Raw genomic sequence first — 144,179 nt, forward strand, 5'->3', positions numbered from 1 at the left:
ATAATCAAGCGGTCTAAGGCACATATAGGGCCGCTAATGTAGAAATTTTCACCATTTTGAGGTACCCTGACCTTAATAAATATGACAACAACAGGTGTTTGAAATGGGGCAAGGTGAACAAGTAGACAATAAATTGTATACTTTTATAAAGTATTTGAGAACATATTTTTAAAAATGAGATACAAAAGGAATTTCCTTATTTAAAAAAGTCATGGCTATCCTAGTAAGTTTCTTTAAAATAATTTACCTTATATTTAAAATGTAGCCATTTACCTAGTTCTTGAAGAAATCAGCAGTGATATAAAAAAAAAAAAATTAAAAGGCAGTTTTTCAGGAGTAAATGAATCTGTAACTCCAAGACAAATAAGTTGAAATTAACTCAGGAAACTCGATTTTCTGTTTTAGTGGGTCAGTGATTTATTATTTGAGAGATGTTTGGAAGAATTAATGAATTTCAAAATAGCTAATTTAACTCATTCAGCCATAGGATCTGGCGCAGTAATGAGAAGAAACTGGTCTTTCAAAATTTCTGCTGTAAAGAGAATTTAATGTATATATTTGTTTTTCTTAGATCTACTTCTATTTTACTCCTAATACCAAAAGAGTCCTTCCATTGAACACTTTCACATGAAGCACTTTTCAGTTTATTTCCGATGTGACTAAGTGAAAACCTTGTGAATTTTCAAGTGCATTTCACTGCACCCAACCGAGCTGCGGCAAACCTGGCGGCCGGTGCGGTCTTCCCGGTGCTCACAGGTAGGTGAGGGTGAGGACACTCGACAAGAGGGCTCTCCTCTGAGTGCTCGCTGGCTCTTCCAAAAGCCCCCTCTGATTACTCAGGGGGGCCCGTCAGTTGATGGATTACCCTTCTCTTTCCTCCCTCCTCTTACTCTGCCTGGTGTTTTATCCATTTTGTTTTCTGCCAAGTCCTCCAGAAGAGACGGCAAGGAAAATAAATAAAATGAAACCCCTTAATTTTCAGTGTTCACAATGAGTCAATTACATCATCAATCATCATGGTGTACTGGCCGCTCTCTGCGCCGTTTTCCATTAGCAACCGAATCCTTTCAGTTCATACTTTACAACCAGCATTTTCTATGAGAATGCAGTTTTCAAATAATGACTTGAAGAGCTAACTTACACATTTCCAAAAATATTCAACATAAGCGTAGATATAAATGGAAATTTTCTTGATTGTTATAAATCTGTGCCTGATGGAATCCCATTTTGTGAATTAGCTATAATTGGTAATAAGTCACACAGCTTCCCCATCATTACTATGACCGCAGGCTAGGAGTACAAGCGACTCAATGAGAATTATGTAGCCATTTGGGCCACTGCAAAGTATAAAAAGTGATTTCCAACAATGATTGTGGACAAAAATGTGAACAAGATGCATAATATTTTGAAAATATTTTAATATTTGCCATTTTTGTTGCCTGTGCTATTAATATATACACTGATTTAGCAATAAATACACTATTACATAGAGTGCAATATTTTTAGCTGGCTGAAAACAATGCTGCATTATCCCAAGAAATGAATAAATAAATACCAAACCCAAATTCCAAACTAATGCTCCAGAGGTTATCATTAACAAAAACTAAAATAAACGTGTTGGGCATTATTTTTTTAAGCACGATTCCTGTAAACACAGCAAAGATCACCTTTCTCAGACTTAACATTTCGTGTGATGGCTTTAAAAGAAAATATAACATACAAATTCTAGCATGTCCTTTTTTGCATAGAAAACGAATTAATCATATCTGTAAATGCAGCAATCCTTCAGTGACACGTCTTCATCACATAACACTTGTTTTCTGAATGAATTCAGAACTTTTGAGCAATAAAAGTGCTCTGCGTAAGTTTATAAAATATGCTTCCTGGATTTAAAATTTAACAGGAAAATTTCCCAATAAGTCATAGCTATGGTTCTAAAATCTTATGTACATGATATCCGGCTACGGGAGGAAACGCCTCCCTGCAGGCAACACAGTGTACAAAGACGAAGCACAGTGCTGAACAGTTTCCCTTTAGGTCTCCCTCGCGAGGCTGCCCGAGCGGCCCGTTCCACTCGGTGCAAACCAAGGAGAAGGGGCTGCGAGGACCAACTGAAAGCAGATAATGGAAAAAATGGCGAAAGTACAGTACATATGCTTTCACCAGTGCACTTCATAAAATAGTTTGCTTTGTCGCCTTTTATAAAGTGCAGTATTACCTAAAACAGAGACATGTACCTTAAGGTTCCGCGATACCATTGAAACAAAGTGCGGGGAGAGAGCGGCGCAAAATGGAAACACGGGCCTCGCATGCAGCTCCGGCGGCCCAGCACGGAGCCCGGGCCGTGGGGCCTTGGAGCTTCCCTTTTACCTTTGAGAAAAAGATGAGTAATAGCAGGTTATCATCATGTAACCACAAAATAAAAACAATAAGTTAAAATCCCTTCTCAAGAGATAAGTCTATGCCACACATAAAATTCATTACAGTCTTTTTGAAAACAGACATTTTCTCCGATAGATCAGTGTTCAAAGGGTGCAAATCTCTGAAAGGCCCACATTACCCACAAGGCGAGGCAGAGGTGTCGTCGTCACAGTAGGAGCAGCTCTGGCTGGTGGACATCTGAAAGACCTGTGACTCACTCTGTAAGCAGTTCAAATCCAACCAGCCCCTAATGACATTTACAGGGGCCTCTGTTCTTTCCAGAATCGTCCCGCTGGCGTCCCGCTAGGCCGCTACACCGTGTGACCTGTGCCCATTCACAGCAACACTCTCCGTCCAGTGCTTCAGGACAGGATAACTGATAGTTTTCCTGAAAAATTCCCTAAGAGGCAGATTCCAATGAGGCCAGTGGGGCTTTTTTGTTTGCTTGTTTTTTTGGCTCATTCAGGATATTTTACTTTCTTAGAGCAGACAGTCTTTGACTTTCACGACACATGGCCTCAGGCATCGCAGAGGGAGCCAAGGTGCCAGGCTCACGGGTCACAGTCCTGCCGCTGGGCGCCGTCAGTCCGAGAACTGGAAGAGGGTGTCGGGGTTACTGCTGTCGGCGGGGTTGCCCGGCTGCAGGGTCTTTGTGGGGGTGGTCTTGCCGTGGGAATGCGAGGACGAGGAATGGGAGCTCTCGCTCGAGCTGCTGCGCGTCTCCGTGCTGGTGCTGGTCTTCTTCATTTTCCTTCTCTTGGCCAGCGGGGCCTTATCCACATTCTGGAGGCAAAACCCCTCCCTCTTGTATTTGTTAAAGGCCTGGGGAGGAAAACAAGGGAACCGGGTGAGGGCCAAGGAGTTAAGATCCCTTGGCAATTACGGGCCGGAGACAACTCTGGGTTGTTGGCCACAGCTCCAAGTTGTTAGGGAACAAAGTCCTACAAACCACTGCATCCAAACCTCCTGTGGGTAGGGAAGCTCATGGGAAGACTACTGAGGATGCTGCTTAAATAAACCAGCCAGGCTGTCCAGGAGTCATGATTCCAATACATCATTTGAAGACGTTAGCGCTGCCTCTCAATAAAATACATTGACTGACTGGAAGTTCCTGAAGACTGTCAGCAATCTAACACACCCCTCCCCACACCTAGCCCCTGGGAACCCCCATTTCTCTTACTGCTTCTGGGTCTGAGATTTAAAATTCTGACCACAAAGTCCCAACACAGAGCAGACTTAATCCATTATGGACCCCTGCTCTCCACTTCCAGTCAATGCAATCGGGTGTACCTTGGCCACTTAATACACACGGAGAAGATAAGGGCTACAAACCCCAGGCTGGCTCTAACCTCTCAGTGGCCTGTCTTTACTTTTCTTAGCCTCAAGCTCTGGCATGGCTGTGGTTGTCCCTGACAACCTTGCATCATATGTCACTGAGCAGACGTGGATCATCTGCTACAAATTCTTGCGGTTAATCTCTTTACACCTCACCACATCCTAGGTCATTAATTTTTTAATCAATTTCTGCAGCCAAAGAGGAAATGTTATTCCTTTTTTCTTAAGATAATCCCTTCAAGAGGTAATTTTATTTCTTCTTAATTCATTTACTCCTTAGACAATTATCTTAATGTATTTGCATCTGCTTGGCACAAATGTGCAGTTACTGCAGTGTAGCCTCAGCCTTCACATACACAATCAATGCCAACCACTTTACTTCTGATCTGCACGGTCTCTAGAACATACGGGGCACAAAATGGCTGTTGAATGAATGAACTTTCACAGGTGCCTTAGTTCCTAATATTGATAGTTTTTAAAGAAAATGATTTAGCTTATTTGAGAGGAAAAAAAGTTCCAGTATTATGCACATTGCTTTCATTACCTACAGAAAACCTTCAACTATTCTAGTATCAGACCTTATTTCACACACTCATTCCAAATGTCCAGGAAGGGTGTTACGTGTTAGCAGTGACTCTGGTCCCAGCGCACTTTCTGTTTATAAATGTGTTTTGATCAAGAAGGGATTTATAAAAACACACCTGACATTAAAGAACACTTGTTTTTAAATGTATTACTAAGATTGTGTCTCGGAGGTTATGAGGTGTCTGGTTCCTTTTCAAACCCCCACATGAGCGGAGCACAGGCCCTTACGTGGAAGGTGGCTTTCACGCAGGTGTGCACGGCAGCTCCTGAGGATCCCAGGATGTCGGGAGTCATCAGAGGATTGGAGGACAGCTGACTGCCGTCTTGAAGCCACTCATTGTATCTCAAGTCAGACATTTTAAGCCTTTTATTTGGATCGACTGTGAGAAGTCCTGTGGGAATAAACAAGATGTTTTTATTTTATGATCTGCCATTTCAAACAGAGTTTAAAATCGACCTCAGACATAAATCTCAATTATGTTCACATGACACGATGGTTTCTACAAGGCTTCAACCTCCTACGAAAATGATTACCCTTTCATATGTATTTAAATGCCTGGGTGAACACTGGATGCTAATGAGAAAGCCCACAATAGCCTATTTCTAGGAGGCTGGAGGCTGACTTTTCAATCAGGAGAAAATAGGCACCCCAAACAGAGACTCCCAATGGTGCCCGGGCAAACTCCGAATGAAGAAAGAGCCCCTAGACCGACTTCATTCCCTAACGACACCTTCTCTAAGTCAGGGGGTGCAGTCAGGCCTAGAGAGATGGAGACTCAGAGGAGCATTGAGGAGGTACGTAGACAAAACCCCAGCTATTACATGGTCAGGAGACAGGCAGCAGCGGAATCCCCAAGCACCATGTGCTGGCTGCTCAGGGGAAGGGCTCAGCCTCGGAGTGTGGGCACCTGGGAAGCTTCCAGAAGATGTGTCCTGGGGGAGGAGCAGAGTGGGCTCAATAAAGAGGGTGCCCAGGGACTGAGAAGAGCACATGCATGGATGTGCAGGAGCCCGAAAACTTGGCACAGCTGGGGAATCAAGTGTCCGCAGTGGCAGGACGAGGGGACGCGAAGCAGAGGCAGGAGGCCAGGTCACAAGGGCCTTGAATCCTGAACGCGCCGTGACGGGACCTGACTTGGAGTAAATGGCTCTCTGAAGGATTTTTAACAGAGGCACGAGCATGTCTGGGTGTTAGGAGGTCACTCTGCCGATCGGTGACAGACAGGTAGAGTCGGAGGAAGTGAGGCAAGGCAGGAGGATGCTGGAGGGTCTCAGGAGAGATGCGGTGACAGGGACTAAGGTGGCGGCCAAGTGAGGGGGGAAGCTGGATCCGCAGGACGCAGCCACTGGCTGTGGGAGGCAGGGAGCTGGCAGGTGCCCTGCTCCTCGGCCGTGCTAAAGAGAGGCAGGAGAGGCACACATGGGGAGAGGGGAGTAAAAGCACAGACGGGGCTGGAGGTGTGGGGCTGGGGCGCTGGCGGCGGCGCTAGGCCCTGCGGAGGCTGCAGACGGGTTACAGAGGGAGCATGTTGGGGAAGAGGCGCCACACGGTGGCCTAGGCCTGCGGAGCGCCAGGGTTTCTTGGCGACTACCAAGCCCGCCTAAGGGCAGGACTCCACGTCTGTCTGCCCAGAGTGTGACCCGCACCACCTCCCTGGGGTCTTACCTTGGATCAAATCTTTAGCCTCTTGGGATACGTTCTTCCAGGCTTCTCCTTCAAAGGAGAAATCTCCCTTTTTAATTTTCTTCATGATTTCCACTGCGCTGGTGCAAGTCAAACTTTGGTCCTGAGACTGGAACGGAACTTGCCCGGACAACATTGTATACTGTCGGGGAAAAAGCGACAAAGGATGGTTCCTTCTCCAGCTTATTACGACCGGCATTACTGGTGTGAAAGGCTGCGACTGCTGTCGCTGAAACAGCAACACATTCCCAAGGCTTGTGAATAAAGAGGAGCGGCTTATTATGTCGAGATGTAAAACCATTTGTATAACTTATTCAGAACAAGAAGAATAAAAAGGGGTAATCCAACTATTTCAAAAAGATGCTATGAAGGTTAACAGGAAATTTAAAGACAGCAGAACCCTGAATAGCTATTTTTCTATGCAATTCCATGTCCTTTCCTTGGGACACTAACTATGGATAAGAACTTAAAAAATTTTTTATTTAGGCTTCTTCATTTTGTTTGTAATTATCCCAATTTAATTTTGTTTTTCTTATCGCTGTGTTAAGTACAATAAACGCTCTACAGTCACCTTACTTCATTGTAGCCACATGCCTGAAAATTTACATGAAAGGTTTTGTCCTTTAAAAAGTCAACAGAGCCCTGGTCAGGCAGTCAGTTGGCTGGAGCATCATCCTGATGCGCCAAGGTTGTGGGTTCGATCCCTGGTCAGGGCACATGCAAGAATCAACCAATGAACCCATAAATAAGTGAAACAACAAACTGATCCATCCCTCCCCCCTCCCCCCTCCCCCCATCCCATTTCTCTAAAAACTTGACAATCAGATCTAGAGGGAAGCTCGGCTTCTGTCCATACCATCACACAAAGTTGTTTCCATAGAGACGGCATTCAGAAGCTCTAAAATACCTGCCTGCATGTCTAAGATGATATTTTAGAACCTTAAAAAGGATGGTGGTTATAACTGGCTTATATTTAAAGTAAGGGCTCTTTTACAAGGGGTGATCTTAGATTATTACAAAAAATGAAAGGCTCTTTTCTTTTTTATGAGAGTGCTACTAATGTTTAAGTCCTTAAATAAAACTCTCAAATCTATAGAAGTTAGCTGTTTATTTTTATTTTAAAAATCTGATTCATAAATGTGTAATTTTAGTTTGAAAATTATAAAGGAAGACTTAGAATTACCGAAATGAAAACTATATAAAACTTAAACTAAAAGAGGAACCATCCTGCAGGGACACCTGGCTAGCCATTAGGGGAAAACAAGCTGACACCAAAATAAACTCCAGATGGAGTGCTGATTAAAGTATAAAAATAAAATATAATTCTAGAGGAGAATTTAGGAGGATATTTTTATAATCTCGGGTTGGGGTGGGATAGAGTGACAATCTGAGTCAAAGCAGGTTCCATAAATGAACATAGAAATAAAAAAAACACCCCACCTTTGTATTTGAATCCCTCTGAAAACAAAATTAAAATCCCATATTACTACAAAGTTGTGAAACAAATGACAAAACAGAAAACATTTCCAATATTAATGGCAGATAAAGGATTAAAATCCGTAACAGAGCTTTAAAATCCAATGAGAAAAATTTCCCATGGGAAAGTGGGCAAAGCTCATACACAGCAATTCTTAAAAGAAAAATACAAACTTCCAGATACATGACAAGATGCTCAGACAATATTCATCAAAGAAATGCATGTAAACGACAACAGCAGGAAATAATGTTAAGACTGAAATCGACAGTCTTCCTTGTATTTGCATACAGTTCGTGAGAACGTGATATGGAAAACCTTCTAGGAGGAAATCCAGGCACAGATTTCAAAATAAAGATGTGCATCGCCTTCTCCAGGAAATCTACTCTAAACAAACAGTGAGAGCAGTGTAAGCACATATGTAAAACATATGCATTTGCATTGTTTAAAATGAGTGAAAAACTGGAAAATACTCACTTCTCATTAGGAAATAGTTAAACTTTTCAGACTCAAACTACGTATATACTATAATCTCATCTAAAAACACCCAAATATATATGCATGTCTGTATAAAAACTTACAGAAAGACATAAGGAGGGTGGGGGCCGGGAGTTGGAGGGAGAGCTTGCACAGCTTCGTCTCTGTATGATGAGATTACTAATGATCTCACTTTTTTCTTCTCTCTACACTGTCTGAAAATTTCTCCCTAAGATTATGCATTACAAATTATATGCATAAAAAGTAAGGCTAGTTGAGAAAAAACGCGCCAAGATCTTGTTAGCTTAATGTTACGTTTCTGATCACCGCAGCCAAGAACATTTTACGAAAAACATGTTGACTGTGATTACTATCAGTTACTATAAACATTTCTAATTTTATCTATTAATTTGTTAATTTCTCCTAAATGATATTCTTTAATTACATTTTTAGTCTCAAAATCTCAAAGAATATATTTTTAATATTTTTCTATTGAGTCACTTTACTATTTTCACATTACATCTAATATGCATATATTTTGAAAATACACTATTCTTTTAAAAAAAACACACGTAACTCTTTTATTCACATAAAACACAGCTGCTTTAAATATTTCAAAATAAACCAAAATAAAAATTCCTAAATTTTCTCCAATGCAAATTTTAAGAAAAGGAAACAGTCTTCTGTCAGGCCTCTAACTGAAAAGAAACCAACTTGCCAATTTTTTCATGAATATAGGAAAACCAGCAGAGAGAGAGAGACAGGTATGGACGGCATCCAGAAACTGACTAGGTTCAATGGCTCTACTGAATGAACTCACCAAGATGACGCCCAGGCTCCAGAGGTCGCAGGACTCATCGTAGCCGTTATGGTTCAAGAGCTCCGGGGCGGCGAAGTGAAGGGTGAAGCACGGGGTCTTGAGAGGCTGGTTATCTGGCGGCTTTAAGCGTGCAAACCCGAAATCAATTACCTTAATTTCCAAATTGTCATTTTCATCAGTGAACAATAAATTCTGCAAGATACAAACACATCAGTCTCACTAAAATGTCATGGGACTTGTGATGCATTCATGTAAATTGCATGTTGATACTGGATTCAGACACAGAGAGGGTCTGATGGGGAGGGTCCGAGAGCTGGACATCATTGCACTATTGTTCTTTGCTTTGTAACTTTTTGTGTTACTTCAGTTTTACAATGTCACGTGGAACGTCTGTCGACTGCATCATGTCTGGTCTGATGTCGGAGCCGTTGTCCAGTTGTCTAGACTTTTCCAGAACCCTAACTACAGCGTTTGCGGTCCACTTCCTCCACCGACCTCCCTCCCAAGATGCTCATGTGAGCCTCTCTGTTCAGACTCTGCCCAACAGTGCACCAAACTGAAGTTAGGACTCTTTATATTTTCTCTTAGCAGTATTTATATTTCCTTCCTGGCACGTATTGCCTCTGCATTATTAGTTCAGTGTCTTCATCCCCACTAGACCTTCATTCCAGGGTAGGGATCTGTGTCCCCCTTATTTATGACTCCGTCCCGAGGGTCCGGCATGGTCAAACAGTAGGCGCTTTGATAATTATGTGTCCAATGAATGGAGTCACAAATAAATAGTTATTTAAGACCCATTATAACATACCAAAGAAGACATGGTGGAGACATACATTTCAGAACTATTTTCTCCAAAACAGTTAAACATTCCTGATGCTCATGAATATTATACCTCAGTTATTCAGAAAACACTGTTATTCTGAATCATTCATCCACTAAGGCTTCTCAATCACGAAGGTTTTACTCTACTGCTTTTTATATTTATTACATCCTTAATAAATGCTAACTGTACTGAGGCACAAATCATCATTTTTATCAGCACATCAAGCTAGTACCCACAGTATGTAAACCTGACTACAGTATTGTCTTTAGACAATAACAAGGCCTGTTATACCTGTAATGTTCATTCAATTACTCCCCAGCTCTGTAACATCATTTGTTTTGTTAATATTATTCTAACTGAAGTAAAAAACATCATAGAAGGTGCCATTGATACAAAGAAGAAAAATCTCCTAAGCCTTTTATTCAGAAGTTAAAAGTAAGTAAAGTGGGAAGAAAAACAAAAAAAATTAACTGAGAAGTTTGAAAGAATTTTCTATCATATAATGCTTAATTGTGAATTTGAGATGGAATTAAAATATGAATATAATTAAGTGTAAGGTTTCACCACAACTGAAGTCACAGGTGGGGGTCCAGGGACTTGTACTTGGGAGACATCTTTCAGCAAAGGGCTCCTGAGCTCCTCCACAGGGCACTACATGCAGAGCAGTGAGCCAAGCACACCTGGACCCTGGTCATTGAGCCTATTAGATCTTTGAAAATGACTTCAGTTTATTCCTTATTAAGAATGGCAATGGACTTCCTTGACCTTACCCCTAGAAGTGGAGGGGATGCAGCACTCCCCTCTCCTCGCCTCTCCTCTCCCAAGTCTAAGTGGAGTGGGCTGTCAACTGTCAGGAACGGGCGGGAGTAATAATTCAATCTCCTCGTATCCGCGTCTCAAGCTCTGCCTGAAACTAAGTTGATGTAATTTTTCTTAATCTTTTAAGACTATGGGAACCAGTTTCAAAAATACAAAGCAGCTTACTAAGGATGTCAGCCAGCTTCTAAACTTACCAGATTCTCACCTAGAATTCAGGGTTTTGCCTATGCAGAAAATGAGTGCCGCATACATAAATATCATCAACAGATACAGAATCATATCTTAAAATGCTATATCACTGGGGAAAGGATTAAATTTTTGGTTTGGAAATAATATACTCTGCCATTTAAAAGTCGAAGTGAAAGCTCTTTTATCACAAAAATGTTAGTACAAAGGTACATTTTTGGTTCTCCAAAAAATAATTTTGATTTAGAATTACAATTGTAGTAGAATGTTCTAAACAATCTGACAAGTCTTCATTTCAAATGACTATGTGAGAGAAAAGTTTTATAACATATAAGAAGAATTAAGTGTCAGTAAAATAGGAAGGCAAACTAAATCCACTGGAGGGGACAGCTGCATCGTTTGAGACTCATGAGATGACAGATGGCCAGTTATCAAAGAATAAAACATGTGAAAACGAATTCTATACAGTCATGGAACAGATCTTTTCAATTAAAAAAATTACATGCTTGTTCCTTGTCTATCAAGAAAACATTTAAGGGGTGTGCTTTCACACTTAAAAATAGACAGCTAATCTCCAATGCACAGAGCAGCAGATTGTCAGTGGGCGTCCTGGAGGCGCGTGAGAACTCTGATGAAGAAAGCAGAGGGGCAGCTATCACAGTCACAAGTTCACAAAACAAATTCATTTTTGATTAACCACTAGTGCGATGAATAACAGTAATATCAAATGCAGAGCCTGGCCCTGGCCAGTGTGGCTCGGTTGGTTGGAGTGCCATCCCATGCACCGAAAGGTCTCGGATTCAATTCTCAGTCAGGGTGCGCACGGGAGGCAGCCGATCAATGTTTCTTTCTCTCTTCCCCTCTCTCTAAAAATCAGTGAACATGTCTTTGGGTAAGGATTGAAAAAACAAACACACACACTAAAGTTTAAACACTTTAGGAATTGTTCAATTACATTTGAATGCACACAGTTCCATTTTGAAAAGCATCTCTTCCTGTCCAGAATCCAAGGGACTTAAATAAGAGGCAAAAATGGTGCTCTGTGAAAAACATTCTTTTGTGACTTTAACACAAAAATAAACACCAAATAAATTATTTTAAATATACTTGAAAATGCATTATGATCACATGGGTAATAAAACATGATGTTCTACTTTAAAGAGGAAATACGTATAATTTTGCATATAGAAAGGATGATTCATTGCTATTCTTTTATAAATTATTGGGTTTTGCTTTTAAATTTTCATTTTTATTTTGGTGATTTTCTAAAAGGGAAGAACTTTCTTATTTTTGATATTAAAAAGGGATCATTCTAGAGTTAAAACCTTAACCTTTCAAAGAAGAAATATGTAAAAAAGCTGCTACTTGTGCAGTGCTACAGTTCTATAAATATTACAGTACATGAGCAAAGGAGAGCACATATAAGGATGGTGTACCTAATTAAATAAGACAATTCTTTACATTTTGATATTTAGAACTGAATTATATATGTTCCTACTCATGAGCTAATCGATTTGATTACAAATGTGAAAAATGAGCTTTCAAAATACACCATTTAAAAAAACCCTCTAAAATGGTATACATATAGAAGGGATATTATTTTCTGCTACAAAAATTTCCATTGCTATTTTTAGTCCACAACTGTTGCATAAAGTATTTCTTCCATAAAAGGCTCTCACACTTATAAATATAACCTCAAGATGATCAGCGGGCAAAAAAAAAAAAAAAAAAAAAAGACAAGTTTATTTTAGACTGAGATAGAGAAGAAAAAAAATCCAAGAATCATGATATTCCCAGGTATCCATTTAGCAGAAAGCCCTGCAAGTGAAGGAGCCCACTCGTATTTGGGGGATAGTCAGTAACGAGGCTGGACGGGGTGAGGAGACGTGCTCTTTGGTACCTCGGGTTTCAGGTCTCGGTGCACCACTCCCACGTCGTGCATGTGGCTCACGGCTGAGACGAGCTTCCGCATGATGTAGCTGGCCTCGGTCTCGCTGAAGTGCTGCTTTTTCTTAATGCGTTCAAACAGCTCTCCCCCGTTCAGAAGTTCCATCACGAGAAAAGTGTGAAGCTAGGGCAGGAAGAGGAAGGTGGAGGGCCTCAGTGAAGAAGTTTATGAACATATAAAACATTTATTGACTGTTAACTATCACCAATAAATTTAAATAGTCCCTTGTTAAAATCAGCAGCAGCAATCCTTGCATTTTAGAGGAGCGAGCTGCAGGAGACCGTGGCTTTTTTAGAATTCTATTTTGGTAACGGAAAATTTCAAGTACCGCAGTGCAGCCTTTATATATTCTTTTCTTTCATTTGAATTCCATTCCAACTCTATCAGGTTTACATACCTTTCTTGTTAAAGTGTGACCTAGTACTGATAGTGTGAAACTGGCTGCTTTAAATCACATACAGGATTACTGATGGTTACTTTTTTAAAAGGCCCTGTTTTGTGATGCCCTCCTGTTAGGGCTTAACAGGTAAGTTTCAGGGCTCCTGTCAATACCCATGGCAAATATCCATAACTCATTGTAGATTTTTGTTTTTTAAAATAACTGCTTTAGATCCCAATAGCGTTATCTTAACTAGTTTACTCAGTTATATACTTACTATGCTTTCCAGACATTTCCATAAAGGAAATAACATAGCTATCAAAAAACAAAGGAATTATATTAGCTCTCAAATGAACACAAATGGTTTTAAAAAGTATATCAAATCAATATTCAGATTCAGGTGCCATGCATTATAGCACCAATGTCACTCAAAAGGCAAAACAGAGTATGTTTCCCTTTGAATTAGCAAAATCCAGAAAACCTGCTTCATAAAAAAGACAATTATAAATACATCGTCCTGCACCTATTAGGCAAATTGTAAAGGGCGAACAACCCTTTTAGTAAGAAGAGAACTGCTCTCAGGCTACTAGCGATCAAGCCAATTTGAGTTTCTACATCAGACAAATAAGGTCAAAGTTGAAGATCTGTTACAAGTACATGCCTGTGAGCTTTTAAAAAAATGGAGGGCAATGCCTATCCTATAGTGGTTTAAAAGATAGGTATTAGAGTCAAACCTGGATCTGAATGTCAGTTCTCTTACTTACATCAGTGGGGATATTATTTTAACCTTAGGATCCTTATAAATAAAATGCAGATACTGAGAAATTTTTATGTGGTAGCTTGAACAATGGCCCTCCAAAGATGCCCATATTCTACTCCCCAGAACACGTGGATGTTACCTTACAATGGTAAAGGGACTCTGCAGTTGTGATTAAGGATCTGGAGATGGGGAGACTATCTCAGTCATCCATCAGAGCCAACAGTGTGACGTGGGGTATGGAAACAGGAGATGGAAGTGAGGCACAGAGGATTACAAGCCAGGAATGCGGGCAGTCTCTGGAGGCTGAGAAAAGCATTCGAATGGACCGTCCCTTAGGGCCTCCAGAAGGAACCAGCCCTGCTGACACCCTATCTTTACACCATTGAGATGATTTTGGACTTCCGATCTTCAGACTGTGGGATGGTAAGCTTGTTTTAGGTTTGTGGTCATTTGTCACAGCAGCAATAGGAAACTAACAGAGTAGTAAAGCATGAATCCTGGTCAACAAAATGAACTATACTGTAGCACAGTCAACGGATGAAGTCCTGCCCTCAATCGATTTCACCCAGTAGTTGAAAACAAGATTATGGATGAGCTAGACAACTATCACCATCATGGGTAAAACAGCCCAAGATATCAACTGTATATCAGAATGATGATATATTTATATTAGTACCTATAGGATTATACCATGACATAATTGATTCTAGTAACTCTTGAGTATAAAAATAGCATATAATAAATATAACTTGTGATGTAAAACATTGGGGATGCAGTTCCTGAGATCTGACCTCAGCCTGAAGGTCAGAGATTGAATGTCTTTGCTGGGATGTGGCTGGGGGACAGCTGCAAAACCACAGAGCTGGGCGCTGAAGGCCATTGACCAATCCTGATTGACATTGTCCAGGCTCTTCCTAAGCTCCTCCAGTGGACAGGGGACTCATTACCTACACTTTAGTTGACTAGCCCAATTAGGGGAAGGCAGTAGAGGAGCAGGAAGAGCATTTCCTACTGAGTTCTTGCTACTAAGATGTTCCTTTTCTGGCTATGAGAACCAAAGAGCAAGAAGATGATGAGATTAGTTTTGCTTACCCACCTGATGTGAAAACCAGGCTGTTTCTGCCTCCCCTAGGGCAGTAGAGTAAAGTAATTAAAAGCCTGCTTGGGTTTTAAGTTGGGCTGCTTGGGTTCAGATCCCAGCATTAGCACTTACCAACTGTGAGACCCTGTTACTTAACTTCTGTGAGTTTCAGTTTCCTTACCTCATAGAACTGCTGGAAAGACTAAATAAGATAACCCTCGTAGAGTGGTGCAGTGCCTGGACCACAGGAGGCATGACAGGAACAGCAGCAGTTCTCACAGTTATGCTGCTGCGGCTGCCTGTTTCACTGGGATGTATCAGTCTGGGTGCAGCACTCGGGGAAATTTCAATGTGGTAGAGAAGTGGGCCATAGACCCTTCGGAATCTGTTTCTTCTTGGTAAAACCATGATTGGTTTTAGCTCTGTGCCCAGCATGCGGTCTTGAACAGGGCTGTGTCATCCCACCCAGCCCCCGAGGAAAAGACAAACGTCATGGAGCAATTTCCCTCACGAGGATGGCAGTGGAGGAACTGCGGAGGAACAGGGACCTGACACAGTGGCGCTCCTCTTGTATCCTAAGTCACATGTGTCAGTGTTAGGTTTCCGTTAAAAATCAGGTCTGGGAGTAGCAGAGGGGGCAACATGGCATGGCCCGCGGCCGGAGCAGAAATTGCCACCTGGAGTAGGCAGGTGAAAGGGAGGGATCTTTGCCTTTCTGCTTCCTTCCTGACCTTTAGTTCGCTAATTAGGTTCAAGGTTCTCTACGTTCTATTCTAGAAGTAGAAGGAAAGTTGAACATTCCTGAGTCCTGAGAGGTCTGAGCGATTAAGCTCCAGTGGCTGCAGCTGAACTGGTAATAAGCACAGCGAAGCTGGTGGCAGTGGCCCTGGGCTCCAGCCCCTCTGTTCCCCTCCCATGTCACCTATGGCTGCCGCTGAAGGAGAAACACAGAAGTTAAAGGATGCACTGATTTTGGGGGTGGTTAAGACTGTGTGTGGAGGGTTTCTCTGCCCTCTGTAGCAGCTGGGTGACGTTGCACATTAACTCTGACCCAGTAGCACCAACAAAACTGGTAAAAAAAGATAGAAACTTGGAATGTGAATTAGTATGCACAGAAAAAAAAAAAGTGGACTACCTGATCATGAAAAACTTCGTGCAATTTCACAATATTGGGGTGTCCTTCACAGAGCTTCAGAGCTGTTATTTCTTTCTGAGTATTGGCTTCCATCCTGTGAGATGGAACAGTTAGTCTCTACAAACCTCTTCGCCAAGTGTTTGTCAGTATCGCCCCAACCCTCATTTTGTTTTTATTTACAGTGTATTCAGAATATAAGCGTCAAAAGATGAGAAGTTTCCATGAAAGTAATGAGTCATACCACCCACCAGAACAAGTAATGCATTATTCTTGAGAAAAGATAGTTTCTGAGTCAGAAAACAGCTAATCACACAAAGAGATGGATGCCCTACTTGCCTGACAATTTGGTAATAAGAATATATATAAATATGAAGTTAAAAATTAGTTACCAAAACAACTAGCTGGTTCTCAAAGCTACCAGTAGGTTGCTAAACAATTTTTTAAAGTATTTCAAATATACAATGAGTAGAAATGACAAGAGCTGCTGAACTCACTAAGCCAGTCTGATGAAATATCACTGCCACAGGAGTTTTCTCATGATAAAGTCAAAGCATATCCTACTATGATTTATGTCTGAAATGGGTTACTTTATCTGAAAATATCTATTAGAGTTAGAAGTAGAAAGGATCAACTGATGAGCCGAATGGCTAACCCTGTGGGTAACAAGCCTTACAGTATACCAATGATTTTCTTTTAAATAAAAATCTTAATTCACAGAACCCATTGACTAGGATGAATACATGAGAGAGGCTGCCAGAAATGGCCATACCTTTTGCTGATTATTTTGACTGCGAACGCTTGGTTACTTTTTTTGTGTATGCACTTGCGACAAATTGAAAAACTTCCTTCTCCCAGTGGTTTGTCTTTCAGATCGAGCTCATAGTGCTGGTAGAATGGAGAGTCCTGATAAGAAACCAACATCACTTCACTTAAGAAAGTATCAGTAATACACATGGGGTAAATAAAACTGCAATAATAGGACATTAGTAATGTTAATAAATGTAAATGGAATACATTTATAATCTAAAATTCATCTTACTTTAGCTCATTTCTACGTTCATCTATATCATTTATTTAACTTACATAATTTTCTATCATCGTAAAAAGGAGCTTATTCACATTGATATTAGTAATTCTCTAGGGAAATATTGGTATTTCCATTTATTCATTTCTTAAAATCACATCTTGGTAGAATGGTACGTCTCTTAAATTTACTGGACTTAAGAATGTCAATCAGTATTAGTATTTAAACCATAAATATGTCATGTAATTAGTGACATCTATATACCTTCATCATTGCACTCCTGGCAACATTTGTCACTCCGGGACGTTCCGCTCCCACGTGAAACTGAAGAGGGTCTACCACGGCCGCGTTACGCTTGAACAGAATAGAAGGGGCAACAAAGGAGTAGCCCTAAAAAACAAAAGCAAAGGAGAAGAGGAAAGAGTTGCAATTTTCCAGTCTAGCACGGACCAGACTATAATGATTTTTTAAGTCAAAGGATTAAAAACACTCAAATATTTGTTACGATGATTCTAATTTTATTTTATTTCTAATCTAAAATGCAAGGTAATTTCAAATTAATAGAAAAATGCTTTTCAGAAGGAGATAATGCCATCTTCTGGTAGAACTAAGCCAATTCAAAATAAAGGCAGAAAAATACCTCTTCTCTATTCCACCCCAACAATCTGACCCACGGCTGTAATTCTTCAGCACTGCTGATAAAAGTTTGTTCATAAACACAACCAACTTCTCAGAAAAGGTAGAGGTAAGGTATGATGCAAAGTGGTTCAAGTGCACTGTTCTCTAAACTAGAAAACAATTCATTCCAATTGGTTTCTAACTCAGCAGTGACTTGACTTAGTGTATTTCCTTAGACTGATTAAATTTAAAACTGAGTTTCATAAAAGGAATAAAATCAAGTGGCAGAATGATGTCCTGAACAAAAAGTGACCTAATGATGGACGATAATCTGTTCAAGCTAGAACATTCACTAGTTCAAGGAACATTTTTTTAAACATCCACGTGCCCGGCCAAGTGCAGACACCAGAGCTATGCGCGCCCAGGGCACGGTGGGCTCGGTGGGCTCGGCCCCCTACCTGCGGGAGTCAGGAGTCGGGGAGGGGCTGTGACCCCACAGGGAAGCACGTTTCATCCGCGGTCTGAGAAAGACCCTTTCCCAAGTATTTTTAAGCAGTGAAGATTCTTCACTCAAGACCAAGAATCAGAGATAACACTGTTTATGAAGTAAACGATATTTTATATGAAGAGGTGAAATAAAGCGGTGATGTCTTTTCTATAAAGGAGCCTGAACAGAAATAAAATTTCAGGGATAAAAATCAAGTTTTTTGTATTAAAAATAAACACACAAACGATGTCTGCTATTTAACACACCCTGACTTCAGTTAACAATCGGCAAATCTGTGCATTTACAAATTCGGAGGGGAGGAGCGAACCCTGCTTTCTAAGCCGGCACGGGCCTCCTCGGGCGCCCCCCCCTCCCCCGCCCCCGCACCTGGAACAGGCGGTCGGAGCTGCGGGGCAGCGCGGCGGGCGAGTAGGTGGGGTCCAGCTCCGTGAACTCCTCCGCGAAGTTGCTCACGTCCAGCTCGTCGCGGATCACCGGCTTGAACGGGGCGGGCACTTTTTTGGCAGCTAAATCCTCCCAATTTATTTTCTAAGACAGAGGAAGTAAGTTAGTGCAAAGTTGAAAGCAGCAAAGTTGAGCTATATTTCCTAAGAGGCATATATTTCAAACTCTTGATTAAACACATGTATTTTAATAAGCACGAGCACGCTTTTTGACTGCGGCGCGCGGCTGGGCCTGACGCGGGGTCTCATCGTGTCCTCTAGGGGGCACCAGGACACCCTAGTTTACCCTCAGGGACAACAGGAAAATTACTTTTGTTCTGAGCCTCCGGAGAAAGGTGTTAAACCAAAGCAAAACCAAACCAAACAAAAACAAAAGACACTGTCATAAAGGGCTTTAAAATGCTCTGTGCATATGACTACTAAGCCTAAAGGCACATTCCTGCTCTCCAGAGGCAGTGTTACTTAGCTTTCCTCCTGGTCATCTGGACGTGTTAGAAAATAAACTCACTGTCAGTCATGCATTTATTTACAGCTGCAAGTTTAAATGATACTATCATGCTGGTCAATCGCTCTTTTCTCATTCATATGTATTCAAGCAGTTTAAACACAGCCTCTTCTCTTCCCCGGGGATAATCCAAGCTCCCTTTCCATCCATATCAGGCACTCACTGTCTGATAAATGGCTGCTTTACATTATTCAAATTCAACCCTCTGCAGCTTTTTAAGCTCCTCTGTCACTTAAAACAACTTCAGATAACACTTGCTAACTGAGCCCTACCGATAACCTACTCATATGTTTCTTCAAGTCTAAGATGTCATCAGTGATAATACGATATTATTTTATGCACCATTAAGAAAGAAAAAGCATTACCAATTAGAATAGTAAGATGCGGTCCATTGTAAGACGCATACTTATTTCAGAGGTGGGAAAATGTGAAAATCGCATTTCTAGGCTGATGGCATTTAGTAAGTTTAATCAAACAACATAAAATGTTTTTATTATGCCCTCTTGTGGAGGCAACGGAGATAAAATCATTAAGTTACAGATCTTCAAGTTTTTCAGCTAGAATTGATGGCCTTTGTGCGACACAGATGGGAGTTGAGCCTGGGAGTAAGAACTAACCATTTCGCTTAAACATTAGCTAGTGGAAGGGTTAGGATTCGTACCCAGTCTCTTGACTTTCTAGTTAGTGCTCTTTCCTCTGCATGGCTGTAATGATTTCCATTTCATGATTTGTGCTCGGCTATTGTACATACATTAGGAGGAACTTCTAGAATAAGGAGGTAACTTATAGAAATAAGTTGTTAGCAGGAGAACGTTTAGTATAAAAAACTGAATGCTATTACAGTCCTCTCCCTCTCCACTCCATTTAGGTCTTTACAAACAGAAAGCTAGTTTTTCCTAAAGTGTCCTTGTCATTTGAGAAGCCAAGGCAATTCAATAACCTAAAATTACTATTCCAAGCTGTAGAGAAAAGACATTTCTCTAATATGAAAGATATACTATAATATTCACAAATACACGGAACCACAGAGAAAAAATTCTAGGAAAATATGATTAGGGGTATTTTACTTAAATGCTTTCTTGAATTTTATCTTATTAATTTTTGAGCCAAGCTTCTGAACAAGATAGTTGAAATCATTTATTCAAACATTCACCTTTTCGTGCCACATGAATCTATGAAATGTACATACTGAGAAATTACTTTTATTCTAAATGTATTTCCCTCCATGTTACTGTATGTACAGTAATATGTTAAAAAATGGTTATATTGAAAGACTGAAACAAACGTGTTTTGAGCACAGAAGTACAGAGATAATTCTTACTCTCAATCACTATTTGTTCTTCTATATTTAAAAAAACCAATAAATGAAAACATATAAGCTTACTCTACAGCAGTTTTTTCTTCACCTTGGTAACTATTCTCATTTGTTTTGGTGCTAATAATGTAAAAGCTCAGTTGGGAGATTAAAAATAAAACTTGGACAGTCCCTTTAGACTAGAAATATTTAGGTCATGCTTGTTGATATGATGACATTATTTAAAAGTCAGAAGCTCAGGGTTTTAGAAATCAAGGTCATGGTATCCCAGGTTGACCATTTAGACTGAAATAACTGAAAGAACTAACTCAGTCAAGTCAACTTCTTTTCCAGTTATCTAGGCTTCCTCAGAATAAGAAAAGCACTGTCTCAAGTACAAAGAAAATAAATGAGCAATTCTCTATGTGTTATAGTCATGTAACTAAGAAATAGGGAGATTTTAAATTCTGAGATTTCTCCTGGGAAAAGGAGAAAAAAAATCATATCTAAAAGGTGGAACACTGCCCGGCAGCATGGCTCAGTGGTAGAGCACAGTGGATCATGAACTGAGGGAGAAGCAAAAAAATATAATAAAAGTCTCCTTCATCCATATGCCTAAATCTTGAGATCATGAGTGGAAACATACTCAGAAACTCTAACCTATTCATATGTAAAAAAACAAATGTTGTTATAACCCTCCCCACTCCCGCTTCATTCAGGGAGAAAGAGAGCACAGGTCTCCAACAGTAGAATTCTGATTCTCCCTAAAGGGTCCCTGTCATTTGAAAAAAGTGCAATGTATATGAAAATAGGGAGAAAACAACTCAAAAGAGACCTGGTTCACCCGACCATGTTCATTCATTTCTCCAAGAATGCTGAACACTCTGAAATCAGCAGGGCATAGATCTGTTGAGTAAGTTTCACCTGAAAAAAGAGATGTTCTTTGATTTCATCGGCATCACGCGGACCACATCCCAATCTTTTCTTGGGATCTTTCCTCAAAAGACGCTGAATTAGGTCTTTAGCTAAAGCACTCATATCTTGGGGATACGGAGGCTCACTTTTTAATATTCTCCTGTAGGCAGACAAAACTTGCTGTTAAAACAATCAGAGGGCGAAGTTATAGGGACGGTCCTCTTAGCAAAAACAAGAATCATACAATGCACTTTGTAACAAATGTGAAAAGCAGAGATAAAAATATTTAAAATATGAAATCAAACTTCTGAAACTTAAATAAGCAGAAACAAAAAGTACTGGATCATTTTTCAATATAAATCAATCCTAACAAGAAGCCACCATCCCAACTATTTAATTGGGAAAAAAGGAAAAGGAAGGCTCAGCGGGGCCTAAACTCTGTGATAAAAGATTTCACAATGGAAACAACTCCTAATAAATTCAGGGAAGGGAGTTCAGTATCCAGACTTGAAAGGACAAAAGAAAACCCCAACCACACCCTCCTCACTTGCCTTTCCCAGTGTGCCAGTGAACACAGGGGCCCACGGGGCTGCAGCGGGAAGGGAGACCAAGAGGGGGAGTCAGAGCGACTCAGATGCGGCTCCGCTCCTGAACCCTGAAAAGCAGCTTTTCACTGGATGAAAGTGTCTGCTTCACTTCCTGCTACAATGACACCGACAAGCAAGCCCTGGAAGGCAAGTGCCACTCAAGACGGAGTCAAGTCTCCTTCTTACTATGGAAAGTCAAAAATTAAGATAACCAAGCTCCTTGATGAAATATCTGAATTTATTCTAAGGTCACAGAAGAGATCAATCCAATCCTAACGTACTTCTGCCTCCCTGAAAAGCCAGATCAATAATTTAATGAGAACCCAGCTGGGCATGGCTCAGTGGTTGAGCACAGACCTAGGATCCAGGAGGTCGTGTTTGATTCCCGGTCAGGGCACACACCCAGGCTGTGGGCTCGACCCTCAGTCAGGGGCGCGTAGGAGGCAGCTGATCAATGCCGACTCTCTCATCATGCGTGTTTCTCTCTCTCTCTCTCCCTCTCCTTTCCTCTCTCTGAAATCAATAAGTAAAAATAATGAGAAAGAAAGAAAGGGACTGATTGAAATTAAGACGCTTAACACAGTCTACATGGAGATAAACAGTTACTCCATTATTTGGGTTTGCAAAACGGTCCCCTGTTGTGCATTAAAATATGAATAATTGTTATGGAACAAAACAGACAATAAATTGATAAGACAGTATAGTATGCTAAGAACACGGGCTCTGGAGCCAGACTGAGTTCACTCTCAGAGTTCAATACGCTCTGCTGCTTACTGGCCGTGCGACCTTGAGGTAAGTATGACCAGAGACTGGAGCAAGTAGTCACTGAGAACCTGTGAAATGATATTGAAACTGTAATTTTCCACTAAAAACTCCAGCAGCGTCACTCATTGCAAAGCTAATTTGATTTCTAGCACTCCATCCTGAGAACATAAGGAAATGACAGTAGAAAGTAAAAAAAACGAGCAGTGCCCGCTTCTCCTTCCGACTCTTTACTCTTCACGGTCCCCTGTGGCTCGCTGCTCGGCAGGATGCTCGGCAGGTGCTCGGCCTTAGAGTCAGGCCTCTCCTCAGATCAGGCGCTGGCATGTCTGACAAACTGGGAGCCCTGCCTCTCCGGGGAAAACAAGCATAGGCTTTTCCATTTCCCCACCCCGAAGGTACCTCTGCAGGCAAGAATGTTGTGTAAGGATCAGATACAGACACCTGGCTGCTGACATTCACTTTTCTGAAGCGGGGCAGACGCAGCACTTGGCTGGAATCCCCTGGGCTCTGACTCCACGCTGTCTATCGCTCGCTCAGCCTGAGGCACCCGATGTGGGCTGGAAGTCGACTCCCTGCCAGGCACTGGGGAAAGGAATGGGTGGTCATATTGGCCACAGGGGATCAGCCACAAAAGAAGGGGCGCTGAGAGAGCAATGAGCACCCGGAAACAGGGATGGACCCACCGAGATGCCAGAACTGGAGGGGGAGCAGAAGGAGATCTGTGTCTACCAGGGACACACAGTCCGCAGCATCCGTGTGCAACCGGGATGTGGGGCAGGTGCCCCATGCAGGGAACTAAAGTTCTAGATTTAGATGAGGCAGGGATCAGATCGGGAAGAAACTGAGTAGAAATCTGAAGGAATTCCTGTAGAACACAGTGCTGATGAGGGAACATGAAGAACAAGCATGGTCCCGGGTTCGATTCCGGCCAAGGGCACATACCTCGGTTGCAGGCTCAATCCCCAGCCCCGGTAGGGGCGTGTGTGGGAGGCAACCAATCGATGTGTCTTTCTCACACCGATGTGTTTTTTTTTTTTTTCTCTCTCCCTCCCTGCCACTCTCTTTGAAAAGCAATGGAAAAAATATCCTCGAATGAAGATTAAGAAAACAACAACAGGGTAAGAAATAATGATACTTACAATTATTCTATACATAACTCTGAAAGCAACACATCTATAAACAGAAAACTTTTTAATGACAAATGAGCTAATTCAAGGTGTTACTGAGCAATAAATATAAAATACAAAATTTCAACAAATTACTGCTTGATTTTGTTTTAGAATACTATACTACAGAACACAAAATCAATGTATTAAAATAATTACCTAAAGAGATAACACATCTTGGAGGGAAAAAGAAATTAATTACCTAAACTTTTGTAAAGGACCCATGGCAGACCGACTTCTAAGGTGGTCCCCAATGGCCACTGTCTCCTTGTGTTCAGGACCTTGTGTAATCCCCTCCCCTGAAGGTGGGATGCACCTACAGACCTTCCTGTTACCCACATTAACAATAAAGATGACAAGATGCTGCTTTCATGACTAGGTTACAAAACATTCTGTCTTCCTAGTAGACTCTCTCTATTGCCTTCCAAGCTTGCCTGCTTTGAAGAAGCTTGCTGCCATGCTGGACAGGCCCACGTGGCAAGGAACTGAAGGTGGTCTTTGGCCAATAGCCAGAGAGGAACTGAGGCTTCAGTCCAACAACCCTGCCAACAGCCACATGAGTTTGGAGCAGATCCTTTCCCAGCTGAGCCCTGAGATAACTACAGCTCAGCCAACACTGTGATTGCAGCCCAAGTGACCTTGAAGGAGGGGTCATAGTTAAGCTGTGCCCAGATTCCTGATCCACAGAAACTCTGAGATAATCAGTGTATGTTGTTTTAAGCCACTACATTTTCAGGTCATTTGTTTCTTAGCAATGGATAATGGGTAACTAATACAAGGCCAGACAATAAATACTGTAGGCTTTGGAAAGCTATACGGTCTCTGTGGCAACTATTCAACTCTGCAGCAGTACCAGGAAAGCAGCCAGAGATGACAGCAAATGAATGAGCATGGCTGTGTTCTGATAAAATGTTGTTGATGGGCACTGAGATTGCAATTTCATGTAATTTTCACATGCCACAAAATATTGTGTATCTTTTGCACAATAAGAATTTAAGAATATAAAATCCATTCTTTTTTTTCAAACTATAAGAGAAATTTAGAAAGTTGGAGGTAAAAGAAGGGCCCTTGGAGAAAGGTAAAGGTAATGCGCCTGGGGGGGAAAGGCACCAGGCTGCTCCCAAGAGGGAGAACTCACTAAAATCCATTCTTAGCTCACAGGCCAGACACAAAAAATAGGCAGCAGAATGCATTTGGCTTGAGGACTGTAGTTTGCCAACCCCTGACCTAAATAGTACAATTAGAGCTTGGTTTAGTATCATTATTTTGATACCACTTGGACCTGAACTTAGTAATGTTATGTTTATAATAGTACAATGAACATATTAAGAAAACCTACTTCACTGATGGAAAATGAAGAACCTAAATAAACATCTCTTCACAAACATTTTCTATATTTCAAAGGCAGAGAAAGTGAGACAAACAACCCTGTCAGAGATGATGGAAGAGCCTTGAACAGAACCTGTGTCCTGGTTTCTAGGTGACGATATATTCAATTATCATGGTTTACAAAACCCAGCCAAGTGCAGGGCTCCTGCTCGGAGGGGCAGGCAGAAAACCAAAGCAGATACAGTGGCTGGGTGGGTGGACACCTCCCGTGTAGCAGTCACACACACCCTACCAGAAGTTCCACACAGAAAGGTGTAATAAAAGCTGGAGACACGTTGGTAAGAAAAGCACACACTATAAACATGAAATAAAGATAAAAAACAGACTCACAGAAAGCTAAAGAGCAATCATTCGAATCTATAATGTTGGCAATTTAGTATTTGTCCAAAATGGGTACCAAGATATGAGGAGTCGGGAAATGATTTCACATAAACAGTAAGAGAACTAGAAAGAGTTACCCTAGATAAAACTACTTCAAATACCTAAAGGATGGATCCAGGATTGACAAGCAGAGGTTAGAGAAAGGTAATTTCAGCTTTTTAAAAAAATATATGTTTTTATTGATTTCAGAGAGAGGAAGGGAGAAGGAGAGAGATAGAAACATCAATGATGGGAGAGAATCATCCAACGGCAGCCTCCTGCACGGCCCCGACTGGGGATCGAGCTGCAACCCAGGCATGTGCCCTGACCGGGAATCAAACTGTGACCTCCTGGTTCCTGGGTTGATGCTCGACCACTGAGCCACACCGGCCCGGCTCAGCTTATTTTAAACAGGAAAAATTTCTATAGAACTAAAGTTGTTCCGCTGAAGGGGATTCCTTGAAAATACCTTACACGCTCGTGCTCCCCATTCATGGATGGCACTCAGAAGGGAAGGAGATGACTATCAGGGACACTGATGAAGGGATTCTTACATCACTGAGAAAGTTTCAGTCTCATTCTACATTCTTTTATTTTGAAATTTGAAGTACCAGAAAAACAATCTTGTTCTGATTTTAGGCTACCTGTAGACAACAATAGGTAAGTAGATAACTTGGAAAATACATCATTTTGAAGTATCTCAAGTAAAAACTATAAAAAATATGCAGAGTTCAGGGAAGATCACAATAATTAAGGAATGGAAGAATTCAACGACAAGAAAAAGCCCTGGGTAATTAAGATATTGGGGATAGAATAATGATATATTTATCTTAATGGCATATTTTTTAAAAAGAACAGACTGTGAAAGATTTTACACCAGGAAAGACAATCAGAATGATTATCTTGAAAGGAAAAGGTAATGTAAGATAATTCAGTTATTACACTGTTTATAAATTTCAGGAACAAAAAAATAAGTGCCACAAAAAACCATGGAATCATAAATTAACATCAAGTTTTAAACAAAACATTAACAACATGACAAAGTGGATAATTAATCAAAGGAAAAAAAACCCCTATTCGAATTCTTGAAAAATGTGCTCTAGTTCTAAGATTTTAGGACTCTGACTCAGGCTCTCTTTCTCTTTCTAAAACAGGAATGTCAACTGATTGAGCTAAAGGTAGTAAAAGCAATTTAAATTTGAACAGCACTTGGTTCAGAATGTTCCTGCCATCACAAACAGCAATACACTCTCCCTCTACAGGCAGACCTGTGGTGGAAAGAAAAATTACAAAGAAGATTGCTTGTGTCCTGGAATCAAAAAGAGGGGAATTAGCCAGAGGAGCCACTTTTTAACACTGCCAGGTTAAGGCCGTCCTTTGGCCCCGTCTCACCATGACAGGCTGACCTTGCAAGGGGACCCAAATTCTCAAGACTGTAGCCAAGGTTTTCTGTAATTCTGAAACATTTTCAAACTGCCCATTTTCAAACTGTCAAAAAGCCCATTTAAAATAAGCCGAGTGATATTTAGTATGTTTAACAACAGACATGATTTTAACTATGAATTTACCAAGAAATATTCCTATCACTTAACTTCGGTGTTGAATAGCTGGGACAGCAAGAAATTATTTACATCCTAATCTGTCCTGTAAATGGTTCATTAAAATTTTTTCAATTGAAGTAAAATTGATGTACAACACACTTCCCACATACAAAGTGTACAACTTAATAAGTTCTGATCTTTGTGTACACCTGTGGAACCATCACCACAACCAAGATAATGAACATACCGTCACCCTCCGAAGCTTCCTTGTGTCCCTTTGTCATCAATCTTGCCCTCCTCCCAGTCAACTGCCCTCAAACAATTCCCACACCTGAGCCAGTTTGCATTCCCAGAACCTCTTGAATGAAGGGGAGGGTGGGAAACCTGACAATTTATGCTGCCAGTCTTTCTCTCAGACTTCCCCAAAGCAACTTACGGTCTCTTACCAGACTAACTGCATGCTGGGAAAAAGGAACTATTCAGAACTTTCGAGGACTACTGGACACTGGTTCTGAACTGTCACTAAGTCCAGAAGACTCAAAACATTACTGCGGCCCACCAGTCAGAGTAGGGGCTTGTGGAGGTCAGGTGATCAATGGAGTTTTAGCTCACGTCCATCTCACGGTGGATTCAGGGGGTCCCTGAACCCATCCTATGGTTATTTCTGCAGTTCCAGAACACATAATTGGAACAGACATACTTAGAAGCTGGCAGAATCCCCATTGGTTCTCTGACCTGTGGAGTGAGGACAATTATGGTTGGAAAGGCCTGGTGGATGCCATTAGAACTGTCTCTACCTAGAAAAATAGAAAACCCAAAGCAATACTGTATTCCTGGGGGACTGCTGAGATTAACTGCCGGCATCAAGGACTTGAAAGATGTAGGAGTGAAGATTTCCACCAATCCCCATTCAGCTCGCCTATTTGGTCTGTTCTGCGGATACCAGTCAGCCTCTTTCTCCAGTCAACAGCATCATCACCCAGTGGGCTCATGAATAAAGTGGCCATGGTGGCAGGGATGGAGGTTACACATGGACTTCTACTCACCAAGGCTGCCCTGGCTGTGGCCACCGCTGAATGCTCGATCGGCCAGTAGCAGAAACCAACACTGATTGCCTCATATGGCATCAATCCCCTGGGTGATCAGCCAGCCACCTGGTGGCAGACTGACTACAGTGTGGAAGGGGCAGTGTTTCATTCTAACTGGGATAGACGCTTACATTCCACACAGCACTGCTTCTGATCAAAGAACTCAACTCACAGCGAATGAAGTACATGAATGGGACCACGCTTCTGAAATTCACTGGTCTTACCGTGTTCTAGACCAGGTGGGATTATGACCTTGTTACTGTCTTTGGAGATTAAGTCTGGCATAAGGAGATACATATGGCTGCCAAGTTGACAAGGGGTGAAGTTGTGTTGATTGATTTTTATGTCACATGACTGGGCCACAGGTGGCCCAGATTAAACATTATTTCTAGGTGTGTCTGTGAGGGTGCTTCCTCATGAGATTAGCATTTGAATCCCCTCCTTAATGTTGGTGGGCACCATCCAACCCCTTTAGGGACTGAAAAGGGAAAAAAAAGCAGAAGGGAGGATTCAGTCCCTTCCTACTTAACCTGGGACATTGGTCTTCTGCCCCTGGAACCACTGGCTTTCCTGAGTCTCCGGCTTGCAGATGGCAGATCGTGGGACTTCTCAGCTTTCATAATTGTGTGAGCTGATTCCTTATAATACATCACCTTTTATATGCCCGATTGTTTCTGTTTCTCTGGAACCCTAAGATATTCATTCTCTTTATTCTTTATTCTTAGCCATTCCAGTGAGTATACAGTGGCATCTCATTGTGGTTTAACTGCATTTCCCTAAAGACTAACAATGTTGGTCATCTTTTCATGTGCTTATTTGCCACTCATAGATCTTCATTGGTTAACTGTTTAAATTTTTTGCCCATTTTTTCCCTTGAGTTTTGAGAGTTCTTTATATAATCTGTATACTAGTCCTTTTCAAATCTGATTTATAATTTTATCCCAGTCTGTGGTCTCTTAACAGTTCCTTTTGAAGAGAGAAATTCTGATGAAGTCCAATTTGTCAATGCTTTCTTTTATAGATTATACTTTTTGTGTCATATCTAAGAAATCTTTACCTAACTCAAGGTAGCAAAGATTTTCCTTTATGTTTTCTTACATAAATTCTATAGTTTTACATAAATTCTATAGGTCTTACATTTAGGTCAATGATCATTTTTAGTTTATTTTTCTATATGGTGGAATGTATAGAAGCTCCCCTCCCCCCGGTATGATAGCCAATGAGTCCAGCATAATTTACTGAAAAGACTATCTTTTCTCTACCAAACTGACTTCCCACCTTTGAAAAAAAAAAAAAAATCAATTGCCTGTATCTGTGTGATTCTATTTCTGACCTCTCTATTCTGTTTCACTGAATATTTGTCTGTCTTGATACAAATACCACAGTGTCTTAATTATTGTAGCTTATAAGTCTTGAAATCAACTTTGGACTACTTTTTCAAAGATCATTTAGCTATTTCTGGTTCTCTGCATTTCTATATGCATTTCAGATCCAGGTTGTCAATTTCTAGAAGAGAAAAAAAAGCCTGCTGGGATTATGATTGTGTTCCATCTATAGATCAATTTGGAGAGAAACAGCATCTTCACTGCTGAGTAGTCCCCACACACGCATGCTTCTCATTACTTCACTGAATGAACCCTTGAGGGGTGCCTTCTGCAGATCTCTGAGCTTCCCTCTGCAGCTTTCTCCTCTCGACACTGCCCCAGGCTCTAGCTGCCTTGGACTCTTCCCGGGCTCTCAGCTCCACCTCACTCCGCCTGGTCCCCTCCCTGCGCTGCAGCCAGGACTTTCTCTCAAGGCAGTAAGCTGGGCGATGGCAGGGCTCACCTCAGGGATTTCCCATCTCTCAGGGTTTCCTGTCCTTCACTGCGAAAGGGTCAATGTTTCAGTGTTGTTCTTTCAGATATTTTGCCCACTTTAAAAACTGTTTCAGGCAAGAGAGTAAACCCGGCTCTTGTGATTCCATCTTGGTAAGAAGTGGAACTCTCGATTTTTAATTTTTAAATGTCACATCTGTTCTCAAAGTTATAAAATTCAAGTAAAAACAACAAAAACATAACTAGTAATTAGCATAATGTTTTATCACTGTTGTTTATTTGTTCATTAATTCACTTGATTCCAAGAATATTTATTGAACTCTGCACAGTAAAGCGCTGTGCTGGCTGGCACCTGGGCACACAATGCTGGGGATGAAAGCCAGGCATGCCCTTGCTCTCTCAGAGTTTACAATCTAGTGGGACCGACAAACATTGATCAAATAATTATAAACCAAAGTGTAGCAATGTAATTGCAATAACTGCTATGAAGGAAAGGAATAGAGTAATGCTATAATAACCAATAAGAGGGTGATTTTACGGTATTTGTTTCTATTGAGCCTATATACATGAGCTGAAAAATATTACTACTGTTCATGTTAAAGTCACAAAGAAATGATAATATGTAGACAATGGGAAGGAAGTGTCCATCAAATAAACCTCAATATCCTATGTACTTACTAGGTTAAGACAATTAGCAAGTGCTTTTTTTTTTGTTTTTAAAATGTATCTTTATTGATTTCAGAGAGGAAGGGAGAGGGAGAGAGAGAGCTAGAAACATCAATGGTGAGAGAGTCATTGATCGGCTGCAGCCCGCAACCTGGGCATGTGCCCTGACCAGGAATCGAACCCTGATTGCCTGGATCCTAGGTCGACGCTTAACCGCTGAGCCACGCCAGGCCAGGCTAGCAAGTGCTTTGGAACACACAAAAATTATGAAACTATTCCTGTGAATCTTAAGAGCTATCTGGGCACGTAAAACATAAAGAGATATAAAGGTTATATATACATCCTCTATCATTATAAATGGAAATTAACCACTTAAACCTAATTTTGTCTATCCCTATTTTAAAAAATTATTTTTTTTGCATCAGCCGCATTACAGAAATGTGACCAGTTCCTTTGAGGCAACAACACACACACTTTATTTTGCTGAATCTTACCTAGATATCTCGGCTTGGGAATTCTGCTCCCCATCGACAGTGAAAGGGGATGCTCCAGTCAGTAGTTCATACATCAGGACACCTAAACTCCACCAGTCAACTGCCTGCAGAACAAGAATTTCATTTGATAGAATATTAACAAAATGTCATTCATAAGAAAGAAAAATGAACAAAATAAAGCTGTATATTTGGAAAATATTTTAACAAAACGCTTTCTGTGCAAGGAGTATTAAATTAGCACATGCAAGAAAGACATTTAGAGAACAAATATCCAGGTATCCTTAGAACAGAATTTAAACATTAGACTGTCAATTAATGCGCTTAAAGTGTTTTAAGTATATTCTATACTAGTAAGGATTTTACTTTGGTTAATTAAAAAAAATTTGTTAATTTAAAATAAATTTTTAAAATTTTAAGCAAAATCTTCGGACTTATGATAGAGGGGGGAAAGTACCGATTAGCATTTTTATTAATTACCCAATAAATATAAAATTACTTAAAGTCAAAGAACAAAAATGAAAAAAAATCCCATCTAAAGAAGTTTTTTCATAACCACCTAAATCTGTTCCTCTTATAGAAACTATCTCATAAATCTAATAGTCTTCATTTACTGAAGCATGATGAAATTTAAAATAATGTAAAACAAAATGTGATCTGAATTGGAAACCAATTTATAAATGTAGTTACCTGAACTGAGAACACAGCAAATTACATATAATTGCAAGAATCTTGATATACTGAAAATTACTTCTTTTGTAATTATGCAAATCAATATTTTAATAATGGTTGAATATAGGGTTTATGCCAATGAGATATTAACTCGATGCAAAATTTTTAAACTCTCTGCGTCCAAATTCAAGGGCTAAGGTTTCAGAGAAATGATGCAAAATGTATGAGCCTAGAGCTATTTGAGCTATTTTAAAGAAAATACATAACAATGACTTAGAAAACAGGATCAGGGAGACTGAAGTCACAAAAGAGCGAGTGCAAGCCAGGCTCACTGACGAGTAGTTGCATACATTAAATCTCATTTAATCAGCTCATAGTCACCAAGGTGTCCCACCAACTCCTAAAGACTTAGCTGTATTCTGGACCTCGGGTATGCAGAAATTCTAGGAGTAATATAAAGTTTTCTTTCCTAAAAATTGGTTCTTAAAGGTAATTTTCAAATTTTAATAGTTATAAATGCCTACCGAATTTCCCAATAGTTTCAAAAAATACCCTGAAGCGAACTAAAATAGCAATTCAATTCTTTTATTTATACAGGCAGTTTTACTGCCATCTGAGTCAGGACCCTCAGAATGCTCTGCTGTTGGATTTGGAACCATGCTCTTAAATTGATACAGCTCTACAATCAGATTCCTAGTCATGAAAACTTGGAGAAGAGGCTTTAAACATAGGATAAGTCATTAGCAAATATTCTCCACATTTCAGATGTTTGGACTGTGTATGTGGGGTTTTGAACAGGGAAGAGGGAAAGGAAAAGGTCAGAAGCAAAAAGTGGTCAGAATCCCTTATTTGGAGAAAGCTAATAATAAGGCAGAGTGCTCAGAAAGAACTGAACAGGTCTGTACCCTTTAATACAGGAAGAAAAAACACGTGACCTAGATTTTATAACATCAGCACTTCGAAAGCCTCTTCCCAGCCTTCATTTGCCTCAGGCAAAGGAAAGTGCGCAGGGAGCCCTTCTAGGGCTTAGGAAAACAAACAACTATCTTGGATGCTTAAAAAGGATTATCTTCTTTCTCCAAGGATCCTTACAATGATTATGTCTGTTGAAGAGATCATCAAGAAAGTCTCCAAAGTTAAAGCAGAAATGGGGAATAAGAAAATAGGAAATGTTCCACTTTCAGTGATCTCTTAGCAAGTATCAACCTAAGGTGAAACAGCCAACTATATGTTTCTTATATTTTTCCAACAAAAATCAATAATGCAATATGTACTGTCCAAAATCATCCAGCAAGACTCAGACAGGAACACAGGACAATTGATGTGCTCAGTGACACCTCCGTATTGTATTGTGGCTCAGCTGTGTTCTAAAAGAGCAGGGCCTATGCAACAGAAAATGAATGATTTTTGTTTTAAATAGAGTTACAACTGGTACTTTGCTCAAGATATAGATTCTTTAATTGGACATAACATAAAAATTATTTGAAGAATTAGTTGCTTTTGAGGTTTCCTTTTAACAGAGTGTTACTCTATAAAACAAAAAATTATCCTCACCAATAAAACCTAAAAAAAGGGAAATCTAGAATTCTCTCATCTTTCTATTAACTTTTTAATCCAAAATACCAGATATCATAGTGTGTTCATGTATACAAAGCAAAGAAGAAAAAAATAAAGACAACAGGAAAGAGGACTCTGTTAAAGAGACTGTATCTGAGTTATTATACGTAAGTGATTATACCTAAGTTATTATACATTTTATAGAGATATATAAAGGGGTGTCAGAAATAGAACATACCTTGTCATGTCCCGAGTCTCCCCCTCTGACAATATCTGGTGCCATGTATTCAATAGTGCCACAAAAGGAATATGCTCTTTCAGCCTTAAACAAACAAACAAACAAAAAGGGATTTGATTTCAAGCTGGTGGTACAAGTGACAAAGAGAGAAAGTTCATACTTTGAGATGAATTACTATGTACAGCAATCAGCGTGGTGGCAGAGTCTACTTGAGAGACCCTCCTCTCACCAGGACAGGCCTTGGCTTGCACAGTGGAGTGCTGGGGAGGAGCAGCCCTCCCGGCCTAACGCAGCAGCCTCAGTCCCCGCACTCGCCTCCCGTTCCCTGCCCGCCCCTCACTCCTCTGTGGGCGCGGACCCCAGCCGCTGGCCCCTAGAGACGTTCCTTCCGCAGGAGCGCAGGCGGTCCTAGCGGGGGACCGTGACCTGTCCAACACTTGACTACGGAGGCCCTTACTTACTTTCAGAGAGGCAAGATTAAGAGAACACTAGAAAACGCGGAGGGGCAGGAGGCCAAATGTTAAGAAGGGGGGCAGGGAACCCAAAGATAAAAAGAGGAAAAATGTTTTCCTATCTTACCGTCTGGCCCAGGTTTGGCACTAAGAGGGTGGTTAGTGATGAGCAAACTGTTCCTTAAAAAAGACTTTCTCTTAAGGACAGCTGTTTCTCCTTTATAGCATTTTAAAAAGGGCTAATTTTAAAAAGGGCTAATTTTATATATCAGCCTAAAATTAATTTAAAAAGCTAAAGCAATTTTTCAAATGACCAGCTGTGTCATATGACTCATCCTAATGTAACAAAGATGTGAAGTGTCCTGCAGATACACTAGACAGAGGCAAAGAATCCGCTTCAATACCAGACCTGCGTGCGGCTGTATCTGAAACGTTTAAAGGCACTTTGTTGCCATTAAAATACTTTTACAAAATTATTTTAGAGGAAGCTTTTCAATTTACACTTTACTCTTCTTCCACTAGCAAAGTTTAAGAAAAATAAGCATTCTTCTTATTTACCAATTTTTAATGTAAAACACTATTCTAGCAATGTTATAGAAGCCCCCTACCCTGTTGGCTGAAAGTTAAGCCCAGAGACAATGAATATATCAAATTTATTTAAACACTAGGATAATAAATGTATTAAAATTACTTACTTGTAATATACATATATATAAATAAAATATGGTCTATAATTAATTTATTTCTTTTTGTGTGCTAAATATACTGAAAGATTGTTATCTACCTAGAAACTAAAAGAAATAATTCAATTATGTACAGATATGCAAAAAGTTTCTTTGTTAGCTGGCAGAATGTTACTGAATAGCTAATATAAATCATATATCAAATGTCATCTCTCTGCTTCATCATTGCTGTACCAAATGCTAATTTTGTATCAAACTACTGGAAAAACTAAAGCTAAATAAAATTTATTTCATATAAATTTTTGTATAAAAAGTAATAAATAATTTTTAATTTTGTTAGACATGCTTGGACAAAACAATGTGTTAGAAAGCATTACTCTCTTCACTGAATTATTAAAAAAATAAATGCTACAAAATTACTTTTAAAAAAACAAATTTCATAAAACTAAAGAGTATTTTTAGTTAATATACAATTATTTATTATGCAATAACCCTTTTTATGGATATTAGGTAATTCATCACTATATAGCTGACATAAACACATAAAAATTACTAAGTCATAGTATTTATCTCATCTTAACAATCACCTTTAAAACATTATAGGCTAAATCAAGTTTAGGTATACTGAAAAAAATAAAAATAATTCTCCAAACAGTGGTTTACGGGTAAAAGGGGGTTTCACCCCGGCCAGGTAGCTCAGTTGGTTAGAGCGCTGCCCCCATACACCAAAGGTTGTGGGTTTGATCCCTGGTCAGGGCACATATGAGAATCAACAAATGAATGCATAAATAAGTGGAACAACAAATCGATATTTCTCTCTCTGTCCCCCTTCCTCTCTCTTAAAAAAGATAATGGGTCTCAATTTACTGACTTTCTAGATTTTTATTTAGAAAACTAGTCTTTTTAGCAAATATACATTTTCATTTATGGGCAACTCCATGTCACAAACCATTTTGAAATTATGTGTATTTCCTTCTAAGTATGAGACAATCATTGAATTCTATACATTGAAAGTCATGAAAATCTGTATTCTCTTCTTCAAAACACTAGATATTCATAAGATTAGTGTAATAATGGTATGAAACATACAGATTTTATTGATTACTGCCAGAAAGATTTTCCGGGTTGTACTTTTCTGACAATAAGAACTATGCAGCTCAGTTCGTTATTGTCTAGATGTAGAGGGAGCTGAGAACCACATTAAGTGCTGGAAGGTATTTCCTTCACCTTCGAGCTCGTTTTTAATTCCCTTTAGCTTTTCTGTTTTTTTGGTTTGTTTGGTTCTTGTAGGGGGAGTAGGTAGTGTCTACATTAGTAAATAATTAATGCATAGTTATTTATTTGATAGAAATTCTAGGAGACAGAAAAACTAAAGCTTAAGTGTTGGGAAGTTCCAGTCACTGAGGAAAAATAGTAAAGAAAGACAAAGCATTTCTGAAGTCTCTCGTTTTTTAACAACATTGCCATTTTAGCCCCTTGCAATTCTGCATCTGCTTCCTCTGCCTCTGCCTCCATGTAAGCGTTACTCCCTCTAGGTTCTAACTTTTAGAATAATTCCAGTAATTCTATCAACACAACAAATTGAAGAGGTGTGATGGGAGAAGGTTTCTGGTGGGAGGCAGGCAAGACTGCAGAATCATATTCTGTAAACTATGATATAAAAAGGCCAGGGTAACACACCTAAATTCTACTGTGGTTACTGCTTACTGTTTGTTCGAAATATCTTTACAGTAATATTTTTCTCAGGGAGACAGGCAATCCACCAATTTAGAATTTAAGTCCACACTACTTTATAAGCAACATTACTTACTAAAGCTACCACAAAGTTAAAATATTGTGAATGAGAATTTACCTGAATGTGAAAATAGTACAAGCAGTGTGTGCGCACCATCCTGGCAGGTAATATGGAATACTGTTATACTTAAGTGATCAGCTGATCAAAGAGGCTTCACTGCTCCTTAGAGAATCAGATGACTCTGGATAAAAAACGGGTTTCCTTCTGATGAAGAATCCAAATAGGAATTCAACTGCCAGGCCCTCAAGTATTTCTCAACAAACACTAGATTAAATAAGTCTTAGTATTTATTTGCCAATGTTTTATCTTGCTCTTATCTGCTCATTATTGACAAATCTGTGAGTTAAAAGTAAATCACCAATGACAAGTTTTTGCACATCCTATATTTTCCCCCCACTCTAATTTTGAAGACTCTCACAACAACGATCTAGAAATGTTTGACTTTTAAATGAATATTGCATTGCTACTCACCCAAGACTGTGCTTACAAGAAAGAAAGGGTAACCCCCAGGTGCCAGCCATGAAGAGGGTGCTGAAAGCCAGTGAGGCAGGTATATGACCTATGCTGCTCTGCATGAAGGGAGGGAAGGTAATTTGTTACAGGTCTCAGCAATCCAGAAGCTTCACTTCTGATACTCTTGTGAGGACAAAAGATGAGGCCCTCAGCTGAAATGGGGTGGACTGGAATTATCACTATTGTGTAAACCTTGGAACCTAAGAAAGTTGAACCCTTAGGAAGTGTGAAGTCTAGAAAAATAAAATTCACCACTAACACAAGTTTGTTTAAATTTGGGCCCTAGCTTAAAAAACAAACAAATAAATGTTCCTCTTGTGAAATCAAATTGCTAGGCTTATATCTCCTATAGATTTGGGGCATGAATTTCTCTCCCCCCACAGGATGGGGAAAGTGAGAAAATCTGGTGCAATGTGGTGGTATTCTGGAATACACAACAGAACCAGAGACATTCCCACAACTTAGCTGGCCCAGGATTCACACTGACAAAGCCCTGGAGGCACAAAATTACTAACCAAGCAAACTAGACTCTATAAATACAACAAAAAGAAAGATTGCTTTAAACAGTGGGATAACAATTTATAGAAGACCAGTAAGTTGTAGGAGATGGAAGATATAAATGAAGGAAAATATCCATAAAACAACATAGCAGCACAGGAAAGATCAGAGCAATAGGAAAAAGAATCAAATAGAACTATATAAATAAAAAAAGAAATAGTAATAAAAAAGTAGGCAGAGTAAACGCAGTAGACATAACTAAAAAGAGAATTTGTAAAATAGAAGATATATTTGAGAAAATTATCCTGAATGTTTCAAGAGTCCAAGCAAATTAAATAAAAATATAGTTATAGGTGATGCATTTCTATTTCTTAACTTGAGTAGTGGTTATAGGAGTGTTTGCCTTAAAATAATTCACTAAACCATACTTTCATTTTTGTTTTATTTCACAATAAAAATTTTTCTTAAAAACCCAGTCCATTCCTAGATACAGCTATAGCCAGCTAAATAATCACTAGATATGCAGGGCAAAATGAAGAGATATTAAGACAAAGATAGAGTTTACTATTCACTGATGTTTGCTAAAAAAAATCTAAAAGACGCCCTTAAGAAAGAAACTGAACACAGCAAAGAGTAAGATGTAAGAAGCAACAGTGAGCGCAGAAAACAGGTAAACGTGTGAAAAATATAAACAAGTATTGAATTTATAAAATGAAAATAATAATTACACAATAATGATTAATTTGAAAAAATATAACGTGGGACTAAAATAAGTAACAAAATATATAAAATGAGATGGATAATTGAAGTTAAAACAATGTTCTTGAAATGGTCATGACAATCAACAGACACGATGGTTAATTTTAGACTCTATTAAGTCATTATATAAGTTAAAAATGTCAGGGTAATAACCACTAAAAGAACAGAAATAGAATATATATAACTTCTGAACCATTAGGGAGAAATGAAATAAAGTAATCTTAATCATTTAAATAGAAGACAGAAACGAAGGAGGAAGAGCAAAGAGAAATTATGATAAAAGAAAAACACAGGAAGATGAGAAAAATAAATAAAAATATATCGGTAATCATAATATACAGATTTAACTCACCAGTTAAAAGACAGAAACTCTCTGGATCAAAAACAAAATCCAGCTATAAGTTATTTATAAAAGGCACACCTAAAACATAATGACAAAGAAATATTGGAAGTAAAGAGATGGAAAAAGTTCTATCAGACCAGCACTAACCAACAAAAAGCTGCAGTATCTTATTAATAGCAAGAAAATAAACTTTAAGGTAAAAAGGATTATTTAAATTGGGTCGTCATTACATAATAAAAGGAATTCACTAAGGGAATAACACTATTCCAAACCTGAGTCCCTCAAAAGCTTTGGAAGAACCTTAACCTATATAATAAAAGACGGAGAGCTGTTCAAGAAGAAATGGACAGACCCACAATCATAGTGGGTATTTTAACATATTTCTTCTCTAACTGACCATGCAGGACAATAATAAGTGAAGCTATGGAAGGTTTGTCCAATGTTCATAAAAATATACAAACCTTTATATCTAACAATTAGCGAATACCATCTTTTCAGGTAAATGTAAGACATTTACCGAATTTAACCATGTAATAGGTCACAAAACAAATCTCAAATATCACAAAAAATAAAATCATATATATTTCATTCTCCGATCAGAAAGCAAAATTAGAGCTCATTTACAAAAAGATAACCAAAAAATCCTATGTATTTGAAAACTTAAAAACCCATGTCTGCCCGGCCGAGCGTGGCTCAGAGGTTGAGCGTCGGCCTGAGATCCAGGCGATCAGGGTTCAATTCCCGGTCAGGGCACATACCCAGGTTGCGGGCTCGATCAATGACTCTCACATCATTGATGTTTCTATCTCTCTCTCCCCCTCTCCTTTCCTTTCTCTGAAATCAATAAAGATATATTAAAAAACAACAACAAAGAAAACACACAAAAAAACACCCATGTCTAAGTAATTCATGGCCCAAAGAAAAACACAATGAATATTAGACTATTAGGATAACAGTAAAAATGCTGTGTGTCAGAACTTGTGAGATACATCTAAAGCTGTTCTTGGAAATTGAGTTTTATTTAAAAAGATTAAATATTAGTGAGCTACATGTCCAACTCAAAAGTTTAGAAAAAGAATATGAAAGAAACTCATAGAAAGTAAAAGGAATGAAGTAAAAAAGGAACATCATGAAAGAAATAGAAAAAAATGAGATGCTTGACAAAGTTATTTATTGGATGAGAATAATAAAATATACAAATCTCTAGCAAATTGATCAAGAAAAAAAAGAAAATTTAAAAATCAATAATAGTAATTTAAAAGAAAATATTACTATAATAAAAATATATTAAAAAATAAGTTAATTCTATGACCAACATGATGCCAGAAAATGTAAAAAGAATAAATATAACATTTTCTGTAAATATATAACTGACCAAAATTGACTCAAGGAGAAATAAAAAATCTCACTATACCTAAAAATAACCTTAAAATATTAAATCAATATTTAAAAAGCCAATCACACTCACCTAGGAGGGAATGTGTATTTTACCCAATGATTTTGGCAAATGATTGACAGGGCTTATTTACTGACACCTAATAGGTTCTTCGAGAACACACGTAAAGGAAAAGAATCATGAATCTGTGTCACCACCAATCAGGAAGGAGACCAAGGTGACCACAGACGCTGCCTTAGAGAGCCGGGCTATCTGATTTCCCACACAAACACGCTCTATGGATCCTGAACCTCGCCTAGGCATCTTGAGAAATGTACGCTGCAACAGCAGAATCTTGCAAATGAAATTATTAACTAGGCATTTATTAGAGAAAGCTGAAATTTACAACTTTCCTACAAATAAGAAAATTAAGGGAGAATAAGATTCTCATTCCTATATTTTATTTTGCTCACAGTAATCTGAATACCTTTTACAAGTAGAAATTGGTATTTATACAGCACTTTACACTTTAAAAAGTACTGTCACCAGCATTAATTCATCGTATCCATATGACAATCCTATAAATTAGATATGATGGATATTATTTTACTGATGAAGAAACTAAGACTAAGAAGGGTCAATGACTAAGTGACCTGCTCAATGTCACACAGCCAGGAAGTGCAGAACCAAAAAGATCTTCCAACTTTAACATGTGTTCTTTGCACTATATAAAAATGCCTCTTATATGTTCAAAAAATATTTAAATGAATAACATTATCTGAACTGAGCAAAGGCCGCATTTTTCGATTTCCTGGACAGAGAAAATAGTCACAAGTGCACAGACCCTTTCCTTGGAAGTGCACCTACATGGCAGCGAGTTGTAACTATCTTAGCGACCTCTGTTTTAAGTGCTGAGGATGTTAGTTTTCTTCTAGTTTTATTTATCTCCATGTAGATTCATTTTAATAACCTGTTGTAAACATTTTCAAGTGCTCAATGCTAAATTATGAAAGGAGAGAATACATGTACCATATTTAAGTATAAGGTAATTAATAGCACATAAATGTGTCACTTTGACATTTCTTTATATATAGGTAAGAACAGACGTCCTGAATGTTTTTAGTCTTCCATTAGAATCATATATCCAATACCTAGCAGATTGTATGACTCACAGTAAGGACTCAACAAATGTTTGCTAAACGGTACTCTCATAAAATCCTACGAAGGACACATACCAGCCTGCAGATATTTAGCAATGTCTCTCCCTTTGCTCTCAGAACCTCAAGAGATTTATCAGATTCTGTTGCTGAGAGAAAAACACATCCATAAAAGCATCAAATTTGTAAAGTGTTCCTTATCATGTAAAAGATTTTGAAGGTTTCTAAATCAATTTTATCCTTATACAATCCAGTTTAACAAAGTGTAATCTAGAAATAATTCATAATTTTAAAAAATAACTCAAAATTAAACATTAGAAATGTCATAATTAAATAAATACTTTACCATTAAGTAATTATATGAATATTTGATGAATCTGCCATGTTCACCACCATATTTCTAGGGTCTAGCACAACACCTGGCACATAGTAGGTACTCAATAAATATTTGCTGAATTATTAAATTAACAAATATACAGAGAGATGAATATTACACCATGAACAGGAACTTCAAGCATATATAAAAAATAAGTTTCTGAAACTTAAATAGAAATATATTTCCCAAAGCAAATGAAGACAGAGTTTGTAACACATAAAAGTGTGTTACACTGAAAGAAGCAGATTTGGATGGGGGGAGATTAGCTCTGCTTTTTAAATGTTGAACTTCAGGAGCCTATGAGAAGCTTAAGTGGAAATACATTATTTGCATGTTTGGGTCTGGAGCCCAGGTCAGGCTTGGCCATATACATGTGGGAACTACCAACACACAGGGACAGAATGCAGTATAAAAAGAGAATAATACCTAGCACTGAACTGTGAAGAACCTAGGATCGAACTGTCAGGTAGAAGAGGGAAAGCCTACAAAAGACAGAGAGATAGAAGGAAAGTCGGGGGAGCCTGGAGTCACAGAAGCCAAGGAGAGAGGCAATTTCCAGTTCAACACTACTAGGTAGTCAACTAAGAGGACTGAAAACATCTAAAAGTGAAGTCAATTGTGACCTTGGCAAGAACGGTTTCCTTCAATTGGTAGGGGGTGCAAGCCAACCTGGAGGAGACTCAGAAGCGGGTGAGCAAAGAGTGTAAACCAATTCTGACAAAGGAGAACAGGACATGAGCTGGAAGGGATTCTGAGACTGGTCTTCTTTAATCTATCTGCTTATCAGTCAGTCCATCCATCCATTTGTCTCTCCATTAAAAAATTTTTAAGACAGGAGAGGCTAGGAATGCTAAAATGGTGAGAGAAAGGGTCCAAGAGGAAGGAAGGGGGTGAAAAGGAGAGAGGTTAGAGAAAGAGAGCGATATAGAATCTCTCTAGAAAGTGGAAACCAAGAAGCAGCTCCTTAACTGAGTTAAACTAAAACCAAGGAGGTATCATAGGAATGGACAAAAAAGAAACTCATTCCAAGAGAAATGATGTTTCAATGTAAGTGAATTGGGCTGAGAAGTGAAACCAGAAAGAAACGATAGCTAATCACAAGAGAAATCGTTTGATGGGAATATTTTCAAGGCAGAAAGGATCTAGGCAGGAAAACTGGCTAAGCAGGTACTGGGTGGAATCAGGAGCAAAGGACAATCAGACAAAGTTTTAGGGGACTCAGGACGGCTTCCTGAGCTCTGGGAGTTACACTCGAAGGCTCACGTGACAGCATGTTCTCTAGGGCGAAGAGCTGGTCGTCTTCAGGTAAGCAAGATGAACTGTAAAGCTTACTAACACATGACAACACATAGCTATATTAGTAAATGCAACTAGGCTGTATTCAGTGAGTAATGAGGGAATCTACAAGTTACTTCTCCACTTCAGATTGAACCCCAGTATTTCATGTTTGCACCTAAACAACTAAGTGCTCAAAAATTATGGCACCCGATGAGAATGGCTTCCTGCCCCTGAGGAGTAGCTGTTGCCATGACCAGCAGAAACACAAGTCTCTCTTGTGAGGACTCACCTGGCTGATTTAGTCACACAGCAGAGCTGACTATTCTGTATTAAAACCGAACAACTCCGATCCATGTCTGATTTTTGTTTGTTCATTTTTGTTTTGTTTTCTAACATTTTGCTGTTCCCCAGGGCCAACATCTGCCAAATGATCAGACACACGTGCCCATAAGTACAGGATTTACAGAGTGATTCTTTTCATTGCATTACCAGAACCTTGCCTAATGTCTAGCACGTAGAAGGCCCTCCCCAAACACTGATGGAGTGAATGAGCGAACGTATGACTGGTTCCCTGGAGAGAGGAAAGGGTGATCACCAAATCTTCTACATGCCAGGGACCCTTGGGCAGTCTACTGAGGCTGACAGACCCCTTCGCAGAATAGTGTTTTTAAAAATATAGTATGGCAGAAAAAACTAATTATATTGAAATATATTAAAATCAAAATATAAAAAGAAACTGTGACATCATCACAAGCACGCTTCTGTGGCCTGGGCTAGGCTGGCCCAGTCGCAGGCGTCTGTAGGGAGACCTGGCTAGACCAGCTCACCGGCCAACCCACCCGCTGACAGTGTCTGCAGACTTCCCGTTCTCAGAGCCTCAGAGAGGAATCCTCCAAAATGCCACCTAGGAAGCCATGGCTTCCAGAGCGAAGCGGCAGGAAGAGGCCTTGGGAGTTCCACAGGCCAGTGTGTCAGCTTTCCCTTCGCCACTAGTTTCCGCAGTGTCCCCAACCCCCAGCTGTGCTCAGTGCCCTGGAGCCCACAGTCTATTTAACCTTTTCAGTCTTCTACGAGGGTAGGGAAGGCATGGTGCCTATGTGAATGGGGTAGACATGACATCTGGGGGCTACTAGACTTCTAACCAAATCTCCTGTGTCCCGTATCACCTGCGCCCCTACTTTGAGGGGTATCTGATGCCCCCAATTCCTGAGCCTCTCTGGGGGTCAGAGGTACAAATTAGCCTGCTTTGGGGCTTCTCACATTACTAGTTTAGGATTCAACTGTGACCGAGGAGGCTAGCTTAAGCTGAAAACCAAGGAGATAGAATGGGAATGAACAAAAAAGAAACTCATTGCAAGAAAGATGATAATTTAATACAAGTGAGTATCGGTTACAACTAGTATTCTGCTGTCCATCTTCTAAAATCTGGGTGGTATTTTCTTCTCTTCCTTTTCAGTGCATGCTGATTTACTCCTTGACTTTTATTTGTAAGGGGTTTTGTGAGGAAGGAACTGTTAACATGTTTAAGCAGTCACATTTTATTGAAGTTGTCACTAAAATTTTTGCAAAGGAGAAAAAGTATTAAAAATCAAACTTTGAAGTAAATTTCTTTCGTTCTTTTTTTTTTTTAATATATCTTTATTGATTTCAGAGAGGAAAGGAGAGGGAGAGAGAGAGATAGAAACATCAATGATGAGAGAGTCATTGATCGAGCCCGCAACCCGGGCATGTGCCCCGACTGGGAATAGAACCCTGATTGCCTGGATCCTAGGTCGATGCTTAACCACTGAGCCACACCCGGCCGGGCTGAAGTAAATTTCTCAAAAATTCATCTAATCTATTTCATAACTATGACTTCTGTCAAAGATAATATATTATTATAACCATAGCTTCATGTGTGCAGACATTATTTCTATGTTTTTCATCATCATATTATCTAGTACCTAGCACAAGTGGTCAAAAAATATTTATTGAATAAGTAAGTTGAGTGAATATAGATATGATTTAAAAATTGGGATCTTTAGTTTTTACAATTTCAGCATTTATCTAATTCACCTAGGGATGTTTTGGCAATGTTCCAAAAAGCGAGCAATCAGAAACAGAGAAACCTAATTTGGGACCCAAGAACGATGTTTCATACAAAGTCCTTTACTACAAAAATTTTACTGTGATTCTGTATTTGATACCAATAATTTCTCAGATAGACATGAACTGGTGTTTATATTTATTCAGTTATCTTGAATAACGAGTAGTGTAAAAATATAATTTTTATTACAACTGCCACATAAACAGCATTTAATTACAACTAATAGATGTACAATTTTAAGTGTTATTAAATGCACTCGTAATATTAACATAAGTTCCAATCAATACTAAAAATGCAAAGTTCTCCATATGTAAAATCTGCACATTAGCTAGCTACTACATTTTAGTTCATATGAGCAAAAAACCTCACAAACACCAGTAAGATTATTAAAAAATGAAGTCTAGTAGAGTCTTACCATTCTTGTCAAGTGAATTCAAAGGGCCATCACAACAGGACATGTCCTACTTTGTAATTATAATGTAACTGTATGTGCTTTGTTTTCTAATTCTTTATTGGCTACCACTTATGTCAGAATTCTCCTAAAGGCCCCAATGAGTTATTTAAATTTTTCAGTTATATTTTATGGGGAAAGTTAAATGTATACTTTTGTTTTCAACTGGGGAATTCTGATATATTCATCAAAGGTTTACTGCAATTCTAACAGGATGGTTCCATGGTAATTTTAAACTATAAGTCTTTATAGTCATTCATGCCAAAGATCCATAATCCATATGGTACTGTCCCATTAAATGCTTATTCTGTAGCTAATTTTTCATCATTGTTTATATTATTATTACTAATTTTAAATTAAAATATAATACTCACTTCATCAGCCACAAACTCCTTACTCAGACCAAAATCTGTCAGCACCACATGGCCATTAGAATCAAGCAGAATATTTTCAAGCTTAATGTCACGGTATATAATCCCCAACTGTAAAAACAAATAAATACGCATTTAAAAATAGCAATTTCCAAAAGTCTTTCTTATCTACCTTAAAAACAGACCAAGAAAAAGGCATTGTCCTGCTCAGGATGCTATAATGGGTCTCAGTCACTGAACAGGGCAAATCTAAGTCCCTCCACCTTGGGGCTCATCTCCTGGGTTCCCTGGACCCTCAACCAGCAGGAGGGCCCATTCCTGCTGGGCCTGCGCCTGTAGGGTTCCCCCCCCCCCATGCCCACAGCTTCTTCCTGTCTCTCACAGACTCCATCCTCGCTCCAGGTGATAATTGGTGCTTTCTTAGCCAATGCATGCCCTTTGCTTCCCTAATGGCTTCCATGTGTTTTCTAGACTGACCAGATCCCACAGTGGCCACTTCTTTGTTTTTAGTCTCACAGTGCTTCCAAATAAACTCTCGTTTTTATCTCCTCCTGAGGAACTAAGTGCTGGCAGCTACATCAAGACTAATAAAACTGGCTTTGTGTTATATTTCTTTGTATTTATCTTTTTAGAGTAGTAAGACTTAGCTTAGCAGAGATCTGACCTGGATATTACTTCCACTCCATATCAATTACATTCATATCCAGTATCCATCCTGTTCTCTACTTCTGTGTTTCTGATTACCCTGTTTTAATGATAATGAATGTTCATGGATCTTCCTTTAATAAACAGAATTAAAGCTTTCATACAAATTAAAAACTGAATTTACTGAGTTTCCCATCAGAGCTCTGTATTTTGTAAGTTTTTACTCTGGAATTTATGGTGATTTCCACCATCATTTTCATGTTATAAAAAACTACATCTAATATTCCTAACCATAAAATGCTAAGATCTTTTCCCCCTATTCCTGGGCCCAATTTGGTTCTTGTATAAAAAGATGTCCTAACTACTTTATATCCCACAAAAATAATCACAGGCATAAAGCTTGTCACCATACCAACAAGTCTATCGAAAGGAGCAGAGATGCCTGTTCCCATCAGCTTTGCTCCTCTCTCCCTGGCATCGCAGCCCTGCCCCTGGAGCCTCTTCCCTTCCCTCCTGTTCTTATATACTTTTCACTCACTCCCCTTAAGGTTCCTGTTCTGAACCCCCCGCCCCCCTTTGCCGTCTCATTTCTGGCCAGGCTGGATCCGCCCTTTCCTTGGCCCTGCATCTTCCCTCTCACCATATTCCACGGCCTCTCCACCCACCGCCTCCACCTGCCTTCTAACCCCCTGCCCTTAGGGCTTTCCTCCTTCCCCTGCCCTTTCTCTTCATTCCTCTCCATTCTCCTCTACGTTCATCTGTACTCTAGTGTAGGGTCTGAGTACATGACAGAGAAGAACGGTGCTTCACGATGTGCCCGCACCATCCTAACTTAGTGACTCAGGCCGTGCCAGCCTCCTGTAAGCTCCCAGGCCTTCCTGCTCAGTGCTTTCCATTTCTGAAGCAGGAGCCTCGTCGACACAATGACTGTCTGCTTCCACAAAAATGCTTCCTTATTAAGTTAAAAAAAGGTGTTTTAGTCAAAGTTTCTTGGATCAAGATTAACAGTATCTAAATCAATATTTTTAAAAGAAGTTTAAATTGATTTTATAGCGTTCAAACAGCATCACAGACATGGACTTCATTTAAAGTTTTTAGTAACTGAGCTCATGCTACACGGAGGCAATGGAGGGGGCAGGGGGAGTGGGAGAGGGCCTCAGGGACAAAACGATGGGAAAGGGAGCCAGCCTGGCGCGGCCGGGCAGCACGGGCAGACACTGCTCGCAAACACCGCAGATTCCCCGCCCGAGTCAGGCGCCGCGCCCTGAAGACGGAAGGGCAGTCCGCAAGGGAGTGTCACTACGAAGGAGACACATATCATGATTTCTGCTTTTGTCTTAAAGGTTATTTTAAGAATGAAAAATTTACTGTAATAATTATGTATGGTGCCAGTGGATGCTGGATATATCAGGGGGACACTTTGTAAAGTATATGACTGTCTAATCACTATGCTGTACACCTGAAACGAAAACAAAAGAATACCAAAGAATGAAAATTTTTATTCTGATGATACTTTGTAATAAGCATTAGGATTTTTCATGAAAAAAATAAGAAAAAATTGCTTAGGTTCTACATTTTAAATCTGCATCACAGGAACTACTAAAGAAAAGCAGATTTTGAAAAAGAGAACTATGGCCCGGCCAGCGTGGCTCAGCGGTTGAGCATCAACCTAGGACCCAGGAGATTGCGGTTCGATTCCCGGTCAGGGCACATGCCCAGGTTTTGGGCTCCGTCCTCAGTGGGGGGCGTGCAGGAGGCGGCTGATCAATGATTCATCACTGATGTTTCTATCTCTCTCTCTCCCTCTCCCTCTCCCTTCCTCTCTCTGAAATCAATAAAGATTTTTTTTTAAGAAAAGAGAAAACTATGACATTGAGAAACATGGCTAACGGTCTACCAGGGTGCTTTCACAATCACCACAGAGACAATGACACATAAAAACATGAGCTCTTTTAGCTCCACCATGACTTCAGTAGCTTTTTCCGAAAGAGAAATCCCAAAGCTTGAGCATCTTACCTTGTGGAGGTGTTCGAGGGCGAGCACGATCTCCCCAATATAGATCTGCACCTCGCGCTCTGTGAAACGCTCTCTTTGAGAAAGATGAGTAAAAAGTTCTCCACCATTTATATAATCTAAAAATGAAATATATTTTTTCTTTCTTTGACTTGTGTTCATAAACTGAAGGAAGTATTTCCTTTAATCACTTTGGATTAACCATAAGGCACTGATTTTAATATATGATTTTTGGGTACAATTCTTAGTATATAGTTTCATATGGAATATTACTAAATCCACAGAGTAATACAGTTTCATAAGATAACGACTATCCTGAACTATAATCAAATGAGCTCGCATAGAGTATAGCCATTAAAACTATTACATGAATTCTGCATATATTTAAACACAGTTTCTCAAATGCAGCATACCAGAGCCCTCTGCCTCCAGCGACAGCATTGAACTTGCTGTGGAGTAACCAAAACATTGGCCACTCCAATGACTAAAATAAACAACGAGCAGAACAAAACAAGGCACGAAGGAAAATCCCATCTTTCCTTTTTAGCAGTCACTGTTTTTAAGCAGATTCCCTATTTCCCAGAATTTCTATGCACCCTTCCCAAAATGTGTATTAGGCAGCAGGTAGCCTCCCTGTTGCTCCTCAGAGCCCCAAAGTAAAAGTAGCACAACATGCCCCGATCAAAACACCTGGAACTAAGAGCCCATTCGCCTTTCAACTGGCCCCGCTTATCTCAAGAAGAACAATGAGCGAGAGACAAAAAGGCTACAGTGAGAAATAAATAGGGAAACAATAATAAAAAACACAACACAATTATGTTCATAACTGGCGCTAGTAAGGCATTCATCGGTAAACTGGTAATAGTTTCATCAGAAACTAACCACTGCTACCTTAACACAATGTATAAGCAATGTGAGAAACAATGTATATGTAGAAAATGGTTACAGACAGTTTAAAGCTTTTCTCCTAAAAAAAAAGGGAAAGCATGTATCACAAGTATACCAAATTTGATAAAAGACGAAAGCAACTAATCAACTCACAGGTTTTTGTTTTACCTTGCCCATTTAACTTTAAATTCTAAAAAGCAGATACAGCAGCAACGGCTGGTTGTTTTGCAATGTATTTCACAAAGCACATGCCAGCAAAACACATTGCCCTCTAAGGCTTCTGCATCTTGTGAGGGGTATAATTATAGCTTAACACAAAGCTAGTATTAAAAAGGTGTAAAGGAACACGGCATTCCTGCAAACTAACAATGAATTTTTTCTACCTCTAAGCAGTAACTTAAATCTAATATGGTATTTATGCATAAATACTATGATTTATTTTTTATTCTGGGAATGAGCCTAAGACTTGGCTCCTCTTTGAGAATTTTGATGAAAATCTTGTGGTGTTTACTAAGTCCCTCCCTGGTACCTTGGGAGGAAATGAACTCCAAACTCTGCCTCTCCTGAGGTGGGAGCTGCTGAAGCTCCAGCTCCTGGCTACTTAGACTCGTGCCCCATGCATTCACTGCTGAGGAGTCGGTCAGTGTGCACAGATTTCTGAACTACCTCGCCCGTGGGTGCCCTCTTTCCAGATTCCCCTTCCCCAAAATTTGTAGCCACTGTTAGCAACTCAAGCTTCTGCCTCCTCAGCCTGTGTGACTGTCACTTTGGGACTACATTGTGACCTTTTATTCTGCATGTCCTTGGAAAGAAACATTTTCAATGGTTAAGAACACAGGTCTTTGATGTCAGAAAGTGCAAAAATCCTAGTGATACCACCTAGCAGTTGTGTGACTTTGAGTAAGTTGCTTGATTTCGTTGAATCTAAAACCATATTTACAAAAAAAAGATTAATATATTTTCCTAGGGTTTGTTCATTTCATTCGAAAGGTATTTGAACCCTTATCAGTCACTCTTCTAGGTATTGCACACAAAGCACTGAACAACACAGACAAGAATCCCCACTCCAGCACAGCCTGCAATCCAGTAGGAAGAGAGAAACAAATAAATTAGATACTATCGGTATGTTGGAAGATGATTACTCTGGAAAAAAACAGCACAGATAAAGGGAGATAAGGAGTGCCCGGGTAGAGGTGAGGCCTCGTTTTCATAAGGGTGGTCAGTGTATGCCCTACCACGGTGACTTTTTTTAATCGTCACATGAGGGTATTTTTTCCATCACTTTTCAGAGCGAGTGGAAGGGAGACTAAGAGAGAGAAACGTTGATGTGAGAGAGACACATCGACTGGTTGCCTCCTGCACTCGCCCCGACCAGGGCCAGGGATCGAGCCTGCAACCGAGGTACGTGTCCTTCGAAGCTGAGGCCCTTCAGTCTGCGGGTCAACACTTCTAACCACTGAGCCAAACCAGCCAGGGCCCCACCAAGGTGACTTTTGAGCAAAGACTTTAAAGGTGAAGACGTGAGCTAAGATATTTGGGGGATGACTATTCCTGGCAGACATTTAAATGAGTACAAAGACCGTGAGGCAAGAGAGGGCCCGGGAGATCTGAGAATCAGGAAGGAGGCCAGCATGGCTAGAACAGCGAATGAGGGAAAAGCAGGAGGGAGCCCAGGTCACAGAAGTGAGTGAGCCAGAGCCCTGGGGCAGCCTGGATAGGTCCCTACCGACCATTACGGGGACTGCTCTGCACGCCACACACTGCACAACGTATTGTGATCCAAGCGAACAGCAGCCCCTGGATGGGCAGCACATTAGAAGGATTTTATCCTTGACTCTGAATGAAATGAGAAGCCTTTGGAGGATTCTGAGTAGAACAGCAGTATGATAAGACTTGCATTTTAACAGGATCAATCAGCTGTTGTGTTGAGAACAGTAAGGGTGGAAATACGGAGCTCACTGCAACATACAAGCAGAGAGAGACGATTACCGCTAAGAGGAAGGTGACAGCCGTGGTGGGGCAAGGATCCAGCCCTACCTGAGTGCTGAAGAGATGGAGCTTGTGTTACTTGAGATGGGGAAGGCTGTGGGAAGAGCAGGTTTGGAAGGTACAAGGAGAGTCCATTTTTGGATATAAGGAATACACAGTGTCTGACAAATGGTAAAAGCTCAGTAAGTGGTAGTTAGTATCATCATCTTGAATTATATATTCTAAGATTGTTAAGAGGTTTGAGAGAGCCCTAGGGGAACCTTTTCAAAGGGAGGGGAAGATGGATTTCTCATGGCCAGTTTGAGCTCTCAAAGGAGTTCTATGAACCATCCTGAAAGTGCTCCATGGAAAGTCTTCAAATTATGTGCAGTTTTTTTTAGTATATGTAAGCAAATGTGCGTTCTTCTGAGAAGAGAGGACCCGCAGATTTTATCACATTCCTCAAGGAGTTGTAAGCCAAAAGAGTTTAAGGACAATCACCCTAAAGGTGGCATTATAAATGTGAATGGAAAAGTTCCTTTCAAAGTTATTTCCACACAAGCCGATCAGTGCTGGATGCCAGCACAGAGGAAACATCTGCAAGGAGGTTCCCACAGCTCGCCAGCACCACGAACTTGACCATCACAGCCCACAGCCCACCAGCTCCTTGTGGGCACTTGGCGAGCTGCTCCTGGACTGCAATAGCTGTCCTGGAGCTTATTTGTACTTGGAATTGGACTGGCGAAGATCAGAGGTTTAAAAAGCAAAATGGAGCGAGGGGTGTCCATTTTCAATAAGACCTCTGAGTGCTGAGGAGGAGATGGAGTTGCTGTTCTAGTGTCTACATCACAGCGTTTGTCTAGAGGTCCAGCAACTGTTAGGGGAAGGCTGGGGCTTGCCCCTGAAACTAAAAAAAACTTAGGCAGCAGAACAAATAAAACAAAATATAAGAAGACTACAGGGATAGTACCGCATTTGAGATTATAAAATTTTTATTCTCTTGAAAGAGATATTGGGCACTTTCTATATGCCTGTCCTACTTAGATATGACTAGGAATTTGACTCTCATAAACAATGCTCTGCAGTGGGTACCAGGGAGTACTATCCCCAGAGAAAACAGGATAAACTCACGGGGACAGTGGGACTCAGAGGTAAACAAACCAGCCAGAGCTGCATGTCCTGTGGGCAGCCTGACCACAAAGACAGCGATTTTTTCCTGCTGTGTGAGAACTGCCCTGTTCCCCCCCACACATGGTTTCACTGTCACGTACTAGGAGCAGCCCCATCAGGTAGTTGGTCTTGCTAATTACTGTCAGAAAAACAGCCTTAAGATCAACTATTCTGTCTCTCAAATATTTAAATGGCTCAGAGCCAATAATTCTCTATATTTGATAATTTTTAACTTCACTATCTTACATGCTTTTCACAATTAAGTCCTGGACGTCTCATAAGAATGTCACAGTTCTCAAAAGTAGACATTCGGGACAGGGGCTTGGGGGAGCTACATTGAGGTATTGTTGATGCCATAGTAAACAATGTTTCCATCTTTTTTGGAGAATGTACCAAGCTAAAATGATCACTGACATATTTATGGCACAGAGTTTCAGAGAGAATTTATGTATTCTAGGAGTGAACCCAGGGCTGTTCTCTCATTAGAGTAGTTGGCCTTGCCTACATGGATATCTACAATTTTTCCTAAGAGGTTATCACCTTGATCTACCTGCCTGTTAAAGCAGATGCACCTGAATTTGGTAACACAGAAGGGCTCCATTCTAAATTGTTGCCAGAGATGAGAACCTCGAATTATCTGTGGTCCAAATCTCATCAGACGTTCAGTTGTGAGAAACACACATACAAAGGACAATATATGTAAGCTATACATCTTTCTGCATATTCTGCAATGGCTTGAACAAAGAGCAGGAGAAAGCTACTAACTCGAGTAACACTGTTTTGGAAAAATTGTACTGTAATCTTGTTTCATGGGCTTACATGATGAGGGATAGTGGCATGAAACCTGGCATGAGTCTGGTGAAAACTCCATCATATCTGGGCCCTATTAAAGAAGAAGTTTTTCCTGGGTCACAATGCCTTCCTCTTGGGTTTTAAAAAGTATATCTTGATATAATTCCAAACTTACAAAAAATATTTTCAAAAACAGTACAAGAAATCTCCATACTCCCATTATGCAAATTCCCCAATTGTTTATATTTTGCTTCAGCTGCTTTAGTATTCTCTCTGTTTCTACATCTGTGCATGTTTTTCCTGAGCCAGTTGAGAATAAACTAAAGACATCATGTTCCCATCCCTAAATTCTTCAGTGTGTGTCTCCTCAGGAAAAGAACCGCCTTTCACAAAACCAGAGTACAACCATCAATATCAAAAACTATAACTACGGTAAAAATAATATTATCGAATTTATACTCCAAATTCTGTCATTTGCCCCAATTAATTTGCCCCAATTACTGCTCTTTGCAGATATTTTTCCAGTGCAGGATCTAGTTTATGGTCCCACTGGCTGTCATAGCTCTTTAGTCTGGAACCCTCAGTCTTTCTTGATCCTGACTTTTTTTTTAATCCTGACCTCTTTGAAGAGGCCAGGACAGTTATTTTGAGGACCAACCTTCAATTTGGGTTTTATCTAATGTGTTCTCATGATTAGGTGTAGACTATGTATTCTTGGAAGGAATATCAGTGAAATGATGGCTCCTGTCTTAGAACATATCTGGAAGCATGTGGTGTTAAGTTTCCTAGTATTGGTGTTAATTCTGACCACATCATTAATGTGGAGTCATTAAGGTGGTGTTTGCCAGGTGTCTCTACTATGAAGTTACCATGTTTCCCTTTGCAATTAACTGGTGAATTGTGGGGAGATGAACTGAGACTATGTAAAAATACCCTGCTCCTCATCAAATGAGCACCCATCCATTTCAGACTCCAATGATGATGTTCTAACCCCATCATTCCTTCTCTGTGTTGGTGGTCATTCATTGTCCCATAAGCTAGGGCTTTCCCTTCACCTCATTTATTTCACTTTCTTACTTTCCATCACAAGAAGTTCCAGTTTCATCTTGTACTTCTCTAGGCTTCATTTTAATACAGCCACCACTATGGATCACTATCTGCCAGGGATGGCAGTCAGCACTTTACATGTGCCAAAGTCTATGACACAGACCTTAACCAAGACAGGAACAGGGAGGGCTTGTGGGAGGAGCTCCCGCACCCAATGTGGTTGTGAAAGGCCCACAGGAAGGCTCTATGGTTACAACAGAGCTGCACGGTTTTAACAGCGCCTTCTCCTCACTTCCTCCCGCTCTGAAAACAACGTCGCTCTTCTTGCTGTCTCCTCTCGCACTTGGCTGGCCTGGCTGCACATACCTGTGCTGCAATCCTTTCTTTTCCCCCAATAAATCCTCTCTGCTGACAGAATTCCTACTCAGCTTTCTGTTTAGTCAACGCATGCATCATCCCATTTAAGCCTAACAACTCCAGGCAGATGGGAAAGCAAAGGGTCGGAGAGATTAAGTGATGTGCCTACTAGGAAATACCGAAACCCAGAGCTGAACTCAAGCTGGTACTTAAGTACAGAACAGGGAAAGAAAACCGCGTGCTCACAGAGGAGCGAGTGGTCACACAGGCTGGCTGGGCACAGCGTCAGAGTACAGCAGTGGGGCACTGGGCGAAAGGCTGAGGCTGGAGTTAGATTATACCCGCCGCTAGTAAAATGGGAGGCGAAGTGGTGGGGTGACCCAGTCGTGGCTATGTGCTAAGAAAACTAATTAAATTATAAAGTATGGACTGGAAAGGATTAAGAGAGGTAAAAAACGGAACATCACAACCATCTAATTTTCTGCTATTATAAATAATGATGCTGTTCCTGATACACCAAAGAGGTCAATATACATGGGCTGAGCTGTGTAGAGACGTGAAGTCATGAGGTTCCTCCAAACATCAGCTATGAGGTCTTGGGTACCTCTCTTGACTCCCTGAGCCCAGGACACCTCATTCGTAAAACAAAGAGGATAATCCACACATTGAAGGGTTGCTTGCAAAGACTGAATGAAATAATGTATAGAAAATGCCAAGGGTGGTGCCTGATAACAAACAAGTACTACAAAAACTAAATATTACAATTAAAAGTGCTTGCTACCTTCATCTCAAACTCCTCCGTGACTCTGGACACGCAGTCTAGGATTTTCTGGCCCACAACCAGCCTTACTTTATTAAACTAAAACAAACGTTTTTGTTATATGATGATGATTACATCTCAATTCTTTTGTGTTTTGCTAAGTGATCTTCTTTAGATACAGAATGGCTCATATTCTATATCTATAAAATATGGATAGAAATAATTCCAGCTGCCACATAAGATTGTCATGAGGGTTAAATGACACGTTAATTGAGGGTTAATCCTGGAACAGACATATACTAAGCACCTATTACATAGTGACTATTAGCTACTATTATTTGTGGGCAGTAATTACAATATATGGAAGTGACAAATATTGCTAAGTTTAATTATAATGATTTAAAAGTAAAATTCAAAGTAATGATATCCTGACTTAAAGTATTCTCTCAATGTAAGCATAATTTCAAGGCTTAGAAATTCTTCACATATATTTCTATAAAGTACTACTAGGGTCTAATTAGTTTTAGTCAGTATTAAGCTAAAGAAACTTTCTTATATAACTGATACTGCAGTGCAACACTCAAGAGATACCAGGTTTTTATTCGAGCACAATTAAACTTGCTTTTAAAGATTTTCATGCGACAGTAGCTGGAGTGCCAGATGAAGCACTCTGCCACTGTGTCTCTCAGAAGCATAAAAATAACACAGAAATCACACAAATAATGTGAAGTTTCAAAACACACACACTCTCTGATTTCTAAAACACCACCATCCTTCCTAAATCCAGCACGTCCCATCTTTTCTTTCTTCTTTCTTTCATGGCAAAACTTCTTTAAAGAGTGGTCTACATGTCTGATCTGACTACTCTCCTTACTTACCCCCTGTTCATCTCTGATTGCTGCTGTGACAAATGACTACAGACCTGGTAGCTTAAAGCAACACAAATGTATTGTTTTATGCTGTAGATTAGAAGTGTGACATGCATGTCATTAGGCTAAAATCAGGACGCAGCAGGGCTGCATTTATTCTGGAAGCTCTAAGGGAAAGTCTATCTTCTTGTCTTTTCCATCTTTAAGAGGCTATCTGCACTCCTTGGCTCATGGCCCCATCTTCACAGTCAGCAACAGTAGCTAAGTCACTTCTCAGATTCCATTGCTCTGCTCTCTTCCACAGTCACATCTCCACCTGACTCTCCTCTCCTGCCTCCTCTTCTACGTTTAAGGGCCACTGTGATTACTTTAGGATTACCCAGATAATCCAGGATAATCTCCTTGTTTTAAGGTCAGCTGACTAGCAATTTTAATTCTACCTACAACCTTAATTCTCATTTGTCATGTAGCCCAACATGTTCATAGGTTCTAAGAATTAGGGTGTAGGCATCTTTGGTGGCAGTTACTCTGCCTACCACAGCCTCTGTTTACTTCCTAACACACTACAGTACAACTTCCGCTTTCCTAATACCACCACAGTCTAAGCTTAAAAACAACCTCAGTTACTTTTCAGTGCTCGTGTTACTTGACTTTTCAGCCACACACTGCAAACCAGGGGAAAGCATATTTCAAAATGAGCAAAGTGAGATGGGCACAAGAAACACCCCTCTGGACCTAGCCCAAATTGAGGCCCCCATAATGGTTGTGATAAACCACACATCTTCCTGTCTTCGGGATATTACAGATGTGGGTGTAGCTCTGTGCCTGGACTGTCCTTCCCTATCAGCTCCTGGTGCTCCTCTAACTTTTCTTCTTAAGTTAACTTTTACTTATTTATTTTTTAAATATATTTTTATTGATTCAGAGAGAGGAAGGGAAATGGGGAGAGAGATAGACACATCAATGGTGAGAGTCATTGATTGGCTGCCTCCTGCACACCCCCTGCTGGGGATCGAGCCCACAACCCTGGCATGAGCCCTATGAGGAATCAAACTTCGATCTCCTGGATCCCAGGTGATGTTCAACACCTGAGCCACGCTGACTGGGCTTACGTTATACTTTAAATGTCACTCCTCTGAGGTCTTCCCTGATAACTCAGAATAGATTTAAGTCTTTTCATTATATGGTCTCATTAGCACTCTCTGCATTTTCTTCCAACTACTTATTTCAAGGGGAATTAGTTAATTGTGTACTTATTTGTTTAACCTCTGTCCCCTTTTAGATTATAAGACTCTGAGTACAAGAATCTTGTCTAGGTTGTTTGCTATTATATCCAAGAACCTGACAAATAGTAAGCAGGTAAACATTTGTAGCATGCAGAGTTTTAGAACTGACTATATTTTGATGCAGTTCAGCTATTGTATCAAAGGGGCCAATATCCCAAAGATTCTTCCAGGAAATCTACATAATAAATTCAAAGAATTTGAAGGAACATATCATCTCTCAAATAAGCATCATTTATTCTTTCACTTTCAAGTCCTGAAGGGGCTCCTGCACTTCTAAACTGGCTCAGTACTAGGCCCCTGCTCTGTGACAAAAAGGCTTCACCAAAAGGTCTGGGTGAAGTTTATGCCTACAGAAGTAACAAGTTAGAATGCTCAAGACTTCCACCAATGTCTAGTAATTCTACCTGTGTGACACATTAATATGTCCTCTTAAAAAATAATTTAAAATTGCAATGTTACAATACCAGATTCTTTATTGTTCCCTTAAAAAACAACAACAACATTGTTAGTTGGTAGAGGACAGTTTCAGCTGCTCAAGACCTCTGCACATCTGCCCTGACTTAATGGTGAACCAGAAATCTCTCCATTGTTTGTAGTTTGTGTTTCTATTAACAGATGAAGAAACTGAAATCTGCTGGAGATACTGAGTCCGATAAACCTTCAAGGATTACTGAAAACGACAGAAACGACTTAAACGGCACTGCTTTCCACTGAGGATGCAAAAGGATAACCATAGAAGGAGCTGGCCGACTCTGAATGGCCAGGCCTTGTTCATGCAGTCTCACGGAAGCCAGCTCGCAGGAGAGGAAGTGGCAGAGTTAACAGACAGAAAGAAGGGCTAAGCCCTGTACCTCCTGCTTTCCAGGAAAGTCTCTGTTCTCCTTTCACTCTCCAAACACCTCCTCGTTTCTTACCAGGTAATATTCTGACTGCCCTCTGGTCATCTAACCTTTGTACTGCAAAACCTCGCAGTTAGAATCTCTCTCTCTCATGTTTCTTCCTATGGTGGTTTCTTCTGAAGAGCTGCTGCCAGCCCCGCATTTCCCGATTCAGACCCCGCCCCACCGCACCCCACCCACCTGGCGGTTACTCTGTCTTCTTTCACTCTGCTTTCCTACATACTTTTCTCTGCCTTCAGGTACGCCTCATGTGCGCTAATTTCCGCACTTGCTGGTTCTTCCTCCCGACCGCCTAAACCTCTCGACTGCTCCTTTTTCTTGTCTTGTATCTAAAGCACAGTCTTAACGTGATGTACCAAACACACCTGAAAGTAATTTCTTCTTAATGTCATGCCAAAGTCATCTGACCTTTTCCCTTTTGGTTTTAGCTCAACACTCTAATAGCACCAGCTTCTCAAAATCGTTATAAATTTCTGACTAAGACATCAATTTACCAGTGTTGTGAATTAGTCACATTGACTTCAAAGCAAGGAAGCTTCTCAGCTGCTGTCTGTTTTGCTACATACAACAGACTGCAATGTATCATGAGCCATTCATTCTGTTGCCATCTCAGCAAGTATCCTCATCAGTGCAATGTTTGAGATGAAATTAATATTCAAAAATGAAACTTTAATATTTTAAATACCTTTTAACTCACTGAAGGGATGACTCACGGTGACAGAACTATCTATGAGGCCGGGGTGGCATTCATTATTGAGGATGCTACTTAGCATCACCTTTATAAATACCTTCGTTCTTTGCCTCCTCAGTGTCTTATAAATTCTACTGACTAATCTGACAGTTTAAACAGTCATAGATCAGCTGGTGTTTTGACAAAATTACCATGAACAGAGATCAGAGAACACCAAAAAAAAAAAAAAGTTTTTTTACAGACTTTTTTTTCACATAGAATGCCTTCCCACTGTTAGTTGAAATGAACACACTTTTAAAGAAAATAGAATAGGTGAAAATATTTTTGTATTTCTTGTGTAACCATGCAGAGGTACAGAAAAAGTTATAAAAGGAGGTATGGTTTCCATGCTGTAAGATTTGGAAAGGCTAAAAATGTATAAGGGAGAAAACCCATCAAAGTCATATGATGCCATTAGACACAAATTAAAATAGAACCTAAGAAGACATTAATAATGTAGAATATTTTTTAATGTGACATAGCAGATGGGTTTACAGGAGGGGTCAATGAATTGTAGCCCAGAGCTAAATCCAGTCCACTGCTGCTGAGCCCTGACTGAGAGGACCGTAGAAACAATGTAAAAGAATGGAAGGCAATTACAATTACGTGAAGCGCACTGCAGGAAAAGAAATCACGCACACGCAGTTCTCGTAGAAATGCTACATTCCCTATCTGGCAAATGTCAAAGGTAAGCATCTGTGAAAATAATACTAACATTATAATCACTTTATCAATTTGGAAAGCCTGTGCCAATCAGGCAAATTTTATCCTAAAGAAACAAGCCTGATCAAAAATCTAGTGAGCCATGCTTCCAAGCAGGAGCATGGCAGCAGCTGAGAACTGAATCGCCACATATGCTACCCAAATATCTCAGAGAACAGCAGAATGACTGGAAGCCGCCATGATCTACACTTTCAGCAAAACTTAAAGACAAATAAAACTCATACACACCGAACAGCACACTGTGGACCGGCTGAGAAACAACTTGAGTCCACTGATGAATGAAAAGGGTAAAGAAAATGTGAGCTATACACACACACACACACACACACACACACACACACACACACGGAAATATTATTCATCCCCCAAAAAGAATGAAATCCTGCCACTTTTGACAACATGGATGAACTTTGAAGGCACTATGCTAAGTGAAATAAGTCAGACAGAGAAAAGACAAATACCATATGATCTCACTTACATGAGAAATCTTTAAACAACCAAAAGCTCACCGATACAGAGAACAGACTGGTGGGTGCCAGAGGGGAGGGGAGGCGATGAAATGGTGAAAGAGTCAAAAAATACGAACTTCCAGTTACAAAATAAGTAAGTCATGGGGATGTAATGTACATGGTGACTATAGTTAATAATACTGTAGTGCATGTATGAAAGCTGCTAAGAGAGTAAGACAGTCCTCAAAGTTCTCACTCATCATAACAGCAACAACAAAATTCTGTAACTGTGTATGGTGACAGATGTTGACTAGGCTTATTTTTTAATATATTCAAATATCGAATCCTTATGTTGTACACATGAAACTAACAGAATGTTGTCAATTATACCTCAATTTTTTTAAATCTTAAAAAACAAAGTAAAAAGAAATGAAGTCTGTGTCCCCAACCATTAAGTCTTGGCTGGTCCTGTGCTAGAAGTGAGGCTGGGTGAGTTCCAGGGTTGCTTAGGAGGACTTCAGACTCTGCCTTTGCCCTGTTGGCAGTCTTCATGAGCTGCCCTGAGGCTGCCATGCTAAGAAGCTGATCTCCCGCACTGGAGGATGAGAGCCATGTGGAGGAGAAAAGTGATGCCCAGCCAACAGCCCACACCAACCATCAGACACGAGAGTGAAACCATCTTGGCTCTTCAAGCCCAGCCAGCTCTCCAGCTGACCACCACATGGGCGAGTCCAGGCTAAATCAGCAGAGATCTGTCCAAGAAACCTACAGAATCATGGGAAAATAACTCACTGTTTGGCAATTAAATTTTAGACGGTTTTTTACCCAGCAATAAATAACTTGTACCACTGAATATTATGAAATGAAAATGTGTCAACTAGAAAAGGTAGACATCATTAATTGAAAAAAAGTCTGGCTACAAATTGTATGTCTTATCATCTTGATAAAACATTCATGCAGACACAAACACAGAAAATCCAGATGGACAGACACTAATTAATAACAGAGGGAAATACAAATAAGGTAAACTGGGGAGTGAACACAGGTTTTTCTTATTTTGGTTTTTTTATATCTTCTATATGCATATAGATGCTTTTGTAGAAATAAAATAGTATTTAAAAAATATAATTTTTATAAAGGCCTATAGTATATCTATTCATCAGACAAAAAGATCAGCTGGGTCCCTGAAGGGCTCAGTATATAAATTCTCACTATTAACCTCCAATAGTATATAAACCTGCATAAGGTCAGTTAATCAATAAACCTCTAGAGACAGTTATAGGTGAACTGTGTCCCCTTCTCCCCCAAATTCATATGTTGAAGCCCTAACTGCCAGCACCTCAGAGTGTGGATGTATTTAGAGACCACAGAGGTAATTAAGCCCGGCCGGGCATGGCTCAGCGGTTGAGCGTTGACCTAGGATCCAGGCAATCGGGGTTCGATGCCCGGTCAGGGCACATGCCTGGGTTGCGGGCTCGATCCCCAGTCGGGGGGTGTGCAGGAGGCAACCGATCAATGACTTTCTCATCATTGATGTTTCTCTCTCTCTCTCCCTCTCCTTTCCTCTCTCTGAAATCAATATATATATATATTTTTAAAAGAGGTAAGTAAGTTATTAAAATGAGGCCCTTAGGGTAGGCTCTAATCCCATCTGACTGGTATCCTCATAAGAAGAGGAACTCTGAACACAAAAAGCAACACCAGGGGTCTGTGTGCATAAAAGAACCACCATTGAAAAGGCAGCAAGAGGATGGCCATCTGCGAGTCAAGGAGAAAAGCCTGGGAACAGATCCTTTCCTTGTGGTCACCCCAAAAATTCAATAAGAAAGAAATTACATTAAATAATCTATGTGGGGAGGAGGTAGAGGGAACGTTTTCTGGATGCGCCGCCTTACTCATGATGGAACAAGTATGTCTAGTTCACATTCTACTCTTCAGCTGGCCCAAGAAATGGGTTTCCTTGTTTTGTTCCGTATTTGTTTATTTATGGGCCACTGGCAAAGAACAAATAATGGAGAACCAACAGCGAAAAAGCAACATTATTAAGGACTATTGTTTTTAGTCTAATAGAAAATATTTCACACATATACTTTTAAATTCAAAACATTTTTTACAAAAACTACACTATTTTCAATAAACAAACAAAGATTGAGCGCAGTTACAGTAAGAGAACAGAGAGAAAGAGAGAGAAGCCATGGCGTGGTGGTAGAGTCCAAGAGTTTGGGTTCTCACTGCTTCTGGCTCAGACTAGCTGTATGATATTAGTCTCGTGGTTTAACTTTTATGAGCTAATTTACTGTAAATATTATAAAGGGAGAAACCTGAACAGGATCATTTCTCAACCAGCCCTCGTGAACTCCCTAGGGCTTCCTTGGAAATTCTGGGAGGGTGAGAAACAGAAATAAGCTGGCAGGGCTTGGTGACCTTGAGCAGAGACTGGAGCAGAGCTAGTCAGTTCTATTTGTTTTCCAATTGAATGATTGTGTTTTCAGTTGAGGGAAGAATTCTGCTGCTAAAAATGTTTGAAACCATTGTATTAAAATGTTCTGTCCCCTACAGCCTAAAATTCTGAACATCATATTTAAAAATCAGTAAATAACATAGCTGAGTAGACACACACAGGATGCAGAATGAAGGGCCACATGATAATTACTTGCTGGAACAACAGGCAGAGAGCATTAGTGGGGACTCAGCACAGGAGACTGCAGCTTATATGTATGAAAGATTTAGAATTGTTAGTAAATGGCAGGCATTGCAAAATGAACCTGAAGTATAACCTCATGACTCAAAAAATGAATGAATGCAACTTTAGGCATCATTAATAAGAGTATAATTTCCAAAATGAGAGCATTCAATAAAATTGCTGAATATATATATTTAAAAACCTACTTGTACTACCAATAATCAAAGAATACAGGCAGCGCTGTTTGGCAAACTTTGATATGATTCAGAACGGAGTTCCAATCTTCATTCTCAAGCTTACACAACATATGTAACATCAAAAAATGCAGCTCCCACAGCACAAATGAGGGGATGTGGGCAGTGTTTTTGCGAGGGGTGGTGATGCTATGGATAGTACCCAGCATAGCACTGGCACACAGTAGGCATCAAGAACAGCTAATGCTTACAGAGCACTGTGTGAATTCTGTCTCGTCTCATTGCCAGAAGAGTTTAAAAATAGGGGATCATAATACATAAATGCAAATGATCACAAGAATGGCACTAAAACTGTAATGGATGAAATTTCAATGGTGGCAGAGTCTAGCACTAGAAGCACTGCCATTTACGTCCAGTGGGAACAGAAAAGGGCACAACTTTTCGGCAAAGCAATCCAGTATTATGTGCAGAGGACACTGCCAACATCCATATACAATGGTCCCAAGGTCTACTAGGGAAAGGAAAGGATTCAGAAAGTGCCAGTGGGTAGAAATGGGAGTGATCAAAGGGGTGACTGGGTATCTCCATTATAGGCAGGGCTTTTCTTTCCATTTTATTTTTCCCAATTACTGATTTCCATGAATATCCCTTTGTAGGCCCAAATGGGTGCATTTCTGGGAAGTCCTGAAGCAGACACTGTAGTCCTCTTCTACTCAGCTCCTCACATTTAAATGGAAGCTCACTGTCCACCTCCCAGGGATGCAGGTGCTTCATGTGTCTCTTAAGGTTAATAAAGGAGTGCTAAATAGCAGTGAAATTCCTGCAATTCATGTTCACAGAAATGCCACCACAAAGAAAAAAATGAAAGTTAAAATACTCATTTCTTCTAAGTTTGAAATGTGTTACCTTGTGATTGCATTACAACTCAAGCCCCCCCCCCCCAAATGTTTCTGTAACAAGTCTGATGACAACTGACACGTACCTAAAATGAGATGAAGTTTAGTTTCTGTCTGGAAGGCATAGTGCAACGTCACCAAAAACGGCGACTGCCTGATGTGCTCTAGGACCTGTCGCTCCGTCCGTGTGTGCTCTGTAGTTTTGGCCTTTTGAACAATCGTTGCCTTTTTCAAAACCTTCATGGCATACAGCTTTCCAGTATCATGGCCACTTATTTTACGAACTAGAAATACTTTTCCATAAGCTGGAAAAAAAAAAAAAAAAGAATTAAAATGCTACACAGGCAGAATGGTAATTTATTGGAAGTTGAAAGTTACAATGCACACAAAAAACACCCTCTTTGAATGAAAAAGTATCCCTAGTGCTGTTTCAAATAGTTCTTTGATAGATTTCTTCAATTTTATGCCAAACATGTTTCTAAATCTAATCCTCAGTATTTACATATCTAACCGCTGCTGCAAAGTTATGCTTTCACTCTTACTGTTACTCTCTCCTCAATATTTTTAGCTCTCGGAAACCAGCCGTTATTATGGTCAATTAGCCACAATCCAATTCTGGAACAACTAGGACATTTTAGACATCAGATAAAACCTCTAGGTTTTGCTACCGATGTAAATGAATAGAAACAGTTCTTAATGAGAATCTCATACACATACATAAATCAAGTATCTCAAGTACCTCTCTACACTTATGTAAAAAGTCTAAATCAATATAAGCTGACATTATATAAACAAAAGAGATCTTCAGATTTAAAACAAAACATTAAAAGATCTTAAATGGCAAGCAATACTGACAGAAACCCCTCTACATCCCAGGGCAGTAATTCAAGGCTTACTAGGTCAATCTCGACACATTCTCCCTAGGGGCTCAGTTGGGCAAACCCTGTGTATGTGCCACTCCCCTACGTGAGGAACTGGGGCCTATGGCACTGTGCCCCTCGGGCAGAGCAGGTATCTGCATTTGCTTAGAGAAGGGGGGAGAGGGCAGGAAGTGGTGGGAGGAGGGAGGGTGGGTAAAAACACCCTGCAAGGGAAGGGGTAGGTCCCCAGTTCATGCCTGCAAGGTAAAACAAATTCTCTTCCCTTTAAAATGCAGACACCACCTATTTAGTGCAGATGAGGGGAGCAACAATCACAGAGTTTGGGCCAGCTGCAGCTGCGCAGTCGCATTTCCCTCCAGCCCTAGAGCCTGCAGACCAATCTGTCTCGGTGCCCGGCTGTTAGGTTGGTGGGCTCGCAGCCTTTTGGCAGCAGCAGCAGCAGTGACGCGAGGGCGCCTGGCTGCCGGGGTTCCTGGGAATCCAGCTCCGCCACGCTGTGATCGGCCTGTCCGCTGTGGTGGGAAAGCAGGTATGGGAACCTGCAATGCGCTGGCAGGACCCAGATCCAGAGGGCAAAAACCTCTATGAGAGGAACCCAGACTCCATGGCTGCAGGGACCCTGCTGTGGACAGAACATGCGGGTTGTCGTCTTCTGTGGCTCCTCCACTGTCTTGGTCTTTGGCAGCACCTTTGTGGCATATCTGCCTAACTACAGGATGTACGAGTGGGCCCGCTGGGAAGCTGAAAGGCTTGTAAAATACCGAGAGGCCAATGGCCTTCCCATCATGGAATCAACTGCTTTGACCCCAGCAAGATCCAGCTGCCAGATGAGGGCTGAATGGATGCCCAGTGGGGCTCAAGAAGCACCACCTTCTCCCCCTCCCCCCATCTCAGTTCTGCCCTCTTCTCACAGCACCTTATTAAAGGGACTGAAAATTTGAAAAAAATAAAAAATGCAAACACCGCCTGAGATGGTTAAGCCAAGTACTGCTTTTGAAGTTAAACCCTTTCAAATCATCTGGAGTCAGAGTTCTGACCCAGACCTGGGCTTCCACACTCTGCCCACTGAGCACATAATTCTGGTCTAACCCACCCACTAGAATAAGAGAGCTTTACAGGAAGGGCTTTCATACCCTGTAAGTTATTCAGTTCAGTGCTTCAGGAAGTAAATTAGTACAGACGCGTGGTGTAGAATGATCAGTGAATGACTATGACACTCCTAGGAAGGAGGAAACCAGCACTTCTTAAGGACTTGTTATGCCGGGCTCTGTGCCAAACATATTCCACAGATTGATTCACTTGATCCTCAGAACGGCCAATGTTGTACTTTCAGTAATGCCATTTTACAGATGACATAAGTAAGGAACTGGCCCAAAGACTTGGATAAGAAGGTAAAGCGACTAAGCTTCATGCTTCAGCAGGACTCTAATTTCTTTATCAACAAGCAGCGGCTTCCAATACTCTATCAGCAGTCTTCACAGAAGTCTTGTACATCAATTTCATCAGAGCCAGGACCTTTAAGAGATACTCTGTCAGGAAATGTGAGCAGAAGAGGGCACAGAGCTCAGTTTTCCAGAGGACTGGCCTTGCAGCACTCAACTGAACTTGAGGTAGAAGTCCTACTTACTTTGAGATTGAGGGAAAGTAAATTCTAAGAATAAAAGACAGGGATTAATTCCTGATTTAGCCTGACAGGCATCTGTGACCATATGAAGGAGGTAAGTCTTTCAGCTCTAGGCCCTACAGACAGTGTTTTCGATTCTGCCGAAAACCTGTGTCTCTCCCCTGGCCAAGCAGCCATTCTGAAGAGAGAACTGAATCAAGATAGCCACGCAAACTTTCCAGAGCTGCAGGAAGATTTCCACAGGCTGGAGGAAAACTGCGGCTAGCTCATGAAGGTTACTTCTGTCCAAGCTGAAATGTGGATTTATAATTCTCCTCTACCTGAGGTAGCACAATGCTGACAAACCTTGCTGACAATGATGTCAACGGCTGGACGACACAGGAAATAACAGGAAGTGAACTCAACAGTGTCAGGGGAAGATGTCTAGGTCCTTGCAGCAGGTGTCAGTTTGCTTCTCCAAATGTCAACTCATACTCCACCACAATCATCACTGTGTATCAGGTTTTTAGCACTTGTTGTTATAAAGAAAAGTTAAAACTGACTGGCAGTTTTAAAACAAGATGACATTCGTGCTGCCTGCCATGTCAAAAGCCGCTGAATAATTCCAAGCTACTTTTTCAGGCTAAACAAAAGCAGCCTTCTTGCTGAAATTTACTTTGAGCATAATTAAACTAATCTTCATTTTGTCAAATTTGAATTCATTAAAAATTTTTAGGAAGTAGCCTTTAATCTTTGTATTACAATGATGAGATTAATTTGTTAAAAATATTTTTATAGCCTGACCAGCATGACTCAGCGGTTGAGCATCGACCTATGTATGATCCAGGAGACTGAGGTTCGATTCCCAGTCGGGGCGCATGCCCGGGCTGTGGGCTTGATCCCCAGCAGGGGTTGTGCAGGAGGCAGCTGATCAATGACTCTCTCACCATTGATGTTTCTATTTCTTCTTCTCCCTTTCCCTTCCCCTCTCTGAAATCAATAAAAACATATTTAAAAAAAAATAGTTTTATAGTCTGTAAAAGCAAGCAATTTACAAGGCCATAAATTAAATGCATGCAAAATTTGTATATATTTACGTGCATTATTTTGGAGGAAAGGGTTAAGCACCATTGTTCTAAAAGGCCTCTGGTTTATTTCCTTCATTATAGGCTCACCTACAGCATGCTGCTCTCACTGGGATCTGAATGGCTTGGCCACTAGGAGATCATTTCTTTCTGTCACTCAAACTTTTATTAATGCTGCTAAACACTGTATATGCTGTACAAACTGCCTACAGGCCAGAGAGAACTTGTAGCATAAACTACTGTACTTGAACTACTGCTTTAAAAAAAAACAAAAGGCAGAAACTCTCTTAGTGACTTCCACTTAGACAACTCCCAGGACTAACTGATCCTCCCTCCCCTTTCCCTCTGTAAAATGCACCTCCACACACTGAACGCCTCTACCTAGCTCACCGTACACTTCTGTCCCGTGCGGTGCAGCCACCTGCTTCACATCAGTCACTGATACTCACTGCCCTACCTGTTTATTATTATTATAATTTAACTAAATATTACTTAACCACTGAGGCGTAAATGTGAAAGCAGAGAAAAATGAGGTTGAATGCTTTGGAAGAATTAGATGAAAGCAAGACACTTCAAAAGAAGTGCTGAAAATTTAGGTGTGGGTGAAACAACTATAAAAGGCTAGGAAGGAAAATTATGAAAATCTAAAAGGTTTTGTACTCAGATTACTTCAAATGTGTCCGGTTCTCACTCCACTTTAAAGAATCCGAAACTTAACTTTAGATGATGCATTAGGAGTGTGGTTTATGCAAAATAAATCATTGTTTAAGAACCTAGTCTCAAACAAGGAGTATTGTGCCTACCTCCAAAGACTGGCAAGTGAATATGCATTTATACATTTTAGGTGAAAAGTAGTATAATCAAAAAGTATATATTTATATATATATATCCTTTTAAAATAATTTTCCATTTTAACTGGAGTGGCTCAGTTGGCTGAGCGTTGTCCTGTGCACCGAAAGGTTGCCAGTTCAATTCCTGCTCAGGGCACATTCCTGGGTTGCAGATTCAGTCCTGGGCAGGGCACGTATGATGTTTCTCTCACATTGATGTTGCTCTCTCTCTCTCTCCCTTCTTCTCTCTAAGCATGTCCTCGGGTGAGGATTAAAAGCAATAATAATAATTTAAAAAAAAATAAGCCTTACAGCTCCTAACACTTGATTTCCTATTGCTCTTAAAGAGAATCCCTAATATAGCCTAGAGTAGCTGGCTTCCACCTCCCTCTCTCCACCTTCTCACCATCTCATTTAGCTAACTCCTTCAGCCATCCAGCCTTTCCCTTCTGCCCAGACTAGTACAAGTCCTCTAATTTTATTCTCTCATACCACCATGCATTCTCTGTCACAGAAATGAGCAGAAATATTAATTTTCATGTAAATTTGTGATTGCCTCATTATCTAACTTCCACTGGACTGTAAATTCCACAAAATTATGGACTTGTCTGATTTCACTCACTTTGTATCATTAGCAAGTAACTCTGAAGCTTGCATATTGTGGAAACTCAGATAATGTTGAATGAGTGAAAAAAATGAACAATCTAACAAACAGGAAAAGACCAAAGAAACAGCTCTATAAGTATAGCCAAATACCCTCTTCTACAGCTGATAATTTTGATACAAGGTTGAAAAAACTAGCAATGCAGATCCACAGCACAGAGCTACTGCTTGCCAATTCTTTCCTTTTAGGGAAGGGACAATGAGCTCTCATGAAGTAATGCCTCTTAACTCGTGCATTAAATATGATCCCTGGCAATATTCCCTGGTGAAAGAGAACGCAGGAACCCTAGCTGTCCCCATGTTGGAACAGGGGAGTATCTTAACATAGTGACATCCATACATGGCCACTGCTTTTCTAATCTGCCACAACTATGTGAGAATTAGAATGCCTGGTCACATCCCTTTCTCATACATAATTTAACTTGGGGAAAGATTTCTATCTTTCCACATGTGATAAGCCCTGGGCACTGACAATCAGTCCACCTGTCTTCCCCACCCTCTTCCCCTGTAGAGCTTCATTCGCCCCAAGACATCAGTGTCGGAAATGAAACCAAACAAGAAATACACCCTGGAACTATGAATTTCATTTGTCCTGCCTTTGGAAACTGGTATCCTTGTTAACAGGCCAGCTGAATGGACATGGGAAGTAATGCTAGAAAGCATATATCAAGCCCCTGTAAAACCACCACCCTTGAAAGGATTCTCAGAGAAGCAGCTTCATTTCAGCATTACTGCCACACAACTGATACACAGAGTTCAATGGTGAAACTGATCATAACCTGGAACTTCTAGATTCATCTGAAACACTGGATTAATTAGACCTCAGGAACACTGTCCATCCCAGTGATTCTCTACAACCCATCTTCTGTTAAGACAGATTGACAGGGAGCATCTTACTTGGACCACAGTAGCAGCTAAGGAAGGCTTTACTCAGACTTTAGTAAATTGAACTTTAATCTTCTGTGTGTCACTTTTTAGAGACTACATAAAATAAAATAAGTTGTTTTCAAAAATATCTCTGGCCCGGCCGGGTGTGCCTCAGTGGTTGAGCGTCAACCTAGGATCCAGGACATCTAGGTTCGATTCCCCGTCAGGGCACATGCCCAGGTTGCGGGCTCGATCCCCAGTTGGGGGTGTGCAGGAGGCAGCTGATCAATGACTCTCTCATCATTGATGTTTCCATCTTTCTTTCCCCCTCTCCTTTCCTCCCTCTAAAATCAATAAAGATATATTAAAAAAAAAAAAAAAATCTCTGGATCTTTTATCAAATATGCTGTTTTCATAATATTTAATGTCCATGACATAGGAGCCATTTGATAACTTCAGTGCTTGTTAAAGTCTCTGTAGACCAGTTTTTTCAAACTCTGGGCTGTGACCCAAGAGTGGATGATGGTATTAATTTAATGGTTCCAATTAGCATTTTCAAAAACTAAAATAGAACCAAATATACTAAAAGTGTTGCATGACACTTCTGTTTCCTCTTTATACATATGCACATGTACATGTACATATGAATATAAACAAATCTGAGCACATGGGAGGAAAAAAAGAGGGCAATACAGAATAATGGTTAAAAATAGACTGGAGCTAGACTGCCTGGGTTTGCATCCTAGACCTGCTATTTAGAAACTGTGTGACCTTGGGCAAAATAGTTAATGTGACTGTCTCAATTTCCTCATCAGGGACAGTAACAGTTCCTACATCATATGTATTGGGGATTAAATAAATTTATATAGGTGTCTACAGTAAGGCCTGGCAGATAACAAACACTATGTAAATGTTAGCGGCAAAAAGTTTATGTCTGTATGTCTATGCAAATACATAAATATACATACTGAGTTGCAATATAAAAATGTGCCTATTTCATCCTATGGGTAATAGTCAAAAAAGCTTGAATACCAGTGTTCTAGATGAATTTATATGTCTTCCCTTTAAAAAAAGAAAAAGTAGGCCAAAGAATCTTCCCTTTATTCCCACCTCTTCTTAACCTCAGAGTTAAATTTAAGACTCAGTCACAATGACTGTTTCATTCCAGGTGACTACAACATCTATTGCACTTTGCTTGTCTCTGGCTTTTGCTCTTTTTTCTTCTTCTTTTTATATTTTTAGGTTCCTTTTTCCCCCCATCTTTGAAAACGTTCCTAAACCTCTTTGAAAATAGGTAAATTTCAAAACACATTTAAAATAAAATGTACTTGACTTTACATATTTATCAAACAGAAGCACTGCTTCCTAAATTCCTTTATACAACAGATAACTTAATTACAAACTAAATTCCAAATATTAAAAAAACCTATTAAATTAAGTATTTCAACATAACTTTAAAACAAAAAAGGAGAATTTGAGCCATCTAATATAACTATTTTTTAATAGCCACTGTTTGCTAGGATTTGTAAAATCATAAAAACAAAATTACTAAGATTAATAAAGGTAGACTGATTAAAACAGATTAATCTAACACATACGGAAAAGATATGAACACAAAACACGCTTGATTAAATAAACAGATGCTAAAAGTAAACAAAAGAGACATGGAAAATTCATATGAAATCATAGGCAGCAATTTTTGTGAAAAACATTGAGGTAGGCCATTTGCTTTAGGCATAAATACAGCCTCTCTAGAAGACAGAGAATAATGAAGAGCTGGAAAAGATATAATAAAAGAGTCAGCATTCTGGATTTAATCCAGTTTTAGGTTTAAATTAACTAAGGGCCACCTGACTCATTTGCCTAACTACTTCAATGGTCAAAAACAGTTGTACAGCTGAATCAGGAACACAAATCAGCACATTTTCTCATGAATAGTGACAGCTTCTAAAAAAGGGTTTAATATGTAAGAAGGCTGAAAATAAGTTGTTACAGGATTAACTATCTATGCACTTCATTTACGCATATTGCATGAGCTTGAAAAATCAAAGGCTGACTGTATAATAATCTTCTAGGTGAGCACTTTTAAGTTTCAGGAAAGCACTAACACCGCATCCGTTAACCCACTCATGACTGCGTGTATTTACATATGTAGCTGTGGCCAATCCCTGACTCTCCATATCAAGGACACATGCAAACTACAGGCCATTTCTTAACCCCAGTCCCAAATGACTTGAAAACGAAAGATACTGGTCCAACAGGAAAAAATTAAAAGCTGCAGAAGAAACCGTGTCCTACTGGGAGGTCTAGACTTGGACATGACAACCCATGAGTGTGATCACCAGAGGTCCTCACTAAAAGAAAAACACAGGAAAACAAGGAAATAAGGACAACTAAGAGGAACATTCATAAATCATTCTGCTTATGCCTCGACAAACAAGCTGTCTGCCTGGCTGAAGAGTTATGTCCTATCGGCCAGGGTTAATGACCATCTGTAATAGATGTGAATAGTGTCCTGCCACGTCATACCTTTACAGGCTGGTGCACCCATAGCCCAGCTGCTAACAGCCCACAGCTGTCCTCTCCTCTGGGAAAGGCCTAAGGCAGACAGGAACCACAGCCTCACCAGAGAGGTTACGGTCCGCCATTCCCTACCGCACCCTGACCCAGGCAGCCTGCACCCAATGGCCAACATGCATACAAAAGGCTTGCCCCCTCACTCTTGCTCCAAAACTTCCCACAGGTTCAGGTTGCACCTAGACCCCAGCTGAGGCCACATGCTGCGCAGGCTCTTCCCCTGCCCTTGCTGCTTCTGAGAGCGTCCCTGCAATAAATCACACACACCCAAATCCCTGACCTAGGCTCTGCTCCTATCAAACAATTCAGTAATACACTGAACTGTATTTACACTAGAGAGACGTCAACCAACATCATCATATGGAATCACCTTTTGATTATGGCATAAAACACCACAAACATCACAAAAACCCTATCATACACACTGTAGGTTCACACTGAAGCACAGGGCCCAGTGGGTATACACAGATGCAAAATTATAAACTTTTTTGAATGACAATTTTGACAATTTAATGAATACATGCTTTTAAAAGTACTATTTTTAATAGGGATACTTTCCAAACACCTAAGAGAATAAAATGACAAATGATGACTAAGTCATCACACTTTTTTTAAAAACAGTCTTCTAAATTTACATGACTCAACCATAGTTTTCCCCCTCTATCATATCACCAAAAAGTAGCTGTCTTTAAGTTGCCTAGTGCAATATCTAGCACCCTCTAGTGGCAAATTACCAGAAGAACTAGAATTACATCTTATTTAATACATAAAATGTGTTTTTGAAAAGTGTGCAGTAAAGAACAACAACAACAAAAAAATTTAAGGCTGTCCTATCAGGGATGATCTTATAGAGTCTGGGACTAATGAGTAAAGAGTCAACATTTCAAAGATGGTATTCAAGGCTGGGGTGAGCAACCCACAGATAGTCTATGAGACAAATAAGTATTTCCACAGAACAGCTTGCAAGATCTGCTGTTGATTAGATGACAAAAAAACCAAAACAACAACAACAACCCCCACATGATAAGGAAACAGTGACCTTACGAGGGCACCAGGCACTGATAGGCACAAATGGTCGGTGCTCATTAGACATTACTGAGGCAAGGCATTTTGAATTTCTGTGCTCTGCCGAAACTCATCCCAAGGTTCATAAACCCAGAAATAATTCTATATTAAATGAAGACCAGATTCATATTATTCAATTTGCAAGTTTTTCTGTAATACACATTTTTAAAATACTCACTACTCTATCCTAGTACCCAAAACAGTACTTGCCTCTTGATAGACATGTGAAAGGATGAATTCTAAGAGCACTGGGAATGGACTGAAAGGTTTTAAATAGACAAGTGACATGCACTTAAGAGGGATCTTTACAAAGATCACTTAAGAAAGATCATTCTGGCTGTCGTGTGGAGAATGGATTAGGAGAGACCAGCCTGAGACCTGAAGATCTTTTTGGTGGTTGTATTTCCCTAGGGCTGGACATATTTTAGGCTAATAAAATATTTGTTAAGAAATGACATTTCCCTGGCCAGTGTGGCTCAGTTTGTTGAGTGCCATCCCATGCACCAAGAGGTCACTGGTTCGATTCCCTGGTATGCCTGGGGTTGCGGACTCGATCCCCAGTAGGGGGCACGCAGAAGGAAGCCAACTGATGTTTCTATCTCTCCTCCCTTCTTCTCTCTCTAAAATCAACATATTTAAAAGAAAGAAAAAAAGAAAAGCCACTCACTTATGTATTAAGCTAATCTGAAACCTTGGTAATGCATTAAATTAGCTCTTAGAAAGCAGGCTTCTTTCCCTTACAGCTGTATAAATAGCTAAAGTTTATATTGCATTTACTATGTGTCAGGCAACCTAAATGTTTTATTACTCATTTTATGTATATTTTAGTATCATTTTATGTATGCTAACCTAAAATACAAAAATGTTCTTAAGAACCTAAAATATTTGAATAGTTAAGAGAAGACAAAGAATAAAAAGAAATACATTTTCATTCGACGTGTTATTTTTAAGGTAACTTATAAACCAACTTCTTAAAAATGATAAAATATCAATGTAATTTATGAAAATTTTTTTTCATTTGTTAAGATTTTTGTTATTAGAAATATAACTTTAGCTCTGGCTGATGTGGCTCAGTTAGCTGAAGCCTAATCCCATACACCAAAAGGTGGCAGGTTCAACTCCAGGCCAGGGCACATACAAAGGAGTTTGAGTGGCACAATTCAGAGAAGGAAGCAATTTGAGTAGGATTTGGACAGGCAGAAAAGAGGGGGAGCACGGAGAACAAGACAAGGCAGGGCATCAGAGGATGGGAAAGTCAACATAATTGTAGGGGAGTAAAGGAAAATTAACTGGACTAGAAAGTAGGCAGAATATCAGGGTAACTGCAGAAAAAACAAAAGATATCAGAGCTAAGCCTGAAAGCAAGGCTAGAATTTGTACTTGAATAAATGACTAGGGGAAAAGGCACTGTAAGTTCTGAAAACAGGAGACTAGAGCAATAATGTTCAGTTTTAATGAGGCTGCATATTATTTTATAACAGAATATGTATAAAATACATAAAATGGAAGAGAGAACTTGCCGAAAGGCAGACCAGTTAAGAAAACACTAAAAACAATGAATGTGTAAGGTAATATGAATGATGGCACTAGGAACAGAAAAGAAAAAGTTATTCCAAGGGTCATTCTGAAGAAAAAAGTATAGGGTTTTGAGGGAAACAAAATAAAAAGGTCAAAATAGAGAAGAACCAAAAATTATTTCCAAGTTTCTTGCTTAGGAAACTGATCAATTAGTGATAGACCAAAAGAAACAGGATAGTTGAAAAATAAATCTGTACTCTGAGTAAAGGAGAGATTTTTCATTAATATTGCATGCATTTAAGTATCACATCAATAGGTAAATCTTTCCTATTCCACAAAGTCTTCAAGGTAGTGAACAAAGAGCATTTTTTCTAGTGTAAAATATATAAAATAAATATATCAGAAGTGTTTTCAGTTTCACTTCCAAAGAAAACCTGACATGACACATAAAGACATCTGATGAGACGTTTCTATTATTCTAAATAGTGCTGGGGGAAAATTACCTAAAAAGGCAACGAAACAAAGATTAGTGGTGAAATTTTTGAATAAAAAATGATATTTTATTATATTCATAACAAAAGTTTCTACCTACTCCATTTAGTCATCAAAACTGTGATTTTAAATATAGGAATACCTACAGTTACATTTCTTAGTTATTCCATCGTCTTTAAGCAAGTATACTGTCAGCTGACAAAAAGGAAGAGCAGTATCCATGGCTAACAGTAGACCAAGCATAGAACAGCAGAGGAGCATAAAATGGAAACACAAAAGTAAAACGTTACTGCTAAACTCTTTCCTCACCTTTGAAGAATTGTCTTTATGACCTGTGATCAAACCACTCAAAAAGCTGAGGTAGATTATAAGACAGAGCATTCAATGTGTTGAAAGAAAATATGCCAAGGTTTGATTTTATAAATTTGACATTAAAATTTTCACATGCATGAAACCAGCCTATAATTTTCCTTCCTTACACTCTGTTTTTGAAATCAAGGTTATATTACTGGCCTCATATAATAAATTGGAGGAAATAATCCAACTTTTTTTGTTCTCTGGGTTTATAGATTAAAATTACCTATGTCTTTAATGTTTGGCAGAACTCATTCTGAAAACTGTATCAAGTGTTTTCATAGTAGGAAAACTTTTGATTACTGACCAATTTCTTTAAGAGTTAAAGGACTATTCAGATTTTTTATTCTTTTTTTCAATCAGTGTGGTAAACCACACATTCAAGATTCATGTGCATGATAAAGCTTGAGGAACAGTACCTCAGAATACTCACTCCTATCATATCCAAAATCATATGCTACTTTTGTCCAATATTTCAGTTTGCTTTTTTAAACCCCACAATTTTGACATTATGGCCATGGTTTTACACAGACAATATTGTTTAGATTTTCTTTGCTCACCAATCATTTTTGCATCTCAGAAACTCTCCCAAGATCATTTTTCTTCTCCCTAGATCTTAGAAATTTCTTTAGTGAGGACCTACTGGTAAAAAACACACTCAGCTTTTACATGTCTGAAAATGTCTATTTTGCTCATTTCTGGAAAATAGTTTTGTTGGGTATATAATTCTAAATTGACAGTTACTTTGTCTGGGCATTTTGGAGATACTCTTTCACTCTCCTATGGCCTTCATGGTCATTGTTGAAAAGGTCATTTGTTAACCTAATTGTTCCTTCATAAATAAGTCTTCTCTCTGGCTGTGTTTAGGGTATTTGTCTGTCTCTGGTGTTCATCAGTTTCTCTATGATGTATCTATACAAGAATTTCTTTAGCCCTGGCTGGGTAGCTCAGTTGGTTGGAGCATCATCCCATACACCAAAAGGTTGAGGGTTCGATTCCTAGTCAGTGCATATACCTAGATTGTGGGTTCGATCCCCAGTTGGGCTTGTATGGGAGGCAGCTAATGGATGTTTCCCTCTCATATCAATCTCTCTCTCTGTGTGTGTGTCTCTCTCTCTCTCTCTTGCTCTCTAAAATCAATAAAAACATATCCTCAGGTGAGGATTTAAAAAAAGAATTTCTTTATATTTGGGATTTTCTCTGTTTCCTAAATCTGCAAATTCACATGTTCAATCAATCCTAACAAATTTTCAGCTATTGTCTCTTTGGATAGTGCCTCTGGACTCTTTTAGATCTTTCTGAGATTCAGATTAGACAAACCAGAATCTTCTCTGTCTGTCCTCTATATCTTAATCTCTTTTGTAGACACCATCTATTTCTCTATTCTATATTCTGCATACTTTCCTCAAATCCATCTCCCAATTTGCTCTTTCTCTCTTTAACTATATCTCAGTTGCTAGTAAAACACCTACTAAGTTTATAATTTGAATTATTTTTTCACTTCTGGAAGTGCTATTGGTTCTTTTTCAAATCCGTCTGGTCATTTTTAAGCATGCCTTGTTCCTTAATATTACTGTCAAATCTCTCTTTAATTTTAAAACCATATAAACATGCCTAGCATATTTCACATCTAATAATTCCAATAGTCCCTGTGTGTCTAATTCTGCTATTTATTGTTTCCACTTCTTTCACTCATGGTGCCTTTCTTCTTCATAGTAAGATCATGTTTGTAAAATTTTCTCTGGTACTTCTTTTCCTTTTTTTTTTCTTTAAATATATCTTTATTGATTTCAGAGAAAGGAAAGGAGAGGGAGAGAGAGAGATGGAAACATCAATGATGAGAGACTCATTGACTGGCTGCCTCCCGCACACCCCCGACTGGGGACTGAGCCCGCAACCTGGGCATGTGCCCTGACTGGGAATCGAACCCTGATCGCCTGGATCCTAGGTCGAAGCTCATCTGCTGAGCCATGCCCAGTCGGGTTCTTTGGTACTTCTTGAAGCTAAATTTTAGTGGGGAAGAAAAATGGTCTGTCCTCTGGGGTTCTCTCTCCCCTTCCAGGGAAGGATACAATAGGCCTACTGAGGATGCAAAAAGAGAGGTAAAGTCCTGCTTTCACTTCCACCTGAAAGAAGGAAAATGAAGTAGCAAGTTCCCACAGCAGCAGTAACTGCAGAGCAGCACAGTCCAGGGGGAGGGCTGAAGAGACACGGTGTAGTCCTGACAAGCTACATGGGGGAAGAGGGGCAGTGCAAAATGAAAAATTGGGATGGCTTATTCATGAATTATTTAGAATTTCAGAACAGTAAATGCAGAGCATTAAACCAAACGTGGGGCTCTTTTAAATGTGGGGATCTTGGACACCCATGAGGCTCTGACTCTTAAGCAGCAAGAACAGTTGGTAGCAAAAATTCAAAAGACACAGAAAAGTATAAAGCAGAAAATCAATATCATCTAAAATCCCACCACCCAGGGACAACCACTGTTATAAATCTGGTATATATACTAGAGATTTTTAATCTACATACATACACATGTGTAAATATCGATTTACATAATTTTTTTATATTATGGAAATGGTATATTGTACATTCTCTTTGGTAGCCTTTTTGTGTGTGTGTGTAACTTATTACATTATGACAGATTTCAAAAAAGTTAATAAATACAGATCGTTTCAGTCCTATGCTATGGATTATAGAACATACAGATCCACGTTCTATTTAATCAAACTCGTATTGTTAGGCTTCTGAAGGGTCTTTAGCTTTTCATTATTCAAAATGATCACTGAGTATCAATAAAGTTGAGTAAGGATTGAATGAGTCAATCAGTATAAAGCACTTAATGGAGTACTTGGCAAGTAACAAGTTCTCTACAAATGTTAGTGATTTCTTTAATATTGTCTCCTATGTAAACACTGAATTAATTTACATTCCCAAAAGCATGGTAAAAGAGATTGATTTTTCTAAATCCTTGCTAATTCTTTCAAATTCTGCCTTTTGTATTTCTTCTATGAATCACTTGTTCATGTTCTTTGACAGTTCTGTTGGATTCTTTATGCTTTTTAAATTTTAGCTGATTTCTATACTGGGAACATCAATCCTTTGTCATAAGAATAACAAGTACTTTTTTTCCCAAAAAGAATTAACTCAAGACTTACCTCCAGTTCCTAGGACCTTCAGAAGCTCAAAATTTTCAATCCCCACCTTCTCTGCATGTCCTGTTAAATTTGCTAAAAAACAAAGAGAAAAAAAGAAATATTAAGGGGATCAACAACAGGAGGGGGCCCCACTGGAGCTTCTGAGATACCAGCAATGTTTTATTTCTTGCCTTAAGTGGTTAAGCCAATGTTCACCTTATAATTAACTTTTAAAGTATACAGCTATGTTTTCTGTGATTTTATGTATGCTATACATTATAATAAATCTTTTTATTGTAAATCCTCATCTGAGGATATTTTTTCCCACTGATTTTTAGAGAGAGTGGGAGAGAGGGAGGGAGGGAGGGAGGTAGGGAGAGAGAAAAACATCAATACGTTGTATCACTTATTTATGGGTTCACTGGTTAATCCTTGCATGTGCCCTGACCAGAGACTGAGTCCACAACCTTGGCGCATCGGGACGACGCTCTGCCAGGGCTTATTATTTATTTTTTAATTTACCTTTTCTGTTGTTTGTTTCCATGTTCTTACGTTCCTGATTTTTAAAAATATCATCTGAATGCTTTTTAGAATTTCATTTCAGTTTTCACAGTGGCATTTTAGCTCTACTTTTTTGCATTATTAGTGTAGTTGCCGCTCTAAGGATTACAACATATGTTTCTAACTATTCACAGTCCTCTTATAGTTAATACGGTATCATTTTACTTAAAATATAGAAGCCTCACAATCACTCTTTAAGGAACAGTTGTTATATATTATACGGGATGAGAATATTTCCTATATGTTACACACTGCACAAGACAATGTCACAAGTTCTGCTTATGTGACACAATATATTAAAAAAAAATAAGATGAAAGATGGAGACTTTTGCATTTTTGCAGATAGTTAGCATTTTCTGGTGATCTCTCTCTTCCAAGAATACCATCTGGTATCACTTTTCCTCAACCCTGAACAACTTCATTTGATATTTCTTGTAGTGCAGAAACCTCTGTGTTTACTTTGATCTGAAAAAAAAATTTTTTATCCTTCATTTTTAAAAATTTTATTGAGATGTAATTCACATACCATTTAATTCACCCTTTTAAGGTATATAATCCAGTGATTGTTTTTTTTAGTATATTCCCAAGGTTGTGCCATCATCATCACTATCTAATTCTGGAATCATCCCCATCTTGAAGGATATTTTCTTTTAATATAGAATTCTGAATTGACAGGCTTTTTTCTTTTCTTCCAGCACTTTAAACATGTTCTTCCATTCACTTCTGGTGTCCATAGTTTCTGAGGTGAAATCACTCATTAAATGGATCCTTGTTTCTCTGTTTGAAAAGTGTCATTTCTCTTTCTATTTTCAACATTTGCTCTTTATCTTTGGCTTTCAACAGTTTTGCTGTGATGTAACTTGATATGAACTACTTTGGGTTCATTCAGTCTGATATTTACTGGATATCTTTATATCTGTACATTTCTGGTTTTCATCAAATATGGGGAACGTTTGCCTTAATTTTTCAAAAGTTGTTTTCTATCCTATTCTGTCTCTCTTCTCCTTCTGAAGTTCCAACTACATATACGTTGGACTGTCTGATATTACCTAAGAGGTCCCTGGGACTCTCTATTTATTTTTTCCCAGTGTGTTTTCTCTATTCTTCACATTAATTTCTATTGCTCTATCTTCAAGTTCAGTTACTTTTCCTTTAACATTTCTATTCAACTGTTAAATCCATGCAGTGAATTTTTTATTTCAAATATTGTATTTTCATTTCTAAAACTTCCATTTGATTCTTTTTCATTGTTTCTATTTATCTGGTAAGATATCTTTTTTTCACTCACTGAGAGCATATTGTTTTACTTCACTGAAGGTCTTGTAATAGCTGCTTTAAAATTCTTGTCTCTTATTGCCAATGTCTCATTTGTTCCAGGGTAGGGCTCAGTTTATGTTCTTTCCTCTTGATATATGTTCCATTTTCATAATTCTTCCTATGTAGGGTAATTTTAGGTTGTACCCATAACATTATACATGTTTATTTGTGAAGACTCTAGATTATTATTTTTTCTCCAATGAGAGCTGGGTTTTCTGTTTGTTTCAGCAGGCAGATATCTTGGTTTGGCTCCTGTTTCTTAGGAGGCAGCTCTAGCCCAATTCAGATTTTTTGTCTTTAGCTGGGCTGTTCTAAGCCTGCTGTCTTCACGCTTAACTCAGAGGTTACTCACAGATGTGTATACATAATATTTGAGGACTCTCTTTTCTCTAGCTCGTCACCTTCTGGGATTCCTCCACTACCCTCAGTGATCAAGGCTGGCTGATTTCAGTTTTCTAGTTTCCCTGGCCAGAGAGACTATTGTTTTTCCACCCGAGTTCCCAGAGTATGGACTGTACTTAGCCTGAAGCTAAAATCAGTGAAAAGGCAAAGTTATTTCCTATAGCTCCCTTTCTCCAGCTGTGTACTACCCATTAGAGCCTACCTGCCTCTGTTTACTCTCAAGTGCCTTTAATAGTTCGTTTTTGTATTAAATCCAGGTTTTACAGTTGTTTTTTTGCAAAGAAGTTCTCTGGTAGGGGGTCTTATTCTGGCATTATAAGAAGCAAAAGTCTTCCTACAATCAACAATAGTAGTTTCTGCTTTAACTTCAACTACTGCAATAGCAACTTAACTTCAAAGAGTAAAATAAAATTAAAAAGGTGTGTGATATAGGTCCATCTCAGGGATCTTGAACTTGATATCCATATGATTATTTCTTTTACATTACATCTGTTACACAAAGTAAGTGTTCACACATATAGAAATAAATCAATAGGTAGCGCTATTATATTTAGGCATGAGAATATTAATTATAAAGTTTTTTCATTGTATTAAAGACAAAACACATAAAATAAATGTTTAATATGATACTATATAAAATCCCAAGCAATAGCAAACACATAGTCAAGCATGTGAGTGTAGGTGTCCAAATGGTTCTCGTTTCTATGCTATTATTTGCCATTGTAATTAGAAGGCTTTGAGCATGAAAGTCTAAAAATAAACCACATTTCTCTTCATTAAACTGTTAACCTAAGATCAAGAGCTTAGACTTCCCAGCAACAATACTAATGTTTATTAGAACAAGACTTAAAATATTTACATAATTTCACACTACAGGTGAAATAAACATCAGCCAATTACAGAAATCTTCTGCATGTCTGAGTCATTCCATGCTTTAGGAAAGTCCAAAATAGTATTCTGATCATATGGTGTGGAGTTACCTGCATGCCTGGATCCTGTACTATATTGAGAGAGAGAACCGTCCGCTGTCTTTCTTCACATGAAAGTGAATGGTATTTTATTGTGGTTGTAGGAGCTCCTTTTCTTCTGCCAGGTATGCCTCTGCCCATCCCTTGCCTAGTTCTCCCCAAAGGTAAGAGAGGTTACTAATCTAAGTATTCAAGAGTCCAAAATTCTGACTGGGCACAGCTAGTAGTAGGTAGAGTCCACACAAGGTCTGTTCTTTTGCCTCAGATTTCTGGCCTAGCCTGACCCCCTGGGGCTGAATGGCCATTCTCTTGTGTTTCTCCACTATATAATACAGTAGTTAGTTAACTAAATAGATTCAGAGGTTCGTTGGGCACTTGGTGTTCACTCACTAGTTTGCTCTCCCCTCTAACCTTCTAACTCACACACCTCAACAGGTGGTCCCAAGACTCTACTCAGATGGGGTTGGGAGGGAAGTAGGAGTTCTCACTTAGGTCTTAAGCCTAAATCGCATGCACCAATGCCACTTAAATTTAAGAAGAGTTCTACACTGGTGTGCTGGAAGTTGGCACAGCTTTCATTAATGTGGTACTTTGAGTCTCACTGGCAACTGTTTCATGCAGACAGTTCTATCATGACTCCTGGGGGATAAGAATAGATTGGCTGGGCAGAGTTTGGGCATTTCTGGATTTCTGTCCATAACAGCTTGATGGCACCAAAACCACACCCTTAGCACCTATATCCCAACTAAAAAGATTTACTCTTTCCCATAAAAACAATGCCTAATGAAAACTCTTCACAAATGTGTAAAATAACAGAATATCAACAAACTTAAAAAACTTAGACTATACTAGTTAGTTGGGTGCATAACAGTATGACCATATTCGTTGTTTATATGTGACATCTATTTTGATGTCCACACCATATGAGTTGTTAAATATTAGTAAACTTGGACTAAAACAAATATTTTTAAACTTTTCAAGGTCTACTTTAGGTTTATCTCTTATTGTTAATCTGCTTAGACAGTCTCCTTTCATGAAAAGAATTTACAGCTTTTTTACATTAATGCATTACTAAGTTTACTCATTTAGAAAAGATAGGTGTGAACAGTTTTAATGCTTTCACAAAGCAATTTTAAACAATCTTTTTCTTATTAAAATATTAGGAACTATCCCATTGAAAATCCTTCACTTCTTGATTCGTGTTATTCTATAATGCATACTTTCTGGTTAGGAAATCACTTTTAAGACTGAACTTAAGCCCTTTACAAGAAGTCAATGGATTTTTGTTAAAAAGACTGTCAAAACTCAAACAAATTTCAATATTTAAATGATTCCCTTTAGAAAAGTCTGAATTATTAACAGTAGGAAAGAAAAAATCTTGTATTATCAATGAATATAAAATACTTGGTTCCTTACAACTATAACTAGATTCCTTCAACTCCTTATATAATATTAATAGGGTTATTTGCAATGTGGGAAAATATGACTGGTGTAATTTTTTAAATAATAAATTTAGCCTAACAGGATAACTGTCTTTTCTCCCAAATTTAAATAGCTTTGTTGTTTGTATTATTATTATTAATATTAATATAAAATAATCTAGGTTCATGTTTTTTAAAAAAATAGACAATATAAATAGGCATAAAGTAGACCTAGGAAATCTCCCATATTCCCACCACTCAAAGATAGTTATTATTAATCCTTAGCACATTCTTCTGGAATCTTAACCATAAACCTATGATTGATAAATGGCTTCTCATTCAGCCTTCTAGTCAATTCTATTAACAAATGTAATCCATAATACATATTATCTATGATCAATTTTGTATGTTGTGAGATACATTTAACTTGGAACTTCCCACTTTTACGGAGGAAAACAATGGGTAAAACCATGATTAGATCCAATGAGTCACTTGTCTTAAAGCTAAGAAAAGGATTAATTTGAAAGCACTTTTACAATGAAAGTAGAAATAAAGAAAATAATGTTTTGAAACCATTTCAAGTAAGTTTTTTTTTGTATATGACTAAGGCATTCACATACCAGATTTTATTCAATAAATTAATCACTTATTAAACTTGCAATAAGCTATAAGAAATGTAATTTAATAGAAAAGATTATGGCTTTTGTGGACATTAAGGGGAATATCATTTACATGCAAAGCTAGTTAGAAACACTCTTTGAGAATAGAGGCCCTTATTCATTCATTTCACACATACAAGGAGTGCCTACACTAAGGCCTGAGCAGGTGTTAGGTCTCTAACTAAGAAGTACAGGATTTGAAATGGTGAAGGTGACACAACAGCTAGGGAACTCTGAGCCAGAAGAATAGCTAGAGCAAAGGCATAAGGAGGAGTAAGTCTCTCCTAGTAGAGACAATGGGAGGGCTGCTCTAATAGTACTGGTTTATGTGGGGAGAACGGCACAAACGTAACAAACAAGTACATAAGCCTTGCTGGTTCAGAGCCTGGAGTGTCAGATTAACTAGTTTTAATAGAATCCCTAAGCAATGCTGGCTTCTGACAAGGTGAAAGTAAGGTTTTAGAAAAAAATACTCTGGCCTGGCCAGTGTGGCTCAGCAGTTGAGCATCAACCTATGAACCAGGAGGTCACGGTTTGATTCCCGGTCAGGGCACATGCCCAGGTTGCAGGCTCGATCCCCAGCAGGGGGTGTGCAGGAGGCAGCCAGTCAATGACTCTCTCATCGTTGATGTTTCTATCTCTCCCCCTCCCTTTCCCTTCTTCTCTCTGAAATCAATAAAAACATATTTTAAAAAGTTACTCTGGCAGTAAGGTGCCATGTGGACAAAGCAAGGAAAGACTATGCTAAAAGATGGTGAGGTTATTGCAATAAACTAGATGTGTGCTACGAGGGTCTGGTCTGAACAGAAACGACTGACAGAATTTCGTTGAAAGGGGAAGTTGGACAGGCAGGCTGAAAGGGGAAGTTGTGGGGTTTCAACACTGATTTTGAGGTAATGCAGGACATCCTAAAAGGGCTGCCATGCAGGCCGTTCTAGACAGAAACTAAAGTTCTGCAGAGAAGAGACAATGCTGATGGGGCTCAGGACATTCTACCCCCAAAACAGAGAGCACTTGGCATGCTGAGTGTTTCAAGCTGAAGGAATCTGAGAAACAGTGTGTGCAGGAAGGACTCTCTGACCTTCCCCTGGAGCAAGTCATAAACCCTTCCTGTGCCAAATGCCCTCCCTTGACGCAGAGGAAAAGAGCATCCTTATCTCTGAAGACAAGGGACACAGAGGGGTGTCTGAACAAATAGGCCTTCCTAAATGTCACCCACCTTACCACACTTTCCTCAGACCCACTGTCCTATCACACCCCTTTTCCACAGCTTTCCACTCTTCAGCAATGCTAATATGAAAATACTCAGATTTAACGGTTTCTTCGGGTCATTTCCTTATGAAGGCTCCAGTGTCACATAAAACTTATATAAGTAAAATGTATAATTTCCTCTTGTTAATGTATTTTGTTATAGGGGTCCCAATTGAGAACTTAGAAAGGTACTGAAGGTCATCTGGGCAGAAAGCCCCCAGTGCCCAGCAACAAGCAAAACTGTCCTGGGGCCTGGCCCCCAGGGTGGCCTTTCCTCTCCTAGCATACTGCTGGTCATGGAGTTTAGACCCCTTTACCTTACATACCACTTGTCATGTGGTTGGGACCCTCCACTGATCTTTCCTCCCTTGCTATGCTGCTAGTCATGCGGGTTAGACCCCTTAGAGGGGGAAAAAACAAGGGGGCTGAAGAATAGACCTTAAGCATTAAGCCCCCAGGACAATGAGGTTCTCACTGCATCTAATACATCTAGGCCTCAGTTGTGTTTCAGCTCCAGGCCCAGAAAAGCATCAAAACCAGACAAGTGAGTCATGGCTTACATCAGGACCAGCTACAATGACTAATGACCCCCTCCCCTGGCACTGACCAATCAGTAGAGACCACCATCCTTAAAGAACATACCTGGAAGGCTGATGAATATTCTATTGGGATGCTCCCCTGAGACCTCTAGATAAATACCCTCAGGATGAGGACTCTTCCAGGCTCTCTCTATGGAGCACAAGGGAGCCTTTTCCCAGCCCCTTCTCCCAGGAGCATTTTCCTTGTCTCTCCCTCCTAAGCTCCAAGGGTACTTGTTCCCTGAGCCCACATAGCTCAGTTGGCTCACTTCTTCCACCTCTGTGATTTTCTAAGTAAACTTTTGCTTGTATTTGAGTCTTGGCTCTGAATTCTTTCTTAGCCAGAACTCAAGTACCGAGGTTGCTGACCAAGGTCTGGTCTGACTGCACATAAATGTTATTTATATTTCGACTGTAAGTTGAGAAAGTGTCACTTGAGTTTATACATCAGTCTTTTGTGATGATAACTATAGCTACATGTATGAAATCAGACCACGAAAAGAAAACCAACGACTTAATGATCCAGCATTAAATCCTATTTGCCACCATTGGGAACATGTCATTAACAGCAATATGTATCTATACAAGACACTGCAGTAGTATACTGTTATCCTGTCAATGGTTTTCTGACTTATTTTCATTTCAGAAGGAAAGGAGAACAATTATAAAAGTAACATTGTGAGATTCAGTTGTGAATGCAATATGAAGAAGAGAAACCTACAGCTGTTACAGCTGAAACTGAAATAATTAAGCTGTAATTTATTATAGATCTAGAGTCTACAGAACACACCATCAACTTCTAAAATTTAAACACTGTCTACACAAAACCTTGTCCAATTTTCAGGTACTTTTTCCCCCTCTTTGAGACAGTAGCTATCAATTAAAAAAGAGAAAGAAAACAAAGCCTAACAAGTTAATCAAAAAGTTCCTGGTTTGGGAAAGAAATGAGTTTTAATCTTGGCCCAAATTCCCTATTCCTCAATAATCAGTTTCACCTTCCCCTTTCTAGCACCTTCAATATTTAAGAAATCAACATTAACCTCTAATTTCCAAATACTAATGTGAAAAAGATCACGTATCTCTTTTTAAAACTTTTCTTTTATTATGACCTAGAACGGAGAAAGTCTCAGGGGTGGGGCGATTGTAGCCCCACCAACCTAATACTAGCTACCCTCACTTGGGGCATTCCTTTCCAGTCTTTTCTTGTGCATGTATCCTAGTTATTAGCTGGGGCTTGTCAGTCCTTTATAATCTAGGCTAATGGACTCCAAACCCACAGAGCCAAAGCCTCCCACACCCCCAAGGTTCCTATTAAAGTCCTAAGAGAAGGGACCTTGAAGTAGGGTCATTCTTAATCTCTCTCCATCTTCCACCCTTGGGGGATGGGGGCCATTACCTCATCTAGCTCCTGGCCTTGAATCATTTCTCTGACTTTTCTCCTTTTCTCTCCCCTTAGGAACAAAACCAACAAATCTTTCCCCTTATTTCCGGTCAAGCCGCTTCCTCCCTTTCTGACCTCTCAGCTACTGCTACCATCCATACACACATCCCTAAGTGAACTTGTTAAGGCAATGCCCCCAGGGCAGTTCCCACCATACTAGGAATTGTGGTGCCCACTACTCGGGTAATACGTTTTTCTTCTCCTTACCAATATATTTTGTAGGTTTCATGTAATCATCATATTCTACATATAACTACACAGTCTACTTATTGAACAAGCATTCTGAATGCTGACACGTATCTGATACTGTGTAAAGCACTGACGAAACTGAAGCAGACACACTCTGTGATGCCAAGCAGCGCAGGGTGCAGAGGCACTCAGGCATGAGGGGCAGAGAGACCAGGGGAGCACAAGAGAGCATCTTACCACATCTGAAGGTTTGGGGAAGTTAGGTGCTGATGAACAGCAGGGCAGAAAAAAGCCTGTACATCAGAAGGAAATATACAGAAAAGCACCAAGAACAGGACAGATCACAGCATACCCAGGAATCTGCGATTAGTGCAGGCAGGCGAAGGAAGGGACAAGAGGGCACAGCGAGACACAGGCAGGTTATTTATTTATTGATGCATTATTCTGAAATGTTACAAGTTCTCCTGTCCTTGCTAAAATAGTATGCAATTTAATAGTATATCACTAATATGCAGCTGTGTGGGTACGTACAGATTTGGTGAACATAAACTTTATGAATTAAGCCCGGCTGGCGTGGCTCAGCGGTTGAGCGTCAACCTAGGATCCAGGAGATCGCGGTTCGATTCCTGGTCAGGGCACATGCCCGGGTTGCAGGTTTGATCCCCAGTGGGGGCTGTGCAGGAGGCAGCTGATCAATGACAACTCTCTCATCATTGATGTTTCTATCTCTCTCTCTCCCTTCCTCTCTCTGAAATTAATAAAGATATATTTTTTAAGAAAACTTTATGAATTAAAAATAAGTATATGTAATGTCTGTGGGATTTCCAAATGACAATAGCCAAAGGACAGTAAAGAATTTTCCTGTAGTCGGATTATTGGAAAATTCACAATTATCATAAAACACAGCTTTAAAAGAACAGTCAATTAGAATACTTCATTTCTAGGCCATACCATATGACAGAATTAATATACATCAAAAATGTGAAGAAAAAGATAACTTGGGGACAATATAGCACAAAAGATTGCACAGAAGGTTTTATGTCTTAGTTTCAAAAGCAAGTTCCCTCAGTGTTAGTTCATAAATTATTATCTGACAGTTTAAAGACAATCATGCTTCAAATCTAAATCTCGAAGACAAAGAACAGAACCACGCTATTTACACTCACACAGCTTTCCTTATGCTTATGTTAACGGATACTTTCCTCTACAATAGAAGTCACTCATGCGTCAGCATTTTGGCAAGCCAAAAATTAGATAACATAAATGCTAAAAACTTAAACCATTACAGCAAGGCAAAATTATTTTAGTATTTGTTGATACATTTTAAATTATACCTTCCATGCAAGCACTAAAATAGTTTCTAATAGTCCAAAGTAACATTCCCAAGGATCAGGTTTCAAATTGATGTAAGAAAATACAGCCCTATTTTGTTCCTAAGTCATAACCTCGCTTTCCACTGCAATTCTACTGTCACCTGTACACTTAACTCTATTGTGAGAAAGTATTTATCAACAGCCTTTCCTTTTTTCTGTTTTTCAGACTACATGCTGCTAATAGTGCCAATTTGGTTTTATTAGCATTTAAACGTAGCAGCTTTGAATCAAATATCAGTTTGCAATAATTTGTGCTTACAATGATAAACTTTCATAGGGCTGCTGCCAACTCATTTTTCAAGAATAATGCTACTTTTTAAAAATGTTCATTTTAACTCACAGTGAACTATCTAATTTCATTCTGTGAACACTGGGGACCAAAGAAATTAAATTCATCCTTCCTTGTCCTATCCCTTCCTCTCCTGTTTCAGTTTTAACTATGTTTTCTCCACCACAACCATGCTCTACACTAAGTCTGAGAATTAGAAGAAAAAGGTCAAGGGGTGCCCTGGAGGGAGTTACAGGTCCTAGAGCTCTACAGCAGAATGCCACTCCCCTATTGTCCCCTCCTTTGCTTATTTCAGACATGAATTGTGTAACCCATTCTCCTGAAACCATGTTACACAGTTAACACTTCCAGTTTTATGGCAAGGGTATCAGTACAGTTATGTTGCCATATGAAAAGTTACAGATCTTTTGTGCTTCTAAACACAATTATAGTGTTCCCTGTCCATTTACATTTTTTTGTTTTATTTTACAATGATTTCAAAATCCAAAGTTGTAAAAATAACAGACATCTCCCATATTCATAATCAATTTGTAACATTTCGCCACATTTGTTTTCTTATTACACACTCATACACACCCACACATATAGCACATTTTTTCTGATCTACTTTGGAGCAGTTTGCACACATCATCATGCATCTTTCTTTACCCCTTACTATTGCAGTGTATATCTCCTAAAAGTTCTCTTAAGTAACCTCAGTATATTCTCAAACTCCAAAAATTTAACACTAATAAAATATTTTAATCTATGGTCCCGATTGTGATTTGTCAATTGTCCGATGTTCTTTGTGATGGTTAATTTTATGTGTCAACTTGGCTGGATCACAGGGTGCCCAGATATTTGGTGAAACATTATTCTGGGCGTTTCCATGAGGGTGTTTTTGGACAAGATTAATATTTAAATTGGTGGACTTTGAGTCCAGCATCAAGTGGAAGTGGTGTACATGAGCCTGGGGCAGACCAGGCTCTGAAGGCACAAAAGCCATGGTCCCCACTCCTGCTGTATTGCCTTCATACTCCCAGCCTGCACCTGTAGCCTCATGGGGGTTCCCTAAGATCAATGGACAAAAGAGGCAAGACTCAGGCCTGGTTTAACGGTTCTGCACAATAGGAAAGCACCACCCAAAAGCAGACGGTTACCACACTACAGCTCTTTTCTGGGCTATCCCTGAAGAACAGTGATGAAGGAATCATGTGACCAGTTTCAGAAATGAAGGCTGTAGTCGTCATGAATATTTTCCTTATCTTGTTATGAATAACTTTGTGTGTGTATGTGTATCTGAGAGGTGTCTGTTTTCTTCCTTCCCTTTCCCCTTATTATGTAGGATATGATCATAGTATTAAGTTACAGGATGGCAAGGAGAAGGGGAAACATCACTCAAGGACTTCAAATCGTATTGGCAAAGGGATGAGCACATACATGGGACAACTTTAGATGGGTGAACTGTCAACAACTCCTGTGGACAGGCAGGTAAGGGCAAATCACTTAGGACTTTAAAGGAGAAGCTACTAAGGCCTAGTGAGTTCATCTTGACAGGTGGGAAGGTAGTATAATCAAGGAGGAAGAGACTGTGTTTTGGCTTCAGATAAACTCAGTTTAGAACTCACACTCTATGATTTACTAAAGCTGTGCTGAGCAATTATGTTTACCATGCTATGCCCCTTACTTGTAATGGATGGATGACAACCAGGTAGTTAGATAGTTGTGCCCACACACGCACACAACTGTACTTATCTGAGCCTGGGTTCCTCCCAAAAACAAAACATTGAAAGGGATTTGTACATTGAGAGGAGGAGTAATGGACCAAGGAAGGTAAAATTGGAAGGGAGCATGGCCAGTAAAAGGGCACCTTACTGAGATGCTCACTGCTGTGGGCAACTGGAGCTCAATCCTGCCAAGATTCTCTAAGGCATGATTAGATAGCTCCTAGAATTACCTGTGCAAAGACAAGGAGAAGCATGTCTTCCTTCACTCCTGGCCCCCAGGCTGAGCATTAACTTCTGGGCACCTGGGCTCAACTCGCCTCTGTGCCCTCCTACCTGTGCTTCCTGCTGAGTGGGCCTCAGAGAAGCCCTAGAGCAGGAAGGAAATGATGCGCACTGAACATACTTGGGACAAGACACTGTCAGGCAGTAGGTCAAAGCATGAATGGAAGTTAGAAGATCATGTAAGGTGGTACTTAAGAGCGAACTGATGGAGCACAGCTCAAGCTCCCTTCTGCCTCCAACACTGAATGTGTGTGTGTCAAATCGTCATCTTGTACACCTTAAACTTACGACGTTAACCCAATTATGTCTCAATAAAACAGAGAAGAAATATATTGGTCATTGAGTCTTCAAGGAGAAGCTGGTGTAGCTACTACATAATGGTGACAGGGAGGAACTTATTTAAACTCAAGGGAATGAAAACCAGTTGGCCTGAAGTCTGTCATTCTCTTGTTTCCAAGCCTTCTGAAGGTAAAAGAGGTCAGTCAACTTCAGAGTCCTTATAACCACCATTGTCCCCATTCCACTCAAGTCCCAGAGCTATTACATAACGCAACTCTTTACCTTCCATTCAGTGCTAGTCCCAGACCCCTGCAAGTGAAAGGGAGTCAGCATTTGTTCTGTGACACATGCTACGGTTATCACCACCATTACCACCAGCAGTGATATCCTTGTTGCAGTTTCACCAATTGGTGGTCAACTCCAATATCCCATCCAAAGTATACTTTCAAGAGCCACTTTTGGTACTACCCACCTTAGCTGGGACTCCTGTGCAAGCAATTTATTTGGAAGGTAACCCCAGTGAGGAGTGAGGAAAACTCAGGAGACTGAAACAGGGAAGAAGGAAAAGCCAGTACAAGGACACATTATCAGCTCCGTTGAATCTGGACCTTCTGAGGAATGTATAGAGTGTCTCTCAGGGTTTTCTAGTCTACTCTAGGATCAAGACAGAGAAGCATTTGCTATTGACTCCCATCCTCCATTAGTTGAGAGTTGTCTCAGTGGGGCATTAACACCCTATACTCTGGGGTGTGCACTTGTACTTGTTGAGTCAGCTCCCATAAGGTTCTAAGCCTTGGACTAAGAGTCAAAGTTCTGGGGCAGAAAGTGAAAAATGTGCAGCATGCATGCTTGAAATGAGATGCCATCAACCAGAAGTGAGTTAATGCCCACATAGAACTATCAGTGCCACAGCTGGACTCTGAGTGATGCAGATGGGAAGTAAGCTTGTGTCCCAGAGGTGTCAGATATAATACCAATCACATAGGTGTGTTGTAAAAATTACATGAGACATGCAAAATGCTTGGCAGAGTACCTACCACATAAAGCTCAATAAACAACAGCTATTGCCATTAGGTGAGACTCTGAACTGAGACGGTGCTGTGCAATGGTGAACAAGGAGCAGATGAAGGAGATGCTTCAGAGTTATACTTGACACACTGGGGGAGCACACTGGTGGGTGGGGAGAATGCGAGGCAGGGGAAGGGTCTGGCAGGGTGGAGAATGACAATGACACTGCATAAAATACAGAAAGCTGGAGGGAAAAGCATTATTCATCTTGAGAGGGTAAGATACCTGTGGGCTATCCAAATGTTTTATGTTCAGTAGCAGTTGGAAGTAACCGATAAAAACTCAAGAAAGAGATCTAAGTGAAAACAAACTTGGATGGTAGTTCAAGCCATGACAATATTTGATCCCTGATACAAGAAATGAAGGCGGACAGTGAATTACCAACATTTAAGAGACAAGCAGAGGGCTCACGGCCAGTGGAAGAAGGGTTTGGGGCTGTGAGTGATAGAGAACACAAGGGAAGAGCAGTGTCACTGGGTAAGGGAGGGCAGGAACGACACTTCAGAACCAACTTCTCTAAAGAGGTTAAGATTACATAGAGGCATTCCCCCCTGCTTAGGAAACCAGGGAGACAGTAGCCATTTCAGAGACAGTTTCAGCTGAGGTGGGAGCCTGATGTCACAGCACATCAAAGAACAAATGGGAGATAAAGAAGTAGAAACAGCTGGTATAACCTGCTCCTTCAAAAACTGGTGAAAAGGGAATAACAGCAAAAACTAGAGGGCCATGGATTTCTTTCAATGATACTCAACTGCATCTGAGGGAAGAGGAGTTTAAGGGCCAGGGAAAGGAAGAGGAAGATAAAGCTGTCTGAGGAAGAGACGATTCCAAAGAGATGCAAGAGCACAAGCTGACACAGTCGTCTTTATTTAATACGTTTGGATTTGTTTTTAATATACCAACTAGGAAATATGTTTTTAGCATCTAATTTATTGGGACCAAGCCAATAAAGCTGTAAAATAACTTTTCTTATAAAACTTTGCCTTTTTGTCCTGGCCCGGTGGCTCAGTTGGCTGGAGCATCGCCCCATGCACCAAAAGGTGGCAGGTTCAATTCCTGGTCAGGGCACGTACCCAGGTTGTACGTTCGATCCCTGGTCGAAGCGCATCCAGGAGGCAACCGATCAATGTTTCTCTCTAACATCGATGTTTCTCTCTCCCACCCCCCAAAATCAATAAAAACATATCCTTGAGTGAGGATTAAAAAAACAAAACCAAAAAAACACTTGTCTTTTCTTACTCAACATTACAAAAACATAAGCTTCTTGGGCTAATTCAGTTTCAGTCAAAAGGTGACAATTGTATGCAGTGAGAAAAAAACCCTTCCTCTGCTATTTTAGCTTTGTTTCTTTTTGTCAGGGGAAAATACGTTTATAAAACAATTTACTAGATAAGCTCCAATTTAGGGGTTATCCAGCATAGTTTGGACAGCACATGTGTAACTCTGAGATCTAAAATCTTTAACTGTCTGCAGGCTTCAATTAGCTCAATTCTAGAAAATAAGCTTGAAAATAAGCTAAATAGCTAGCACATTAAGTTCCTTTTAACTGCCAGGTGGCAAGCTATTCTGAAGTTGTTTAGATTTGCGGTTGGGCCTCAAACCATGTCTCTGGACAGCATTCTGCTGGAGGCAGAACAAAGTTAAATTTAATATCTGTGCACTTTAAAACAGCGCGGCCCACTTTTCTCTTATTGCCAGAGTCCACTTTTCTCTTATTGCCAGGGTCACCTACCCTCAAGATTCATTGTACTTTTTTGGTGTGTAAAATAGCGGTGTTTATTTATCCAACTGATTTTGGGAATACATGATTGAGCCAATAAGAAAACTAAGTCAGTAAGAAAACAAATGCTTATAAAGCAGTAACAAACAGCTTCCCCCCCCCCAGTGTGTGTACCAAATAAATTTAACTGAGAACTGAATTAAATATAAAACACTTCAAAAAGAAGAAAAAGAACATGATGCTTACTAAGAACTCTGGCATGTTCTAGAGAACATGTTCAGGAACTCACCTCTATGGAAAGCATAGAGCATTTCAATGGCTGTGCCTGAAAACCTCTCTGTAAGCTGTTCTACAACACTTTATATAAAGTTTCACCTGGTAGCACGTAAATTTGTGTCAACTTGTGTGGTTTTCTATAGCTAGGAATTTTAAAAGGCCAGAATAACAATTTTTTTAAACAATGAATGTTATTTTTCCTCTTGAATAAAGAATTGCCTTTTCTTCACAATTCACAGAGAAGAAAAAATAAATCCATGAGCTCAAAACTCCCATATCTTCCTGCCACCAAATCTACAAATGCACCTGTATCCTCTCCCTCCTGTTATAATAGAAGCAGTGGGCCTTCTCTTATCAGAGGCCAATCCCCCACCCCCCCACCCCGCACACCATCCCCATGGCAGCCTTCTCAGGGACCTTGATGTCACCAGCTAGCCTGTCTTGTCTGTGCAGTTTGAATCTCTCTCTCTGTCATGGATCCAGACTAGTGGTATTTAAGCATGTTCTAGCATCGCTCATCTTAAAACAACAACAGATAACACGCACACCCCCAAACCCCACATTCGCCTCTGGCTAAGTCTCTCTCCCTTTAATCCTCACCAGATCCAAGGCTCTCAAAAGTTGTCCTCGCATGCATCCACCCTTCAACCCATTCCACCCTGGCTCCTCCCGCCAAATCTCCACCAAGATCGCTCTTGACAAGGACACTAGCTGATGAGCCGGATCTGCCAACACCCCTTGAAGCACCTTCTCTCCTTGGCTTCCATACCACCCCAGTGTTCCTCGGTTTTCTCCTGGTTTTCCTTCTGGCTGTTTCTCTCTGTACCCTCTTAGCACTTCCTTTTCTATCCATGCTCTAAGCTTTGGAGTTTTTCAGGCCTCAGTTCTGAGCCCTTTTCCTCTCTCTCCCGTCTACAATCTCTCCTAAGGTGATCTCTTCTACACCTGCTCACTAAATGTCATCTAAGTGCGATGATGCTAAGATTTTTACCTGCAGCCTAGACTCTTTTCCAAGCTCCAGATCCATATCCCACTGATGACATAAAACACAGTGGTTTAGATGAGCCTTTGGGCCAGGCTGCATGGGTATCAAAACTAGTTCTTCTACTTACTTCCTGGGTAACCCTGAGCAAGTCAGTGACCTAAGACTGTTTCCTCAGCTGAAAATCGGAATAATAATAATATTCACTTCATAAGCTTTTTATGTGGATTAAATGAGTTGATGAAAGCACCTACTATGAAGCATGTAGTAAGCTTTCATTAACCATGATTACTATTACCATATATGTCCATTAAAATATGTCAAAGACATCTCAAACTTTGTATAAAACTGGATCTTTTTTCTGCCGACCCCATATGCATCACCCCTGGTTTGCCATCTGTGAATTCTAAGGCAAAATTCTAAGATGAACCCAATGACACTTTGCATGACCTCCTGCCCTTGAGTGAGTGAATATAAGATACCACTCTTGTGATAAAGGGATTTTGCAGATGTAATTAGACATAATTAATGTCCCAAATCCGTGGATAATTATGAGAAATATTATCTAGGCTGATCTGACCTAATCGCATAAGGCGATTAGGGGATCTAGAAGTCAGAGAGTCAAAGCATGGAAAGGATTTGACACACATTTGCTGGTCTGAACATCAAGATGCCAAATGAGAAGAAATGCAGATGGTCTCTCTTGGAGCTGACAGAGGACCCCAGCTGACAACCAGCAAGGAAACAGGGACCTCAGGCTGATGACTGCATGAACTAAAATGTGCCAATTACAAGAATGAGCTTGGAAGTGGATTTTTACCTAGAGCCTCTAGATGTGAACTCAGTCTGGCTGCTACCTTAATTTCAGCCATGAGAATTAACCTACTGGGCTGTGAGCTAATAAATGGGTGCTATTATAAGCTACTAAATTTGTAATAATTTGTTATGCAGCAATAGGAAATTAATACACCATTTGAACAAATAACACCATCAAACATTTATTCTAGCTAGAAAATCCCGTATCAATACAACACCAAATTCTGTTGATTCTATCTTCTAAATACATCTCAAATATATTTACAATTCTTAATTTCTAATTGTTACCTAATCCAAACCTGTATATCCCATCTGAACTTCTGCAACAGCCTCCCAACTGGCCTCCATTAATACAATCTTTCCTCCTTTCTTCTCACAGCAATGGAAGTCATTTTTTACAATGCAAAACACATCTCTAAAAACTCCTTCAATGGCTTGAACTTCAACTCAGGGCAATGCCTGAGCACCTTATCATAATCTACAAAACCCTGCATGAAATAGACTGGCTACCTTTCCAGTCCCATTGCCTGCGATTCTCAGGTTTGGATGTGATACTCAAGCCACAGAGACCTTTTTTCAGTAACCCCACTGTGCCAAGCATGTCCCCTTTAGGACCATCTGTCACTTCCTTTGGCAGAAATGCTTCCCCCCACACACACACTCAGCACCCCATAATAACAAGGACATTACTTGAACAATACTGCTTCACAGAAGCCTTCCCTCACCCTCACACAACGTACTTCTTCATAGTTTATCACAATTGCCATCATATAGTTACCTGCATGATCACGTATGTAAGTTCTTTCTGTTAGATAGAGTTCAATGAGGGTAGCAGCCATGTCTAATTTGGTGCCTGCTGAAAGCCAGAATTTCGTACTGTGCTGAACTCAACAAATCTTTAGTGGATGGAAAAAACTGTGGCTGTTTTGCCCAACTTATACATGGCAAAATTAGGTCAAAGTCATGAGTTTGATATGTGCCTGACCCCGTTAGATATATCCTAATCTAGCCCTAATTATGGTGTTTCCTAACAAATAAATGCCGTTTATACCCAAAGGAAAAGCAGGGGCAAGTCCATGGGAAAGGACTATTGTGAATCTACCTCTAAGATTCGGTGTTCATGCCTCTTAATGCAGCATCATATTTAGAAATGAAGTGAAACATTATCCTTATTACATATTTAAATAGCTTGTCCTCTAAGAAAAACATATATAACTGCCCTCCAGATTACTGATGTGGTTAGAGGACCGAGTGCTTCAGTGACTAAATGTTCCAGCTAACGATGGAGTATTCCACTAACGTGGAAATTGCCTGGTACGGGACAGCCAGTGGGCATTCTCCACCTTTTTGCCACTAGAACTCTTCTTTAGAAGTATTCTTCTATTTTACTGATGTCTCATTATGTATTTTTTTAAAAACCAAAAGTGCTATTTATTAATTAATTAGAGACCTCACTTTTTTCCATTTTTGGAAAATGTAAAAATACACAAACACTATATGATGGAGTTTCTTTAAGAAGCAAAAACACTGGAGAGAAAATCAAGTATCTCCCCATATTTTCCATATTATTTATGGTATATGTATGCAAGTGTTTATATGTGAATTTATTTAATTATATTTAAATAAATGGTCCAGAAAAGATTTAAGGCAAATTACTTGGATTAACTAAAGTATAACAAAAGAAGAAAAATACTAAAAATAAAGTATAAGGACATAAAATGATACTAGGAAGAGGCTCAAGATGCATGTCAGACCACAACTTTATGTGGTGTAGGCCTGAGATTTGAAGCTACCAACTTGATAAAAGGGTTCCTGCTCAGTAACCCACTTCAGAGGATTCCTATGAAAAACAGAACAGCTGGTCAAAAGCAGCTCAACTAGGCTTGGTACCAAGATCAGAAAGGAATGCCTTCTTGGATTCCTTAGAGAGGATACCATTGTACTTCTACTAAGCACAACACTTGTCACCATTTTCTACTAAAATAGCGGTTTGAATAACTGACTGCTTCACATTGCTATCATACTCAGTTACCGGGGCCTGGGTAAAATTCTCTCTTGGCTCATCCAATCTTAAGCAAGATGTATTAGTTGCCCATTGCTGCTGCAAAAACTTAACATAAACTTCATGGTTTAAATTTGTTTTCTTATGGTCTGGTGATCAGAAGCGTGAAACTGGGTCGTATGGAGCTAAAATCAAGGGGACCGCAGAGCTATGTTCCTTTTGGACACCCTAGGGGGATACCTGTTCCTCAGCTTCTAGAGGCTGCCCCTGTTTTCTTGGCTCACAGCCCCTCCAGCAATGACAACACTCCAATCTCTGTTTTCATCACAGCGCTCTCTCTTCCTCTCTTTCCATCTTCACATCACCTTCTCTGACTCTGACCCTCCTGGCTCCCTCTTATAAACGCCCCATGTTTACATTGGGTCCACTTGGATATTCTAGGATACTCTTCCCATCTTAAAATCCTTAACTTAATTACACCTGCAAAGTCTCCCAGCTATGTAAGTAAACATTCACAGGTTTCAAAGTTTTGGCCTAGACATTGGTGCGGGGGAAGGGAGGAGTACCTTTATTCAGCCTACCACACAAGACTTCATCATTTACCTGTTTGCAGCTACCAAAATTGTAAGAATGGTGTCAGAAAATAGCACAATAGGGCCAAATATACATAATAAGAGTAAAGCCACACACCCGCGCAGGTGTGCTCAGAGGTTAGAGCACAACGAACGGTTCAATTCCCAGTCAAGGGCATGTACCTAGGTTGCAAGTTCACTCCCCACCCCAGTCCAGGCATGTGAGGAAGGCAACCAGTTGATGTGTCTCTCTCACATGGATGTTTCTGTTTCTCTCTCTCTCCCTCCTTCCTCCTCTCTCCCTTCCATGCTCTCTGAAAAGCAAATGGAAAAAATATCCTTATCAAAACAGCTTTTTAATCAAGAGTTAATCATAAATTCTTTTAAGTATAGGTTCACCTTCTACATTCCAAATAATTTAACATACTACAAAAATATTATTTATACAGTTTTTTTGCCAGGAACACACTGATTATATAAAAAGAAGCACACTTACACAAAAGCTCGTGTGAAATAAAATAGCTCCAATACCAGGTACTGTACTAATCAGGAACTTCACCTCCTTACCCTCCCTGCAGGCACAGGGGAGGGTGTTTCCTGACTTTTTTAGGTGAGATAGCCACCTCTCTTACAACTTCAGAAATATATAAAGTCCAAAGAACTTACATGGTTTTCAGATGAACAGCTATATCTGAACCCAGAGGGGTGTCACTAGAGACAAATATAATGAGGGCCAGATTCTATTTGAGACCCTTCACAGTCCCTGGCAAACAAGAGAATGGAGGTGTGCTCATACCTCTGAGGTGCCCAGGGCAGCGATTTTCCACCAGGGTGCTGCAAGAATTTTTAAAACATGCAACCCCTGACTATTTACTTAGGGGCACTGACCTCTTTCCCCTTAGACTGTCTAATTTAAAAATGACAGCAGCCAATAGAACAATAGCAGTCTGGTATAAATGAATCAAAATTATACTTTTTTTCAGATCGGCAAAAAATACAGTGGCACCTCGGTTTTCTAATGTACTCCGTTCCGGAAGCCCGTTAGAGCTCTGAAATGTTCCATTCAAAAACCGAGGGATCCACAGCCCACAGCTGGGCCTTGGGATGTTGCCCTCAGCGGAAGCCGGGTGGCATGTTCGACTCCCGAGGCGGGTTCGAAAACCGAAGCATTTCCATCCAGGTTTACAGCGTTCATAAACTGAATGTTCAACCACGGAGATGTTCAAAAACTGAGGTACCACTGTACATTTTTTAGTGTGCTGCAGAATTTTATAATTGGTTTATGTGTGCCATGAGATGAAAAAGGTTGAAAACTGCTGGCATAGAGAGAGCTATAAATCATTATGGGAGCTCAAAGGAGATAACTGAAAAGCTCTCCCTCCCCACTGCAGTTTGGGATCGACATCTCTCAACAGTGTATTTAATTGTGAGGCTTAGTAAAACATGATATTACATTAGTTATTCCCTAGAGAAGTTTTCACCAAGCACCAGCTTTTTTTCAACCCTGCCCACCAAACCACTCACGTCTCCAGGAAGCTGAGGTTTCAGATTCCTCCTTGCTTTGGAGTACAGGTTAACGTAGAGTAGAGGGTCTGATACAACAGGAGACGCCACCTGATAAGGTTTTCCCTTTATGGACTATAAATACAAAGTGTGCTTGACTCCCCCTTGATTTAAGGGCTGAGCTACCACCTCCTTTGCCCAAATAGATAATTTGCTTAATGTCTAAAATTTGTGGTAGAAAGTTAAGGGATTTTCCTTTAAGGTCTAGGCTCTAGGGAATTAAGTTAGGATACTATCAATAATCTATTTATATTTTTAACCTTCTTAATGTACCCTATAAAACTAAAGATAGAGCACAAGTTCTGCCTACTCTTCTCACGCAAGGAAAGTGTGAATAGATGGAAAAGTACTATAAAAATATTCACAGACACAAATATATATATTTATGCTTGTATAATAAAAAGGAGAGTTGTGTTGTTCTCACGGGTAACTAAGATTGTCACTAAAATCTTCCAAAGTCTCTTACTGTAGGTAAATCATTATGTTCCTAAAGAGCTCATTGTAAATTAAATTGTTATAAATGGAATCATATTCAAAAAGCACCAGGAACTGTTATTTTAAATGGGATTCAATCATGAATCCTTTAGTAAAACAGAATTATTATTTAAAGGAAATCCCCACTCCTCCTGACTTTTGTCTATACTAAGATTTCCACAGTAATTCCATAGAAAACCAGCTTAATTCTGGTAAGTACTTTGGATATAACTAAGTCCAACACCTTTTCTTTATGAGTTAGAAAATTTGGGCTCAGAAAGGTGAAATGACCTATTCCAGGTCACACAGCAAGTAGAGGGGCAGAGCCAAAAATACAGTCCATCCCTGACCTCTGTTAGTCTTTAGTTAGAAGACCCTAAGTATGGGTGCCAGCAACCAAATAGGTAAGATCTTTCATTGGTAGCAAAAATCAATCCAGCATATTTTGGGGAAACCAGAGAGACATCATAAAAAAAAAAACACCAAAAAACTATAAGCAAATATCTCTTATGAATATAGACACAAAAATCCTTAACAAAATACTAGCAAACTGAACCCAGCATAGTGTATAAAAAGAATTATGTACCATGACCAAGTGGGACTCATCCCAGTAATGCAAAGTTGGCTTAACACTCAAAAATCAATTAATACACCGTATCAACGAAACAAAAAGCAAAAACCACACAATATCTCCATAAACGCAGAAAAAGCATCTGACAAAATCCAATGCCTTTTCATGATAGAAACACCCAAACAAATTAGGAAAAGAAGGGAACTTCCTCAACCTGACAAAGAACATCTACGAAAAACCAATAGCTAACCTCCTGTTTAATGGTGAAAGACTAAAGCTTTCCCTCTAAGATCAGGAACAAGACAAGGATGTTTTCTCTCACCATCCTATTGAACATTGTACTGAAGGTTCTAGCTAAAGCAGTTAAGCAAGAAATTTAAGTAAAAGGCATGCAGATTGAAAAGGAAGAAGGAAAACTATCTCTATTTTCAGATGACATCATCTTGTAAACAGAAAATCCTAAAACATCCACTAAAAAACTAATAGAACTGATAAACCAGTTCAGCAAGGTTGCGGGATACGGTCAATATACAAAAATAAATTGCATCTCTACATATTTGCAATGAATGATCCAAAAAATAAATTTAAAAAATAATTCCTTTTACAATAGCATTAAAAAATACTTAGAAATAAATTTGACAAAAGACATGCAAACTTATACTCTGAAAACTACAAAATGTTGTTGAAAGAAATGAAAGATCTAAATAAAGAGAAAAACATTCCATGTTCATGGATCAGAAGACTTAACATACTAAGTTGACAACATTTTCAAAATTGATCTATAGATTCAATGTAATCCTTACCAGAATCCCAGCTGGCTTCTTTACAAAAATTGACAAGCTGATCCTAAAATTTACACGGAAATTCAAAGGACCCAGAACAGCCAAAACAATCTTGAAACAGAAGAACCAGGTTGGAGGACTCACACTTCCCAATTTCAAAACTTACTAAATAGTTACAGTAGTCAAGACAGTGTAGAACTGTCAGAGGACAGAGATAAAGATCAGTGGAATCTAACTGAAGGTGCCGAAATAAACCCACATATCCCAGGTCAATTGATTTTCACAAGGGTGCCATGACAATACAATGGGGAAAGAATAACAGTCTTTCAACAAATGGCTCAAAACCTAAATGTACAGCTAAAACCATAAGACTCTTAGAATAAAACAGAGGCATAAATCTTTATGATCTTGGATTAGTAATGATTTCTTAGATACACCACCAAAAGCACAAGAAACAAATAAAAAATAATTTGGACTTCGTCAAAAGTAAAGTCTTTTGTACTTCTAAGGATACCATCAAAAAACCAAAAAGGCAACCCCCTTTATGAGAAAATATTTAAAAAACATTCAGGGTGGGGCAAAAATAGGTTTACAGTTGTTTCTGGTATGGCAAGTAATACAATAATTAATAAATAATAACACAAGAATAAACTGTGTTTCACAGCTGTAAACCTACTTTTGGCCCCACCCTGTATATCTGATAAAGGACTTGTATGTCGAATACTTAAAGAGCTCTCACATCTCAATAATTAAAAGACAAATTAACCAATTAAAAAATAGGCAAAGGATCTTAATAGACATTTTCCCCAAATGTCTATACAAATGCCCATAAGTACATGAAAAGATGCTCAACATCATTAGTCCTTATGGAAACACAAATCAAAGCCGTCATGAGATACCACTTCATAATCACTGGGATGGCTATAAGCAAAAAGGCAGAAAATAACAAGTGTTGATGAGGATGTGGAGAAATTGAAGCCATTGTGCATTGCTTGTGGGACTGTGAACTGGTTCAGCTACCTTGGATTAAAAGATAAACACAGACTTACCGTGTAATGCAGTAATTTTACTCTTAGAATGTACCCAAGAGAAATGAAAACACAGGTCTACAAAAAAACTTGTACGCAAATGTATAGAGCAAGCCAACGGTGAAAAAAGCAAGCCAAAGATGAAAAGAACCCAAATTACAACCAACTGATAAATGGATAAACAAAATATGGTATAGTCATACAATGGAATACTTACTATTTGTCAATTTAAAAAAGGAAGCGCTGATACATGCTACAACATGGATGAATCTTGAAAACACTGTTCAGTGAGAGAAGTCAGTTGTAAGAGACCACATACTGTAAAATTCCATTACATTATATTGTCCCTAGGCAAATATATAAAGTAGAATTAGCGGTTGCCTAGGGCTAGGGATCAGTGGTGGGAATGCAGAGTGACTAATATAAATGGGTTAGACTTTTTTTTTTTAAGTGATGGAAATGGTCTAAAATCAGATTGTGGTGATGGTTGTATAACTCTATAAATATACTAAAATTCATTGAATTGTACATTTAAAACAAGTAGATTTTTATGTTATGTAAATTATATCTCCGAAAAAGCTGTTTAATATAAAAGACATTGTGGCTTCTACCTTGCTCTCTCTTCAATCACTTGTTCTGGAGTAGCAGCTGTTATATCATGAGGACATTTAAGCAGTCATATGGGGAGGTCCACATGGCAAGGAACTAAAGCACCTTGCCAACCACACGTGAGCCAGCTGTCTCAGAAGGGGAACCTCCAGCTCCTTTACATGCCTTCAGGTGACATCAATCCTGGCAAACACGTGGACTACAACCTCATGAGACAAAATTATCAAGCTAAGCAACTCAAGTCCAGACTCCATAGAAATCATGCTGCTGTATAAGCAACTAAGTTTTGGGGTAATTTGTTACACAGCAATAGATAACTAATAGCTCTTTCTTGACCTCCTACTCAGTGTTAGGCTCTCTCTCCTAATGACAGACACCTATGGAAATGTTTTCCCAGCAACCCTTCCTCTCCTAAGAGTTTAGTTTCACCCTATCCATGTGTTTACTGTAGCAGCTGTCATGTTAGTAGAACATGATCCCATTCCCTGGCCTTAACTGACTGATCCAAAATAGGGCACCTGACCAGAGCGAGGCCAATAAAGACCATCCCTGAGATTTTTAATATCTGAACCTAAGTAAAAGGCAGTGTCTCTCCAGTATCTGAAGCAGTAAGATATAAAACTTGGGGTCTGTCAGCAGCCATGTTCTTTCCCATGTGGGAAAAGTTGGACTGCAGAATAAAGTCATCATGTAGAGACAAAGATTCAAGATGAAGGGAGTAGATAAGTCTCTGGTTCCAGTGGGAACCTTGTCTTTCCAGTGGGAAGACCATATCTGCCTTATAACCCATCATCTAAAACGGCACTCAATACATAAGAGGTAATAAAATATTTATTGAATAAATGAATGGGTAGGATAACCCAGTATCGTTCTAGTAATACCACCCCTTTTTGTTGCTATTGTGCAAGTTAGATTTGATTATTTGAAACCTAAAAGTCCTAATCTTTTCTTTGCTACCTTTATACTCTGTATAATCCTTTAGTATTGTGCTTATGATAACATACCCTAATTACTGGTTTGCATGGCTTCCTCCCCTACTATCAGAGGGCAAAACATGTTCTTGGTCATTTTCAGTTTCATCAGTACCATTCTAGTGTAGAAAACAAAGTGCTCAAGTAATGTACGTTTAACTGGTCTAATCAATTCTTTACTGTTCATTCTTCAGCATTTATAGTCACTGTCATCAATTTATCAACCACCTTATATATCCAAGGTACTGGGAATACAATAAATTATTAGACTTGGTCCTGGATTTTCATCCATTCAATGAATTCATTCAACAAATATGTGAATACTTACCATATGCCAGGGGCTGAAAATGGACAAGGGATGTGGTCAAAGAACAAAGAACAAGGTCTCAAGGTCCTTACAATACAGTACAGACAAGTAAATCGAATATATAGCATTTGTGTTAGATGTTATTAAACATATGCATAGGCTGCTAAATAGTAGCAGGGATTATGAGGAGTTTGCATTCTACTTCAGAAGACATGCACAGAAAAAGATGATAGCCTGGCAATGTGGCAGAGCCTGAGCACTAAATGAGTGATTTGTTTTCCAAATTACACAGAATTAATTCACATACTTAAAAAATATATACTATTATGGAGTGATTTCCAGATTTATATTCAACCAATATCTCCTGGGTGCTTAATACGTGCCAAGCAACATGCTTAGCACTTTTCCAAAGGGTCTTATTCAATTTTCACATTTTATAGATGAGAGAAGTGAGTCTGTAAGAGTGAAGTGACTTGCCCAAGGCTACATAGCTGAGATTTAGAATGAAGTCTTCCAATTCCATGTCCAGCTACGCCATGCTACTTCAGTCTACACAACTGGAACAATTTCCATGTCATTATATGTGACTTTTATTGCCTTTTCATTCATCCTGCGGCACACAATACAGTGTGGGGGCACAAATGGGCAATCACCAACTGCTGACTTAATATGGCTATATATTTGTCCACATTTTGAGAAGCAAGGGACCACTGTCAGATCAGATTACTTTGGTGCCTATTATAGCATCGTGTGCCAAGAGGAGCACAGTTGGCTGAAGATGACTGAATTTTTCAAGTTATATTTTAACAGTGTTTTTTACCACTATATCCGGTCAGTTATTCCAATGACTTGTCCATTTCCTTTGACAGTTAACAGTACTAATGAATGCAGTATAATCTCACCATCCATCAGAAAAATTTCTGAAATGCAAACTTGAAGCTGATGATTCACACAGCAGAGAAAGGGAAATAGAGCAGCACTCATTGTTTTCTACAAAACTAGCATTGTTTGCAAAACCCAGAAACCAAGCAGTTGGTTGACTACTAATAACAAGTAGGTTGCTCTTTGGTCATTTAGCAAAAAGCTGCTTGTTGTACCACGGTCAATGGCTGAGGAGCATATGACTTCCAGTAGCTTTTGCTGTACAGAACAATCCTAGATATAAAAATCAGTCAATCGTTATGTAAGGTAAGAAAAAGAAATTCAAAATCTCCATACCAGAAAGCACCTGACACTGAGTCTGGCACAAATCAGATATTAATACTGAATAAATGCTTAGAGAATAAACAATTTAATAACCCTTTGAAAACATCAGTTGTCTAGTAAATCGAGAGAGAAAAATCAAACCAACCAAACCTACACAGGTTACGTTAGGAACTCAAATAGATTACGGAGTAATTGGCTCCTGATACATAAAATCACAACGACCAAAAAATAAGTGAGCACGCATTTAACATCCCCTTAAATTAAGTCACCACGCGGGCACTCCGTGGAATGCTGACAGACGACCAAATTAGAAGTAAGAAAAACTGAAAGAACTGTGACAGACTAACTTTGAAATCTGTTCAAAACAGCAAGGTGAAACCTGCTATATAAGCTCTGTGTCTACACAATAAAAGAATATCTTAATATGCGAAGGAAGCTGAAGAAAAAACCTTTACAAAGGTCCACAGGAACATTGAATAGCAATAACGAACAACTCGTTTAAAATACTATCTGTTCAGAAATGAAAAAAAAAACACCTCTGTCTAACTCAAGACTGGGCTCCACAAACATAATCTAAACTTGCTGATTCGTCCAAATAAGCGTTTTCTAAAATGAACAACCCGGACCCACACGACGAGTAAAGTAATTTAAGTATGAAGCTTGGGACAACTCCAGCGATCTCAAACATTAGAACATAAGCGCTTAAGCCGGCTAGTGAGTCACTTTGAACTCGAGCTTTCAATTTATCGAGCCTTCATTTCCAGAGACCTCTGAAAGAAATTCAAGGCCAAGTATAGTATTTCATGATAATTGCAAATAAAAGCACTCAGTCCCTGGAGCCCGCGATCCCTGTGTCTCACTAGAGGCTGCGCTCATGAAAAGCCCAGGGGACGGCCACCCTTTTATCTCGTCCATGAACCCCAGCACCTTCAGGGGGCGATTCCACAAACCCTCCCTGGGACCACCTCTGGGGAAGCAGAGGGGTGGAGGAGTCACGCTCCCAAAACAAAGCACCGTTCACCGCACACTGAGGAAGGCGCCCCGTGTACCCCAAACAGGATGCGCTGACAGATGTGTCACCTGTGCGGGAGAGGGGCGCGAAGACATCCTCGCAGACGAGTGCCCGCAGGCAGCTGTGTGCCGCCCCGCGGGCCCCAGCGCCCAGCGCCAGGAAAACTTTCGGACCTCACCCCCTCGGCGCGCCCCGACCTCCCGGGACCCCCCGGCTCCCGCCCCGCCCGCGAGGCCCCGCCCCGGCCCCGCCCCCCGCGCCGACCCCGCGCCCCCCGGCCAGCGCGAGCGCCCGCGGGCCCTCGGGGCGCGCCCCCGAGCCGGGCCGGCCGGCAGAGGGCGGGGTCGCTCACCGGTCCGCAGCTCGTGCTTGACAGTGAGGAGCTGCTCCCCGCGGGCGCCGCCATCCCCGCTGGTCCCCGCGGCGCCGCTGCCGCTCTCCTCCTCCATCTTCTCCCTTCACGATCCCGCGGGCTTCTACGAGGGGACCCGAGAGGCAGTGGACGCCCGGCCCCTCACAGCTCCCGCTGCAGCCCCAGGAGCCCGGGTGCGGCGGCTCCAGAACTCGGACGCGGCGAGGAGTCTCTTTCCCGCTCTGGCCGCACGGCTCGCTCCTCCGCCTCCTCCCCCTCCAGCTGGCACCGCTAGTACGGCGCAACCAAACCGCCCCTCGCTCCGCCGCCTCCTCCTTCGAGCCGCTCCGCCCACAAGCCAGCAAGGTATCGGAGCCATTGGGGCCGCCATCGCTTATTGGGCACGGGGCGCGCGCATCTGTCACTGCCGGCTCCCATTTGGCTACCGGCTCTGACGCCTCAAGAGCCGCCCCGCCCGCTCCTCGAGTTGTTGTTGCTTGGCGGGGAGGCAGGAGAGGGAGGAGCGCGGCTACTCCCATTGGTGGGGTCCGAGGTTTTGCCCCGCCTACTTCCCTTGGTGCGCACGCGCAGTCAGGACCTTCCCTTCCCTGACCTCCCCAGAGCCGTCACGCCCCTATTCCCCGGCTTCAATCTGTTAGTAAACAGTGTCTAGTAGTCGGGAGGCGCTCGGGGTCTGTGATTGGCTATTGCTGAAAGAGGCGGGAGGGCTGATTGGGACGTTTGGTCCGCCAATCACCGTGGACAGACGAGGGGCCTGGAGGGTAGCTTTTCTCACGCACGAGATTGCAGGACAAACCTGAGGGTCCTAGGTAGCGACGCACAGGTATGTCATCAGCTGGAAGACAACGTGTCTTAAAAAGGTGTGACTCGCTGTAGTGAGCCCTAAACAAGTTAAGCGGCGTTTGTGCTTAAATACAGGTAGTTTTTAGCAAAAATTCACCCCAGCTCTAGATGAGGACTTTTGCAAAGGATAGACATTTCCATTTTGTACAAGACACATACTAGGGACCAAAAGGATGCCCAGATTAATAAAATGCAATACAACCCCTGCTCCTAAGCAGCTTTCAATAGAACGTGAGAAAAAAAGACAATCTGTGTATATATACACAGGAAACTGTAAAGCAAAATTTGAAATAAAAGTCATACAGACTGTTAGAGAATTGCACCAATGGCAATAATTATTGTCAGTAGAGGAGCTGGGGAAGGCTTTTAGGGCAAGGAGGCATTTGAGATAACCAATTTAAAGGATGGGCAAGGTGGAAATACCAGAAGCAGGCATTTCATACAGAGGTGGTAACTGTGAGCATAGATCTTCAGGTAAAAAGGCAGAGGTGGGTTAAGTGATAGATAAGGCTGATGGAGCATGCTGGAAGAGATACAGCTGAAAAGGTAAGGTGTGGAGGACGTTGACTACCACGCTAAGCACTGCATATTTTATTTAGTTCAGGATGGGAGCCTCAAACAGTAGTTGCAATATCAAAGCTGTTCTCTTGGAAATTAGTGGGAAGGACGGACAGAAGGGACGGGGAGAAAGAGAGCAGGGTGAAAACACTGTTGCAGGGATAGAACTTATGGGGGCCTAATTTGTGGCAGTAGACATGAGAATGGGAAAAGGAGAGGTTGAAAGATGGACACTTGGACATCACTCACATAGAAGTGACCTTTTAAACTAAGCATGGGCTAGATCAGAAGTCAGCAGAGTTTTTCTGTAAAGGACAAGACAGTAAATATTTTAGGCTTTGCTAACCATGTGGCCTCTCACAACCACTCAACTCTGCTATTGAAAGCAGCCATAAGCAGTAAATAAACTAATGGATATGGCTGTGTTCCAATAAGACTTTATTTATGGACATTGAAATTACATTTCACATAATTTTCACATGTCACAGTATGCTTACTCTTTTCAACCATTAAAAATATAAAAACCATTCTTAACTCTTGGGCCACTGAAAACAAACAAACAGGCAGTAATCCAGATTTGGCCTGCAAGTCATAGTTTGCAGACTCTTGGATTAGATTGCGTGGAAGATAAAGCAGAGAATCCTCCCAGCCCCTTCAGGTTGCCCTCAGCTCCCTGAGCTTACCTCTCTGGAACATTTATCCTGCTAACCCAGTGATTTTCAACCTTTTTCATCGCATGGTACACATAAACTAATTACTAAAATTTGCAGCACACCAAAAAATATAATTTTTGCTGATCTGACAAAAAAAAAGGTATAATATTGATTCATTCACACCAGATGGCTATTGTGTTGGCTGCTGTCATTTTTTCATTTGACAATGTAAGGGAAAAGAGGTCAGTGCCCCTCACTAAATACTTAGGTATTGCATGTTTTAAAAATTCCTGTGGCTCCCGGCCGGGCGTGACTCAGTGGTTGAGCGTTGACCTGGGATCCAGGCGATCGGGGTTCAATTCCTGGGCAAGGCACATGCCCGGGTTGCGGGCTCGATCAATGACTCTCTCATCATTGATGTTTCTATCTCTGTCTCTCCCTCTCCTTTCCTCTCTCTGAAATCAATAAAGATATATAAAAATAAAAATAAAAAAATTCCTGTGGCACACCAGTTGAAAGTCATTGCACTAAACCCTGACTGCCTACTTATTTGTCTTCTCCACAAGTAGTGTGCTATTTGTAGCTAGGGGATACTGTGTGCAACTGTTCTTTTGTTCACTCAATCACTTTTACACCAGTGATATAACAAGTACTGTGGTAGATACCAGAGGCACAGTGGAAGCAAAACGTGCAATCCTTGCATGCATAGGGCCTACAGTCTAGAAATAGAAATACGTCTTAAGTCATGACATAAGGAAATGTAAACTTTGCATTGTGATCATGCTGTAAAGGAAAATTATAGTGTGCTACAATAAAATTTATCAGGGTCCTAATTTAGGTCAGAGGAGCTTGAATGCCATTATAAGGAAGTACTATTTAAGCTGATTCTTAAAAATGAGTAGGTTTTAACCAGGATGTGGCAGAGACTGGCCTGATGTTCACCAATCTCATTTCCTCTTCCTGGACACAGGAGAACTGCAACTTTTTTTCCTTTGCAATTAGGCTAGGGTCATGTGACTGATCTGGCCAATGGGGTATGGGCAGATATGATGTGTGCCATTTCCAGACCTGGCAGAGAAAACCCCATGCATAATCCCTCACACTCTCTTCTCTTTCCACAGCACTACAAAGGTCACATTATGAATATGGGGGTGCCACAGTTTAGAAGAACCCTGAACCGCTCGCTGGGTCTCCACTAGAAGAAGAGCCACCCTGACCTACATCACACTGTCATATGAGCAATAAATAAATCTTATTAGGCATAAGCTACTGCGATGTTGGGGGTTGTTTGCTACCAAAGCATAAGCTAGCCTATCCTGATGATTTCACAAGTGAATTGTTGGGGAGGGAAAATTCTAAGAAGGCGCAGATGCAAAGGACTGAGGCAGGCAAAGAACCTATTTTAGGGACTGAGAGAAAGGCAATAGGGTCATAACACAGAAAGCAAGAGATGAGGTGTGGGAGGCAGGCAAATACCCAGTCACAAAGCGTGCGCTAGGACTTATATATTTGGAGTTTTTCCTGTGTGAAGTCAAAAGCAATGGAAGAAGTTTAAACAGGGGAATGATATAACTGGGGCAGCATTTTTCAAAAGGTTGCTGTGGTTAGTGGTTAGTGGGCTGGAGGGGCAAGAGGCAATAAAGGGAGACCCGATAGGGGGTTATCACTGTAGTCTGGCCAACAGATGATAGTGGATGTAGTAAATATGGAAAGAAATGGAGTGTTTCTAGATACGTACTTTGGACTTCACGAATTACTGGATTTGGTGGGTGAGGGATAAAAGGATGTCTGCAATGACACCTAGTTCCTAGCATGAGGAGCTGGGTGGATAGAAAGAATGGTGGTACCATTTAAGGAGAGGGGTGAGTTGAAGGGAAAGCATATATCAGAGAGAATATCAAGACTTTAAATGCTAAATATCCAATGCCAGTATTAAATAGCTACATGGGTATATGAGTCTGGAGAACTGCAGAGAGGTCTAGCAGAGAGATATAATGTTAGGAATCCTTGGCAAAGACATGGTATTTGAGGCCAGGGGTATGAGTAGGATTCCCTGGGGAGAAAATGAGAAGAGGAGCCCAGGACTGAAGCCTAAGAAATTTCATCACTGAGCTGTTGGAGTGAGAAAGTGGAGTCAGAGATGTAGGAGGAAAACTTGGAGAGTTTTAGATGTTGGAAGCCAACGCCATGTTTCAAGGAGGCAGTGGTCAGCTATGGCACATGCCCTAAGAGGTCGCATAAGATGAGGTCTGTGTGCCACTGGTGACAATATCCAAGGCAGTTTGCCACTGGTGACAATATCCAAGGCAGTTTGGGTAGAGCAAATGAGACGTGGAATACAAACAGTGTGTGTGGGCATCTTTTTCAAGGAGTTTGCCTCTGACAGAAAATAGAGAAGGAAGACCCCAGCTGTAGGAACCCAGGGAGTTTTTAAATTTATTTTTTATTTTCAAATAATTTTAAAATTGCAGAAGCGGTTCAAAAACATTACAGAATTTCCACACATCCTCCAAGGAGCTTCCTCTAATGTTAATATGTTACATACCGTAATTCAATCATCAAAAACTGAGAAATTTACATTGTTACGATGTTATTAAATAAATTGCAGACTACAAATTTCATCACTTTTTCCATAAAAATAGTTTTTATATTTTTAAATGGTTCAAAAAGAATTAAAAGAAGACGAGTAGACCGTGACGTGTGAAATTTAAATTTCAGTGTCCATGAAGTTTTATTGGAACACAACCATGTTCTTTCTTTGCACCAGGATGCAGTCCAGGATCCTACACCATATTTAGTTGTCATGGCTCCGTAGTCTCTTCCAGTGTGAAACAATTCCTTAGTCCTTCCTTACTTCCATGACCTAAACTCTTTTGAAAAGTACTGGTCAAGTATTCTGTGGAATGCCCTTCGATTTGGGTCTGTCTGATGTTTTCTTATGATTAAATTAAAATTACCCATTTTGGGCAAGAATACCACAGAGTTGATGTGCTCTTCACCAATTCATCATATCAGGGGTGTGAGTTTATAGTATTCTTATTGCTTATCATGTTAACCTTGAACACTTGGTTAAGGCGGCCTTTGCCATATTTCTCAACTTTAAAGTTATTATTTTTCCCATTGTAATTAATAAATATTGGGAAGCCTGTGAGATACATTTAGATATGCAAACTTTCAACCAATAATTTTAGCATCAATTGGTGGATCTTGCCTACAGCAGTTATGACTGATATTCTAATGGTAATTTTCTATGCGATTGTTTTTTAAAATGAGAAGTACTGGGACATGTTTGAATGGTGCATGGGTGGATGAGGGAGAGGTTGGAGAACCAATAAAAAGAATCTGAAAAAATGGGCAGAGCTGGGAGTCTGAGCTGGCTGAGAGGTTTGCCTTTGATGGGAGGAGGCCCCGAGTCCTTCACCAAGAAAGGAGCGAGGGAGGAGGGCTTGAGGCAGGCACGGACCAACTTGTGGACTTGGGGGTATCTTGGTCATCTCACCTTGGTATCCCTGGCATCTAGAATAGGCTCTAGCCCAAAGAAGACTTTCAGTAAATGTGGTTTTTTTTGTTTTTGTTTTTTTGTGTTTTTTTTAAAATATATCTTTATTGATTTCAGAGAGAGGAAAGGAGAGGGAGAGAGGGAGATAGAAACATCAATGATGAGAGAGTCATTGATCAGCTGCAGCCCACAACACGAGCATGTACCCTGACCGGGAATCGAACCCCGATCGCCTGGATCCCAGGCCGACGCTCAACCGCTGAGCCATGCCCGGCCGGGCTTCAGTAAATGTTTGTTGACTAAATCACTTAATATATGAATGAATGAATGAGTGAATGATGAATGAATGAGTGAATGAGTGAATGAATGAGAGAGTTGGAAACCTACATTTAAAGAGTAGGTATAAAAAGAGGAGCCAATTAGGGCGTAATCTCAGTGAAGTAGGAATAAGCTTTATGAGCTGATCCCACTTGCAAATAGTTAAAAACACTAAGATGTGCGCACAAGTAGCAGAGAGTTTATTTCAAGACACAAGTCCTTGTGCTGAGTGATGGGGGAGGTGGGAGGAGATTGACTTGGGAATTGAGGATGGTGGAAACAGTTGAGAACAGTCACTGTGGAAAATAAATATAGCGAGCCAGCTTGGATAATTGCTGACTAGCACTGGGACCCAGGTGGAGTTAGAAAGCCTGAATCAGGAATAGTTAAATTCTTCCTCTTGCAATTTATTTTCCCCCTCAGGATTGGAAACAAGCTGTTGGGCAACAACCTAGTTGAAATGAGTGACCCTGGGGCCCAGGCTGGGTGAGCAGGCGGTGAAGCCAAGAAAAAACTGCCAGCCTGCGAGAATAGGCTGGACTCCAGGAGCAGGAGCTTATTAACGTAAACGAGTAAAACAGCAGCTCTCAGCCTTGGCTGCACACTGGAGTCACCTGGGATACTTTAAAACAAAAACAAAACTCCCACCCCTGAAAAGTGACTTAATTGGCCTGGGGTGGGGCCTGGACACTGGGATTTTTTTTAGTTCCCCACGTGAGTATAATGTAGAACCAGTTTTGTTATGATTCTAATGTACAACCAATAGAGAGGATGGTAAGTGAGAGCAAGTTGGAGTTTTGAAACAGCAGCAACTTTTCAGAGGTGGTGATATTGCCAGATAGGGTGGGAAGAAAATATATATATATATTGGGGGCTCAAAACACCAAATAAAATGGGTGGGATCTTAGCTGATCAGATGGTGATACAAAAGAATGGCTTGGGGTCAAAGGAGGAAACGTTCCTAAAGGGGTGTGAGATTATCAACAGTAATCTGGATGTAGTTGCTAGAGTTGAGGAAACATCACTGGTCCCTCCAGCCCTGAGAGATGGGCAAGTAGGGAGGGCAGCTCTGTCCATAAAATGGAAAGAGAAAGTGTCCAGGAGAAAGTCAGGTTTCTGCTAAGGCCGGGAAGAGTAATAGAAAAAAAAGCTTGAAAATATGTTTGCTCCCCTTAGAAACTGCCTTTTGCCAGGCCTGCTGGTATCTGGCACCAGAATGGGGGCCCCTGCTCACCCCTTTTTCTTGTGGGCCTGTGTCTATGGTACCATGCCATGTGGCTTCATTGATCCTTAGCAGGAAGGGGAAGGCTGAAGCAAAGTGGGGGAGGGCCTCGTTGGTGTGAGCCCTTAGGAATTAAGGAACCCATTATTCATGCAACATGAGCGGGAAGCTCCTTGCCTTTGGATTTGTAAGAATTAGGGAACGTCAGAGTCTCACCACATCACGCCCCCTTTCACTGGCTCCATCAGAACACTCAGATGTATATTCAGACGAGAAAGCACTTCTTTCAAAAAGTCAAAAACAGCATTATCAACATCTTGATTCTGTTTTTGACCTTGTCAGGACCTTCACTGGGTGATGTAGCTCCGGTAAGGTCAAGGGCACGCTGCAGGCTGCAGAGACCAGCAGAGTTAGGAGGTGTGAGGTTCATGTTCTTGGAAGATACCCGTCCACTGCTGAAGCTGACATACTGCCACTCTTCCCAGAGTCAAAGATGTTGGGAAGGCACACACACACCTTGAGTGCACAACCAGGAAGGAAATTGGGGGGGCGGGGGGCAGCTCTTAGGCAGTTTCCCACTCTCCCTTCAGTTATTCCAGAGAGTACCTACAAAGCTTAGAAACCCTCAGAGTGGGGCGGCCTCAGAGCACTAGCCGAGTAGGAAGACCCGGTCTGAGAGCTGGCCGTGTGGACCTGTGCCCAGGAGCGCACAGCTGGGAGAGACTTTAGAGGCATGCACATCACTTATATATCCAGATAAAGACAGTCAAGACATTTTTACTCCCTACCTCCCCACCCCTCCACCCCCAAATCTTCCGGAAGCAACGGAAAATAAAACAAAGCCAAAACACAGAAAAAGTCCTGTTTTTAATGAAACAAGGAAACTCGCAAAACCTCAGACCACAAACACGAAGTATGCCTGCCAAATACTGTAAAATCGGTACTGAAATTGGTGAAATGTTGAGAGGCAACAGACACTGCCTCCAGCCTTGAGCAGGAATCATATTTCCTTAGTGTTGCAATCCCCAAGGACAGAATCATTGATCCACTGGAGTGGGGTTTCCCAAAGGTGAGGGGGACTGGCACTACTGGGGGATTGAGAGATATGTTTAGGTGTCACACAGACCATTGTTTAAATTCTAGCATAATGCAAAAGTGATTCATTCAGGGTTCTCTTCCATATGTGACTACATCAACAAGAAAGTCTTGGTTTGGTGCCCATGGTCTGTAACTTACCTCTGATTTGCACTAATCTCTCTTTCTAACCAGGAAAATAGAGGCTCCGACCCCGCTTCCAGCAGACAGCTGTACCCACTGTTTTGTTTTCATTGCATTGATTTTAATAGTTACTTTCTATTTATGCCAAGTGATTCTGGCTTTTCAACCAGGAAAATGATATGCCTCCTTTTAAAATAATTAAAAATTGGGAATTGATTCTAAGAAGAATATTGATTATAATAGAGGTGATATGCAGAAGAGGTAAAATGGGAGAAGTGGTACCCAAATGACTGGAATTTGGGTTTGAGTTACAAGACCCAAGGACCCTACAGGATGAACAGGTAGTGTTCTTGCAAAGAACTAGTGTGACAGCAGGGAAGGCCAGCATCAGGGGACCAGGATGGTGGTCATTGATCTCTGTTGGCTGTGACCTGGCCTCCAAGCCAAAGGCATTTCCTGGAGATGAGAGGGTGAAACGGATGGAGTGGCAATCGCTAGATTATAATCCAGAGAGACTAGATGAGAGGGCCTTGCTGGGGGCCCTGGGAACTTCCTGAGTGCCCATACTTGAGAACCCCAGAGACACCCTCATGGAGAGGAAATTAATAGATTTGGAAACACCAAAGCAAAGCTATCAAGTGCCTCAAGGTCCTTTCTCCATCCCTACCCATGCTGTTCCTTAACAAAGAATTCTCCATCACGTTGGAGAAATTTCAAAATTATCTCCCTTAAAGAAAATCTCAGAGAGCAGGTTCAGGGGTACAAATAAGGAATTAGAGAGCAAAAAAGAGGGTACAGTGGACTGGTGGAGCTCGAGAAAGGAAAGCTGCTTTAGAATCCATCCAAAACAGAATGAACACAAGTAAATGCCCAGTGGAACAATGCTGAAAAGAACAAAGAAATGTTAAAAATTATAAAAATGTGATCATTATGGGAAATGGACAATGCAGATCCAAGAGCATTCCGGAAGCTCCCAGAACAGATGGAACAACAGAAGAAACTTAACTGAAAGGAAGATTTGAGTCAGCAGGTAGAAAGCACACCCTGTGTCAAGGTGAAATTTGTTCAGGGTGATCAGTAATAAAATATACCAGATAAAAAAAAAAAAAAAGACAAGGAAGCAAGAGGCCTATCTATAAAAGTTAAGAGCAGGAAGGTATGACTCATGAATTTTATGTTCTACCCAGTTGCCCTATAAGCCTAACGACTATTGGCAGTCATTGGCAAGCACAAAAGAACTCAGGGTTTACACATTCTTGAAAAAATCCTTTATACTAAAATCTGGATGAATCAAAATCAAAAGGAGAACTGAGGATTTAAAAAAAAATACTGAGGATGAGTTTTGAATTGTTTTAAATACAGGATTAAGAGTAAGCCACTGTGGAATTTATAGTGTAAAAGCAAAATGTAAACATCACAAACCCTTACCCTGTAAAAATAATTATATACCTAACAAAAATTGAGAAGTGAGGGGCCAGAGCAGTGGGAGGACTTGTAAGGATATAAGTTTACTCATCTTTAATGTCAGGGAAATAATCACTGATTAATAAAATGCATGAACTATAGCGCTTTTTTAAAAGTATGTTTTTATTGATTTCAGAGAGAGGAAAGGAGAGGGAGAGAGAGAGAAACATCAATGATGAGAGTCATCCATAGGCTGCTTTCTGCACGCCCCCTGCTGGGGACTGAGCCCGAAACCCGGGCATGTGCCCTGACTGGGAATCGAACTGCGACCTCCTGGTTCATAGGTCGATGCTCAACCACTGAGCCACGCAGGCTGGGCAACCTATAGTTTTATAAAGCAAGCCTGATTCCAACTTCTTGATAGTTTTTATATTAGTTTTTCTTAAAGGGGGTAATTTTTGTGGTAGAGAAATATTTTACTGAAGTTCAGCATCTGTTTTACTTCAGTTACATTTTCTATAAGAATTAATTTTAATCACTTTACTTAAAAGTGATTTTGCAGATTAAAACCCCACCGTTGTCTATTGATCTTTCTACTCTGTTTCTGTGCATAAGGACCGGTTGAGATGATATATCCCAAATGTTGGGAAGTGAGATTATGGGCATGTTTTTTAAAAAAACTTCCTCTGTGTACTTTTATGTTATTTTTATCATAAAACAGATACATAAAAAAAAAAAAGTCATTTCTCTGAGTCATGGGATAGAACAATAATATGGCTCTTATGATCTTTGTTCCCAGGTGGTATTGCGGTGATTGTGTTATGTTACATGACAAAAAGGATTCTACAGATGTAATTAAAGTCATTAATTAGTTGACTTTAAGATCGGCAGATGATCTGGGTGGGCCTAACCACATGAGCACTTTAAAAGCTGAGCGTTTTCTCTAGCTGGTAGCAGAAGTCAGAGAGTGGAAGCATAAAAATGCTATGACGCAAGAGAGACCTCCTGTTGCTGGCTTTAAGATGGAGGGGCCCACATGGAAGGGCCCTGAGAACAGCCTCTAGTTGCCAACAACCCACAGGAAAGCAAGGCCCTCAGCCCGACAACTGCAACGACCCAGATGCCGCCAACCACCTGAATGAACTTGGAAGTGGATTCTTTGCCAGAACCTCCAGGTGGGAGCCCAGCCCGCCTGACACCTTGATTCTAGCCTGTGAGACCCTGAGCAGGGAAGCCATTTGATCTGGCAAGTTCTGGCCTACAGAACTCGGAAACAATAAAGTGATTTATTTTTTTAAGATGCGAAGTGTGCAGTCATTTTTTACGTAGCAATAGCAAACGAATACAATCGGTCAGACATGCAGAATGGGAATCATCACCATGAACGTGGGCAGCATCCCCGTGCCACCCCACTTGTGTTCCTTAGCACCTCTGGATCTGCAGAGCTCAGAACAGCTCCAGGAGCCCCACGTGCTCTGCGAGAAACCGAACTATTTTGTGTCATGGCTAAAGACTCCGCTTTGGGATTAGACGTTTGTGGAGACTGTGACTCAGATTACGCCTTTTGTACTAGTTGACTTTTTAAACAACAATAACAAAAGTTGGTTTTAGATGAATAAATAGACAAGGTTCAGCCAGAAAGCTAGAGATAAAGGGGAGAGGGTTGGGAAAGGGCAGGATGAAGGGTAGGAAAGCAAATGAGTGGGAGGCCGAGCAGATAAAAGTGGTGAAAATACCCCTGCCCCACCTCAGCTTTCTTCCCGTCCTTTTCCTCAGAAACAATCATTTTAACTCTTAGATATTAGATATTCTGATGTTATCTCTGTAACTGTCAATAATATACTTCTCTCGCTATTGAATGTTTTATACCTTATCTATCTTCCTTCTTACGTGATAAATGAGGCTTAAACTCCTTTTCGCCAGCGCTCCCTCCTCTCTTTATATAGTTACGCAATTTCTTTGTTTCTCCAGATTGCCTGTGCTACACTGATACACCTTTGTGTCTTTTCCAGCCACTAAGAGCAGCATCTCTTGACCGCTCACTTTCTAAGGAGAATGCAGCAGCACCCCTAACTTCTCTTTGCATTTGCCTCCCAACTTCTGCCATAGGCAATTTTAAGGCTAACAATTTACATTCTTTTTTATATCCTAGTTCACTCTTCCAAAGACTGATCCTAAAAAAGTGAAAAATCACTTAAAAAGGGCGCTGGCATACACAACTCGGGTAGGGGGCGAGAAGCTGGGCGTCAAGCCAGAGAGCGTTGCACCTCACAGGCCTCCGACGCTCCCAGACACTCCTAAATTTGCTTGGGAGCATGGAGGTGCTGAGGAGTGTTCCAGATGTGGGGATCCTGTGTGTGCTGCAAGAAGATCATTGGAGCAGGGAGGCCCTGGCACAAAAAACTGCTTCCCACGTGCCAAGTGTGGGAAGAGTCTGGAATCAACAACTCTGACTGAGAAAGAAGGTGAAATCGGTGGTAAAGATGCTATGCAAGGACCTTTGGGCCCCAGGGATCGGGCTACAGCCAAGGAGCCGGAGCCCTTGTTCAAGTTCAGTAAAGGTGTAAGCCTAGAACCCAGGTCCCACACCGAGAATCTCTGCGTAGCCTGGGCACAGGGAACCCGGCACCAAACTACTGTGCAAGGGACCAGCACCCGCGTGCTGTGGGCGGCCCTGTACCTGGCCGGGCTGGCTGACGACAGGAAGGCGGCCCTGTATCCTTTTACCTGATTCATCAGCATTTTCAAGGACCATTGCTTTTACATTTTAAATAAAACTTCAGCTTGGAGAAAAAGGGCACAGAAAATCACATAAACAGCATTTACATTGTTGTGACTCTGTGGATACTGTTCTCTCAAGAGGCGAAATGTTTATAAAAGTCGTTTTTCCTTTTACGGTACAACTTTTTTTTCCTCTTGGGTTTTCCATTTGCCTTTCTTTTCTCTTGTTGCTTTTTTTCTTTATCATAGCCCATTCCGCCCCCCCCCCCCCAGCTTCTTCATCCCATCAGGTGTTCTTCTGAATTTTTAAGCCCCTTCCCCATCTCCAGGCCCCCCCATCCTCCTGCTGTATGGCTTTCCTGGGTCAATTGCAGGTTTTCCAAGATCCATGTCTCCCTCCTCTCCCTCCTCCTTCTTCCTTTTTAAATTTATTGATTTTAGAGAGAGAGGAAGAGAGAGAGAGAGAGAGAAACATCGATTTGCTGTTGCGCCCATTTATGCATTCATTGTTGTTTCTTAGATGTACCCTGACCGGGGATCGAACCAGCAATCTTGGATATCAGGATGACTCTCCAACCAAATGAGCTACCCGGCCAGAGCCCCTACTTCTTAAATTATACTTTTGTTTTGCTGCTGCACATTTTCAAGCACCTTCCTGAGAAATGGTGTGTGAGATGTCAACTTCCTGAGCCCTATTTGTCCCCAAAGATCTTTATTCTGCACTAACGCTTGGATGACAGTTAGGCTGAGTATGACATTATAGGCAGAAAATCATTTTCCTGCAGAACACCGAAGGCATTACACCATTGCCTTCTAGCATCCAGTCTTGCCAATGAGATGTCTGTTTAATTTTCGTTATTATTTTCATCCCTCTATAGATGGTTTTTTTAATTGGAAGTTTTTCAATTGCTCTCTTCATCTTTGATGTTATTTAAAAAAATCAGATTAGGCGACTGGACGAGTCTTTTTTCCAAACTCTATGTTTGTTTACCACTCAAATGGGCCCTTTCTGTCTAGAGACGTGTGTGGCCTTTAGTGCTGAAAAACTCTCTTGTAGCATTTGTTTAATAATATTTTCTCCCTTGATTTTCTTTAGTCTCGCTTTCTGAATCTACTATTAATTGGATATTGGACCTCCTGTTTTTGTTTTCTCAGTCTTTTTTTCTTGCCTTTAAAAAAAAAAATTTCTTCGTTTGGTTCTATACATTTAGAGAGAGTGCCATACGTAATTTTATCTTCCAGATTTTCCATTGATTCTTTTATAACTTTAGCAGTCACAACTTTAACTTACAAGAGCTCATCTTGCTTGTCCTTTGCCACATCCTATTCCTCTTTTATGGATGAAACGGCTTCGTGAGCCTTGAATATATTAACTGAAGCTTTTTAGTTTAGTTTGCTCCTGTTTGGGTTTGCTTCCTCAAAATAAGTGCTGCCTTCCGGGCTGTTGTTTTTTTCCTGTTTATCGTAGTCTCTCCCTTTTATTACGGAGTCTTTTCCTAAAGTTTCTAGAGAGTCCTCATTCTCCATTCTTAATGAAAAGTGAAGAACAAAAACGCTGATTAGGAATTCTGTGCGTCAGGGCTTGTTGACTAGAAGGCTCCAAATGCCTGGGCGTCCTGGATGCTAGACCGTGCTGACTCACACACACACACACACACACACACACACCCATTTGGAAATATTAATTTTTTTTTTTAAGAGAGGAATCTGACTGTACCTTTCCTGGGTGATAGAGACCTGAGGGGTGGGGTACAGTGGAAAGGCCCAGAGTTTCCATAGGCAGACCTTCAATTCATTTCCCTCCTTCCCTGTGTCTTTAGTCTTGTCACCTCTGTGCTTCTCTGAGATTCCCCTGGGAAGATCAGCCCTCTCCCTTCTTATGTCTCTCCACGTGGACTCCAGACAGGGGTCCCCCAACCTTCGGCCGTTCCTTGGGTGGTGGCACCCCACTTGGGGAAACACCCATCCAGAATGACTTTTTCTTCCCTGGTGTCACAAAGCCAGTGAGAGCCAGAGCCTGCACGCAAACCCACTCTCTGACTCCAACCCTGAGGTCCCTGCCACTAACCACCGCGTTCTAGCAACTGCATGGTGAAGGTCTGGTAAAGAAAGGTGAGGAATCTGAGTCTTTTCTTCAGTAGACATCAAAGATTTGTCCACTCTTAACTGCTTACAGTGCCTTAGGGTCATATTCTTTCCTTCAAATGTTGGGAACTGAAATTCTTACACAGGCCAGAGAGAGAACGTGTCGCAGTGAGCGAGGGGGGGGGGAGGTGCGCACCCCTATTCCAAGTGGCCCTCGCTCCCCAGCTGCTGCTATGCAAGAATGCTGGCCAACCATAGCCTAACCTTCCAATTTTTCAAGAAATATAAAAAAACAGGAATATTATTAGGTAACGATTTAGGGTGTTGAAATAATTCAAGTTCAACTGTGGCTGTAGGCCAGCTGCAGCGATGAGACATTGCGTGTGGGGGAGAGAAACTGAAACAAGCCTGTGGAGGGAATAGAAAGTGAAAGCCATGGCAGGACCCTCCAGCCAGTCACAGAAGCCTGGTTAGGACAACCCAAGGATTCTGTCTTCTTTTAACCCCAGACACTCTGGGAGGTGGGTCAGGTGATCATTTCCTACTTCTCTTAACATTCAACCCCGCTGCCTCCCTTAGATCCTAAGCTAGTTGGTTTCTCTCTCTTTCTTCTCTCGAGTCATTTTGCTTAAAGAAACCTTTCTCCTTGTGGATGACAGAGCCAAGAGCCCATCTGAAGGACTCTTGAATACTACAAACAGGCATTGAAGAGGGTGGGGAGGGAGGCTAAGACCAGGACCTCTGAGGAGTGGTTTGGCGCTCGCATAGCTGCTATGCTGTTTGCACACGCTGGTGACAAGGGACGGCTTTAAGCCAGAGGCCTGCCTGGAGACTGGGAAATTCACCAGAAACCATTTAACATCACTGAGCCTGAGCTTCTGCTATAAAACCGGGATAATAAAAATAACTGTCTGTACGTCAGAGGATTGTTCCGAGAATCAGCGAGATAACTAACGTGCAAGGTGGTGGTATTGTGACGGCAGATGAACCGTCGCCTCTGCTGGAGAAATTAACAATGTGTTCAGAGTGTACAAGGTGGGAACAGGGAACAAACCTCAGAAACATCCCAAGGTTACTCTACGCTGCAGTTTCAGTCATTTCAGGGCTGACGTCATCCCACCTGATGCGATGGACTGCAGTTTATTTTATTTAACCAAACCTCTTTAAATAACAAGACACCTAAAATAATGCGATACATTAGGAAAGAAAGTGAGCCTGTCATCAGAAGTCCTTGAAATATGCTGACTCCTGTATCCAAACAACAGCACTTCCAGAAGACATGGATCCTCCTTAGTTTTCAGAAACTTTAAGTGCTGGTCTCCTCTCAGATAATCCTCTTTATCCCTGACAATCTTTGGGGAAACTGACATAACTGTGGCGTCAAGGCCACACTGAGTTCTGATTCAACTAAGCTGTCAGAAGAGCAGGAACTTCTAAATTTCCTTTGGTTGGGGGATTACCCACTACTCTGGTAATGTCTACTTTGTCATTCAGTTTCATCATTCTTGTGTACATTTCATATTGCATGGTATAAAGATTCATGTACAAATATGTTCACTGAAGCAACTTTTATAAGAGCAAACAATTGGAAAATGGCATTTGCTTAACAATGGGAATGGTTAAATACATCTTTTTTTTTTTTTCCAAACATGTCTTTATTGATTCCAGAGAGAGGAAGGGAGAGGGAGAGAGAGAGAAACATCAATGATGAGAGAGTCACTGATCGGCTGTCTCCTACACGCCCCCCACTGGGGATCAAGCCCGCAACCCGGGCATTTGCCCCAGCAGGAATCGAACCTCGATCTCCTGGATCCTAGGTCGATGCTCAACCGCTGAGCCACACCCAGCCAGGCAATCATATTTTTTTATGATGAAGAATTATGCAGCCATTAAAAGTATATTTGTACAGACCTGGCCCAGTATCTCAGCTGGTTGGAGTGTCATCCCAACACACCAGGGTTTGCGGGTCACTCTCTGGTCAGGTCACATAAAAGAAATAAGTGGAACAAAAAATCAATGCCCCTCTCTGTCAAATCAATAAATAAAAACAAATTTTTAAAAAAGATATATTTGTACAGTGGTTCCACGGGGAAAGGTAACAACACAGATGTGATTCTGCTGGACTAGACAAGGCAAACCAGGAGCTCCACTCTTGCCCAGTCCAAGTCAGCTGAGACCACACGGAAGCACGACTTCAAATAATGCAGCACAGCTGTGCGGTGCTGGTGAGCAGCTCAACCTATGAACAGGTGAGGTCTGTAGCTGTCAGAGGTGGGGCTGTTCACATCGGGCAGACACATCTGGCAACTTTCTAGGGGAAATGGATGCCACAGACCCTGCATAATCTACGCACGCTTGGCACGTGGGAAAACCCCAGGAGTCATCAGTGCATGTCTTCTGAGAAGGTTGCATATGGGGTCACTGCCCCCTTGAGTGATGTCATCCTGAGTGAGAAGAACCAGGTCACCAGATGTTGGAATGAAAGATCCAGGTGGAACCCAGCTGTGTGTATCAGTGGAAGCAGAGCTATTATATAGCTTGTTCTAAGCTGTCATTTATTGCACAAGAAAGCTGCATTATAATTCACACACAGCAAATAAGGATTTAAAATGAGGGGTGATAATAAAACTCCTAAACTTTACTTTTGGCATCTTCATGGGTATTTCAAATCACCCCTGGAGTGTGCATTGGACAGACCATGGGTGAGTAGGGTGACTTGTCAGGACACAGAGGCAGGTGGCAGGGGGACTAGTTAAGACACAATGCATTGATTCTCAGAAATAAGATGGCCCGACTTTGGAGCTGGCTGACCGTGGGAATGGAGAAGAGGAAATGGAGTGAGAGCTGCCCCTTTTCCCTGACCAAATGTGCCTTATAATATCTTCTTCTAAGTCAATTCTTGCTACCAGCAAAGGAGCAGTGGGCGTTGGCCCTGTGGTTAGTTTGCTCATTCATTCAGCAGTCTTTCCTGAGCCCTCTCTGTGGGCCAGGGTTACCGGGGCTGTAAAGGCGAGCCGCAAACAAGCCTGCGCTTACGAAGCTCCTGGCTGGGCAAGAGGAGACAGACATGAAGACAGGCGTGTGCAGGAGTGTGTTGTGGGTTCTGATAGGAACCTTTCAGAAGCTGATGGAGGTGAAAACGGAAGAGTGCTCAAACCCACAGGCGCATGGAGAGTGGGGGATCTGAGAAACTTCACAGGGGTGGCGACACTTAGGTTGAGTACTGAGAGATGAGTGAGCACAGGCCAGGGATGGGGTGGGCATTCCAGGCACAAGCAGCAATAACAAAAACAAAGAAAGGCACAGCTCAAGGAGTTCTGGGGATTGCAAGTGCCCAGAGCTATGGGGCTGTGCAGTGAGGGAGTCACATGCTGGGCCTTGGGTCAGGGTGACCCCACAGGAGTTGAGAAATCAGTGACAGAAGAGTAAAATAAATTTTTTTAATGACATCCTGCAAAATAGAATCTGCTTATAGTGTCTTTCTGGTGCATTAAACATTGGCGAGACAAGAAACTAAGCTATTTTGCTTGAGTTACCTTTTCAAAGGCAATATCAATGTCAATAAAAGTTACTTTGAATGGTATGCAGTTGAGTTGCCCACAAAAACTGAATTTAATAACCTTGGCCTGCATTTACTTTGAAGGGACTTGGTTGTCTGCTTTTATCCTGAAAATAAAAACTTGTGGTTTTAGCACCTAATTTTTTATGGTGAGATTACTATAGTAGGGGGGAATGAAACGGGCTCTCCCCCACCCAGTGGGTCCTTTGAGTTTTTCTCCCTCTATCCTTTCATTCATTCATTCCCTGAATTTGTCAGCCTGTCTTTCTGTGAACAAGCATATATCTCTTTTTTGAAAACACTAGATTGACCTCAACAGCCAGGATTAAAGTAGCAGTTGTTAGAAGAGAAGATAGCTTTGTACCCTGGAGGATGTGGCAGCCCCGGATAAACAAGAAAGATGCCACACTGAAGTTTTGGGGTTTGGGACATTTCGGGGTTTCGGTTTTTGGTCATTAAGTAATACATGTCCTCTGAAGAAAACTGGAGAGTACAGAGAAGTAATAAAGAAATGGGGGGAAATAACCTTTTATCTAACCATTTAGGGGCAACCTCTGCTGCTGTTGTGGAATATTTTCTTCTAGTATCTTTATATTTTTTATGTTCCGTGTACCTGGGGAACCCCAGTGGAGTTCATGCTTGGTCCAGGTTTCATCATCCCCAGCACAGGCCTTTGATTAGCTTCGATAAGCTTTTCGTCTTCTGTTCAGAAAGATCCACAGGCATCGTGTGCACCAAATCCCCACTTTCAACCCAAATCTACGTGTTGGGAACAGTATAAGGGACAGAGCCCTGTTTGTGGGCCTGCTCTGAGCACATTCACACCTTCACCACATTGAGGGTTGTGGTCACCTCACATTTATAGAACAAAGAGAGAAAGACCCAGAAAAGAGTGGGTCTCCAGGTCCTGACCCAGACGTCCTCCCAGGGACAAACAAGAGCAGAAGGAGCAATCAGTGGAATGAGTCAGTCAGAGGAAGAAAATGCCATGTGATCTCACTTATAGGTGGAATCTAAGGAACAAAGTAAACAAACTAGCAAAGTTGAAACAGACTCATGATACAGAGAGTAGACTGGTGGTTGCCAGAGGGTTGTTGGGAGACTGGGCGAAAAGATGAAGGAATTGAGAAATACAAATCGGTAGTTACAAAGCAGTCACAGGGATGTAAAGTACATCCCTGCGTAGGCAACATAGTCCATAATATTGTGATAACTGTGGATGGTGCCTGGTGGGCACTGGAAATATCAGGGGGACACTTGGTAAAGTATATGATTGTCTAGCCACGATGCTGCACACCTGAAACTAATACAAAATAATACTGGATGTAAACTATAATAGAAAAAATAGAAAAAACAACAACCGTAGAAGGAACAAGACAATGTGCTCCTTGGGGTTCCTTCCTGGGAAATGGAGATGTCTCCTTGCTTCTATGTCAACTTGAGAACAGGGATGCCATCAATGTTTTACTTTAATTTTTTTTTTTTATTAAAAAAAAATTTTTTTTAGTATGTGTCCCTGCCTTGGGGCCCTAGATGTCTGCCTCCAGATCTTCCCATGGCTCACTGCTGAAGCATCATTCAGATTTCAGCTGAGCTGTCACTTCTTAGAGTCACTTTCATGGACCCAGGCCTCCTTCCTCCCTGCCCCACCCCTATCACTCTCCATCTTACCACCCAACTTTATTGTCTTCCTAGCACGGACCGCTATCAAAAATGATCTTGTTCATATACTGATTTGCTTGTTTGTGGCCCATCTTCCCCCTTCTAGAATGCTAGTTCCATGAAAATAAGGGGCTTCCCGGTGCTGTTTCTTGCTGTATCCCCAGTGCATACCACAGTCTCTGGTGCACAGTAGGACTAGCAACACATACCAGTTGAGTGAGTGAGTGGGGCAGCCTGGCCAAGGCCCCGCGCTCCTGCGGGCCCCACGCCCCTCCATTCCCAAGCTTTAACATTTCTCTCCTCCATCAGCCTCCATCCCCAGAGCCCCAGCGCTAGAGTTCAGCCCCTAAGATATTACAACGTCCTAACTGCTCTGCCTGCTCCAGTCTCTATCCCTCCCCGCTGCCAAGTGTTCCTCCTGAGTCTCACATGCTGCTTTCCCATTTATAGTCCTTACTGTCACTGCCCATCCATGCAAACCAGTGGGCTGATTTCCAGTATGACAGAAGAGAGGGGCACCCCAGGGAAATACATTGGAATTGGGGCTGGAGGAAGGATGTGCAGATTGGAAGCAAAGCAAAGCAAGGCTTCTCTCACTAGCTTTGCTTCATTCTGGACTCACATTTAATTTCGTGTGTCAAATATTGTGAAGGAGGGGCCTGAGGTTTTGAGGTTATCAAGAAGGCGAGGGTGTGGTTTTAAAGTTGAGAGAACTATTGATTGTTTTTTCTCCTAAGTAGGTCGTGAAACCTCAGCCCTCCATGCTTTCCCCGCACAGGTCCTCCCTCCCGATCTCTACCAGGGAAATGCCAGCTTCTCTTCACGGGCTAGTCTGAAGCCCACTCCTGCAATGCCCACCCACATCTTCTTCCCCTTCCCCAGTAGAGCTAACTGTTCACTCCCTAAGCACAGCTCTGATGGGTCATTGTCTTGTCCTGGGTCAGATCCCCCATCAGACTGGGTGGTCCCTGAGGGCAAGGCACTCAGCATCTTAATCAGCTCGGGCTGCCATAACAAAATGCCACAGACTGGCCTAAATAACATTAATTTTCTCTCAGTTCTAAGGGCTGGAAGTCAAAGATCAGGGAGCTGGCACAGTTGGGTTTAGGTAAGGGATCTCTTCCTGGCTTGTAATAGCTGCTTTCTCCTCTCTGTGTCCCCATGTGGTGGAGAGGTAGCAGGCTCTCTGGAATCTGTCCCATCCGATGACACTAATCCAATCAGACCAGGGCCACATCCACATGATCACATCTAAACCTATTTACTTCCCAAAAGCCCCATCTCCAAAGTATGAACTTTGGGGGTGCACAAACATTCTCTCATAATCTTCAGTAAACATTTTAAAATAAAAAAACCTAAATTCCCCCTGACCAAGGGCAGGACTGATCCCAGGGTCCAAAACAGGGCTGTCCGTACCTATAGGTGGCTACAATTCACAGGACCCACCCTTGAAAGTCAGAAGCACAGAGGGAGTCTAGCAATCTGCTCCAACGTTGATGTAAGCTGATCTGGTCACCCAGTGTCCTTGTCACAGACTGAGAAAGTTCAAGCGGCTTGGCCAATGTCTTATTCATCAGAGCTATGCCTAGAGTCAAACATTGCTTACAAAATCATGTTTGGTCCATCTAGAAAGCATTTATCGATCACCTACTGTGTGCCAAGGATGGTGCTGCCCTCCAGAAGCCCCCTGCCTGGGGGGGCACCGGGGGGGGGGGACCTATCTCCAGCCACAACAGTGCAGTGTGACCAGTGCCTCAAGACAGCTCAGGGGAGGAGCCTGGGGCTGGGAGGAGGTGCCTTGGAAAGGGGACAGCTGAGTGGGGTCTCCAAGGACAAGGAGGAGTTAGGCAGGCAAAGGGCCAGGAGAAGATGTTCCAGGCAGAGGAGGCAAGCTGGAAGCCAGGGAGAACAGGGCCCCGCTGGGAACTGCAAATAATTACTGAGAATTCAGTATAGGTGCCAAGTGCTGTTCCCAACTCTGGGGTCACAACAAAGTGGAAAGCAGGGTCCCTTCCCTCAAGGAAGCTACAGTAAAAGACACTTGAAAAGTGAAATAAATAACAACCTGAAGCGTCACGTTCCACTTCACCTCTTGTGGGGGAGGGAGGGGTACTTAAGATGACAGCTCCTGAGCTCCCCACCCCACTGTGTTTCAAATGCATTTCCTCCCTTCTTGGGAAACCCCCTCCTTCCACAATCAGTCCCAGACCCCAGGGGCCCTACTTAGCCTTGAAGGGCAGCCCTAATGTCCCAGCCTCTCCAAAGGAAAATGAAGAAAGCTGGGGAACCCTCTGGAGACTCGTGTTCTCCACTGTTACTGTTACAGCTGCAGCTAGCGCCTCTGCTGACACACAGGAGCCTGGAGCAGCGCTCGTCCAAGGAAGAAAGCGCTTCCAGGACGGAGGTGTGGGCTGGGGTCAGGCAGGGAGGGAGGGGAGGACGGGGCCTCTCCTGCACAGGGTCACCCTCAGCAGGGGATGCTACAGGGCACAGTGGGCCTCGGCTCCCAGGGCCTCAGGTCCGGGGAAGACAGACAGACAGACAGGCAGACAGACACACACACACCAGGGGCATGGGGCTTCCAACCTAAAGCCACGTGCATTCTGGGAACCAGCATCTGTCCTCAGGAACCCTGCTGTCCCAAGCAAGGAAGCCCTCTCCCTGTCCTGCTCCAAGGCCCGCTCCATGTGCCACCTCAGGACAAATGGCATCTCTCTGAGGAAGGACATGACTCCTCCCCAGGACATAAATAACAACCAAGTTGTCAGACAAATGCCGCAGGGGTCACTCAATCACTCCTGAGTTGACTGGTTTGGACCCTGAAGGGACTGTCTATTCTACACCTTCACCCTCCTAAAACCCGCCCCTTCCTCCATTCTCTCCCCGGTTCCCTAGAGAGTGCAAGGTTCTGCCCACATGGGGCCGTAAGTCTCTTCCTTCGGATATTTCGAGGTTTGCAGCTGATAAAGTCAGTGTCCCTCTGCTGATGGAAGCTGCCAAGCGGACAACTCGGGAGCTGGTGGCAACTCTGTCATGAAGACAAGGCTGATGGCGCAGAAAGAAAAGGCAGCCGAAGCCACAGGGTGGAGAGAAGCAGAGAGGAGAGACAGGGAGGGCCACGCAGGGCGTGAGGCCCTGGTTCCCACAGTGTTGGACTGCTCGGTGCTTCTGGCAGTGAAGTCCTCCCTGTGCCTAAGCTACTTGCCTGCTCTAGGCAAGTCTGTCCCTCATTACTAGGGGGACCAAGTAATTTATTCTCCAAACCAGGACATTTTTAGAATGAAAGAGGTCACGATTCATAATCACTCTGGGACAACAGATCTAACCTGGGACGATTATATCTGGGGACAGACCTAGATCTCTGTTTACCCTCCTTAGAACCTGCTAATACGGCAGTGGGGCAGATGGATCCACCCAGCAAGGAGGTGTAGCGGGCAGGGCCATGAAGCAGAGGGGAAACCTGGTGGGGTAGGTGTTTCCCTGGCAGCCGCAGGCTGTGTCCCCGGCAGCTTTCCTCCCTCCCCACCGCGTGACCATGCTTTCTCTACACCACAGAGAGGAAAATGCCTTGTTCCAGGCTTGTCCCAAAACTGCATGGGGTTCTCTTGGGGGAAACCCCACAGATTAGGAACTGCTCTGGTTCCATCCCAGCTGTGGACTTCAGTAAGAACCACCTACTCTCTCGGGACCTAGGTTTCCTCCATCAGAAAAGCAGAAGAGAAGGAACCTGTTGAATGACAGGGATGTTTTTTCCCACCAGCTCTGCTCTCCTGTTTCAGATGTTGCTGCCTCCTGAGCTACCATCTGACTGTGATCTTTTTAAACCTTTTTCCTGCCAGGTTGCTTTGGCCATGAGCATCACTCCCCTTCTGAGCTGAGGGCAAGGAGTGCCTGAGTGTTTCCTGCCCAGGCTCTGGGGGAGATCTGTCCTGGTTAGGAAATGAGGAGCCACTGGCAGGAGCTATGTGATGTCCACAGGTGGCCATGGGGTTAATGACTCAGCCCTGCAGTCACATCTCGTGCTGTGTGAGGACACATAGGTGAGCTCTCCAGGACAGGTGGGACAGGTCCTGAGGGAGACGCCCACACCTTCTGTGCAGCCAGGCCTCTCCTCCCTGCTGTCTTCATCAGAACCTCGGGAAATGTACACAGTGAGGGTGGTGATGGTCCCGTCCTCCAGGGTCACTTCCTGTGAGCTGTTGGGACGACTCAGGGTCGCCCAAGAGTCCGCATCCTCAGGTGTAAATCCACCAGTTACTCTGGCTTCTCTGAACTCCCGGCCTCTTAGTCTTCTACCCTTTGCCCGGAGAAAACCAGGAGAGAGGTGTGGCCAGTGGACTTTACCACAGGAAGGGCTGTTGCTTTTAAGGAGCATTGAGTGTGGAAAGACATCTATAAAACCAGCTTGGCAAATGCCCAGTCCGCTTGTCCATTCCCAGAAGGCATAGGCGTTTCCTGAACCTTAAAATAATGTAGAAAGTTCCAGCAACTGGGCAAAGGTCCATAGCCTGTCTGGGCAATTCAGATGTGCATGCCCAGTGCGGAAGATGGTTGGTACAGAGGGCAAAGGCACCCAGGTCCAGTGGTAAGAGACCACTGCGAGTACAGACCCCAGTTCCATCCTGGTGGAGTCCCTGTAATGACGAAAGCCTGGAATAAATGTCCCTGAGCCCCCTGAATCCATCCCTGGCTCCAGGCTCTCCTGCTCCAGCAAGGCTGAGTTTCCTGGGACACAGCTTTCATTGAACCCCCTAATGCTGTAAAATTTCAATGGCTTTTGGCTACTCATCAATCACACTTGTAACTCTGGTGCTCTGTCCTCTGACCTCGTACCCATGGAAATCTACCATTTTCCCAAATCAAACCCTGGACCCCAGGCAGGCCAATATCTATACGCCTATTCTTGTTACTTGCTCCGGTCTCTAGCTCCCTGGAGCCCCCTCCTCTTTTAACCCTTGGCCATCCTTCAAGGCAGACTATTCCTTGAAGCCTTTCCTGAGGATGTCAGTCCACACGGATTTCATTTATTATCCATATGACTCATTTACAGTTGCTCTCATATGGACACATGACCATTACACTGGCCTGCATATCTGTTCTCAGTTACAGAGTATTCAGGACAGAAACCACCCTTCTGCTTATTTTTATGCCCCACCATGGTGCTTAGGACAGTACCAAACTCATAGCAGATGTTCAATAAAGTCTGGTTAATGGCTTGATTTCCCCAGTGAGTCGAAATGCTTTGGTTTCTGTTAGTTTTGCTGTGGGTCAGTGGTTTCTAATCTCAAAAATGAAGACCTCATATGAGATGAGTGCTATCCTGAGTGTTGTGAGATTGAGAAGACACACAGTGGAAAAAGGCTTTGCATGGCTTATCTTCCATTCATTCTAACAATGACTATACCCACTTGAGAAGTAGTCAAGCTTGTACGTGCAGGAGAGTAAGAGTAGCCACTGAGTACCCGAGGAGGCTTGCTGCAGATATGGCTCAGGGTCTCCTTGCTGTAGCTGTGCAGCAGAGGCCCAGGGCTTCATGGCCCCCAGACTGGGAACCACTGGAGTATGCAATCAACACAATCCTTGCAAGTATCTAATTCAAACATCTTCTCTCTGCTGCTGTCAAACCCTGATTGCACCCTGGCCGGGTGGCTCAGTTGGTTGGAGCATTGTCTTGTACACCAAAAGGTTTTGGGTTTGATTTCCAATCAGGGCACATATCCAGGTTGCTGGTTCGATCCCTGGTCAGGGTGCATATGGGAGGCAACTGATTTATGTTTCTCTCTCACATCAATGTTTCTCTCTCTCTCTCAAATCAATAAAAACATATCCTTGGGTGAGGATTTTTTTAAAATCCTGATTGCATTTAAGATATTTTGTGAAACAAATGGATAGATACAACAGAAAGGAGGTTAGGAGGAATTCATCTACTCATGCTATTAATATTAATGCTATCTTATTGAGCACTAATTGCTAGGTGCTTTTGGCCACTTTACCTTCAAGTGTGGTTTAACCCTAACAGAAGCTGTGAAGTATTATCATCCCCAAGGGGAAACTGAGTGGGGGTGGTTGTGGAAATGGAGGAAGGGGCCGTGTTTACATCTGGGTAGTTGAGATACAGAAGAGCAACAACAGATAAACAACGTGTGGTCTGTCCATGCAAGGGAATATCATTCAGCCGTAAAAAGGAATGGAGGACTGAGCCATGCTGCAACATGGATGAACCCTAAAGCATTACACTGAATGAAAGAAGGCAGACACAAAAGGCCGCATGTTGTATGCTTCCATTTATATGAAATGTCCAGAAAAGGCAGACCCAGAGAGAGAGAGAGCAGATTAGTGGTTGCCAGGAGCAGTGAGAAGTGAGCGGGGAGGGTGCCTGCTGAATAAGTAGGGTTTTCGTTTTAAGTGACGAAAAGTTCTGGGACTAGATAATGCTGGTGGTCGAGCAACCGTTGCATATACTTAATGCCATTGAATTGTGCATTTTTACGTTATGTGTATTTAACAAACAAGAAGGAAAAAACAAAAATAGCAACAACAGCCCAGGTGCAAACAGGATCCCAGAAGCAGGGGTGACCGTTCAGAAAGAGCATTAGGAGCCTGTAGACGCACACGGGAGTGAGTGGTCAAGCTGTGACCTCACTAGACTGGGTTATCATCTGGCCCGCTTGGGCATCAAAGTGAAGGCTATATAATTTTGTGCAAGGGCCCACCCCAAGTGGTAATAAAGTCCACTCACTTTGAGCCTCGGGCACAGGAGGTGTGCACTGGCCCATCGCCTCTCCTTGTCGCGTGAAACTTGCCCATCTCCTCTCTTTCAGAGATGGCACCGAGGACAACTACCCTCCAGTTCTTTTGCCAATTACCTTGGCCCCGAAAGTGGACCAGATGCACAGCTCCCTTTTCTTCTCAGCAGCAGGAGAGCAGATGCCATTCCTCGGCAGTCCTGCCTTCTAGAGCTGCTTTCCCTGGTATCATGAAAACAGTGATTATTGCTAAGAAATGAATCCACCCCCTGCCTGAAGAGCCGCCAAGAGACAGGGTTGGGAAATCCTGTTTCCTGGGGAGCACGAGGAGGGGGGAGGGCTTGTTCTCAGGATCCTCATAGGGCTCCTCTCTACCTCTGCCCCCCACTTGTTATCTAACCAACCCCCCCCCCCCGCCCAACAAGACACATGGCAGGTAAGAGTGTGCTTTCCCCCTCCCATGTCTTTGCGCGTGAAGGAGAGTGACTAGAATTAGATGCACTCCATGTTCTTTCTTTTGCAAGGAAGTGTTTTTCTCCTGATGGAGTCAAACTTCTTTTAGAAAATACACACAGTTCAATCAATTTCTTTTGTGGATTTCAAAAGAGATGCCTTATTCGGTTCAGAAATGTGGCAGCTGGAGAACAAAGGCGAGGAACAAAAACTTGCAATTATTTGTAGTGTGGGATGGGAGGAGAGAAAGACTATGCAAATTGAGGGGAGCAAAGCTGCTGCCCCAGATTTCCCTCAGATGCTGGGGCCCTCTCCTTTCTACATCTCTTCAACGGTTCTCTCCACAAGGAGAGGTGATGGGCGAGCGCACACCTCCTGTGCCCAAGGCTCAAAGTGAGTGGGCCTCATTACACCTTGGGGTTGATCCTTTCACAAAATTATATAGCCTTTACCTCCATGCCCGCGTGGGCCAGATGATAACCCAGGCTAGTGAGGTCACAGCTTGACCGCTTCTGACCTGGGCCCACCTTTTCCCAAAATGCATCCTCTTATGTTTATAATCTACAACTATTACTGCTCACCATCTCAATCCATACCTCGAATCTCCAACGTCCCACTGCACCAAAGATCCAAGACCTGCTTCCCAAAGTGAAGTCCTGTTGACCTGCGATTCTAACCCGAGTCAATCTATCGACAGGTGCTAGTGCCCCTTTCATCCAGGCCCCATCACAAGAATCTCACCTGTGGCTCTGGAGATAATGGCGTAACTCAGAGGCTCTATGACAGAGATTTCCAGCGCTGTTATGGGCCGGTGGTGGGCATATTTTGAGATAGGAGGGCATATTTTTTAGTCTTCATCATCAAGTTGTATGGCACAAGTAGCCAACTGAACCAGTGGGCGATGCATTATTGGGAGTGAGACCCTCTCTCCACTCCTCCTGGGCCACTGAGTCAGTGATGGAGCAGTTTGTACAGCTGTACACGCTCTGGGCTTTCTCAGAAATGCCTGGGGCCTGATCACAGCACAGTTATCCAGAGAGACTTGTCTTCCTTGGAATGTTCTGGGGCCATGCTGAGGTGAGCACCTCCCCTGGCTGGTTTCTCTGAATTGCTCAACCACCGAGATCGCAGGTGAGCTCTAGCTCCTTCAGCCTGGAGCCAGAGCTCACCTGTATGAACTTTTCCTCTCTGACCTTTTCCAGGGAAACCAATTGACCCACTGGGAGAGGGTGGGTCGGTGATAGTCTGCAAGCAATTTTACTGAGCTCACACTGAGAATATTGGATAAATTGCTGGGCTGGCGCAGAGCATGCAAACCATGAAACACTCTCCAAGATTAATTCATACAATTTCTGGTTTCTGTGTCAGCTTAAACAATAGCCTTAAGTCTACAGAGGCAAAAAAGTAGATTAGTGGTTGCCTAGGACTTAGAGGGGAAGGGGAGGGAGTTGGGAGGAAATGGGGAGTGACTGCTCATGGGTACAGGGTTTTCTTTCTGGACTGAAGAAAATGTTCTAAAGTTTATTGTGGTGATGGTTGCACAACTCTGTGAATATACTAAAAATGATTGAATAGGTGAATTGTGTAAGATAGACAAGACTGTAGACATAGTTGCCTCACCATTACCCTCACCCCATCTCTCTCTACTCAGCATTCAAGGACCAATTCAGAGCCATCCCCTCCGAATATTCTTAATTACTCACTTGGTTCCTCTACCTCTTACTCTGTCAGTTGTATGCAGTGGTGTGCTAGTATATGTTTAATAACCAGATCTCCAGGGAAAAGAAAAAGAAAAAGCCCTACTTTGTAGCACTTTCCAATTTTTGTGATGTAAATACTCCCATCGTGGCCAATGTCAAACTACTAACCTGATGGCTGAACCCAGAGCTGGGAAGCGCCCAACAGGGCACCACTATGTAGCATTTCTGCTTATAGATGTAAATAACCTCAAGAGCATGGCAAAGCATCGTAAGATGCCAAGAAGTGATGAGTTTCGAGTGTGTATCACCTTTGTCTTTAATGTAATTTGTTTTATTGTAAGTTTATGTAATTTAGGGGTTTTTTGGTTAATCCTCACCTGAGGATATTTTTTCATTGATTTTTAGACAGAGTGGAAGGGAGGGAGGGGGAGAGGGAGCAGGAGAAACATTGATGTGAGAGAGAGACACATTGATTGGTTGCCTCCCACACGTGCCTCATCCGGGGCTCCGAACGAACCTGCCACCCAGGTCATGCCATGCCCTTGACCAGGAATTGAACCCTCGACACTTACATGCACAGGCCAACACTCTACCACTGAGCCACACTGGCCAGGGTTATAATTTAATTTTTAATAATGACTCTCTAACCACCAGCTCACAGAATCCCTGAAAATTTCACAATCAGCTCCTTCGAGTATGTGCAAGGCGGCTCCAGCACCCCACCCATCTCACCCTGACCATGCCTGCCCTCTTAACGAAAACACATCACTTCTTAGAAGGCAGCCTGGCCACTCTCAAGGACAGGGACAGTGCCCATTGTTGATCAGTGAATCATCAGCCTGGCCCAGCAGCCAGCAGGTACTAGGTATGCTCAGTGCACACTTGTTGACTGAGCAAGGGGCCATCTCTGTAACCAGGGCAGCGGTTAAAGGGCGCTTGGTGAGCTACAGGCTCCTAAAAACACTGGCTGCTTCCAGTAGAGAAAAATGGAATGAGAGAAAATTTAATGCAAACAGGTCTTTAGGTTTTTCATCTTTAGGAGTTAAATAAAAGCAAAAGTTCTGTTCAGGGCTAGCTCTCTTTGCTTTGGGGGTGCAGTGTTAGAGGGGAATGGGAGGTGGAGGGTGGAAGAAGGGAACCCGCCTGGAGCAGGAGGTAGGATTAGAAGTATCGAGGCAGAGAAATTGTCCTACTTTCCCACCTACCAAAGAGAAAACCAAATTAAGAAGGAAGGTGATCGGGTATGGGGTCAATGTTTCCAAACCCTTCTTAACACCCTCCCTTCACTGACACGCATAAGAATCTCCCTTCTCTCTCAGAGATTCTGATCTACCTTCCTACGAAGGTATAACCACTGCTTCAGGATGAGAGCCATTCGTATTCAAAAGTTCCCGGTCTCCCCACCAGCCCAAGGGATTCGCGATTTCATTTATGAAAATGTACATTTTTGGTCGGCTGAGCTGCTTTTTTCGATGACCTCCCCCTGCCCTCACCTCCCAGGCTGGGAAGCAGGATGTGAAAGACTCAGCTCCAGGTCTGCTCCTGCCGTTTGATGTGCTGGGCCACCTTCGGCTAACAGCTGCCCCTGTCTGGGTTTCCTCACCTTTAACTCTCTCACCTTTGACAGAAAATTGGATAGCTGTGAAGTTTCCTCTCAGCTCTAACAATCTGTGAGCCCAAGTTCACTTCTCACCCTGACCTAGATTTTAACGATAATGTACTTAAAATATTACACAATCTGAAAGTGATCAGTAATCTCCTCCACTTGGAAATGTCATCGTTGGCAGCGCATTGGTGGGTGTTGGGGCTATTTTGGTGCCTGGATGTTCAGAAGAGAAGGAGGAGAGGGTGGAGCGATTACCACGTCAGTAACCTCCTCGAGACTCCTGAGGCCAAGTCGATGCTTGTCTTGAGGGCCTAATCCGAATAGCTATGCGTCGTGGAGGTGTGTTAGAATAGTGATAAAAATAGCTGCCCCTTCCTTTTACTGAGTGCCTACTGGGGCCTTGGACTTGGCATGATTTCTCTCTGACTTCAAAACAGGCTCTCAGAGGGTTCAGTATGAACCCCATTTTATAAGTGAGCAGTGAAGTAACTTGCCCAGGCTTCCATAGCTTGATGGAGTCAGGATTTGAACTCAGATCTGCCACAAACACCCATCTTCTTCCACAGTATCAGTGGTTATCAAGTGGGGTCCCCAGGCCAGCAGCATCGGCAGCCCCTGGGAGCTTATAAACGCACATTCTTGGGCCCTCCCCTAGGCCTACTGAATCAGGAGCTGGGGGGGGGGGAGGGGAGGCAGCAAGCCCTGGGGGGATTCAATACCCATTCCCATTTGAGGACCCCTGTATGATGTTAGGCAGCCTCGAGGCCACGGCTTGGTCAGCGGCCACACTGTGGAGATCCTCAGGAAGCCAACAGTCCAGATGCCTCCCACTGGTATGACATTTCCACCGGAATGTTGAAAACTGCTCACTCCCTGGCTAGTGAGCGGGTAACCTCCTAACACTTTAGGGCTGTTCCAATGCCATACAAATCATAAAGTCAGCTGATCAAAGAGTTCTTGAGGCAAGTCAAAACAACCTACCCGAGATTGCTTCTCTAATTTGACTTTCTGGCTCGAGTGAAGTGATCAGTGCTTGAGACTTCTGGGTGTCTTGCTTACTCTTATTAAAGTTCTCTGGGAGAGGATGGGTGGATTCCAGGAGGGGTGCTGAATTGAAATTTCCTTCTGTCTCAAGTCTAGCGGAGAACTGGCCTCATTTTAAGATGAGCAGGTGAAAATGGCTGCAATTTTGCATGTTGATTCCCACCTGGAATCATTGCTCACATCTGCTGCCCTCTCTCTGGGACTGGGGACAGGAGCAGGGGTCATTAGGAGTGGGAGGCAGGCATGACTTGCAGAGGAACAAGGGCACCACTGTCACAATGTGGACGGTCAGTGGACTTCAGTTACAATTGGTGGGGTCGAGCGGGGCTCATAGGCGTGTGCACAGAGAGCTCCAAGGACTTGGGTATAGGCTGGGAGATTTGTGCATCTGCTCCTGGAGATGAGAGGCTGCTGTGGCTCTCCAGTTCCTGATCTTGAAGGTGCACAGATACCCCCACGTTTCTCTCCGGCTGAAGGAAGGACAACCGAACATTGGGACCCCGCTCCTACAGGCTGCCAGTCCCCAGCTGCATCCACCTGCTCTGCGCTGTCCCCAGAGCAGATGGAGTTGCTGGAGAGTGTTCACACCACATAGGCGGGCTTAATTTCAAATTCCCGGCCTCCGACTGCAAAGGGGCCATCCACACTGCCTCACAGTCCTGCCCTCGCCTCCTTTCAGCTTGCTTTGCTCTAACACGAGGACTGTGCCTTCCTCCCTCCTCCTCTCTGCTCTCCATCCCAGCCCTGCTGCTCGCTGAGCCGCATGCTTCGTTGGTAAAATAGAAGCCAACAGATGGGAACTCCCTCCCCTTGCCACCGCCGAACTTACACACCTTCCTACATCTACTTCTGCAACAGGCCTCTCTTTCTTCGCTTACACTGGAGTGAGTGTCTCCTCTCCTTTCAGAGGTGAATCTCTCGACCTGTGGTCTGGATGCTATTCCATCTGGCCTGTCCGAGAATATCACACCTACTGTCTGCCTGTCTCTCTGTCTAGTCTCTCTCTCTCTCTCTTTCCCTCTCCCCTCACCCCCCCCATCAGTCAATTTCTACTCTGTCCTGGGTCCCTGCCATCAACTTATAGACCTGCTGCTTCTCCTTTTATGCACACACATATACAATGAAAGATTTAAAGCTTTCATATGTGTATATATACGTGTATATGTAAGTATACATGCAAAGTACAGATGTATAAAAAACCATATATATATGAGTTTTAGAAACAGCACCTAATCCCACCCTTGGCCCTGCCTCCCACCTCCAGTTGCCGCCTCCCTTTTGGCTCTCCCTCCCCCTCGCCTCGCACTCTCTCCTCTACCTGCTTCAATCTAACTCCTGCCCCCGCCCCTCTACAGAGCAGGTCTCAGCCCAGAGCGCTTGTGTCCCCCAGGAGACATTTGGCAAGGTGTGGAAACATTTTTGGTTGTCACAACTCGAGGTAGGGGCGCTATGGCACCTAGCAGGTGGAGGCCAGGGATGCAGCTGAGCAGGACGACACACAGAGCAGAGAACGATTCGGCCACACACGTCAGCTGATAAAATAGAAGCCAACAGTTGGGTGCAGCAGTTGAGAAAGCTGAACCCAGGCACCGCTTCTGTCAAGGTTACCGAGAGCTTCCACGATACCGAGTCTGAGAAACTGTCTTCCATGCTCCTCACACCCAGCCGTCCCCCTCGGACGCTGGGACACTGGGACGCTGGGACTCTGGGACACTGCTCTGTCTTGGTTTCCCACCTAACTCTGGGCCATTCCTTTCCACGGTCCTCCTTCACCTGACTCAGCCCTGGTCATATTTCTTCTCCTATTTCTCTTTCTTCTCTCTTCCTAACTGGTCCGTCCAGGGGCTGCATATCATTCCTACCTGGATGGAGTCCTAGCTCTCAGCTTCACAGCTGTGTGTCAGTAACGATTTCTTCTGTTACTTGGCAGCCTCAGTTTGTTCTTCAGTAAAGTGGGGGTAATAATAGCACTTATGGTACAGAGGAAATCCCGGTAAATCTCGTGGCAGAGTTTAATTTATATTAGCTGTTATTGCTTTCATTTATTACTGTATGACATAAAAATAGCATCTTTTTACTTTTCACCAGAAAGCTCAAGAATGGGCACCCAGGACTCACTAGATCAAATCAAGATGGATGTTAAGTTCAGTCTTATTTAAAAACACTCGCATGCACACATGCACACACACACGCGTGCACACACACACACACTGCTGTGGGCCAGGCACTAAGCCTGAGGCTTCATGAGGTGCGAGGCAGAGTTCCTGCCCCAGAGAGTGTATCCTCAGTGGGTACAGAGGAGAGAAACACAGAAGAACTGAATGTGCCACGTACCAGGCCCTGCTCTAGCCTCCCGAACTCGGCCACGAGCAAATAGACATCAGCCCTGCTCTCATGAAGCTTAGATTCTAGCTCAATAACTGGAGGGAAATAAACTAAAAATGGTCCATCAGAGGGTGATAAGTGTCATGAAAAGCTAAAGCAGGCCAGGCGGAGTCAGGAGCTGGGCAGGGAGGGGGGCAGAAGACAGGGAGCAGGCCAGCCAGGTGAGCAGCCAGTGCAGGGTCTGACCCTGTCTTTATGTGAAATTTTGTATCTTGCTCATCACAGATTTTTTTGGGGGAGGGCGGGGGGCATTAATTTCTATCTTTAAAAATAAGTTCTTATCTCGGCTGCTGATTTATTTGGTTCCTTCTTACATTTTGCACTGGTTTCAGCCCCAGAAACAGAGTCTGTGTTATGTGGTCGCAGTTGCTAGAGGAGGGCTTTGGGTGTCTGGCTAAGTCTTCAGACTTTACTCTGTGGTCTCTGGAAAGGCCGCTGAAGGGTCTGGAGCAAATAGATGATGTCACCAAAATACCATCTGGGGACGATTGGCCTGTGGAGAACGAGAGGGAGAGACCGGAGCGCCAGGACCGGTTGGGAAATTGATTGCGAGGATCGGGCCTGGGGGGTTGGCACAGAAGGCAGTGGAAAGCAGAGCTGGCCGCCCCACCCCTTTCATGTGTCTCCTCGGCCTCTGAGCCGTCCCAGAAGTCGACATTTCCCAAACAACCCAGCAGCTGCCATGAATGCCAGCCTTTTGCCTCTTTCTGTTTTTCATATGGTTGATTTGTGTAAAACAGGAAGTGCCACTGTGACAATGGCATGATTTGTGGCTGAGAAATGTACTTTTGAAAACTCTGAAAACCGCTGGCCCCCTGTGCTAGGCTGTGCTCATGGAGTCTCCCGTGGGCGGGCCCCTCTCCAAGGGGCCATGGTTTCCCTCCGCCCTGCCAGCAGCATGGACTCAAGAGCTGCTCTGTTCCCAAGACTGGGGAAAGGCTGCTTGGCCTTTCAGGAACTCCCAGCTCTATGGAGTCCTGGCACTGCGGAGACAGAGGCTGGCCAAGTGCCCGCGAGGCCCGGTGAAGGCAGGGAGACTCAGAGGGAGGTCGCAGGAAACCCTCCCCTGCCCCAGGCTCAGTTCTAGATAAAGGATCCAATCCAAGGCAGCGGCCCCAGGCTGGGAGAATCAGAGGAAAGGTAATTTCCTGAGACAGGGGCAGGCAGGAAAGTGCAATGGGCACTAAGCTGGAGTGGGGGGAAAATGGGGTAAGCAGCCCCTTCAACAGGAACTTCAGGGCTTCTGTTCAATTGAATCCAAATTTCTTGTCCTGATTCATACTGGTGGCCTCACTCAATGGACGTCTCCAGTCATTTTTTAAAGTGACATTTTCTACTGAGCCATGAAGACATTCTTTTGGAGAGTGGTGCTTTGGATCAGAGCCTGGTTTGAAGCCTGATTCCCTGGCTTTCTAGCTGTGCAATCTTATGCAGATTGCTTAACCTCTCTGGGCCTAACCTCATAGAGTTTCCGGGAGGATGAAGTGCAGTTATGTACATGAAGGACCCAGCAATAGTCAGATCCCTGCTCTGCCATTTGATGTCTGTATGGCCACAGGGAAAGACACTTAACTAACTTCTCAGAGCTTTAGTATTCTTACCTTTGATATGGAATCCTAGTATCTGCTCCAGAGCATAGGTGTCAGGGTCAGATGAGACAAACCCTAAATTAGATAAACCATGAACATGGCATAGAATGAAAACTCAGTAAACAGTTACCATAATTACTAGTATGGTTGGAAATGATAGTTATTATTAACATAACGTGGGGATAAAGTAAACTAAACATGGGAGCAAGTTTCATTTTTAGGACTCAAAGGAAATATTTCAGAACACCCTTTCCATCTCCTCTGGCTCCCATCGATTCATTCAGTCAACAAGTATTTACTGAGTACCTACTATGGTGATTGAGAACCTACTATATACTGGTCACTTGGTTAGGCACAGGAGACATGGTAGTCAACAAAACAGGTGTGTTTCCTGCTCTAGAGCAGCTTGATGCCTAGTGGGAGAGTCAGACAATCTAGTAATTTTATGAATTTAGAATTCCATAAAGTAATGAGCTCTTCAAAGGAAAAACTTGGAAGCTCTGAGAACTTGTAACAGGAAGTGCTGGTTTGGCCTGGGGTTGAGGGGGTCGGGTGGTTGTCTGGAGGAAGTAAAGCTTGATTTGAGATCTGAAGATAAGGGAAGTGACTAAGGCTGCCCCTATATCCCTCCCTGGACTTGTAGGGGCTCTGAGGCCTGGCTGTCTTCCTGCCTTGGCTCCCCTGGACTCTGGAGGTCTCATCTCCCAGGGGTAAGGT

General features: G+C 41.5%; 1 protein-coding gene across 5 annotated transcripts; it reads right to left on the reverse strand.

Moving 5' to 3' along the window:
- Positions 1-1,401: 1,401 nt before the first annotated feature.
- RPS6KA5 (ribosomal protein S6 kinase A5) lies at positions 1,402-108,669 on the reverse strand. 5 transcript variants are annotated; one of them, XM_081117755.1, is made up of 17 exons: positions 108,177-108,669; positions 79,171-79,242; positions 64,164-64,382; positions 48,370-48,485; positions 45,712-45,819; positions 33,572-33,655; positions 31,108-31,211; positions 21,244-21,394; positions 18,444-18,605; positions 17,216-17,341; positions 16,697-16,830; positions 15,928-16,021; positions 12,525-12,695; positions 8,797-8,988; positions 6,008-6,167; positions 4,570-4,733; positions 1,402-3,243 (listed from the first exon to the last, which is right to left on the reverse strand). In XM_081117755.1, the coding sequence occupies exons 1-17, from the start codon at positions 108,271-108,273 to the stop codon at positions 3,004-3,006; spliced, it is 2,394 nt and encodes a 797-aa protein (XP_080973881.1). In that variant the 5' UTR covers positions 108,274-108,669; the 3' UTR covers positions 1,402-3,003. The 5 variants fall into 5 exon arrangements, with proteins under 5 accessions (XP_080973881.1, XP_080973882.1, XP_080973883.1 ...); XM_081117756.1 differs by lacking the exon at positions 108,177-108,669 and adding an exon at positions 107,893-108,016; XM_081117757.1 differs by lacking the exons at positions 45,712-45,819; positions 48,370-48,485; positions 64,164-64,382; positions 79,171-79,242 and having other exon boundaries at positions 108,177-108,447.
- Positions 108,670-144,179: the final 35,510 nt, after the last annotated feature.

Source organism: Miniopterus schreibersii (assembly GCF_964146895.1).
Source record: "Miniopterus schreibersii genome assembly, chromosome: 1".
In the NCBI taxonomy this organism is placed as follows: domain Eukaryota; kingdom Metazoa; phylum Chordata; class Mammalia; order Chiroptera; family Miniopteridae; genus Miniopterus; species Miniopterus schreibersii.

Excerpts from the sequence above, each read along its gene's own strand:
- RPS6KA5 (XM_081117755.1), bottom strand. The coding sequence starts at position 108,273 with ATGGAGGAGGAGAGCGGCAGCGGCGCCGCGGGGACCAGCGGGGATGGC. Across the intron at positions 18,606-21,243 it reads AAGAACATCTCTTTTTTCAG|AAAATAAATTGGGAGGATTT; the intron begins GTGAAACTTACT and ends CCTCTGTCTTAG. Across the intron at positions 8,989-12,524 it reads ACCGAGACCTGAAACCCGAG|AATTTATTGTTCACTGATGA; the intron begins GTACCAAAGAGC and ends TGTATCTTGCAG.